This window comes from Triturus cristatus, chromosome 4_2, assembly GCF_964204655.1.
Source record: "Triturus cristatus chromosome 4_2, aTriCri1.1, whole genome shotgun sequence".
Taxonomy (NCBI): domain Eukaryota; kingdom Metazoa; phylum Chordata; class Amphibia; order Caudata; family Salamandridae; genus Triturus; species Triturus cristatus.
The window spans coordinates 108,533,696-108,677,874 of record NC_140586.1 but is presented as its reverse complement, the minus strand read 5'-3'; positions in this window follow the sequence as shown (position 1 = coordinate 108,677,874).

Sequence of the window (144,179 nt, the reverse complement as noted above, 5' to 3'; positions counted from 1 at the left end):
TTGCAGCAATTTTGTATTTTGTTAGCCTGTCTGGAAAAGAGAGTAATTCTTCAAAGATATAAGTACTGTGACAAGGAAGACTTTGAAGATTACCAGTTAGTAATCCGAGCATTATTCCAGTTCCAGTTGAGGTGTCCGCATATTCCAGGTGAGCTAAAGGTAAGCTGCACGCAGAAGCATTACATGAGCTCCTGGCAAACTGGACAGGCAATATTATACGTGTGGATATTTTATAGGAAGAACAATAATTCCATCTACAGCAGAATGGAAGGAATAGACATTTGACATTTCTATTGCTGTATCCCCTTAATTACATTTACATTTTATTTTGGCCCAGCAGGGAGATTTATTTCTCCCCTGACAAGCAGCATTATCAGCCAATCCATCCCATAAAAATGATATTTATGGCACCCAAGGTGTCAACATTCATAAAGCCCCCCATACATCATCGGAGACAGCCCGCTACCGCAGCCGGCAGCTACATATGGATCAGGAGCGTTAAATGGGCATCCCAGCCACTTTGTGGGAAGACAGCACTCACAGATAATTATGGCATATTGCAATGCTATATATTTACTAAATGTTTTATCTGTCACAATTTTGAGAGGTTTACATTCAAAGCTGGTTCATTATTAAGATGTGAACAGCTACAAAAAAACTATCATTAAAAAAATGTTACTGACATGTCAACAGATTAACAGATAGAACACTAATACATTGCTTAATTTATACATGGCAAGGGATTTAAATTCTGACCTCTTTCTGGGTAGTAGGCAGAATAATTTTCATGTTTGTACATAGTGTAACTGCATAGGATATAAGCACAGGTCTTCTCCTCCAGCAGTGTTAAATGAGGTTATTCAATCTGAGTCTTGCAGATGTTGGATTGCTAATAAAGGACAAATGACTGCACTCTGATTTTTAAGACACGAAGGGGAGATTTACAAAAATGTCACGCAACACAGCACAGCCCCCCGCAAGGCTGAGCTGCGTTGCGCGACAGGTAGGGAGCAGGAGAGCGCCATATCTTCAAAGATATGGCCCTCTCCTCGACTTTCCTTGCATCGGCACTGATTACAGCTGCTGTGCGCCATGCACACACCTTAGCGCCGCAGCGCTAGGGTGTGTGCATGAGTGCAGCATAGGTTTTGTTCAGGAAGGATACCCTTCGTGTACAAAATACTATGCTCGACACAAGGGAAAGCTTTTCCCACTTCGTATGCATGCTGCACAGTGCAGCACACATGCAAAGTCGGAAAAGGAAGGAGAAATGAAAGCATTTCTCTTTCCTTGCGCCTAGTTGAAAAGGATGCAGTTTTCTCACGCCAAACCCAATCTACTGTTTTTAGTAAATTGGGTTTATCGTGAGAAACCTTGGGTGGTTGCTTGGGAACGCCCATGCACCACCCTTGGTCCGCCCCCATGGCTGGCGCAAAGTAACGCGAACAGGGCCGGACTGGGAACCAAAACCGGCCCTGGCAAAGGGCTCGGCCGGCCCCCCGGGGCTTGGGGGTGCCACCGAGCTCTTTTGCCAGGGCCGGTTTTCGGCCGATTTTGTTACAGGGCCGATTTTGCAGCTATGCTGCAAAAACGGCTCTGTAACAAAAATGGCCACCAGGGGCCCAAAACCGGCCCCCACCCGTGCGGCGCACCGGGGGATTGCCCGGTGCCCGCTACGGACAGTCCGGGCCTGAACGCGAAGCAGCGCAATGCGCTGCTTTGCATTACTTTTACGTTATTTCCAGCGCTGGAAAGTAAATTACAAAAAAGATTTGGTGTTGTTTTGCTTCACTTTTGTGACGTAAACACGGCGCAAAAGCTTAGTAAATCTCCCCCATAATATGTGACCTGCAGCGTGGGGATCAGAGGCTCCACTAGACCCGAACTTTAAGAGGTCACCAAAATGAGGTGGAGCTTATACTGCAGAGAGTGGGGCAGGTATAAGAAAATAGAGTGATAACATGTGCATTTAATCATGTTGGTGAAAGCTGGTACATTTACAACAAACATGTTTAGTGCATTTGACAGTGCATATGGTCTAGTGACAGAGATCTTTAAAAAGGATAATGAGTGATTTTCACTACAAAGCACTTTAAAACCACTTTTTGGAAAGTTAGTTCAAAATGTTGACTCTTTTTGATAATATTCCGAAAATTCCTTCTTTGAAATGACAATGACCTCATGAAATATTTGTTATTCCATTTTCAGGAAGTCGCTTCTGCTTCCTTTCTGACCAAAGAGTCGGAGTCAGTCTTCTCATTGGACAGTGCAACCCTCTGCTTGTTTGAAGTGTACTTGTCTCAGAGAATTGAGCTAACTGGGATAACACACCTGATTTCAGGATGCGTGACTGGCAAGTCTTGAGTTTGAGTGCTATTGCATCTTTCATTCATCCTGAGACTGAATTAGTGAATGCCAATCATTTGGCAATATTGCTGCTTGTTAAATACAGCACCAGGAATCTGTGCCACTCTGGATCAAAATACAATAGCTGTTAGCACCCCTCATTGAGCAGTTCTCAAATGTGATGGCTGAGCTACATACATGCAGGAATCCACCAGGCCTAAAGAACTGGCAAACAGCACAGTTACCATAAAATAATTTAGCCACAATTGGCGCGCTGGCACACAAAGATTTCAAGTATTGCGTCAAGCTCCAGAACACATAGAATGTGCAACTGATGGGCAATGTCCTGGAAAGCGGTCACTCCAACAGAAATAGTGAATCTTAATAGCATATGTTTCAATGGCCACCATCTTTTAAACTCTGATCTGAAACATTCAGCACAGAAAGTAGGGGTGGGCGGAATTTGCGAAATCCACTTTCGCAAATTATCGCGAAAATGTAAAAAATTATCGCAAACACGCGGAAATATCGCGAAGATGCGGAAGTTTTTTTCCCGCATGTTCGCGAGATTTTCTGCATGGTTGCGGCTCGCCAACTTACCCATGTGGTTGCTCGCGGGCGCGGCCATCTTGTTTTCAGTTGTCTCGCGGTGCATGATCGCGAGAAGAAAGACGTGATCGCGCGACGCATGACTTCACTGCGGGCGCGAACTGTCGCGAGACAGCGCAAATGGCTAAAAACAATACAACATCTCATGGAGAACGCAACCGGATCAAGAAAACTTGTCGGCGAACGCAGGGATTCAGGTAAGGCGATCGCGCGCGAGAATGTATTATTTTACAGCGCGAGCAAGAAACAAATTATCGCCAAGCTGCGGAATGCGGAAATTTTGACATTTTCGCGCTTTCCGCGGAACGTGAAAATGTCAAATTATCGCAATTTCCGCGAACGGAGCGAAATTTTAGCCCAGTCCTAACAGAAAGTGTGAAATCCATGAAAACAGCAATGTTGTTTTTATAACATGCAAGGGCAATGTGCAACATAAAATGCAACATTAGTTATGCACTTCTCCAACATTTCTTTGAGAAGGATGATCATATTCTCTATAATAGTCATTCCTAAATGTCAGTTTTAATTGTAGCAATTAGCCTGGCAAGGGTGAAGAAAGTAAAAACCTTGAATGAGACACAACAGCGACCAGGCAGATATAGTGGTTACCAGTTTGTAGCTGTTACCAAGAAACAAGTAGGGCTTTCATAGTGTAATGCTTTTACATTTGTTTCTTATAAAGTGTAATAAAAGCCCTAAGCCATTTAGACGATGAAATGACCAATAACACCAGAAGAAATATGAAAATAATACAAAAATACTTCCATTTCAAGACTCTTCCTCTGTTTTGGGCAGGCCACGAGGTAGGTCATTCCAAAAAGGGAAAGCAATAAAAGAGTGAGTATGCCCTTCACCCCACCCCTTTCGAAACCAGGGCACTGATAGCAGGAGTGAGGAGCCAAAATGAAAGGATTACTTAGACTTGGAAGTAAACACTTGGGTTGGATTTGGAATGTTTCCTAATAGTCTCTGTGGGCACCTTTTAGTGGATCCTTCTAGAAAGAAACAAACAGTGCGGCTTTCAGTGAGCCTCGGAGTACCTATCAAATCTCCTTGAATTCATGACAAGTCACAGTACCATATTCTGAAAACATAAAAGCTTTTAAATAGCTGGCTCAGGAAGGTCAACATAGCAAGCATTGGCACAGTTCAATCTAGGAATGCTGTTAGCATTAACCCAACAAGCTTTCAATTGGAACAGACTAAAAACAAGGTTTTTCTTCCGGATCCTCATTTGGAGGTAGCAGGATGATACAACTGCAACAGCAGGGGGAAATGCCATTATTTTTATATTTATTGTCTGGTGTCATTCAATAAAGCGACAGCGCAGTCTCAGTGCTCAAACCAGGCCTTAATGCCATCTATCTAGCATCTAGTAAATTATGCGCTTTAAGCTGTTTAGAAAACCAGTAATCCGGAGCTTCTCACCAACTTTGTGACTGCTGACAAAAGAGAGATATGCCTAAAGTTAGCTTCTGCCATTCAGTCCAAGTCTGACTTCTTCAAATAGAGTTTGACAGCTCCTTTTTTCCATCCACTAGGTGACAATGTCAGATAAAAACTGATATTACATATTACGGTAAAAACAAGTTTAACAACTGCAGAAAAAAGATTTCCGATTCTGAGTCCTGGGAATATATACATCATCTGGTCCATTAGAGGCTATGAAGTTACAGCAGGTAAAAGAAGCATTTGCAATGCAATCGGTCTCGCCGTTGGGACTTATATGTATTTAGCTATGCAGCACATTAGTTATTGCACAGTCTGTGGCTGACTTTTTAACCGTGCCAGCAGTTTCTGCTTGCGCGGATAACCCAAGATGGTTTGACACAGGGTGCTCTAGGGCACTAAGGTCTTTAAAAGTAGCCCGAAAAGACAGCCCGCATAACAAAGACATGGTAGTTATTTGCTGAAAAAATGATAAAAGAGCATTAAAAGAGTGGAGGTCATCATTTCAGAAACAGGCATGGGAAGAGCTGGTACAAGCCAGTGAACTAAAGGATAGCACCCTTTTTTGGAAGGTTATCAATAGCCCGTGCTTCTCGGACACAGAGGAACCGAGCATGGTACATCATATAACCCAAGCACAATGGAAGGTACATTTCCATGCAGTCTATAATCATGGGGTGGGAGAACTAGATATTGCTAATCGGGTGCCCCTACCATCTGATGGGCAGATTAACTTACTTTTGGATGAGGTTAAAATGGCCATTGAAGGTCTGTTGTGTAATAAGGCCCCAGGCCCTGATGGGATCCCCCCTGACTTGTGTGGAACAATATAGAGGTTTAGCCCCCGATTCTGACAAGGGTTCTAAATGCAGCAGTACGGACATCAATGCCTCAGTCGTGGTCCTTTGCTATTATTGTTCCCATCTACTAGAAGGGTGATAGGAACAACCCACAGTGTTACCGGCCTATATTCCTGTTGGATTCCACTGTTAAGGTCTTGGGTAGAGTTCTTTTAAATAGGCTATCAAAGTGGGCAGAGAGTAACCAAATTATTTCGGATACACAATATGGTAGGTAAATCAACAGTAGGCCAATGCCTGAACCTCTACCTGTTGATTTCAAAATACACAATTGCTAAAGCAGGTTCTATTTATCTGGGGTTTAAGGACCTAACTGCAGTGTTCGATAGAGTGAACCGCAGTAAGTTATGGGCCATATTAGATGAGATAGGTGTTGAGCGTGCTATAACAGATGTTTTAATGTCTCTTTATGCAAACACATCAGCCGTTGTTCGCTATACACAGGAGGGGGGTCTTACAGATAATTTTGGATGTTTAAGAGGAGTGCGCCAAGGGTGCATTCTGGCACCTTTTCTTTTTACATTAAGAGGCTAGAATCCCATTTGATCTCATTGCAGGTTCATACCCCAAGAATAGGCACTAGACCAGTCCTAGTCCTGCTATATGTGGACAATGTGGTACTTATCGCACGTACACCCAGAGCACTGCAAGCGTTAATTGATGGCTTTGTTTCTTTTATGAACATGTTGTACCTTTCTCCCAATTTTACCAAATCATTCATTATGGAAATGGGGTGTAGGGGTGCTAGCACAAAAAAGTACAAGGCAGGCACTGCAAATTTTGCCAAAGTCCCGAATTTCACATATTTGGGTGTCTTATTTGACGACAAATTAAATTGGAATAAATTAAAGGAGGAAAGGCCAAGGATATGAGTGAAGCCCTGGGAGCCATCGCAAACTATGCGTACAGATTAGGTACTTGTTCGCTGAAGGTGATCTTAAAACTTTATCACTCATTTTGCATCTCCAAAGCCTTGTATGGGAGTGAGTTGTGGGGTTATAAGGCTGTGGATAAATTACAAGTCATACAAAATACATTTTTAAGACGCATTTTAAAAGTGCCGCAGGGAGCACCCGCTTATGCTGTACATGAGGAACTAGGGGTTAAACATAATACAGACCTAGTGGCAGTCAAACCCCTGCTCTTTTGGTTGGATGTATGGACCAACAAAGAGGCATCTTTTAATCAAGCGGTAATTTTAGATTGTCTTTCTTTGGAGCATGCTATGAAAATCCCCTGGCTAAAATACATCAAAGAGACATTCAGTGCCCTTGGAAAACCAGAGATATTTATTAATCATGGCTTAGTAAAAAAGGTTGACAAAAAGTTAAAGACCCATTTTTTAAAACATTGAGGGCCATATGTAGGTAGCTAAATACCGGTCGGTAACGGCCGAAATTCGGTAAATATCCCGTTACCGACCGGTATTTAGTCAAGTGAGATGTAGGAGGCCAAAAACCAATTTTCGGTAAATATGAAGCGGTAAATACCGATTCATATTTACCGATTTCTAAAATACCGATTCATATTTACCGAATACATATTTTCCGATTCGGTAAATATGAAGTGGTAAATATGAAGTGGTAAATATGAAGTGGTAAATATGAAGTGGTAAATATGAAGTGGTAAAACGGAAAAAGACATGTAGGTAAATTCGGTAACTAAGAAATCCATGAAATTCGGTAATTAAGAGTCGGTAATTAACAGGTGGTAAGCATCAACAGTGCATATAAGCAATCCCAAAATGCAACAGCGTGGACAACATGGCCGCTCTGTATGTCATTGCAAGGCACCTACGTCTACAGGCAGCAGGTCTGAGGATTTGGAGACGGGAGGAACGCATCTACAGACAGCGCATCACACTCTTTCAACAGACTGACGCAGAGATACATGAAAGGTACAGGCTACACCCACAAACCATCATGGACCTGATAAGGTACATGCACCCACTCCTGGACCAGCCAACAAGAAGGGCGCATGCCATACCACCACATGTGCAGGTGCTCTGCAGCCTACATCTACTCGCATCTGGCAGTTACCAGGGGGTGATAGCTGCGGTGGGCGGTGTATCCCAGAGTTGCCTGTCCCGTTTCTTCAGGAAGTTCCTGGATGCCATGATGCAGAGAATGCACCACTACATCAGCTTCCCAAACACACAGGCTGAACTGCAGAAAACTAAAACTGACTTTTATCACATGGCACAGTTCCCCCATGTCATTGGCTGTATTGATGGCACACACATCCCAATCTGCCCACCAGCTGCCACTGAGCACATCTACAGGAACAGAAAGTTCACCCACTCCATCAATGTGCAGGTAATCTGCGATGCAGGAAACATCATCACTGATATTGTTGCGAAGTTTCCTGGGAGCACCCATGACTCCTACATCTTCCAGAACAGTGGGATCTACACACGACTGCTTGCCGGAGAATTTGGAGAAGGATACCTGCTAGGTAAGTAACAGTGACGCCCCATGATACTTGCAAATCATAGTGTATTGAGGCATGTGACTGATGGTTCCCTTTTACTCACCTAGGCGACAGTGCATATGCCGTGCGGTCATTCATCCTCACTCCCTACCTACACCCATCAACCCAGAGTGAGAGACGATATAACGTGGCACACAAATCTACACGCAACGTGGTGGAGCGCACGTTTGGACTATTGAAAAGCAGGTTCCGCTGCCTCCACAAGAGCGGAGGCGCACGCCAGTACACACCCATCATCTGTTGCAAGATCATTGCCACTTGTGCAATGCTGCACAACCTTGCCACGAAGAGAGGTACAGAGGTGGAACTAACAGATTTTGAGGACAATGAGGATGAGTCAGGTCAGCCAGAGGCCAACGCAGCTGGAGTGCCAACAGCAACAGATGGGAGAGAGAGACAGGCAGAGATCACATGCAACTATTTCTGAGTAAGTAAGGGGACACAGCCAGTTGTTGGATGTCATGACGTAGTTTAATAATGCGGCACTACGCCACAACACCAAGAAAATGCCATTCTGCCAACATTGCGTAATGACTGCTAGCAAGTCCAGGGTTACGTCACCCAATTGTCTTAGGCTATGCCGTGCAGCATTACTGTTTGCGGCCACGCGCTACAGTGTGGGATGCCACGGATTGTGCCTCCTCACTAGTGGCAGCCCCATGCCGCCTGCTGCTCCTGCGTGTATCTGGGACCGGGGGGGTTATGCTGCTCCTGCTGCTGGTTTCGATGCATTCCGCAGCATCCCCAGCACCAGTTGTGGCCGCCTGGCTTGTCAATAGCACTTCCAGTGCACTGGTGACCTGCACCATCCCCCTAGAAACGTCGCTGCTGCAGTGTGTCAGGCCCTCCTGCATAGCCACAGAGCGCCTGCAGAGTAGTGACGTGGCAGTTGCCAGCCGGTTGAGTGCCCTGGTGTGACTGTCTCTCCTCTGCCGTTCCCGGCGCCGTGCAGCTCTGTCTGCATCATATTTGCTGCACAACAGCTTGATGGACTGGGACATGTCCCGAATGCCCGCTGCCATGTCACTCATCCCCACCGCCATAGCGCTGATGCCCCTGTCCATGTTGTCAAAAGTGGCTTTCAGTCCCCGCATTTGCCGCTGAACTGACATCACTGCCTTTGTTTGTAGGCGCTGTATTTTCAGCATGTTGCCCTCGAGCCCCGAGAACACCCCATGGCTGTCAACGTGTGCTGGTGGACTCTGCACCCGCGACCTGCGGCGCCATCTGGCACCCGTGTGTGCTCCCTCTGAGGTGGAGGGCACAGTGGCATGGCTCCCATCCTGGGGCATGGTGTTTGGATCCGGACCCCTGCTGTCGTCAGATGAGGTCTCCAACACTCGCAACCTGGCAGCTGCACGCCTCCTCGACCTCACAAATGCAGGCGGTGATGTGGCCGGTGACTCAAGCATGAGTGGTGATGCTGGCTGTGGTAGTGGTGATGCTGGCTGTGGTAGTGGTGATGCTGGCTGTGGCAATGATATCTGGGCAGAACTTGTGCTGGCCAGCCCTGTACTGTCTTGCCGGTGTGCCCTCTCTCCTGTTGCAGTCCTGCGCGATGTTACATCTGTGGACAGAAATGCAACATCAGCTCAGTGTACCTGAAGGCCTGCATTGCAAGCATCACAATAAATTTCTGTCACACTCTCACATTGTCCTCTGCCTGCTTTTGGCTAATGTGTGTACCATGCCTTGTTGTTCTGTGCTATTCAGTTCATGGTTGGGGTTTCCCTGACTACATCTCCCATAATGCATTGCCAGTCTGCACTAACACATGGACTGGAGTGGGATACTCATTTCACAATGGGGGATGTGGGATAGGGGTAGGGGGAGCTACATTGCTGTGCATTCGTCTTACCTTGTTGGGTGGCGGCTCTGGCAGAGCTGTCGGCATCCCCAAGCCCCACGACACTCTCGTGCTCTATTGTGGACTGCACCAGCTCCTCCAGTTCGGTAAGGGCAGGTGCCCTGTTACTCCCACCTCCTGTCCGGCTGGCCTCCTTCTGCAGTTCCCCCATCTTCCTCTTTGTGACGATCCTCAGGTCGTACCAGCGCTTTTTAAGTACCTCAATGTCCCTGGGGGTCACTCCAACAGCATTGACCTGCGCCTGGATTCCAAGCCATATGGTCCACTTCTCCGACTCTGCCACTTGCAGGGACTGCCTCCCAAACAGCTTCTGGTGCTGCTTCACCACCTCCTCCACTAGTACCTGGAGTTCCTTGGGGCTAAATTTTTGCTTTCTCCTCCTTTCCCCTCCATCTCTCTGTGTCTCCTGGCTGGACATTGTGATTTTGAGCTGCACAATCAGGCACTGGCTCCCTGCCTCTCCTCTGCACTCCCAGCCTCTCCAGAGTCTGTTGATTGTTTGCACCTGCCTGGGTGTGGCCACTTCCTGGTTGGGTGGGGTTTGGTTGCACAGGATTGGCTGTTTCATCTAGTCATGTGATTTCGTTTTTCCGATTCGGTAAATACCACCTCGGATTTTACCGATTCAGTAAATTCCGATTCTTGTATACGGAATGTTACCGAATCTGTAATTATTACCGAATGATTACCTACATATAACTTTCCGATTCTTAAATACCGATTCGGTACAGTTCGGTATTTAAGAATCGGTAAATTATATTTACCTACATATGGCCCTAAACGCTTAGCGTGAAGGAAAGGAACTTAACAAGCTCACGTGCTAGTTAAAACAACTCCAGGTATGAAGCTATATCTGTACCTGATAAACAACCATATCACTTAAACGACAAAAGAGTGAAACAAACAATTGAAGAGCCAGCAAGAGGGGTCACTCTTGTTTTTTAAAAGAACCCTCACTCATCAACCTGGTTGGTGACATGCTTCATCATTGGGTTCCCACCAGAGAGGCCGGGTGCCTCCCTGGTGTGCTACGACGACTGACTACAGCGGAGCGTTTTTTTTGGGTGTTTTGAGAATGTAAAAAGTGATAGTGAAATTTTTTTAAATGCCTTGATTTCATCCAGAAAAAAGTTTATTAGTGGAAAATCAGGCACGGTTAAAAACAGTCTGGTGGATGTCTTGGGCTGGATATATTGACCAGCTACATCCTATGTGAGAAAGGGGGTGCAGTCAACATGTTTCTGCCTCCACTCGCCCTTAGCGAAGCATTCGTCAGGATCATATACTACAGCGGTATGCACACGCTAAGGCGCACCCTGACCTGTTGTAGTGAAAAACACTGATGAACCTTATGGTTTTAAGTGGGGCCCTCAGAATTCCTGAAAGCCAAAGTGACTATATAGTGTAGGGTAGCCTTACACCATGGGTCCCTGTGGGGGGCAGTGGCTTGTAGTCACACGTACTCCAAAGCCAGGCACCCATTCGACACCTGAATTCTCCCATCAGGTGGACCAAGTGGATGTAAACAACCCTCATGACCATTTTTTAATAACTCATTTTAGATTTTATACGTTTCATCATTTAGATGCCTCTCCTCCTGGTTTTGTAGTACACACTGAGGATAGCGGGCCCTGTGGCTGCGACAATAGGTCTCCACAGGATCTGATACATTTTATCTTTTTATGCAAATATTTTGGGCATCCCAGAATGTCAATTTCTTATACCATATTTAAAAGAAATGGGGTTCAGGCAAGCATATGTTGCTCTTTTGCACTTGCAACTTTACAAAATGATCGTACACTGTGTGTTGTCTCGCATTTTTTTAAGCGCAGTGGTAAGATCAAGGAAGTCCAGAAATGACTAAGATTGGGAGGGATATCAGGCTAGGTGGATAGTAGAAATAGATTAATAGGAAAATTTCATGATTGTATTTGTGTCATATGATATGTAGGCAATTATTAAGTGTTGTTTTTATGTATTCCTCGAAGTTATCCTAAAGATTAAGATGGTTTAGACCCGCAGGAGAATTTGAGTCACTTTTGTATGTTGAAATATGTATATAAATGAACTTGATGCATTTTTTTTTTATTGCACCATCTCTTTTATGGTGGAGTAACTGCAGAATAAAGATTGTTTATTATTATTACTGTTCTTTAACATGGAAAGTAAGCACCAAACTGCGTGACACGCCAGGTATGGGAACACATGGAGAGAAATATTGCCTTTCAGCTGGAAATGGTATAGTCCAAAGCTCTGTTTTGGATATTAAATCAGGGCCTTCGGTGGTCAGATCACTGAAAGTACAAGATTTAAAAAATATATTATTGTCTACGGGTGCTCGTTGAAGACCATTTCTATGGATTGGAATCCAGAGAATGCTAAAGTGATTCCGGTATTTTACTGACCTCTGCTAGTCGTTTTCTATCAAGAAAGTTAAATGGAGGCAGTTGCCAGAAAAATTAGAAAAAGGAAGTCCCTAAGCAGAAAGCAATTCTGGTATTTTACTGACCTCTACTGGTCATTTTCTATCAAGAAAGATAAATAGAGGCAGTTGAACAGAAAAAAGTCTCTGAGCGGAAGCAGACAAGTCCTAGGGCTGATCTCCAGAGCCACCAAAGTACATACACATATAAGTATATACTAAAGTAGATACTAGAGGTCTTGAATGCTTGACCTAAAATGGGCAAACTAAGTGGGCTTGGGGACCCCAGATTGAGACTAATATATTGTAAGCTAAGTACTTGTATGGGCATCGACATGATAGAAGCACAGAGACAGATTGGGTCATGGTTCCCCAGTTATGTGAAATTTTTATGCTAATTAGTACACACAGCAACTCCTTCTTCCCAGGTCTTGGGTATCAAATGTGTAATATAATTAACTTCTCCTGAGTTCCCCACATCAGAATAAAGTCCAATATGTGGAATCAGCGAATACAATACTGATTACTGCAGGTTTTGCATTTATGTCTTAGCATTTTATCCTGATAGATGACCTCGTGCTTTTTCTGGTAAAATCTATTAGAACAATATTTGGAAATGAGGGAATTAATGCACAACTAATAAGTCTGATTTGCTCACAAAGATCCATTTGTGCATGGATCGGAATTTAAAACATAACTTTGAATCAGGTCCTAAGTAAGTCCATAAATTTATAGCTGACAGGGATAGGTTATATCAACAGAGAATTACCTACCTATTGATGTTATTATATTCTCATTCCATTATGTTTTATTGTATTGTAGTTGAACATATATATGGTGCTTCATACTCCTAATAAGGCAATAAAGGGCATTTGTAGACAGGTAGCGCCATCCCCTGTAGAGTGCCATAGATGGGAAAGTTCATGTCTGTCAAGTGGCCTATATGGGTAATTTTTTGTGATGTGTCTTGCCCAGACTTATGCTCTTTGTAAGTTTTGTCGCTATAATTCCATGTGAATTTGAAAAGAAAATGAGTGAGAGATAGGCTTCTTAAGTATTCAATTCTAATTAAACGACAAATTGTTTGAGTGCATTCTGGCCTGTGGTTCAAGTGTTTTTCGATCTATGGATATGCCTGAAACTATGGAAACTGTTTCATAAGCAAGCTTACAGCCGTGCTTACAGATAGGTGTAGGAGAGGGTTGTATGTGATTTCATAGAAAAAAGAAAATGGAATACCATTACTGAGAAACCATTTCATCTAAACATTTTAATGGAAATTTACAGGACGAAAGGCATTTACCATTTGAAGTTATAGAATGGATTATTTTCAAAATTGACTTTTAGATGCTTATTTTTTAAGGTGTAACTGCAATGATTGCAGGTCTTATTTTCAGACACATTTTTGTCAGCGGTCTTTATTGCAGTTCTTTAAATAGAGGGACATTATTTTGGATTAATACATTTTACATTGGTAAACAATTAATTTGAATGCTTTTAATTCAATAACCTCTCACCACCCATCAAAACCAATACCCCTGACCCCCTTACAACCTCTAACACCATCTATTCCTACCTTCTAAAAGCCCCTCACTATGCCTCAACAGCACCCATCTCTGACCCCAAACTCCATCCAACCCTGAACCATAAAAAACCCTCAGTGCACCTAAACTAACCCCCACTGGGCCTTAAGATACACTCATCCCAGAACCTTAAAAGCCCTTTCTATCCCGAAACTCCACCCATCCCGGACCCTAGAAGCCCCATTTCTCCTAAAGTCCACCCATTTCTGATCCTGATAACCCCTTTCTACACCTAAAGCCCACTCATTTCTGAGCTCATAAAACTATCTATGTATCTTCTCACCACCCTAATCTACAGCCATTCCTGAACCCTATAACCATTTCTGTCCATAATCACCACCCATCCCTAACTGCTAAAACCCCTCACCACACCTAAACAGCATCCATCCCTGAACCTTGAAAACCTTTCGTAACCCTTAAACTCTACCATCACTGCTTAAGAAACCTTCACCAGTCCTAAACTCTACCCATCTGTGAACCCTAAAAACCCTTCACTATCCCTACACTCTATCCATTACTGAACCCTTAAACACCCCACCACTGTTGTTCTGTGAATCCCAAAATCATCTCTCCAGACATAAACTCTACTCATATTGGAAACTCAAAAAGAATCATCACCCCTAAACTCCACCCATCTCTGTTCCCTAAAAACTTCTTTATACACCTGAACTCTACCCATCAATGGCCCCTAAACGTCCCTCATCATCACTAAATTTCACCCACTTTCTAACCCTACAGCTATTTCTACCCACAAATTCCACCATCCCTAACCAGTAAAAAACCCTCACCTCCCCTTAAACACCTTCTGTTCCTGAACCCGAAAAAACCTTCACCACTACTAAGCTGCACCCATTACTGATTGCTAAATACCCATCACCACCCCTAAGCTCCACTCTTCTGTGAACCTTAAAAACTCCTCCCCACACCTAAACTTCACTGATTCCTAATCTCTAAAGAAACCCTCTCCACCCCTAAACTTCACCCATCTCTGAATCCTAAAAACCCCTTTCTACGCCTGAACTCCACACATCCATGCCTGCTAAAAACCACTTATCATCCCTGGACACCACTCACAGTGACCAAAAAAACCTCACTGCCCTTAAACCCATCCCAAGTTTATTGTAATTTGGGGTGTTACTTTAAAACTATATTTTCTTTAAAACGTTTTCTTTTATTTTCAATACATTTATTTACTCAAAATTATCTTTCCTTGAAATTAGTTTTCTATAATTGGGTTTCCCCCAATGTGGTTTCTCAGTTTTCATATTTCCAATAATTCACATACATCTGTAGGAGAGTAATGTGATGGTAGACGCAGCGGCACAAGCCAATACCCAGCATCTCTGAGGCGGTCTGTGTATATACAATTTGAGCCAAGAACATGTACAGAGATGGGGGGACTATCATTGGGTGGTGTAAACTCTGGGATTCAGGCAGTAAAAAGGGCCAAATGTGCACCCAATCATCCCTAAACCTGCCACTGTGGAATGAAAAAGCCATTTGAACTTCAAAGTATAACAGGGCCTACAGCACCTACAATACACTTTACTTAAAGCAATAATTACCTGGGATCAGGAAAGCAAACCGGATTTGGAAGGCTGGGGCATTAGTTAGAATCATTGCTAACCCCTGATGAGAGAATTTCTATTTTTTTTCTATCAATTTGTCTTTAGACTTTGCCTTTTGTTATATAGGGGTTCAAAGCATTAAGAAAATTAAATGATTCTAAGCTTCTGGAAGTTATGCGCTTTGGGAATCCCAAGGGTTAATAACATGCTATACATATGACAACAGAATACAATATCACTGCCTCCCTTGATTACATTCTGATGGAATCTTTCATCATCTGTCTTTTGTTTAAGTCATAGTGTGGGTAAATATCTCTGCCAGTTTGAGCCAGAGGCTGCCAGTGGGGGCCACCAGCACTCTTTTTTGAGGACCGGCACTTATTTTTCCTCTTTAGATAATTCTGGAGCACAAGAGAGAGAAAAACACACCAAGCGGAAAGACAAAAGAAGATAGAGATGGAAACAAATGTCACGAAGGGAGTAAGCAGGAACCTGTTAGAGTGAGATAAAGCATCAGGGAGTGTCTGGTAGTGGAGTAAAGATGCTTGTGGTTGATTCAATGCTACGCAGCCATGCCATTCATCGTGCTGACATTTAAGAGTGCAGGTTGCGGGCTTTTGAGCAGAGCTTTGGGCACCAGTGCTTATTCTTTTACAAATTAAGCACTGATCACTGCTCTGTATTGTAGATGTGGTGGGAGGTGATTACTGGGTCTTTAATAGTTGTTGATCTATCCCCAGGTGGTTTAAATAGCCCTCTCTGGCTTTGGTTACATGTTGCACAGTAGTAGTAGGGTGCAAATCCTGCACCAGTATTTACCAGTACTGTGCAGTGACAACTCACCAGTACTGAGCAATTATGAGTGGAACCCCACGGTATAGGGAATTACTGTGCTGATGCAGTTTTACCAGGCAGTATTCTGCACGGTATTCACTTTTCTGTGGGGGTTCATGCAGACATCCATCACCTGCTCTGAGCAGGTGTTAAGGTGTGCAGGGCGCTGCATTAAAAGCGTGAAGGAGACTCTTGTAAGGCATGTAGGGGGAGGGCCTGAGTCAAGGAAGGGGTCCAGGACACAATGCAGCCTTTTCCTATAGTGATTTTACCTGGAGATTTTCCGGATGATAAATTCAAATTGGTTGCTCCCACACGCAGTAAATCTGAGTGGAGGAACCCTGGACCACTTATAATTGCATAGACGGAATCTCAGATTGGAATTCCACTATGCACAGTTCCCTATCTGTGCCCAAGGCTTTTATGGACACCGTGCAAATGGGCTGATCAACAAAATGCATGCAGAAGTAGTTCAGTGTTCCTTCTTAACATGCACCTTTGTGCCAAAAATGTAGAGTAAAATGATGGATTTGCATTTCACGTAATTACATGTAATTTCTCAGAATTTTGCCAATATTTCATGTAATTACACAAAAGCAAATTATGGGAATTTCGCACACCCCTTATATTTGCATGAAGGTGAAAGGCCGACAAACTAGTTCCAAAATATCATGCTTTGTTCTATTTTTATCCACATATCTGGCCTCATCCACATGGCACTCAAGATCACAGTCCTCATACTTCTCTGAGACCTTCCATCCCTGGATGGCCTATAAAATATTTAGTACGAGGCTGTGATTGAGGTTGCATCTCCAGCGCAGCCCAGGACATATCTGCTGAGAATTGTGTGTGTCCTGGAAGCTGGAGTAAACCCGGCTAAGACACACAACGGTGGCAGAAGCACTTTTAGCCCACCCCAATGAGCATTGTGAACCTGATGGTGTGTGTCATTGAATCTGCAGCAGCCCAGGTTAAGGCACCCAATGAGGGGGTGGTGGGTTAGGATGGGCTGAAGTCCTTTCAGCCCAATGGGCACTGTGCGCTTGATGGGGTTGTTGAGTGGCCATGGAGTGATGACATGTTAACATGATGATCCCCTCTGACTAGCTTGGTTGGGGCTGTCTCAGGTGTCTGTAATTTTTTTGGAGACATGTCTATTTGGACAAATCCTGTTGAACAAGCCAATCTAACGTAAATGTTGTGGCATGGGTTTTCCAGAGCCAATGCTCCTTTGCTATATTATATTGCATTTCAACCATTACATGTACAGCTCTCTGCTACCACATAATGAGATCCCTCTAGAACATCTAAATAAATATATTTTATAAACTATTCGAGTGTCATTGATAGAGAATGGTTATGGAATAAGGTCACTGACATGCATGGGCTAGATCACATAGGACTAGAGAATGAAATATGGAATATTACTTCAGTGGGATTGGCTGTCTACCAAATTTGGCTTGAAATAATGTTGACTCGCAAGTGAATAACACACAAGAAGTTGTTTTAGGTACATATACACATGGGCTTGATTGAGAAAATGAAGCAAAGTGTAATAACGGGAAATCCACATGTTAGAGGTAAGATAAATAGATGATTTATTCTTCGGAGAACAAGATGACATGCACTCTTACGAGCCTGGGTCAAACCGTCACTCCCGGAATCCCGAACACGTAAGGTGTTCTAGATTCCAGAAGTGCCAGCAAGTCACCACATATTCCCCTTCTTCGGAAAAATAAAGAAAAGCATTTAAGAGACAACATAAGTAAATGAGTAAAAACGAATGAGCTCAAAACTTAAACATCACACAAAATTATACATCAAAGAAAAATAAATGTACAAAATACCAGAATGAATTGATACAATGAGAAATACATAAGAAAATAATGTCACTTGTTTACTATATAATCCTTATGCCACACAGGACTTTGCCGGGATCTTTGTACATGGCATTTGCTAGGAATTCCGTCATTTGACAGAATAGACTTCCTCCAACTAGTTCTGTTATAAGAGATTTTGGGTGAAGTGAATCCACTAGAAACAGAAACCTCCCTATCAGGCCACAACCACTGAAGAATCTTCACCAACTTGGAAAAACTCCACAAATTTCCATCAGATAATTCGGCAAACTGACGACCAACACGAATTACTTTCAAAGGATGGGAAAAGCGAGACTCAACAGATTTAACAAACCTTCCTTTCTTCACCCGAACCCAGACATTAACTTTAACCGGCAAATTGAGAACTTTATCAAAACACTCATGTGGCATAGCATTGTCATTCTTATTGACAAGTAAATTTCTCATCCACGCTTGACTCAAATTGGCTATGCACTTCCTTCCCCTCATCTTTTCAAAAGGTGATAGATCACCAGTGTTCCTAGGAGTATTCCTATAACTCCAAAGAACTTCACTAATGGCTTGATTACAATTCTTACCATTGGCAATAGCTAATTGCAAGCCTTCTTTAAAAACCTTGATCCACCTTATTACAATCCCATTACCCTGAGGATAATACACGGAAGAGCGTTTGTGGATGATACCATGCTTATCAAGAAAACTCTTCATTTCAGTAGAAATCAACTGTACTCCATTGTCAGTTATGAGAGATTCAGGAAAACTCTCTCTTTCAAATACCTCATTTAAAAATGTAATGACTATTCTCGAAGTAATATGTGGAACAATTTTAACCTCAGGCCATTGAGATAACTGATCTATGAGAGTGATTGCGTAAACAGGATTTTGACCTAAACTTATGGGACCTGCAATATCTAAAGAAACACACTCCCACACCTGAGATGGTCTGGACACAGGAAGAGGTTCATATGATACAACGTTGTGAGATTTATTACTAATACAGCATTCTATGCAGTCCCTGACCTTTCTTTCCACAGCTTTGTCCATAGCTGGCCACCAAAATTCACTTCTGATCCTGCGTTTCATGCTTGTCATACCCGGATGTCCTTCATGAGCCATATTCAAAATGGTTTGTTGCAAATCAGTGGGAACAACAAGCTGTAAGCCTCTCATTAAAACATCATCCTTTACAGACAATTCATGAGAAATTTGATAAAATGGGCGCATACACTCTGGCATATCAACCTTTTTAGGCCATGACGATTTGATGTCCCCCATTACATTCTTGAGTATAGCGTCAATCTCACAAGCAGATTTCCATTCCTTTTCTTGTATACAACCATTCGATACTTCACAAATAGAAATTACCTTTTCCAGATTATCATTATCTTCTTCAACTTCATTGTGATCATCCACCGGTAATCTTGATAAACAATCTGCAAGAATATTTCTTGCACCAGGTATATATTCAATTTTAAAATTAAAGTCCTGTAATTTATATTGCCATCTAGCAACTCTTGAAGTAGCTTGTCCACAACCTTTTGTTGTAAAAAGATCCACTAAAGGCCGATGATCTGATCTAGCTTTGAATACAGTGCCATACACATACTTACGAAAATATTCAATACCCCACCAACAAGCAAGAGTTTCTTTTTCTAACGTAGAGTATTTACACTCTACACCTTTCAATGGTCTAGATGCAAAACCAACGGTGACCAAATGACCATCCTGATTTTGCATCAGAACTGCACCTAATCCAACATTGCTTGCATCAGAAATAATTATTGAATCATATGCGGTGTTGAATGTGGCTAAGGCAGGTGCAGATGCATTTTGTTTTTTTAGATGCCTGAATTCATATCCACAATTATCATCTCAAAAAAACGAAACATTCTTTTTCAATAGGTTTCTAATGTGTATGGTTTTGTCAGCAAATAGTGGTATAAATTTTGCATAATATTCAGCAAGACCTAAAAAAGATCTAAGTTGGTCTTTGTTTTGAGGATTAGGGCTTGCTCAATGGCTCTAATAACATTTTTCTTCGGTGAGACACCATGTTTGTCAATTGAATGACCAAGGTAATCAACAGATGATACTTCAAATTTATACTTGTCTTTGGTCAACGTTAAACCATTATCCTGAAGAATGCACAACACTTTGTGTAAAGTGTCAGTATGTTCAGTGGAATTAGAAGCAAAAATCAAAATATCATCTTGAAAATAAAGTACGTTGTCAATATCTTTAAATAACTTGTGCATTATTCTTTGAAATACAGAAGATGCAGAAATTAATCCAAAAGGCATTCTCTTGTATCTAAAGGCTCCCTCAGACGTAATAGGCATTGGATGAATCGAGAGTAGAAAATATCGAGGCACCTTTTAATTTTGTGAACATTTCACCAATATTTGGTAAAGGATGCCTGTCGACCCATACACTAATATTAAGGTCCCTCAAGTCAACACACAATCTGACTTTACCATTAGGTTTGTGCGCGACAACAACTGGACTTAACCATATTGATGAATCTATTTCTTCAATGATATCAAGATCACATAGTCTATTAAGTTCATCCTCAACTGCTTCTCTTAAATGTAAAGGTACATTCCTAACTCTATGAACCTTTGGTATGGCGTCACGCTTTAAAATGATTTTGTGTGCAAAATTGTTTAGGAGACCTAATTTTGTAGATGAAGATACACTTGGAAACCTTTTTTCCCACTCAGATGCGGGATCAACATCAATGTGAGAAATTAAATCTGAATACCCTAGGACTTGCTCAGGATGATTAGGATCTAAAGTGATCATTAAATCCCTCTGCTGGGGCCATCCCAGAAGGCATGAGCCTTCTTTAGCAACATACATTTTGGAGTGGATGGTTTTACCTTTAAAGCTGAGAGTAGATGTGAAAAATCCTAGTACATCAATTGGTTTCTTACCATACCCTACCAATTTAATATCTGGAGGTGATAGACACACAACAGAAAATTCTTTTAACCATTCGTCACCAATGAGTGTGTGTCTAGCACCAGAGTCAGCCATGACCCTTACATCCTTATTTCCAATCGTAATGGTGCAAAACTGAGCATCCTTCATGGTACCATTTACTTCGTAAACGGCCAAAAGAAATTCATCCTCATTGATATCATCCTTAACTTCTTTTACATTTTCATCAATATGACTTTTATGCTCAGTTCAGTTCAGTTAATCTTTATTTCGATGGTTAAAAATCATCATAAAAATCTATATTATATAAAAAATAAAACACATCATTTTACATTTCTAATCTAGATTAACATAAAAGCAACCACCAAACAAGCTGGCACAATTCATATAATAGAGGTATAGTGTTACATACATACTTGCTTAATCTCTTGTGTTCCTTAATCTTACTACTACTTTTAAAAAGCTTATTACTGAGCATAAAGTGCGCATGTCATTTGCTCTTTGGAGGAACAGTAATGAGGATTTAGCATGACGAAATTTTCCATCTCTTAAAATGTCAACCAAGAACATGCGCCGAGGGGTACGATAAAATGGACACAATAATACAAAATGAAGGGTGTCCTGAGGAGACTTATTGTTGAAGCCGCAGGCACCCTTCTGCTCAATAGTTACAGTAAAACCAGATGGATAAGATAAAATATTAGGTAACAAATTGAGCCTAAAACGACACATTAAAAACCTGTCCTGCTGGTTGTACATCAGAAATAAATAGGGTTCCATGCCCTCCCCATTTTTAACCAGACAATGAGCTGCTACTGAACGTTTCAATGTTAATGCTTTGGTTGCTCTTACCGTTTCCAATTTTTCCAGCAGCAGTTTTTTAATTTGTGGTTTGCTGGTCATGGAAATTGTACACGGCTTGCTAAAGAGGGTATGCTGGCTTATAGCCTCTAGTGTTGTTTTAACATATTTCAGCCTTCAAATTTGCATCCCCTTATCCCTTTGCAAACAGTCCGTGACAATTTCTCTGCTTAGTTCCGCCTCAGGATTGGCCCAAATACTGAGCCAAGCCATAACCGGCCTAATCTTCACCTGCTCTGTGATATATGGGATCCCGAGTTCTGAATGTGCAATTTCCGCTGGTATAGACTGTGGGATCTTTAGGATTCTGCGGAGAAATTTATCTTCCTCTTGCTGTAAATGTTTAGCATCCCTAAAGCCCCACACCTCGGCTCCATACAATGCCTTTGCGGTACTTATTGAACTATATAGGCTCATTATTTGTTCTGGGGACCAACGTCCCAACCTGTGAGCAAAATTTAATATTACACCACTTGAGGAGACCAGTTTAGTACAGTGTTCCTCAATCAATGAATCAAACTGGATCTTGCTGTCAAATAAAAGGCCTAAATAGGGAAAGGTACTTACAGTGCCCATTATGTGGGTCCCTATTTTAAACACAGATTTCTTAATGAGCTTTTTGCCTGCAACCATTGTAAATGATTTGCTCCAATTCACTGACAGGTCTAAATTGTCCATGAATTTTACAAATCCATTGATGAGCGATTGGAGACTTTGTGGGGTCCGTGCAAGCAGGACCGCGTCATCCGCGTACAGAAGTACCAGAATTTGACGCGTCCCTACTTTGGGGCAGTCTACAGTCTGAGCGATAAGGCTTGTCTCTAGATCATTGATATACAATGAAAACAAAAAGGGAGCGAGAATACACCCCTGCCTTACTCCACTTGTACATGGGAATGAGTCAGTTCGCCCCCCTCCATGCTAAAGCGAACCCTAGCTGTGGTATTCCAATGCAACTCTCTCAAAATGTTTATAAGGCCCGGGTCTATTCCCAAATTATTCATCATTGCCCACAATTTGTTCCTATTCACATTATCAAAGGCCGCCACCAGATCCATAAAACCCATGTAAATGGGACCGTTGCTTGCTTTAGTGTACTTAGCAACCAGTAAGTATAGATTTAGACATTGATCACTAGTCGATTTTCCTGCTCTGAACCCATACTGTGTGTCGGCTATTGTGTGATGCTCTTCAGTCCAGGTCATAAGACGATTCAAAACCACCCGCCCAAGTATTTTGGCTGATACATCAATCAGCGATATCGGTCTATAGCATTGAGGATTGTCCCTATTCCCTTTCTTAAAGATAGGGACAATTAATGCAGTGGACCAAGATCTCGGGCGTCCTGATTTAATAGCCGCATTTAACAGCCTCATTAAAATTGGCGCCCACAGGTCGATGTTACTTCGGTATAGATCTGGGGGAGTACCATCGGGCCCTGGAGCTTTGTTCGGTGTCAACCCTTGAATTGCCTTCATGATCTCTGTTAGTGTGAAATCTATTTCCAAACTCCTTATGCCATCCAAGACCCCTTCTTGTTTTGTGTCTTTAGAGTGGTTATAAAGACCCTCAAAATGAGTCACCCATTGCTGAGGGAGGATATTTGTACTGAGGACCGGAGCACTACTATCCTGGAAACAGGGCCTATTAATAATCCTCCAAAATTCTGTAAAATCCCTGTTTTCTCCTGCCTCTCTTAGATCAGCCCAGACTTCTGCTTGTAGGGTAGCCTTTCTTTCTTTTATCTTAATTTTGTAAATTTGTCTATGCTTGGCCACTTCAGTCTTATCCCTAGGGTTAGCTTTGAGGCTTGATTTTAGGTTTCTTAATGCTCGGGAACAGTTCGTATCAAACCATCTTGGCTGTGTACCTAACTTTCTAGGACCTTTTACTTCTAATAGTTTTTCGGCCAGTTTTGTCAATTCCCCGAAGGCCGCAACTAGGTCAACTCCCCCTATCTTAAGATCTAAACAGTCTTCAACAAACTTTTTACCCTTTACAAGCAGTGTAGTATAAAATTCCTGGGCATTGATTTTCGCCCACCTTAAACGCCTCCCCTGGTCTATTGGCCGTAGAGTAATATCCACTTCTTTGTTCATTTCTAAGTGGCCCTTATAGAGTAATTCTATAACCAAGGGATTGTGGTCACTAAAAGTACTCCATTTAGTACTGACCTCTGTAATCCAATGTTTTGCAAGGGGGGATATCAGTATATAATCTATAATAGAGGAGCATCCTCTTCCTTTAAAAGTTGGCACAAGAGTGCCCTCTGGACCTGGGACTACCAAATCAATAGTGTGTACTAATGTATGAGTACCAATTAATTTAGTTAATGTTGTGCCCTCAGTGCTGTGCTCAAAGTGTGGCCCCTTCGTGACCGGGCAGAGATCCCAGTCTGCAGTTACCGGTAACAAATTTGGGCAGAGGTGACAATTTAAATCTCCCATTAGTAACACAATTGGTTCTCCCCCCCCCCTTTCCTTAGATCGGCTTCTTGGTTCAGTCTGGCATCTAATTCCTGCAGAGCAGCATTCCTACCGTTTAAAGAGCCTGAGTTGTAAATATTAAATAGCTGTACCCTCAGCCCTTGTCCTTGGAATGTTACTGCTTGAAGGGTGTGTGATGTCCAAGATGGCAATGTCCATCTTCCCTTAAGGTTAATATCCACATACAGTGTTAGCCCTCCCCTCGCCCTCCCTGCCCTACTCTCCTGGGCTGGGACAAAGAAACACTTATAGCCCTCCAAATGATAGATATCGGACTTAACCGCCCAGGTCTCCTGTAGAGCTAATATATGAAAGCCACGTAGTTGGTTCCTCCAATCTGCATTTTCAAATTTTCCAGCTAGGCCTGCTATATTCCAGGAGGTTATATTCACCCTTCCCCCCGACGCCCTCACCACATTTAGACCCTGGGTATTTGGCCTAACTACATCCCTCCTCACTGTCGTGGGCTCCTGTTTCTCCCCGTCCTGCTTTAACGGAGTAACTTCCAGCCCATTCAGCTTATGACTTCCCCGAGATGCTAATTCGCTAATATCGGTGGGCATCCTTCTTTGCATCCCCTCCTGGTGTGTCTCTAATTTGGGTAGTCAATCATTTTCATCCAAAGACTGAAGGGGACTGAATCTATTCGTCCACTGTAGGCCACCCTGATTTAATAATGGCAGGCCACTGTATTCAGATTTCCTTGCCCTATATCCGTCTACTCCTCTGTCCTTTCTTCCCTGAATGTGAGTTGAGGGGTAGGCGACACAGTTTCTAGGATAGAAGTACCCTAGTGACATAGATCGTATAGTACTGGTTGCATTCCTGTTATGGTTACCCAGTATATACTCCACTAGGTTCGGATTCCTAAAGTTTGCAATAATGCAATCCCCTTCAATATCTTTCCTTCTGCTTCCCAACCAGGATACTCTCCTAACATGTATGATTTCTCCAGTTTCCTGCCCTTGTAATGGTCTATGTATGTTCAACCAGTTGATAATCTTGTTTTTAAGTTCCGTGTATGACTCTTTCTGACCCATCGTTAGTTCAGGTACCCCAGCAAACACCACAACATAGGGACTTGCTTGAGGAGGTAAATTTACCCATGGAAGGGGGGAGTGGGTTCTATCCATACGCTCCTGTCCTGCCTGGTGATTATCATTCTGACTGTGAATGGCAAAATTCCCTGTCTGAGTCTGAGTAGGGTTGGACTGCACATGGCTTTTATGGGTGTCATAATTCCCAACTTTTTGGATACTTCTATCCTCCGAATAAGCTGAAGCTTTAGGTAATGCATGGACTTGTACAATAGTACATGGCTCATTACTTGCACAGTTGTTGTTAACAGGAATTGGCCATGATAAGGTAGTCACTAATGGTGTAGGATTTCCAATGAGATTGGAATTTATAGACTCCTTCATCTTAGCCTGTTTTTGTAATTCATTAGCAATTTTATCTAATTTACTAACTAATGATTTTATTTGAGTAGTAATGAAAGTCTCAAGATGTTTTTGGAGGTCAGCAATTATAGGATGCAGCCACCCTGGAGGAATTAAGGGACCTGGTACTTCTATTTCCACAACCTCATCATCTATTGTGTGTTTCTTGCCACCCCCACTAGTTGGTTTCAGTTTTCTGGTATGTATATTCTTTGCACCCCGTCTATTAGTTCTATTTCTGATTTTGAGTGTTCTTTTTTCAGCCCTATCGGGGAGTAGCCCAGTGTCTGTTACCCGTTGGCCACAGGGGACAGCTTCAAGTGAAGCATCAAGACTGTCATTTTGTAAAGTTTCACAGAGGTTTATATCTGCAATTTGTATAGGTATGGTTTGTGTAGGTGTGTGGGAAGGATTTATGGTGTCATCGATAAGCGTCTCTGTGTGCGCTCAATCTCCCCATTGACAGCCCCAATAACCTTCCTTAGCATTAAATCCATTGCAGTTGGTGGTGCTGTGTATCCTACTGGGGTATTAGAGTCAAGCCCTATTTGTGTGGAAATAAGTGGAGTGCATGGTTTCCTCTTGGTAGAGCGCGTTTTTGGTTTAGTAGCCATAGTACAATTTTTAACACTATTCCCTACCTCCTAGTACGCTCACAGCGGGATGGATAGGTAATATTAGACAACCTAACTTTGTAGAACACAGTTTAGATCATTTACAGTCCCTTACAAGAGAAGTCCATTGTCCACTGTATACGAGTATTGTGCAGTGTACGCAATTCTCAATTAGGAAGTTGTGACTTAGTAATTTGAGCACAGTTATTCTACAGTACCTGGATCGACATCCAAGGGGGGTGGCCCAGCCCAGCCTACTCCGGCCACCGAGGGCCACAGAGGGCCCGCCCTTTGCCCGGGCTTAGCCCGGCACGACCCGCGCGCGATCCCGCGACGCGGGGGTTGGGCTTCTCTTTTATGCTCAATATTTTTGTTTCTTAGCCTGTTCTTATTTCTACACATCCTTGTGTAATGACCTTTCAATTTACAATATCTACACACTTGACCAATAGCGGTACATTTTTTGTTGTTTGCTAAGTGACCAGGAATACCACATTTAAAACAAATGTACTCTTTTTTTTCTTGAATGCTTTGAGTTTTAAGTTTTGCCTTAATCAAAGTGGTTTCCATAGAATTAGACTTGTTAACAATGTTGACTTCAGCTGATTTTTGCTCAGCTAGTTCTTTTAAGCCTAGTTCCATATCTTCAAAGCGATGAGCAATATCGAGAGCTTTGCCCAAGGTTAAGTCTTCTGCAGCAAGTAGTTTTTCCTGAAGTCTTACATTTGCAACTTTGTGTACCATTTGATCATGAAAAGTAGATTGATTACATTTTGATGCTAATATTCTTAAATCATTAACAAATGTATCTATTGATTCATTTCTAGTTGACCTCTACTAAGAAATTTATGACGTGACACTACCTCATTGACTTTTTTTATGTAGCGTTTGTCCAATTTTTTTATCGCTTCTTGAAAAACATTCATTTCATCCTCTGACGAAGATAAATGATCCGCAGTGGGTGGTAGATGACTTATATGTGTCTTCCTTCAGCACCAAGGCAATGTTTTAAAATAACCAGTTTTCTTTTTTCAGTGTAATCTTCACCACTTATGGCTTCAATGTAGGCTTCAAACCCTTCTTTCCTGCATTTCCACTCTAACACTGGTTCACCAGGGGATGGCAAAAATGGAGTGTGGGCATTGAAACCTTCCATTTGAGTAAGGATTTTTTTTTTAAACCATTATGAATTTATAGAATACTACTTGTACCCCTTTTTTTATTTTTTTATTTTTTAACTAGTGCCCCCCAGTGTCATTCAAATACATGTGCATTGAAATTCAAACAGAAAAAATTAATTGGTTGACATGTACAGCTCACATAAGTAACATTGTTATTGCAGAAAGCGCGTTATCCAGGTCACGCTTATTGTAGAAAGACAACTTTTCCACTTCTGATCAGCTTGACGTTTGATGTAATATTCAAATCGTCACTTTTAATTATTTGCTGTGCGCATCAGCGATGTGCAACTGCCATAAATGAACACTCTTAATGACTAAAGCGCGTTATCCAGTTCACGTTACATACTTTGAACTTAACGCATTGATTAGCTCTGCCCACGACTCATCACTTTTAATTATTTGCTGTGTGCATCAGCGATGCGCAACTGCCATAAATGAACACTCTTAATGACTAAAGCGCGTTATCCAGTTCACATAGAACTTAACGCACTGATTAGCTCTGGCTCACGTTGCGTGCCAATTGCCCAAAGTATGGCCTCCAACGTGATGACGTGTTGTGACACTGAGCATCGAGAGTGCGCATGCGCATATGAAAAGACAGCGCCGATGAAGAAAATTGTTGAAAATCTTTAATAGCCTCACCATATGCTTTGAAGAGTTCTGGTTTTCAAGAACGCGTTAGTGGCAGTTCGTCGTGAATGTCGTCCGTCGTGAACGATAGTGGCAGACCGTTCGAGGATGACAGTATCTTGATCTGCTGATTGCAGGACTCCAGGCTCGCTTCCTTGGTTTTCCAATCATCGCCAGTGTATTAACGGGAAATCCACACATTAGAGGTAAGATAAATAGATGATTTATTCTTCGGAGAACAAGATGACATGCACTCCTACGAGCCTGGGTCAAACCGCCACTCCCGGAATCCCGAACACGTAAGGTGTTCTAGATTCCAGAAGTGCCAGCAAGTCACCACACATAGTAAATAAGGGTTTTTGCTAAGAAGCACAAAAGGTTGTTGTCTTTACTGTGTTTCTATATATAGACAAAATGACAAAACTAACACAGGAGGAGTGATGGCGATTTTTTCTTAATTAATCATTTTGATCTTTTATCGAGATTAACATGGAACACCCAGATGTATTCGGTGGTATTTTTGATGTTTAGATTGACCATAGTTTAATGTAGGTCGCATTGTAAAAGGATTAATGTCTGGTTGCCAGCTTCTTCTCCTAAAATGTATTTTTATTTAAGAAGAAGTCAACTCCACAGATATTATCTTGATGTGTCCTTTATGTCCTGTACTCTTATGAAATGAGTTCTTTTACACAAGTCTTGCAGAATGTATTAACAAGCTTTTGCAATGCACATGCAGAACATAGCTTGGCTCAAATGTATCTCTTTACAATAACTGGAAATCAAAAGGAAATTTAAAATAATCTAATTTTGTACTGGCTTGAAAAACTTTATGAATTTACTTTTTCTGTTTGTGCCTTAACCTGATTGTTCTTTTGTATGGGAGTTGTGTCAAGTGTTAGAATTGTGTGATATAAGCTAATGCAATGTACATGGAGATTAAGATGTTTTTTGCTCTTGAGTGACAGAACTTTATTTGCCTGCTAATTTGCAGATTCCCTTTCACTTGTCTTTAGAGCAGATGCTTTTCAACTTTTTAGATGCCTTTATGGCAGAACTCTTCTTTCTTGAAACATTAGCAGAACCTTTCCCAGACTTAGCAGAGTAGGGTGCTATCTTTATGGAAAAACTGATTTTACCCACCTCTCCTTTTTGAGAAAACTTTATAATAGTTTGTCTTTGATTGTATGACTTCTGAGATACTTTGAATATCTTGATTGACAAATTCATTAATTGATTATTGATTATCAACTAAATTGATGATTTGAGTTTGTAACTTCGCTAATCCTTTAATAAACCTTTATGGTTTTGAACTTAACCACTCTCTGTCTTACATGTGGCGTCAAATGTTCTTCACGTTCTTTAAATTAATTGAATTTTGATGTTAGCTTCAGTTGGAACTAAAGATCCATCAGTGAGCACTTTCTGGGCCAGAATTTACATCTGAAATTGCACAGAGCAAAGCGCGCTGTTGGGAATGATATCAAACAATCTTAAATGAAGAAAATATTTCCTCTTTTTCCACATGTGGATGATTGTGCTTCTCACTGTGTCACAACAATCAATCTAGTCCCTGAGTAAAACTGCTGCTTAAATCCTTAGATTAAGAAATGACACACAAAAGAAATGGTTTGATAACAGTGGAAACTCCCGCGCATGGACACAGATTGATAGATGAGGTACAGGGAGTTGCTTGGCAATGCAAGCAGAGGGTGCATGTTGACGCCCAGCTCAAACAGCAATAGTTCCAACATTCATGTATTTTTCACACACTTAATAAGAGGCAGGACTACCCCATTTGGTTATAAAGTGGTTGTAGTTAAATTTATTCAAAAAGCCATAACCTTTAGAAATATCAGTTGCTGTCAATTGTAAACTTGAACTTAAGCAGGACAAACTTGAAGGCATAATATTTTTACAATTTGATGCATAAATGCGTACAATATCTTTAGACAAAATGCAAGAGAGAACAGCACATACAGTTTGACATAACTTCATCTCACAACTTCGTATATCAAAATATGCAAGAAGAGCTGTCAATTTGCTTCAGAATGACAATTTAAGTGCATACAATATGACAGTCAAAAGATAAACTTCTTTGACAGGATGTAAAATGATAATATGTGGTGCAAATAACAATGTAGGGCCCTCCGTTATCAAACCTGAATCACAGCTCTCCCTGCAAATAAAGACATCATGAGGGGAGCAACTTCAGGTTGCAGCTATACGGTAAAGGCTGCCTTCAGGCCACTCTTCACCACAAGCCAACTACGAAATGGCAACCAAGTCAACTTAGGATACATTTAAATGTACCACAGGTGTCCACAGCTTGTTTATCATATTCATTTTACTGCACTTCCAGCTTAAAACCCCTACGTTCTACCAAATTTTAGGGATGGGTGTGTGGGAAATTGCTAATCTGGTGGGTGTGCAGCATAGAGCTGAGACAAAGAGGGCTGACTGGGGGTTGTAGGAGCTTTTACGCCCAACAGCAGACTCCGCTTAATACCTTACTCTTGAGTGTGCCTAATGCACAGCATACCACATCTCCCTCATGGTTCACCCACAAGAGGCGTGGAATTGCCCCTCCTCAGTATCTAATACTGGGCCTTGATGTGCCCACCCTGCAGTGTTCACTAAGGCCTTCCCCTTGCAACTTGAAGGTATAGCCTTCATTGTATATATGTATGCACAATTTATAAAGCATCAATGTAGGCAAAAGGCAGTGGAATGCTGTCAGACCTTGGTGTGGTTCTCCCCTAAAGTTTTTTGTTCAACCCCCCCTGTTTTGCTGACTTTGGTTTTGCTGGCTTTAGGACTCTGTGCACTTTACCACTTTAACCAGTGCTAAAGACTTTGTGATCTCTCCTTAAAACATGGCGAAAGTGGCTTATATCCAATTGGCCTATTTAATGTACTTGCAAGTTTGTGGTAAAGTGGTACTACCTGTGCCCAGAGCCTATACATTAAATGCTACTAATGGGCATGCAGCATTCATTGTGCCACCAACCTAAGTAGCCCTTTAAACATGCCTCAGGCCTGCCATTGCAACTGTGTGGGCATTTTTAAGCTACCATTTCATTCCTGGCAAAAAACCCTTTTGCCAAGCCCAAACTTTGCTTTTTAATACATATAAGGTACTCCTAGGGTAGACCCTGAACAGACCAGAAGGCTGGATGCAGTGTATTGAAAACGTAGGACGTGTGATTTGAAGTTTTACATGTCCTGGTAGAGAATAACACCTATATTCATTGTTCACTACTGCAAGGCCTCCCTCTCCCATAGGATAACAGTGGAGTTACCTTATTGCAATTAATAAGCTGTAACTTCGAATTGGGGGCAGGTAGACGGGTCAAGATACATGTATAAATAATTGTAATTAAAAGCCATCATTAATGGTGCAGTCAGATTTTTTTATCACAATTCTGAAAATGCCACTTTGTTGGCATTTCCATGTCCTAGTCATTTGGTGCCTGCATACTGATCCTGGGTCACATGAGTAGGTGTAGCTGGCAGTTGATCTTTGTGCATTGCTTCTAGACAGTGAGACAGATGGAAGCTAGGTGTTGGCAGGATGGGCTACTCTGAGTTAACGAGGGGGAGGAGATGTCACCTACCACACTTGCACATCACAAGTGGTCCTGACTGAACACTCTCATAAAGGGTTTGTCATTAATCTTTTGTGACACCATACAAGCTAAAGCAAGGATGGGGAGGAAATGGATGCCAGACATCTCTGGGAGTTGGAAACCTCTAGAATCTTCCTACACTAAAAGTGGGCACCAAGCATAAATATTGGACTCATAGATCCAACTCTTCAGAACACTTATGGACCTGTGAAGAAAGACTTTGGTGCTGCTAAAATAACTGCCACTATGCTGGAATGCTACTCTGAAGGACTGCTGCCCTGCTGTGCTGACCTGCTGCCCTCTTGCCTAGGTGGAAATGACTGGACCTTCATCTCCGAACCCAGGACCTCAGAGTGACTCAAAGTGACTCCAAGGGCTAGTTGGCTGGCCTCCTGATCAGAAGCCTTGGGGACATAACAGGCTTCCAACAACCTTGTAGCTGAACTCCTGCCCTCCCAAGTGGTACCATCCCACTCCTGAACCCTTGGAAGTGGGCCTAACGGTTCTCTGCCAGCCTGGGTATGGATTCAGCAGAACCGATGCATCACCTCCGCGGCATCGCGCATCTCCTGCAGAACTGGTGCACCACATTTGATGCTCGATGCATTGCCCTCAGAACAGAAACATCACCTATGATGTGCAGACTACCCCGATGCTAGGACTTTGCATCGCTATTGCAGCCCATCAGTGCCACCACATCTCCATGCAAGGACATTGCCTCACACTTTTCATCTCCCAGGAACTGTTGCTGCACAATGCATCTCCTCTCCCAGACTTTGCATTGCCTCTGCTGAGAGACACAGGTCTCTGCATCTCTTTGCAAACCAGGATTTGAAGTACTCTTGTTCAGTGGGCCTTAGTGGGTCTCTGTAGCGAACCCACACTCTATTGCAATTACATAGCAATGGAGTAACCCAAAAATAACCCAAAGGACCTGGATACATTGTGATACGTAACAACATTGGTCCAATAGGAGAGACCACCAAAAAAGGAAAAAGCCAAACCAATTAGCTTATCCTACGTTTCATTCATCCATAACAACCTCCTCTACTCTGAGGAAGGGAGGAGTAAATATTGCTTCTATCAATACGGTAGAGCATATATAACAACATTAACTCTTGTCACACACAAAGCAGTAAATGCATGAATTTATACATGAAATCCATCAGCATAAATACATTATTTTCACTTGGTTGCTCCAGAGAGAAAATGAGAGAAAAAAGTGCTCAAAAAGAGTGGGCGTGTGTGGAATTTCAACAGAGAAAGGAAGAAGAAAATATATCCCTTACATATATCATAATCATTTAGTGATTATGTGATCTCATTGATACAGGGCAATTGATTAAATCATAATTGCCCCTTTATGGACCAAAAATCCAATCCAGGCTGAATAATATGTCGACATTTCTACCTAGAGAAAGGAAGAAGGGCCAATCTAAGCCTCAACAGCGTGTCTTCATCAGGACGGGGTGACTGAATGGAATAGGAGCAACCTATTGTAGAAAGGACAATATGCCCAACTGCATTCAAATCAAATTAAAAGTATGTGTGATAGTATTATCTCTTCCCTATGGTAAGTACATTCTTTCCTGGAATGTTCAATCATTCGGTGAGTGATCTGATGAATGTAATCATATAGGTGACGCAGGCCAACCAGCTCCTCATCTGCAGGGAATGTAATCAGAGCCCTGAGAATGCAAACATTGAGGTGTCCCAGCGTGAAGTGCACAAGTCTGCCAGAATTTCTAAAGAAGAACGTGGCTCACGTTATATAAAGTGGCCCTGAAGAAAGACTCAAGTGAAAGTTCCTGCTTTAGTTTCTACTGCGAAAAGAGCACAAATTGTGCAATTAAGTTTTTATTTCAATAACCCAAATTCACACATAGTTAATGTCAAAAAACATGAACGTAAATTCAATAAATTCTCTCAGTAAATCTGCGTGCAACTGCAGCATAGATGGTTGCTAAAGGGAAGAGTTGTGTTGCGTTTTCACTTTATTACTGTTTGCAGTGGTGCTCAAATACTTTCCAAATTTCCTTTAAGGTAAGCCTGACTGCTCTCTGTAAAGCTGCAAGAGGGTTGAGCACAGGATAATTTGGGGTTTCCTTATGACTTCGCCCTGACAAGGAATGCGGTTCCTGCTCTTTTTTAACATATTTTTATTGGCATTTTGTATTAAACATTGTCACATACAAGAACTTGACTTTGCTTCAGTTACAGTTATAATCTTTTTACAGGGTTAGGGTAGATTGTACCTACTAGCGTTGACAGGATGCATGCCTAATTCTCTGTTTATATATTTGATTACCCCAAAGTACATCAAGGTCTTGAATCACGTTCTCAAAAAAAGTAAATAGCTGTTCCACTATGTAGTTCGTATTGTGGTTCCTCCTTGAGTAGAATTTCACCCCTCTCAGCCAACAACCCAATTTCTTACAAGTGTTGTACAGGAATCAAGGCAAACACACAGTCAAAGTGTGACTGCAGGGGTGCTGGTTCTTATGAACAAAGATGGACTAATGCAGCATCCTATTGCAATGTTCTTTAAATGGTGTGTCTACAGCTCTTTTCAAAATTGGATCAGGGTTGGGGCAGTCCTGATGTATATGGGATGGCATCCTGGCTGCTGGTGCATTAGAGCCACTGAAAATGCTGAGTTTGTCTGCAAGATAAGCAGAGGTGTGGGTATTGATGGCTTTGAATAGATGATGCAGCTGTTGTTGAAGATGATGGGGCAGGTAGTTGGGTCCCCTTAAGATGGAGGCAATGTAGCCATACTTCTTCAGGCCCTTGATGCAGCATGTAGGCTTCTTGTGGTGGGGAGCTGGTGTGCAGTCCTGCAGCCCACAGACCAGACCGTTGCCACTGGGAGTGTGCAAAATATCTGTAATTTTCACTTGCATAATTACCCTAAATTTCTGAAAAAGTGCACACAATTATGTGCAATTTCATGAAATGCAGACCTGGCACCTATTATTTTAGGATGAAATTATTCTTAGTGTCCGTATTGGATGCAAGGATGCTTTGCACTAAACTATGGCGCAAACACACAAGTGATGCAAACAATAGCTGCCTGCGTTCTGATGGTTGGCATTGTTTGTGTGTGCTTACACCAAGTGTTACCGCAAACAGCACATAATGCCATGGCATAATAGTGTCATTTTGAGAAGCTCAAATAACAAGCATAACACAAAATGACTTGAAATGTCTCTGTTCTATGCCTTTAATGAGCTTGTGGTTTATGTTGAGGCAATTAAAAAAAAACTATGTTTCTTTTTCTCTTAGGACTTATACTAGGTGGCACATGGTCACAGGCAGATCCCTTTGAATTATGCGATTCTACAGCCACAGCATTGTCTGCATGCATATGGATTTGCCGCATTTGCCACATAATGCACCATATGCTACATAGAAAAAGGTTGTTTGTAGCGGAAACGCATCAAAAGTTACTAAATTTGCAACAGCACATCTTGCCACACAGTGGAAGGCCTTTCACAATGATTAATGGTCACTTATCAGATGCTTATTGAAGTATTTAGGTACTAATGTGGTGAGGTCTTTGCCCATCTAATGTTGACTTGAGTAAAATAACAAAATAATGACGTAATATTATCACAATATGTGCTGCATTACACCACATATGTAGACTTTTCCTGATGCATGATATAGTAACCCCCTACCGCGTAATTTGGTCCTCCTCTGTTGCATAATTCCAGTGTCCCAGGTCACAGGAAATCACTACACCACTGGACTTGTTCGAAAGCCAGGTGTAAATTAGATCATCCATGTGGCGAGGAGACGTCCTTAACCCGGACCAGGATTGGTGACCACAGAAGGGTACTCTTCCGTGCAGTATAAAGACCTGATGATGAGGGTTTCTACCACACAAAGGGCTAGATGCACAAACAGCAGTAGTAGTGATTATCAAAGAGCATTTTTTTTACGAATCGCTATTTAGTAATCGCTAGTGCTAATGTACAAAGGGGTTATCTAGCCCCTATTCTCTAAATAGCGACTCGTAATGGGTCACAAATAGACCTACCTCATGAAAATAAATGAGGTAGGTCACAATTTTTGACCCACTATGATTCGCCTCCATCACAGGAATAGTGGCCAGCTGGGTTTCACAGACCACCGTGTCTGTGATTGCTTTTAAATAAAGCAACAACAACAACAACAAATTAAACCCATTTTCCTTAAAGGAATAAAATAAAATTTTAAAAGTTTCATTTTTATTTTTTAAGCTATGGTCCTCTTAAACAATCTATTTAAAAGCATTCTCAAAGGGAAAGAGTCCCTATGGGACAAATTTCCATTTGCAAATAGGTAACCACCAACTTCGAGTTGGTAGTAAAATGCAAATGTTTTGTGACCACATTTCAGTCACAAAACAATACTACTTCCCATTCTAATTCAGTATTTGGAAGGAACGCCCTAAACACACCCCTTCCATATACCAAATCAGTAAATATTCTCATTTCTAAATTGTGATTCAGAAGCATTTCACCGAAACGCAATGTAGGATTAATACATACCAAAAAGCCTTTTTGCGGTCAAACATTTGCGAGTGCAAAAATGTTTTGTGCATCTAGCCCAAAGTTCTTTAATACCAACCGTGATATTATTGGTCTAATGTTAATAGATACATTCTCCCTTTCCTAGCTTTCTCTTTCAGGATGAGCACACTTAGAACAAGATTTCATTAAGGTATGCACCAATAGTTCTCTTGTTTTTATCCTTGGAGGCTGAAATGCAAAGTCAATATTTCATTAACTCAAATTTGTGAGTAGCTGAGTACACGCAGATCTTTGCAAAGTGTTTTCATCCTACTGAAGTATTTTATAAACCTGGCTTGATAATGCCCCAGTAATTGGATAGGAAGGAATAAATACCTGGATGGTGACTTGATCTTCCTCAGTGGAGAGGGTGTGGGGTCCCGTTTAAGCAGCCTTGTATCTTATTACATACACTTTCGTGTGGCATCAGAGAATGTTTTAGCCTCCCTGGCAGCATCACCTGCACTCCAGGGCCGGACTCGGAACCACAACCGGCCCTGGCAAAGTGCTTGGACGGCCCCCACCCCCTCCGGGGGGTTGGGGGTGCCGCCGAGCTCTATGCTATGCTGCGGCCCTGTAACAAAAAACATGCAGCCCACCGGGAGATTGCCCGGTGCCCGCTATGGCCAGCCCGGCCCTGCCGCACTCTCTTAGGCCTTAACCCCTTGGCTGCGGCAGGAATTCCGCCGCAGCGCTGGGGAGGGTTTGGGGGCACTACGGTGGCACCGTGCTCATGACGGAACCACTCCGTCATGAGTCACGGTTGAGCTGTGCTCATGACGGAGTGGTTCCGTCATGACTCCGCCCACGGCGCTAATCGCCCGCACAGGCGGAGAATTAGCGCCGCGTGGGCGGAGCGGCCGCCAACGGCCGCAGCATGACGGAACCACTCCGTCATGAGCACACGGCACCCGTGGCTCATGACGGAGTGGTTCCGTCATGAGCAGGGAAGGGGTTAAAGAGCGAGGAATGTCTTTTTAATGGATGAAATTCCTATAACTTGATTTTAGGTCGACTTTCATACCGATCTTGTGCTATTTCGAAGTGCTGTAATAATTAAGGGTTACTATAAGTGAAATTATGATAAGATTCTGATCTCGGTGGGCTGAAAGGCTACGTCAGCATTGCAGGGGATCAAAACTTTTGATCTGCATATGGCCAAATCTTTCAGCGATGAGATTTAGACTCACTGAGGCATCCTGTCAGCATCTCGGCGTTTTGTCTAAACTAAATAAAGTAATTCTAGAAAGAAAAAATAAGCAAGCACATTTGGTGAAAAGGAAACGTCCATATTTTATGTTACTCACAATAATATTGACCTGGTCTAATAGAGCACTTTTGACACAATGCTTACACAAATAACCTTGGTCATGGCTTCTAAGCATGAAGACCTTTCCAGTCTGCTGAACCAACTACGGGGCATATTTACAAGGCGGCGATAGAAAATTGTCGCCGCTTTTGCTGCTGTTTTCGGCCTCAAAGCGGCGATAATTTTATCGCCTAATTAGCAAGGTCACGCTAACGTGTGAAACCATGCATTAGCGCCCAAATTCTTAACGTCCAGCTTTGCATCTCTGATGAGTTGCAAAGTGGGTGTTCCTGACCTGACATGACAGGAGAAATGTCGCTAAGCGACATTTCTCCTATCATCAAGCCCCACGCTATGAAGCATAGCGGCAGGAAAAGTAGCGATAACCCCTGTTATCGCTACTTTCCTTACGCCTGCTTCAGGACTGACTTAGCCATGATATCCTATGGAAGGTGGATATCATGGCTAAGTTTGTGGGGTCCTATCAACAAGCTAACGCCACATTTCGTGAGATTATCGCTGGCTTTCCAGCGATAATCTCACGTTAGGCAGTTAGTGCTAGGATTTTTATCGCTGTTGAGATAAGCGTTGCTAATAGCACGCTATCTCAGGGATAAAAAAATCCACGCTAGCCGGCGATAATTATACTAGCGCGATAGAAAATTGTCGCCGCTTTTGCGGCCGTTTTCGGCCTAAAAGCGGCGATAATTTTATCGCCTAATTAGCAAGGTCACGCTAACGCGTGAAACCATGCATTAGCGCCCAAATTCTTAACGCCCAGCTTTGCATCTCATCAGAGATGCAAAGTGGGCGTTCCTGACCTGACATGACAGGAGAAATGTCGCTAAGCGTCATTTCTCCTATCATCAAGCCCCACGCTATGAAGCATAGCGGCAGGAAAAGTAGCGATAACCCCTGTTATCGCTACTTTCCTTACGCCTGCTTCAGGACTGACTTAGCCATGATATCCTATGGAAGGTGGATATCATAGCAAAGTTTGTGGGGCCCTATCAACAAGCTAACGCCACATTTCGTGAGATTATCGCTGGGTTTCCAGCGATAATCTCAGGTTAGGCAGTTAGTGCTAGGATTTTTATTGCTGTTGAGATAAGCGTTGCTAATAGCACGCTATCTCAGCGATAAAAATTCACGCTAGCCGGCGATAATTATCCTAGCGCTAAGTGCGCTTAGCGATAATTATCGCCGGTTGTTGCTGATATGCCCCTATACACGTTACTTAACACAGAGTGATAGGAATGCTATACCCATGTGCATAGCATGCATTCTGACACTGGTGCAACACTGCAGAACCTTATAGGACAGTGTCATTCAGACCCTAGAATCCAGGATTCTGTCACAGTCTGATTTCTTGATGTTTATGTTTGATAATCAGTAGTGTATGTGTGGATGATATGCTGAATTAATGTATATTTTTGATTGTTCGTGAATTACAGCGGATAGTAGCGTTTGGTGTTTGTAGCTGTATCACTTTAGGTACATATCACCTGGAAACACTGGAATGTGTATTGCATGCTTTGATTATATGTTTGAGGTAATTGAGCGCATAATGTCTTGCAAGGTTCCACAGTAGCCCTTCAACCACACCAGGGATGTTGTTTAGGTTCTGGTTTAGCTTGTTATGTGTCGTTGTTTCATGTTGTTGTGGGATGGTATGCTGTTCGTTGCAACAACCCCTAACAGAGTGCTCTGTTGTGTGTGCTATTTATTATCTAGAGCAGAAGCGCAACTAGAGCCAAATTTCGGGGAGGGGGGGCTAAGAAAAAATTTCGGGGGGGGGGGGCTGAATCTTGAAGCAATAGGCAGAGTGGAGATGCAGGGGCTCTAAGAAGGGGCGAAACAACAATGCCTCATTAACATGCAAATGGGCTTTTAAAGACCTGTGAAGTGCTCGGGTGCGGCTGTGTGTGTGCCCGGGAAGCTGTCTCATCCCGGGCTGCCACACACGAGGGGGGGGGGGGGGGGGGGGGGCTGAAGACCTTTGAGTCCAATGGGTGTTGCGCGCCTGATCTAGAGTCCTGTTGTGATCTTGCTAATAACCAGCCGTGATTACGAAGCCAGCTGTTTAGACAGATAAACTTAAAGGGCATTGGATCCACCAAGACAAGTTTCAAACCCGTGCTGTAATCTGGCAACAAACAATTAATAAAATAATGTTGCAGGTGGTGCATGAGCCTACAAGGTAATTCTCAAGTTTCATGGCGCTGATGCCCTTACTATGCATGCCTGCACGTGTGCTGTAAAAGCAGATACCCACCTGCCCACATTCTTAATGAGTACGTGAGAGTCACCGCACAAGTGCGCCGGGCCACCAGCGCTGCAGCCCACGGACCAATGGGGACACAGGTGGTGGCAGGAAGTTACGTCTTTACTGAAGCTCAGTTTTCGCAGACCTGGCCAGGAAGTGGGTTGCTGAGATTGCCCCAGAATTATGATCGGTCGAGGCATTTTAGGGCCGAGTTCTAGGCTAACTTCACCATGATGCATCTCTGAACATGTGTGGGTTTGGATGCAAGGCCATGCAGAAAATGTACTGGCAATGTATGCTTTATATACATAGCAGAGGAACACTTTGGACACTTCACAGGGATTAATGTTTGATATGCAGAAGCATTGTAGAACCGATCAAGGCAACGTATCAAATTGCTATCAAAATCAACCCTTTGGGCAAAGCACACAATGTCATGACAGTTTCCACAAAGCGTCCATTATCAGCGTTCACATTGCCCTGAAATCAAAACCTTCTTTGCCACAACTGTTTCCATGTTATGTGGAGCATTCATTGCAAAGACAGGGCCCATGTCGTCCCGGATTCCCGGAAGTAAATTGTTCATTGCCATGACAGTTTCCTCAATGTCATTTCCATCCACGCCGAAGCAGGTGAAGCCCAGCACTGCTGGTTAAATTTAGAAGCCCCTTAGAGTTTCAAACTATGACCCAGCTAAAGAAGACAAGATAGAAAAATAAGGGTCAGGTTGTGCAAATCTTCACAATGACCTCAAAGTTTCACTTATCTTTGTGTCGCACGTATATTGAAGCGTTTTTCCTTTTTTAAGCCTCTCACAGTCTTAGTGTAAAGCCCGCATAGTCAGAGGTGGCCTGTCATTATGGGCGGTGGGGTGAGCAGTGGGTCTCCAACACCCTCCATTTTCCAAATCATGATGAGTTTCTGTCAAGCTGAGCAAAGGTTAGCCTGCCAGACACTCATCATGTCAGGATCAGAAAGCCAGACGCTTTCCTTCTGCTTTTATGCAGCTGTCTGGTCTGGGCTGAACATTTTACAGACCTGAGGGCAGTGATGTCGTCAGCCCTGTGAGGTCCTCCCCTCATGATGAGAAGGAGCGTCACCAGTAGTGTCAGTCCTGGGAACTTCAGGGTTAAACCCTGAAGTGCCCAGGGCTGATGTCTGTCAATGACGCCTCATCACAGAGTGGGGTGGGGTCAGCAAGTCTCACTGACCCCACCCAACTCTGTGAGGATTTACGCAAGGTCCTCCTCTCATTGGCTGACCCATCACCGCTGTGACCTCCCTCGTCAACACGACCTTGTAAATGGCCTTTTAAATGTTTGGGTGCATGCATGTATGTATAAATGTGAGTCTATTTTCACACGTATAGATGGGTGTGTGCAAGCGTGTGCGTATATATGCTTGTGAATAGTGTGCATGAGTATGGGTGAGTGTGCTTGAGGATGGGTGGGTGTTAGTATGTGTGTGCACTTAAAAGTGGATGGGTGGAAGTGAGTGTGTATGCCCGCCCCACTATTCGAAAGAATTACGAGCCACCGCTGCATATAGTAATCCTTGCTTATGCTGATGGAATTTTGCTTCAAGAGCCCTCCCCTTTCTAAACTGTTACCCTGTCACCTGCACTGTGCCCATGACATTATAACTGGAGTCTCCTCTCCTTGGAGCTGTTAATAAAAAGAGGAGCCTATAACTGTGTTATCATAGTGACTTTATCATACCCCTATATTTTTTTAAATATTAAGGGATTGGCTTCAGCTCCGCTAACTCCTCCACAAATTAAGGACTGTCTTTTTCTCTAGTCTACCCCATTGTTGTTCTGACTCTTCCTGATCTGTTAATTCAGTTAAAAAGGCCATCCAGTGAATAGGAACAAACACTCTGCCTCACTATGAATCATCAGCAATAAACATTCTTGAATATTCCTTACTTTGGTGACTTCTGCTTGGGTTTTCAAACAAACGGTGACGTCTTTCACTGGAAGGCTCCATTTGTTCTTAACTTTTTACTGGATTCGCCTTCCCCTTCATGCCTTGAAGTAGCCGTGAGATAACGTTCGCACTATTTAAAATTACTTTAGTAAATGAATAAATAAAGTGCATCAGCAAAATGATAGAGTTAGAGGAAGGAAAGAAACCCTTATACTAAACTTGAAATGGTCACAGTCGAGCAAAACACTTGGCAATTAAAAATTAAAGGTTTCATTCGTTGCTATTTTTGCCATTAATTTAAATGTAAAAAATAAATGAAAGCACTTGTGTTGGACTTGGCCCTGCTGGCCGTTTCACCCCTGAACTTTTTTTGCTTTTATTGATGACATGGTGTAGTGATTTTTGAGTTCTGCGCACTTTACCGCTGTGTCCCAGGGTAAAGTGCGTGCGTGTGTTGAGGTTGGCCTGCCCTCCCATAGGAATGCATGGGGTAATGTATGTGTCCTGGTAGTTCCTGATGCGTGGGGTGTGCAGGCCCGAGTTTGGTATGTGCGGACTCGTATGATTGAATGCTGCGCGATGATGTGTGCGGCGTGCATGTACCTAGTATGGAAGTGCCACTTCTAGAAGTGGGCACTTCGGTGTGCAGTGTAAAATGTGTGCCTTGTCTGGCGATTGGCTGGTTGAGGTCAGGTGACGGGCTAGGGAATCCCCAGAGTCAGGATGAGTCACCCAGTGGTGAATGGGGAGATCAGCAGCTAGATGGGTGGGAGGAGTACAGCTGGATCCTGAATAGGGCTGGGTTTTCCCCACACAATGCTGGCTCCGCCCCCTGTGGTGCGACTGATGACCCTGGCCTGCTCTCTGAATAGGGAGAGAGGCTGAGCAAAACAAAGTGCTCAGGAACCAGTTGTATCTGGTTCGCCCCTTCCCTGCACCTTTGAGACAAAGGGATTTGGTGTATAAAAAGGGGCTGTGTCCCCTTACAAAATGTTCTTGTTCTGGACTTGAATCTACCAGGGGCGTGCTGCTGCTGGGGCTCAGGGGAAGGCTTGCCTCCCTGGGCCCTGCCCTACCCTGGTTGGCTGGAGGACCTTTCTTTGCTGGGAGCTTTTCTGCTCCATTTCTTTATGCCCAGGACTTCTTGGGACCCTTCTGCCTTTGCTGGGGGCTAATCTGTCCCCCTGATACCTCCAGGACTTTTAGGACCTTTTGCTTTTCTTGAGATCACTTCTGACAAGGAAACCTGTACCAAGGACAAGAAGCCTGCTGATCTAAGGACTTGCCTCCCCTTTCTGCCAGAGTGCTGTTTTGCTGTGGAGGAACCTGAAAGCTGCTTCTTTATTTTTGCCAAGGAACAAGGAGAGAGGAACTTGGTGTGTACTCTCTACAACTTGCTAAGAAAATCTCCAAGGGCTGGAAGAGTGCCAGTCTCCTGTTGAAGTCACAGGGCCAAAGGACTTCACCATCTACTGAATTGCTGAATTGCTGGAAAGTGTTGTTTCCAGTACACAAGGGAAAATCTGCAGTCTCGACGCCGCCGACGCCGCCGAATCCAGCTCGATATCGTGAGTAACGGCTCCAGTGTCCCGAGCCTTCGACGCCGGCCGCCGGGCCCGATCGACGCCAGCAGCATCGCCAGTGAGCAGTGGGTATCGGCCCCAGTTCCAAGTGACCCCGTCTTGACGCCGGTATCAACACCAGTGAGCAGTGGGTATCGGCCCCGGCTCCAAGTGACCCCATCTCGATGCCGCTGCAGATCGCATCGACTCGACGCCCTTCTCGACGCCGTGAGCGCTGCTCCGGCCCGACATCTCTCGACGTCACTGCAGGTCGACCCGACTCCGAGGCACGATCGATGCCGACCTCGACGCCGACCTCTCGACGCCGTGGACCATCGTTTCTTCATTTTCCAAAGGTACTGTGTTTATGGGGTCTGTTGTAACTCCAGGCTCGACGTAGCGCTCCTCGCGGTCGACGCCGAACCTTGGGAATATCGTAGACTCGACGTCGTGTGACTCCCTTGGGGGTCACATTGTTGCCAAAGAACTGTGTTTCAGAAGAATATCTAAATTGGTTGCTAAAGGACTATTTCCTAAAGAAGGAACTTTTCCTGATCATTGTTACTTAGGCGCTTTTGCGCCTGTGCATTGCTGTGATGCTTGATGCCTTCCTAATATGATTTATACCATGCTTTGTGTACCCCTCTAGATGTATTTTTATCCCTACGAGGTTGTGTTACCTAGCATAGTGGTACTGGTTCCCTGCGTGAGATTCTCCTAAGGTGGTTAGGGTTGCGTAGGTGGTACTTACCTGTTACCAGTGGTTACTGGTTGTGCAATACGTCTTCTAATTGGTGCTACAGTGATTATATGTGCTATGTTCTCAAAGTATTATTTCTACCAAGTGCTACTTCCTACAAAGTACTAGTTCTACAAAACGTGCTATGTCCGAAAAGTGCTTATTCCTGACAGTGGTCCAGGTGGCCCTGTCTTGTACATATCCCTTGTAAATTCTACCCGTACCAGTGGCACTTTGTAAAGTATATATTTATTATCTAATATGTTTTGCTATAATACAAAGGCTATTTTTATATAATACCTGGTGTGGAGTTTCTTTTGTGGTGGGCCTTGGGTGTTGTTGCTGGGTGCGCGCGCAAACGCTTTACACATTGCCTCAGAGATAAGCCTGGCTGCTCGTGCCAAGCTACCAAGGGGGTGAGCAGGGGTTATCTTTGGCGTGTAACTTCCTTGCCCTGACTAGAGTGGTGGTTTCTGCCTGGCTTTGGCGCAAGCCCTAGCCAACCAGAAATCCCATTTCTAACATTGGTGATCAGCGGTGGGATTTGGACTTGCGTTTGCGCTGTACCGCAGCAGCAACTGGCCGCACTACAAAACTCTGCATTTAGATAAATCACATGGTATAGGGATTATTGTTTAAAGTTTGTTTTTAATTGTCATTTCTTTGGAAATGTGTTTCTTGTGCACTGTGAGTTAGGTGTCCCTAGCTCGGGAGGTTTGATCATCCCCCTTAGTGCAGTGTGTTTCTGGATTCACCAGAGGGTGGGATCCAGTGGTGGCAGCAGATGTGTGTCCAGTGCATGTATACCCATTCCCAGTTCCAGGGGTAGTGGTACCTGTGTCACGTGGTGGTCAGGTTGAGAAATCAGGGGCGGTAGAAACTGTCTTACCAGTCTTGGGAGGGGTTTGGGCATGAATGTGTAATGCGCTGGATGAATGTGAATGTCCCATTCCCAGTTCCCAGAGTAATAATACCTGTGTCACGTGGTGGTCAGGTTGAGAAATCAGGGGCGGTAGAAACTGTCTTACTAGTCTGGGGGGTGTGTGAGTGTGGATGAATGGTGTGAGTTCTCTGAAATAAGGAGCTTGCTAGTTGCTTGGGTGTGAGTTCTCTGGGATAGGGAACTTGCATTGGGGAGTGATTCCAATAGGAGTGGCTGAGGTGTCTTCCAGCCCAGTGTGATGGAAGAGGTTCATAGTAGCCCAGCTAGGTCTCGGTGTAGGGGCTCACGTCCTGTCTCTGCGGAGAAGGAGTGGGTGGGACTGCATGTCTCCAGGTGCCCGAAACCCAGTGTCAGGGCCTGGATGGTTTCTTTAGGGAACATCAGGTCGGGGGCCTAGGCTGTACCAATAGGTCATTTGAGGAGGATCTCCCAGTGTCTAGAGGACGTGGAGCGTCTGTAATCAGAGCTCCAGTAGTCCTGGTGTCTGGCGGTACCGCTCCAGTTGGGAGGGTGCGGAAGTATAGAGTGAGGGGTGAGAGGGGGAGGGATTCCCCAGTGGGAACCAGTAGGTCAGGGACCAGCCAGGAGGGCTGAGTCGCCACTGAGTGACCGTGGTGTCGCCACTTCTGTCCTGGGGCATCTTCACGCACTGTCAGAGGGACAGGAGGTCGTGAGCTCTGCGCCAGGCAGACTGTCACACGACACGCTAGGTATGTGTCACCCTCGGGAGGGTATATGTACTCCCAGGAAGTCCTGGTTCTCCGGGCAATTGTGAGGTGATACCCCCCTGATAGCAGGTGGGGTACAGTTGTGAGGGGTGAGAGGGGGAGAGGTCCCCAGTGGGAACCAGTGGGTCAGGGGGCCGTCCAGATGGGCTGAGCACCCAATGAGTGACCATGGTGACGCCACTTCTGTCCTGGGGCATCTTCACGCACTGTCAGAGGGACAGGAGGTTGTGAGCTCTGCGCCAGGTTGCTGGGGCATCTTCACGCACTGTCAGAGGGACAGGAGGTCGTGAGGTCTGCGCCAGGCAGACTGTCACATGACACGCTAGGTATGTGTCACCCTTAGGAAGTCCTGGTCCGCCAGGCATCTGACCAAAGGGTACGTCCCTCGGTTGGGGAGCCAGTAGCCGGTGTTTCCGGATCTGGACGTAAGGACGACTGTAGTCAGTGTCCTGGCCGGTTTGCCTTCTAGGGGTACCACTCCAGTTGGGAGGGTGCGGAACTCTGGAAGGGGGTGCAGAGGGAGGGCGGCCTCGCCTCTGACCCCGGTGCAGCCGGTGAACTTGGATCCCAGGTGGTAGACCAGTTGGTGGAGAGAGGACCTGAACTGGTGGGAGAGTTGTGTTCTGGTGGGTGCTTCCCTGGGAGGGTGCGGAACCCCAGAAGTAGAGGTAGGGTGGGACATTCTTGCCCGTGACCTCTGGTCAGCCTGAGGGTGCGGACCCTACGTTGAAGGATCAGTGGTAGTTGGGAACTACACTGAGAGGGAGAGTGGAGAATGGCTTGTATGCCAGGGGTTACTACCCCCCACTCTGGGTTTGGCAAGGACCAGTGGTATCTGGGTGGCCTAGGGCCTGGTCCTGGCCGTGGACAAACTAGGTAGTACCAGTGGGGTAGCCTAGTTGGGCCTGAGTTCTTTTCGGTTGTTTTTTTCAGATGGAACCATGTTGAGTGAGAATGGCATAGAACCGGAGAGTGTCCCTGCAGTGCGGGCCTGCGTCCGTGTTCTATCGCCCCAAGCAGGGAAGACCATCACGGTGGTGATTGGTCTGCCCTGCGTTTTGGCTGGAAGGGGGTTGTGTTGGACTTGGCCCTGCTGGCCGTTTCACCCCTGAACTTTTTTTGCTTTTATTGATGACATGGTGTAGTGATTTTTGAGTTCTGCGCACTTTACCGCTGTGTCCCAGGGTAAAGTGCGTGCGTGTGTTGAGGTTGGCCTGCCCTCCCATAGGAATGCATGGGGTAATGTATGTGTCCTGGTAGTTCCTGATGCGTGGGGTGTGCAGGCCCGAGTTTGGTATGTGCGGACTCGTATGATTGAATGCTGCGCGATGATGTGTGCGGCGTGCATGTACCTAGTATGGAAGTGCCACGTCTAGAAGTGGGCACTTCGGTGTGCAGTGTAAAATGTGTGCCTTGTCTGGCGATTGGCTGGTTGAGGTCAGGTGACGGGCTAGGGAATCCCCAGAGTCAGGATGAGTCACCCAGTGGTGAATGGGGAGATCAGCAGCTAGATGGGTGGGAGGAGTACAGCTGGATCCTGAATAGGGCTGGGTTTTCCCCACACAATGCTGGCTCCGCCCCCTGTGGTGCGACTGATGACCCTGGCCTGCTCTCTGAATAGGGAGAGAGGCTGAGCAAAACAAAGTGCTCAGGAACCAGTTGTATCTGGTTCGCCCCTTCCCTGCACCTTTGAGACAAAGGGATTTGGTGTATAAAAAGGGGCTGTGTCCCCTTACAAAATGTTCTTGTTCTGGACTTGAATCTACCAGGGGCGTGCTGCTGCTGGGGCTCAGGGGAAGGCTTGCCTCCCTGGGCCCTGCCCTACCCTGGTTGGCTGGAGGACCTTTCTTTGCTGGGAGCTTTTCTGCTCCATTTCTTTATGCCCAGGACTTCTTGGGACCCTTCTGCCTTTGCTGGGGGCTGTTCTGTCCCCCTGATACCTCCAGGACTTTTAGGACCTTTTGCTTTTCTTGAGATCACTTCTGACAAGGAAACCTGTACCAAGGACAAGAAGCCTGCTGATCTAAGGACTTGCCTCCCCTTTCTGCCAGAGTGCTGTTTTGCTGTGGAGGAACCTGAAAGCTGCTTCTTTATTTTTGCCAAGGAACAAGGAGAGAGGAACTTGGTGTGTACTCTCTACAACTTGCTAAGAAAATCTCCAAGGGCTGGAAGAGTGCCAGTCTCCTGTTGAAGTCACAGGGCAAAGGACTTCACCATCTACTGAATTGCTGAATTGCTGGAAAGTGTTGTTTCCAGTACACAAGGGAAAATCTGCAGTCTCGACGCCGCCGACGCCGCCGTCGCCGCCGAATCCAGCTCGACATCGTGAGTAACGGCTCCAGTGTCCCGAGCCTTCGACGCCGGCCGCCGGGCCCGATCGACGCCAGCAGCATCGCCAGTGAGCAGTGGGTATCGGCCCCAGTTCCAAGTGACCCCGTCTTGACGCCGGTATCAACACCAGTGAGCAGTGGGTATCGGCCCCGGCTCCAAGTGACCCCGTCTCGATGCCGCTGCTGATCGCATCGACTCGACGCCCTTCTCGACGCCGTGAGCGCTGCTCCGGCCCGACATCTCTCGACGTCGCTGCAGGTCGACCCGACTCCGAGGCACGATCGATGCCGACCTCGACGCCGTGGACCATCGTTTCTTCATTTTCCAAAGGTACTGTGTTTATGGGGTCTGTTGTAACTCCAGGCTCGACGTAGCGCTCCTCGCGGTCGACGCCGAACCTTGGGAATATCGTAGACTCGACGTCGTGTGACTCCCGTGGGGGTCACATTGTTGCCAAAGAACTGTGTTTCAGAAGAATATCTAAATTGGTTGCTAAAGGACTATTTCCTAAAGAAGGAACTTTTCCTGATCATTGTTACTTAGGCGCTTTTGCGCCTGTGCATTGCTGTGATGCTTGATGCCTTCCTAATATGATTTATACCATGCTTTGTGTACCCCTCTAGATGTATTTTTATCCCTAGGAGGTTGTGTTACCTAGCATAGTGGTACTGGTTCCCTGCGTGAGATTCTCCTAAGGTGGTTAGGGTTGCGTAGGTGGTACTTACCTGTTACCAGTGGTTACTGGTTGTGCAATACGTCTTCTAATTGGTGCTACAGTGATTATATGTGCTATGTTCTCAAAGTATTATTTCTACCAAGTGCTACTTCCTACAAAGTACTAGTTCTACAAAACGTGCTATGTCCGAAAAGTGCTTATTCCTGACAGTGGTCCAGGTGGCCCTGTCTTGTACATATCCCTTGTAAATTCTACCCGTACCAGTGGCACTTTGTAAAGTATATATTTATTATCTAATATGTTTTGCTATAATACAAAGGCTATTTTTATATAATACCTGGTGTGGAGTTTCTTTTGTGGTGGGCCTTGGGTGTTGTTGCTGGGTGCGCGCGCAAACGCTTTACACATTGCCTCAGAGATAAGCCTGGCTGCTCGTGCCAAGCTACCAAGGGGGTGAGCAGGGGTTATCTTTGGCGTGTAACTTCCTTGCCCTGACTAGAGTGGTGGTTTCTGCCTGGCTTTGGCGCAAGCCCTAGCCAACCAGAAATCCCATTTCTAACAACCAGATACTCATCTTAAACCATGGACCATGCAGGTAATCTCGAGGCTTACCAAAAATACAAATAAAACACATAGGGGCACATGCATCAACCATTTTTGCGAGCACAAACGGTGCGATTCGCAAAAACCGGCCGTTTGCGCCCGCAAAAAGGGCATTTGCGATGCATGAAGGGTCAAGGCACTCGCAATTGAGAATTCGCAATTAATTGCGAGTTCTCAAATTGCGATTGCATTTAAGGAATCGCAAATTGAGATTCCTTAAATGCAATGCATTAAAGTAAAATAATTAGCGATTTCGCTGATAGGGGGCGCAAATTACCATGAAGTTGAACTTCATGGTAATTTGCAAAAACTTTGAAAAATGCACGAAAGTGCATTTCTCAAAGTGGTAGGTTACACACTCACGTCCTTTGGACATGTGTATGCGCAACATTTGTACACAGATCGATTTCAGGGGTGCAACAGGGTGTCGTTTTGACACCCTTGCACCCTTGAAATTGCATTCTCAAATGGCGATTCTCTAATCGAAAATTGAAAATTGGGAACGTCCTCCCATTCATTCCTATGGGCCTCTAGGCCCATAGTAATGAATGGGGAGGTATTCCTTAATTGCGACTCGCAATTTGCGACTCGCAATTAAGAAATATTTAGAAATCGCTATTTTGTAAGCATAGGCTTTTGCGATTCCTTATTAGCGAACCCTTATTTTTCGCTAATAAGGAATCGCAAATGGCATTTTTGATGCGTGTGATAGATAGTCCTTCGATTTTTTTCACAAGCCATCCAATTCCAGTCTTTTTTTCTTTTGGTGAAAAGAGTCTGTTGCCCTTGTCATCTCGCTCAACCCAGATGGAGTGAAGTTTTTAAGGAAAGTGCGTCACCGATGGAGTCTTCTGCTCGCTCTTCTGGGCATGAGGCGAGAGCACCCCGCTGCCTTTTCTATCAGCGACATTTCACGGTGTAGTTCAGCAGAAAGGACAAGCAACGCATTACACTTCTAGCTGTCACTGGGCTGCTCGAATAGAGATGCTGTCATCTACCAGGGTGACATTTGGACGATATTTGTGTGTTTCTGGTTGAGAGGCGCAGCCTAGTGGAACACACTGAGATGCTTAGAGTCATCTCTCGAAAGTGTGCGCCATCTTAGACAACATCAGCACCATGGATTTGGCTTTTTCGAGTTTGCTCCTGAGAAAATTAACATAACATTCCCCATCTGACACGGTTGTTTTTCTGTCCCTATAGGCAGATGTCTAAGAGGGAACTACAGAGAGCTGCAAAAGGTGCCGGTGAATAGCAAATTGTCTCAATAATGACCTTGTTGCTCTAAAATGGGGAGCACACAAATGTCAAAATAGATTTTTTTCCGGAGATCTTACAATAATTGCTTTGACGCTTATGCCAAACAGAGGGAGGACCGTGGATTTGAGGGTAATACTATGAATGCATGGATGTATAGGGTGTGTTTTTGATGAGAGATGTTGAACTTTAAGTCCCAAAATTTTAATCGTCCTCAGATAAAAAGCAAGGGCTGACCGGATCAAATTATGGTGAGTCATCTGCAGTGAATGGGGGTTTATTTAAAGTAGCTACTTTCTTCACAAAGAGTTGAGGTTAGCCTGATAGTCAATATGTATATACAATAGGACAATTTACTGTTCCTTCAACCTATATTCAGATATATCTGTCTTGAAAGGTTGCTGAAAGCAGCATTCAGAGCGTGACAAGGTCCACAAGGGTTGTGCTTACCAGCGGAGGCTCCTACGCTGTGGCGGAGGAGCGTCACACCCCCTGCCAGCAGCCTCAAAACGTGAAAACTAAAATGATAATAAAACAGGTTTATTATCATTTTATTTTTCAAGTTCTAAGGGGCGAGTCTTGGGGGCAGGGCAGTCACGAGGGGGAGTGGTGGGCACCGCTGTCAGTGTGGATGTAGGTTTGGCCAGCTGTCTTAGGATGGCCAAACCGACATGCGCACTGAGATGTCTTCAACCTGAGCTGCATTCCGGGTTTAGGCAGAAGCCACAGGCTCCCGGTCTCTCTCGGGAGCGCAAATCCAGGGCGCTCATGCCAATCCTGATGCTGCTCTCATGCTGAATGAGAACAGCGCCAGGACTGGCCGCAGGGGAGTCTGGTAGCCTGTGCTGCAGTGAAGGAAAGGAGAAGAAGAGCGGCGATGCGGTGGGCGGCAGGTAAGTTCTTTTTTTGTGTGTTTTCTCATTATCTGCCCCTCCCCCGTCCCACCACTCTGCCCTGACACCGCCTCATACTTGTGCTTACGACAGCTGTAAGTTAGTGTTAACCATCATTCACTTAAACAGAGCAATGCAATATGATTATATTTAACCCTGGGCGTAGTTCGCGAAGTAGCACTACGCGAAGCTACGCAAAGTGCACTTCGCACTACTCGAGCTACGCGTTGCACTTCGCGAACTGCGTAGTACCCTGTTCGCACTGTGCAAGATGTCGTTTTCAATGATTGCACAGTGCGGACAAGCAACCGGCACTGTGCAATCATTGAAAACGGCATCTTGCACAGTGCGAGCTGTAGTTTTCTGCTGCTCGAGTAGATTTTTACTCGAGCGGCAGCTTTCTCAACGCGGACTGGTAGTTTCTCATCGCGAGCGGTCGCGAGCATACGCGACCACTCGCAATGAGAAACCTGACCTCCTCGCGTTGAGAATCTCGCCAGGAGGTTTATTTTCCACGCTCGCGATCGCCAACTTGATGTTGCTGATCGCGAACGAGGAAAAAGTCTCGCCGGGATGTCATTTTGCTTGCTCGCGGTCGCCAACTTGATGTTGAGGACCGCGAGCAAGCAAAAAATGACCGCTGCACTACGCAACACTATGCTACGTGTGTTTGCACTGTGCTACGTGCAATTCGCGTAGTGCGAAGTAGCTCAAACTTCGCAAACTACGCGAGCGTAGCGTAGTGCTTTGCCCAGGCTTAATTATATTTCAATATAAAATAATTTACCGACATGAAAACTCAGACAACTACCACCAATAGACACATACCTGCCACATAAAGCTATTAATTATTGGTAGTGTTACATTGTGATTTCAGAGCTTCAGTTCCACGTGTCTTGTGCAACACTTTGTGCTACTCTTGAAATCATGATATGCAGAAATATGCAAACTGGAATAATTGAATCGCAGTATTAACTACTATCTTATGTTGATTGTATAGCGCACTAATCACCCAAGAGTCCAGTTGCTTGGGCAGGTGTGTAAGTGTGAGGCCCCCAAGGTGCTCATACTAAGAGCCAGGTCCTCAGCTTAATGGGAAACTAAAGAGGTCAGGATGGGGCTCTTATGTCTTGAGAGAGGTCATTCCATGTCTTAGGTGCAGTGTAGGAGACTGAGCAACCTCAGGGTTTGCTTTTGCAGCTGTAGGGAGTGATGTGAAAGAAACCTTCATGCTGATTGTTAGAACTGGCGATTTCTGGTTGGCTAGGGCTTGCGCCAAAGCCAGGCAGAAACCACCACTCTAGTCAGGGCTGGGGAGTTACACGCCAAAGATAACCCCTGCTCACCCCCTTGGTAGCTTGGCACGAGCAGTCAGGCTTATCCCTGAGGCAATGTGTAAAGCGTTTGCGCGCGCACCCAGCAACAACACCCAAGGCCCACCACAAAGGAAACTCCACACAAGGTATTCTATAAAAATAGCCTTTGTATTCTACAAAACACATTAGATAAAAACACACACTTTACAATGTGCCAACAGGCACGGGCAGAATTTACAAGGGATTATATGTACAGGGGACAGGGCCACATGGACCACTGTCAGGAATTAGCACTTTTTAGAAATAGCACTTAGAACATAGGAATAAAATTACTGTAGCACAAAATAACATATATAGCACACAACCAGTACTTACTGGTATGAGGTAAGTATCACCTACGCAACCCTAACCACCTTAGGAGAATGTCACGCAGGGAACTAGGACCTCACTAGCACCACCTGTACTAGGAGAAAACAAACAACCACCTAAGTATCACAATACCTGTAGGGGTAATAGCACGTTACACATGATGCCTAAAACATTCAGAGGTGTAGGGAAGGAAAACACATGATGCATAAAAACATTCAGCGGTGTAGAACAAGGCACATGATGCATAAACACACATTCAGAGGTGCAGGAAAACACAATTGCGCAGAACTCACATAAGCCACCACCTGTGGCAGTCCCTGGGCCAACTGGCCTGGTAGAAGCTAGGACGCCCTGTCCCTGTAAGGCTGCGCAAGCCACAAGCGTAAAGGTCCCAACCTAAACGTTGCAGCTGCCCACTAAGTGCTGGGCAGCTGTGGGAATGAGCGTGGGCACCACTGTGCCCTTCACAACGAATCTGCCGCTCTCGTGGAGCCTCTCCTGGGCTCTCGCCTCGCAAAATGCCCCCTAGAGCCTTCGTGGCTCTGAACAAACACGGAGCCGTCGTTGGAGTCCCTCTGGACTCAGGGCGAATAAAATACCCCCGATGTTGGAGCCTTTCAGGCTCAGGAACACTGCCCCCCTAATTACAGTGGCCCGCTCATTGGAGCGCCTCGCGCTCTAGACATACATGCCCCCGGTACGTCGGAGTCCCACACGGGGGACTCTTTCACCCTGATGCCCCACACGTACGGAGTCCCCCAGCCCTTCACACTCACCGGGCTGCTCTCCGGGGACTCCCGCGTCATCTCTGCTTCTCCGGAAGTGGCCGGCACTAGAGAGGACTCCTGAGGCTTCTGTGCAACGCGGAGGGGCAGGCACCGACAATGTGCCTCGCGCCCCCTCCGCACCAGCTCCGGTCGCACTCCTCCTCACAGTCCAGCGCGGGGTGGGCTCCCGCCTGGATCCTCACTCCTTGCGCAGCTGCAGCGAAGCACGGGGTGGACTCCCGTCCGCTTCTCTCTTGGGCAGAGTGCCCCGGGGCGCAGGGTAGGCTCCTGCCTGCTCCGGGGCTCTGAGCAGCCGCAACGCGCTTCGGTAGGAGGCGGGGTAGGCTCCCGCCCTCCTCTTCTAAGTTCCGGTTGTCCCGGAGGCCCGCCCTCGGCCTGACTGACTTCCGGCTGAAGCCCGGCTGCGGCGGTGATTTTCTCGGCAACGAGAGGGGTGGGCTCCCTCGGGAACGAGCACAACGGCGGGGGGGCTCCCGCCGAACTTGGCAGAAACCGGCAGAATCGCGGGGTGGGCACCCGCTGTCAGAATCAAAGCGCTCCTATCGCTATACAGCCAAAAAGCTCTCCCAGGCGCTTAGGGAGTACAACCAGGTCCAGCAACCAAAATAAAAGTCTTCAGAGGCAGGGGGGGCACAGACTGGGCCCAGGGGCCAGCTCACGGGGCCCTCCAGCAGGGAGGCAGTCCCCAGTGGCGGTCTCTCCTGGCGCCCAGCAGCAGCAGGCCCCCTCAGATCAGATCCTGGAAGAGAACAGTTTCTGTGGGGACACAGCCCCATTTTTATACAGTAAAAACCCTTTGTCTGAAGGTGCAGGGAAGGGGCGAACCAGTTACAACAGGTTCCTGAGCACTTTGTTTTGCTCAGCCCCTCTCCCTATTCACTGGACAGGCCAGGGTCATCAGACGCACCACAGGGGCCGAGCCAGCATTGTGTGGGGAAAGCCCTGTCCTATTCAGGACCCAGGTGTACTCCTCCCCAGCCATCAGTATGCTAAACTCCCCATTCACCACTGGGTGACTCCTCCTGACTCTGGGGATTCCCTAGCCTGTCACCTGACCTCAACCAGCCAATCGCCAGACAAGCCACACATTTCACACTGCACACAGAAGTGCCCACTTCTAGAAGTGGCACTTCCACACTAGGTACATGCACGCCTCACACATCATCGCGCAGCATTCAATCACACGAGTCCGCACATACCAAACTCGGGCCTGCACACCCCACGCATCAGGAACTACCAGGACAAATACATTCCCCCATGCATTCCTATGGGAGGGCAGGCCTATCTCACCACATGCACTCAGAGGGCGCACGCAGTTTACCCTGGGACACATGAAAAGTGTGCAGAAACCAAAAACCACTATCACCAAGTCACCAATAAAAAGCAAAAAGTTCAGGGGTGAACCTGCCAGAAGGGCCAAGTCCAACACTGATTTATAGACAAAGGCTTACATTCCAAATATCACACACCCATACAGCCACTCAGACATGTATAAAGACAGTCACACACCCACTCACATAATATATGTCAGAAGTATTATCACTCATTAGTAGTGCACCTAGTATTTTAATCTAACTTTTGTAGTAGATTAGTATATATCATTAACACTCATAAACCCTTGTGAAACAATTTCACTCACTGGATGATGTCATCAGTGATGTCATTTGAGATGTCATCAGTGATGTCACTGACCATATCATAGGTGATGTAAAATGTGAGGTCATACGCAATGCATTGTGGGTGCATAAGTTACAGTAAGCTCAGCTAAGTATAACTGCTTAATTTCACTGGTTTTGTACAAGTGAAAATTGAGCCTAACTATAACATCGCTGTAAGCTTTGTTTTTTTAGTGTATATATATATATATATATATATATATAATATATATATATATATATATATATGCACACCACATCCTCTTCTTGAAGACGCCTCCTATAGTAACCATTCTCCTACCTCCACCATCAGTAGCGCATTGTCCTAGCAAACATCTAGTTGAGACACACATGCTGTTGCAGTTTATAGAATATACAGTGCAGAGGTTCTCCGTTTCTCTACACCATTTGACAAATACACTATTTAATCCAAGGTATTTTACCCATTTCATGATCTTTGAGACATGCATCCAGTCAATTGCCACCACTGCTAGCAGTTGACCGCCATAGCGAGGCAGACAGTAGAGATTTCCCGCAAACACCAGGTTGATTGGCAATCCAAAGAAAAGCTTGTATGAACCCTATGTGACAATGTGAGGGAACATGTGTAATGAAGACCTGTATCGCAAGACCATTACATCAGTGCCATCCTCACCCTGTTTGAAGTTCTGATATTTTACATTTAGCAGTGTTCACTATTTGAGGTGGTTATCATATTAGTATATTTTATGATGCACAAAGATTTGTTATTCTTTTACGTAGTCATGCACATCGCTCGAGGGTTCCTCAAGCTGAAGTCTTTTTATTATGTCTAACACTAAATTGCCTCCTGTGTGATGCTGTATTTATGTTCAACATTTGTCAACCGTGGTCATGTGACCAAGACCTAAACAGTATCAAGGGCAAAATTTCCTATCTTTCTTTCCTGAATAAAACTTTGATATTGAAACTGCCTTACTGCAGTGGCTGAATTTTTCTTAACAGGACATAGTGAGAGAATTCGTGGGCAGATGTATACATGTATCTGAATGAAAAGGCATCAGGAAAAACATTGCACTGTGCATACACGCACTGGAGGCAGACATGTAAATAAAATGTGCCGGAAATGAGTAATGCGAGTTATCAGATGTTGTTTGTGACATGCCCAAGAACAAGAGGTGTCTGAACTTGAAACGCGTTGGCAAAACAAAATGTAATGCGGAGCAGGAGAACAGGTTGGAATGCGAGGCCGGATGGCAGAGCGCTGTTGAGTGCTCTCCCAATTCATAAGGGCACTTTATTAGACAATACTTTACACGGCAGCCTGGCCGTGGGGAAATGCACCATCACCGGCCGGGGAAGGAACGTGACTACAAGCTGGTTGAGGTTGTGGCCCCTAAACTATTTAAGGATCGTGTCAGCACAGTGCTCAATTGTGAAAACAAACCTGCTCTAATTGTTCCACAAACCTACTAAAGGTAATAAATGACTTTCTTAATTTCAAACGAACATTTGAACTTACTTAAGGTTAATTTTCACGCTCGCATTAGAGACTGTGTCCCATCTGGCATCAGGAAAAACATCGCACTGAGAATACACCCGCTGGGGGCAGAATTGTAAATAAAATGTCCCGGAAATCAGTAATGCGGGTTATCAGATGTTGTTTGTGACATGCCCAGGAAGAAGAGGTTTCTGACCTTGAAACGCGTTGGCAAAACAAAATGTAATGCGGAGCAGGAGAGCAGGTTGGAATGTGAGGCCGGATGGCAGAGTGCTGTTGAGTGCTGTCCCAATGCTTCAGGGCACTTTGTTGGACAATACTTTACACGGCAGCCTGGCCGTGGGGAGATGCACCATCGCCGGCTGGAGAAGGAACGTGACTACAAGCTGGTTAAGGTTGTGGTCCCTAAACTATTTAAGGATCGTGTCAGCACAGCGTTCAATTGTGAAAACAAACCTGCTCTAATTGTTCCACAAACCTACTAAAGGTAATAAATGACTGTCTTAATTTCAAACGAACATTTGAACTTACTTAAAGTTAATTTTCACGCTAGCATTAGAGACTCTGTGTCCCATCAGGCATCAGGAAAAACATCGCACTGAGAATACGCCCACTGGGGGCAGAATTGTAAATAAAATGTGCCGGAAATCAGTAATGCGAGTTATCAGATGTTGTTTGTGACATGCCCGAGAACAAGAGGTTTCTGAACTTGAAACGCGTTGGCAAAACAAAATGTAATGCAGAGCCGGAGAACAGGTTGGAATGCGAGGCCGGATGGCAGGGCGCGGTTGAGTGCTCTCCCAATGCTTAAGGGCACTTTATTAGACAATACTCTACACGGCAGCCTGGCCGTGGGGAGATGCACCATCGCCGGCTGGAGAAGGAACGTGACTACAAGCTGGTTAAGGTTGTGGTTCCTAAACTATTTAAGGATCGTGTCAGCACAGCGCTCAATTGTGAAAACAAACCTGCTCTAATTGTTCCACAAACCTACTAAAGGTAATAAATGACTGTCTTAATTTCAAACGAACATTTGAACTTACTTTAAGTTAATTTTTACGCTAGCATTAGAGAATCTGTGTCCCATCAGGCATCAGGAAAAACATCGCACTGAGAATACGCCCGCTGGGGGCAGAATTGTAAATAAAATGTGCCGGAAATCAGTAATGCGAGTTATCAGATGTTGTTTGTGACATGCCCGAGAACAAGAGGTTTCTGAACTTGAAACGCATTGGCAAAACAAAATGTAATGCTGAGCAGGAGAGCAGGTTGGAATGCGAGGCTTGATGGCAGAGTGCTGTTGAGTGCTCTCCCAATGCTTCAGGGCACTTTGTTGGACAATACTTTACACGGCAGCCTGGCCGTGGGGAGATGCACCATTGCCGGCTGGGGAAGGAACGTGACTACCAGCTGGTTAAGGTTGTGGTCCCTAAACTATTTAAGGATCGTGTCAGCACAGCGCTCAATGGTGAAAACAAATCTGCTCTAATTGTTCCACAAACATACTAAAGGTAATAAATGACTGTCTTCATTTCAATGAACATTTGAACTTACTTAAAGTTAATTTTCACGCTCGCATTAGAGACTCTGTGTCCCATCAGGCATCAGGAAAAACATCGCACTGAGAATACACCCACTGGGGGCAGAATTGTAAATAAAATGTGCCGGTAATCAGTAATGCGAGTTATCAGATGTTGTTTGTGACATGCCCGAGAACAAGAGGTTTCTGAACTTGAAACGCGTTGGCAAAACAAAATGTAACGCTGAGCAGGTTGGAATGCGAGGCTGGATGGCAGAGCGCTGTTGAGTGCTCTCCCAATGCTTCAGGGCACTTTTTTGGACAATATATATATGTATATATATATATATATATATATATATATATGAGACAAATTGCCTGCAAAGTTCCTGGACACTTGCTTGGACGGGTCCTTATATGGCGCTGGAGGTAAGCGGGAAAATATGCCACAAGATCACCTTCTCACAAGGATACACAAGGAAACAGCGGGGTACTGGTTGGAAGCCTTTATTCACCAAACTAAACAGCATGGTGCATTTTGGCCTTTATGCCTTCCTCAGATGCTACATCGTCTGCTGGTGTCACCTCCTCCCTCGTTTGTAGATGCCAGGGCACTCCCATTGGTGGGAGCTCAGCTGATCCTGCCGCCTGGGAATGCTGCAGTGTGGTAGACAACTACAGCTCCCAGCATGCACTGGATACCATTCGTCTGGCAGCTGGATCCGATATTGTTCGCGTGAGCGCCGAGATTTGCTACGCAAAGGGGGGGCCGTTTAGCGGCTGATGACCCCGTAATTCAAGTGTTCAAAGCTCCCTTGGTTCCCTCATGCAATTTGGCACTTTTATCAAGGTATTGATAGTTTCCAGGACTGCCTCAGGAATGGGCCAAGCAAGTGGCTGCTGTCATTTGCAGCCTGTAACTGTACAGGGAGGCGGGTTGATTAACTCCCATGTCACGGCCCAGCTTTGTTCCTTTCTCTTGGGGCTTTGGATGTTGGGGACCCAAGGGAGCTTTGAACACTTGAATTACGGGGTCATCAGCCATTACACGGCCCCCCCTTTGCGTAGAAAACCTCAGCACTCACGTGAGCAATATCGGATCCTGCTGCCAGACGAAAGGTATCCAGTGCATGCTGGGAGCTGTAGTTGTCTTCAACACTGCAGCATTCCCAGGCGGCAGGATCATCTGAGCTCCCACCAATGGGAGTGCCCTTTGCATCTACAAAGGAGGGAGGAGGTGACACCCGCGGATGATGCAGCATCTGAGGAAGGCATAATGGCCGAAATGCATCATGCTGTTTGGTACGGTGTATAAAGGCTTCCAACCAGTACCCCGCTGTGTCCTTGGGTTTCCTTGTGAGAAGGTGATCGTGTGGCATATATATATATATATATGTGTGTGTATATATATATATATATATATTCACTGAAAAACCATAGGTTTCACACACGTTATAGTTAGGAATTAGCATTTAAAAAACCTTGCAAATTCACTTAAAAAACCATAGGTTTCACACATGTTATAGTTAGGTGGATATTTCACTCGTAAAAAAACAATGAAATTCCCCCGTTATAGTTAGTTCTGATAACTATAACTCTGCTTATGACGTCACATATTACATCACTCTTGACATCACTGATGACATCATCCTTGTGATAGAGTGGCGGTCGCGCGAGTTATAGTTATCTGAATTAACTATAACGGGGGAATTTCATTGTTTTTTTTTAAATATCCACCTAACTATAACATGTGTGAAACCTATGGTTTTTTAAGTGAATTTGCAAGGTTTTTTAAATGCTAATTCCTAACTATAACGTGTGTGAAACCTATGGTTTTTCAGTGAATATATATATATATATATATACATGGTTTTTTCAGTGAATTTGTACGTTTTTTTAAATGCTAAGTTATGTATGTATTATTATTTTTTTTATATATTTATTTTACAATAAACTATGTATTAAAAATTTTGTTTAACATTTTTTTATGGTTTTTCACCGTGCGCGCACACCCCGCGATTTAAAAAAAAAAAATTAAATGTTTTTTTCTGCCTTCGGGGTCCTTCAAGGACCCCCTGACAAAGGCTAGGGTCAGGAACTCTCTACCCTGCCCCCTTTTCACGTTCGCCACCTTCCTTTTCCACTCTGGCACTAAAAACAAACAAAATGGCGGCCGACACTTCCTGATTTCAACCGATTCGAACGTTGACTGACATGTAACCACCAATCAGAATTACGCTCGCGCACATTAGGGTGTGCGCATGGTGCGCGGCTATAGATATTTATGTGCTTTAACTGCAATTTTCTCAGGAACTACTGAACAGATTGACTCCATATATGCAAAAGGCACATCCCTGACCTGAGGACTACCTCTCTGACAAATTTCAAGTAATTCTGTTCAGCCGTTCGGGCTGTACCTTCGACTAAAGGTCCTATGGGAAAATGCATGGGGAAAACGTGTTCTGGGACCCCCCTTTTTTCTCGGCCCCCGCTTGACGAATCCCCCCGAGACGTTCAGGGTAGGAGCTGAGCGGAGCACCCCATTAGTTTTGAAAATTTCGCAAGGATTCGTCAACCGGCGCCAAAGTTATTCAAAATAGAATTTTGAGATTTCCTATGGAAACACGGTCCTAACTATAACTATCCACTGGCGACCGCCAGTAGATAATATATATATATATATAGTTATAGTTATCTGAACTAACTATAACGGGGGAATTGCATTGGTTTTTTACGAGTGAAATATCCACCTAACTATAACATGTGTGAAACCTATGGTTTTTTAAGTGAATTTGCAAGGTTTTTTAAATGCTAATTCCTAACTATAACGTGTGTGAAACCTATGGTTTTTTCAGTGAATATATATATATATATATATATATACACACACACATATATATATATATATATATATATATATTTCTTTTCCACGTTTGCCCAATAGTGTCAATCACTGAGCATTGTCGCCTCAAATGTTATATAAAATATTCAATACCCTTGATAAGGTGGATAGAACAATGCGCCTTCGTCAAACCTCATGAGAGCGCCCCAGGAGTCCACATGGCTTCACAATCACAAAGCCGTAGAAACGCCTTGTATCACTGGCGGCGGTGCGCTTAAACGGCCGGACCAGCCTTAATATTTCTTTTCCACGTTTGTCCAAGCAAAGCGCACTCCTCACCGGGACAATAATAAGCTCAGTGTGGCAAAGGTTAGCAGGTTCACTCCCAATAATACACTTGCCCAACGCGTTTCAGAAATAGCTTCCTTGTTCACGGGCAGCAGCAAGCTTGAAATATCACGAGACTGCATCAGCACTGCTTTTCAATCTTCTTTAATAAAGCTCAGGTGAGTATCACAGAAAAAGTAGTGCATGCTGGTAAATATAGTCCCAATAGTGTCAATCACTGAGCATTGCCGCCTCAAATGTTATATAAAATATTCAATACCCTTGATAAGGTGGATAGAACAATGCGCCTTCGTCAAACCTCATGAGAGCGCCCCAGGAGTCCACATGGCTTCACAATCACAAAGCCGTAGAAACGCCTTGTATCACTGGCGGCGGTGCGCTTAAACGGCCGGACCAGCCGTAATATTTCTTTTCCACGTTTGTCCAAGCAAAGCGCACTCCTCACCGGGACAATAATAAGCTCAGTTTGGCAAAGGTTAGCAGGTTCACTCCCAATAATACACTTGCCCAACGCGTTTCAGAAATAGCTTCCTTGTTCACGGGCAGCAGCAAGCTTGAAATATCACGAGACTGCATCAGCACTGCTTTTCAATCTTCTTTAATAAAGCTCAGGTGAGTATCACAGACAAAGTAGTGCATGCTGGTAAATATAGTCCCAATAGTGTCAATCACTGAGCATTGCCGCCTCAAATGTTATATAAAATATTCAATACCCTTGATAAGGTGGATAGAACAATGCGCCTTCGTCAAACCTCATGAGAGCGCCCCAGGAGTCCACATGGCTTCACAATCACAAAGCCGTAGAAACGCCTTGTATCACTGGCGGCGGTGCGCTTAAACGGCCGGACCAGCCGTAATATTTCTTTTCCACATTTGTCCAAGCAAAGCGCACTCCTCACCGGGACAATAATAAGCTCAGTTTGGCAAAGGTTAGCAGGTTCACTCCCAAAATACACTTGCCCAACGTGTTTCAGAAATAGCTTCCTTGTTCACGGGCAGCAGCAAGCTTGAAATATCACGAGACTGCATCAGCACTGCTTTTCAATCTTCTTTAATAAAGCTCAGGTGAGTATCACAGAAAAAGTAGTGCATGCTGGTAAATATAGTCCCAATAGTGTCAATCACTGAGCATTGCCGCCTCAAATGTTATATAAAATATTCAATACCCTTGATAAGGTGGATAGAACAATGCGCCTTCGTCAAACCTCGTGAGAGCGCCCCAGGAGTCCACATGGCTTCACAATCACAAAGCCGTAGAAACGCCTTGTATCACTGGCGGCGGTGCGCTTAAACGGCCGGACCAGCCGTAATATTTCTTTTCCACGTTTGTCCAAGCAAAAGCGCACTCCTCACCGGGACAATAATAAGCTCAGTTTGGCAAAGGTTAGCAGGTTCACTGCCAATAATACACTTGCCCAACGCGTTTCAGAAATAGCTTCCTTGTTCACGGGCAGCAGCAAGCTTGAAATATCACGAGACTGCATCAGCACTGCTTTTCAATCTTCTTTAATAAAGCTCAGGTGAGTATCACAGAAAAAGTAGTGCATGCTGGTAAATATAGTCCCAATAGTGTCAATCACTGAGCATTGCCGCCTCAAATGTTATATAAAATATTCAATACCCTTGATAAGGTGGATAGAACAATGCGCCTTCGTCAAACCTCATGAGAGCGCCCCAGGAGTCCACATGGCTTCACAATCACAAAGCCGTAGAAACGCCTTGTATCACTGGCGGCGGTGCGCTTAAACGGCCGGACCAGCCGTAATATTTCTTTTCCACGTTTGTCTAAGCAAAGCGCACTCCTCACCGGGACAATAATAAGCTCAGTTTGGCAAAGGTTAGCAGGTTCACTCCCAAAATACACTTGCCCAACGCGTTTCAGAAATAGCTTCCTTGTTCACGGGCAGCAGCAAGATTGAAATATCACGAGACTGCATCAGCACTGCTTTTCAATCTTCTTTAATAAAGCTCAGGTGAGTATCACAGAAAAAGTAGTGCATGCTGGTAAATATAGTCCCAATAGTGTCAATCACTGAGCATTGTCGCCTCAAATGTTATATAAAATATTCAATACCCTTGATAAGGTGGATAGAACAATGCGCCTTCGTCAAACCTCATGAGAGCGCCCCAGGAGTCCACATGGCTTCACAATCACAAAGCCGTAGAAACGCCTTGTATCACTGGCGGCGGTGCGCTTAAACGGCCGGACCAGCCTTAATATTTCTTTTCCACGTTTGTCCAAGCAAAGCGCACTCCTCACCGGGACAATAATAAGCTCAGTGTGGCAAAGGTTAGCAGGTTCACTCCCAATAATACACTTGCCCAACGCGTTTCAGAAATAGCTTCCTTGTTCACGGGCAGCAGCAAGCTTGAAATATCACGAGACTGCATCAGCACTGCTTTTCAATCTTCTTTAATAAAGCTCAGGTGAGTATCACAGAAAAAGTAGTGCATGCTGGTAAATATAGTCCCAATAGTGTCAATCACTGAGCATTGCCGCCTCAAATGTTATATAAAATATTCAATACCCTTGATAAGGTGGATAGAACAATGCGCCTTCGTCAAACCTCATGAGAGCGCCCCAGGAGTCCACATGGCTTCACAATCACAAAGCCGTAGAAACGCCTTGTATCACTGGCGGCGGTGCGCTTAAACGGCCGGACCAGCCGTAATATTTCTTTTCCACGTTTGTCCAAGCAAAGCGCACTCCTCACCGGGACAATAATAAGCTCAGTTTGGCAAAGGTTAGCAGGTTCACTCCCAATAATACACTTGCCCAACGCGTTTCAGAAATAGCTTCCTTGTTCACGGGCAGCAGCAAGCTTGAAATATCACGAGACTGCATCAGCACTGCTTTTCAATCTTCTTTAATAAAGCTCAGGTGAGTATCACAGACAAAGTAGTGCATGCTGGTAAATATAGTCCCAATAGTGTCAATCACTGAGCATTGCCGCCTCAAATGTTATATAAAATATTCAATACCCTTGATAAGGTGGATAGAACAATGCGCCTTCGTCAAACCTCATGAGAGCGCCCCAGGAGTCCACATGGCTTCACAATCACAAAGCCGTAGAAACGCCTTGTATCACTGGCGGCGGTGCGCTTAAACGGCCGGACCAGCCGTAATATTTCTTTTCCACATTTGTCCAAGCAAAGCGCACTCCTCACCGGGACAATAATAAGCTCAGTTTGGCAAAGGTTAGCAGGTTCACTCCCAAAATACACTTGCCCAACGCGTTTCAGAAATAGCTTCCTTGTTCACGGGCAGCAGCAAGCTTGAAATATCACGAGACTGCATCAGCACTGCTTTTCAATCTTCTTTAATAAAGCTCAGGTGAGTATCACAGAAAAAGTAGTGCATGCTGGTAAATATAGTCCCAATAGTGTCAATCACTGAGCATTGCCGCCTCAAATGTTATATAAAATATTCAATACCCTTGATAAGGTGGATAGAACAATGCGCCTTCGTCAAACCTCGTGAGAGCGCCCCAGGAGTCCACATGGCTTCACAATCACAAAGCCGTAGAAACGCCTTGTATCACTGGCGGCGGTGCGCTTAAACTGCCGGACCAGCCGTAATATTTCTTTTCCACGTTTGTCCAAGCAAAAGCGCACTCCTCACCGGGACAATAATAAGCTCAGTTTGGCAAAGGTTAGCAGGTTCACTCCCAATAATACACTTGCCCAACGCGTTTCAGAAATAGCTTCCTTGTTCACGGGCAGCAGCAAGCTTGAAATATCACGAGACTGCATCAGCACTGCTTTTCAATCTTCTTTAATAAAGCTCAGGTGAGTATCACAGAAAAAGTAGTGCATGCTGGTAAATATAGTCCCAATAGTGTCAATCACTGAGCATTGCCGCCTCAAATGTTATATAAAATATTCAATACCCTTGATAAGGTGGATAGAACAATGCGCCTTCGTCAAACCTCATGAGAGCGCCCCAGGAGTCCACATGGCTTCACAATCACAAAGCCGTAGAAACGCCTTGTATCACTGGCGGCGGTGCGCTTAAACGGCCGGACCAGCCGTAATATTTCTTTTCCACGTTTGTCCAAGCAAAGCGCACTCCTCACCGGGACAATAATAAGCTCAGTTTGGCAAAGGTTAGCAGGTTCACTCCCAATAATACACTTGCCCAACGCGTTTCAGAAATAGCTTCCTTGTTCACGGGCAGCAGCAAGCTTGAAATATCACGAGACTGCATCAGCACTGCTTTTCAATCTTCTTTAATAAAGCTCAGGTGAGTATCACAGAAAAAGTAGTGCATGCTGGTAAATATAGTCCCAATAGTGTCAATCACTGAGCATTGCCGCCTCAAATGTTATATAAAATATTCAATACCCTTGATAAGGTGGATAGAACAATGCGCCTTCGTCAAACCTCATGAGAGCGCCCCAGGAGTCCACATGGCTTCACAATCACAAAGCCGTACAAACGCCTTGTATCACTGGCGGCGGTGCGCTTAAACGGCCGGACCAGCCGTAATATTTCTTTTCCACGTTTGTCCAAGCAAAGCGCACTCCTCACCGGGACAATAATAAGCTCAGTTTGGCAAAGGTTAGCAGGTTCACTCCCAATAATACACTTGCCCAACGCGTTTCAGAAATAGCTTCCTTGTTCACGGGCAGCAGCAAGCTTGAAATATCACGAGACTGCATCAGCACTGCTTTTCAATCTTCTTTAATAAAGCTCAGGTGAGTATCACAGAAAAAGTAGTGCATGCTGGTAAATATAGTCCCAATAGTGTCAATCACTGAGCATTGCCGCCTCAAATGTTATATAAAATATTCAATACCCTTGATAAGGTGGATAGAACAATGCGCCTTCGTCAAACCTCATGAGAGTGCCCCAGGAGTCCACATGGCTTCACAATCACAAAGCCGTAGAAACGCCTTGTATCACTGGCGGCGGTGCGCTTAAACGGCCGGACCAGCCGTAATATTTCTTTTCCACGTTTGTCCAAGCAAAGCGCACTCCTCACCGGGACAATAATAATAATGTGAAGCCATGTGGACTCCTGGGGCGCTCTCATGAGGTTTGACGAAGGCGCATTGTTCTATCCACCTTATCAAGGGTATTGAATATTTTATATAACATTTGAGGCGGCAATGCTCAGTGATTGACACTATTGGGACTATATTTACCAGCATGCACTACTTTTTCTGTGATACTCACCTGAGCTTTATTAAAGAAGATTGAAAAGCAGTGCTGATGCAGTCTCGTGATATTTCAAGCTTGCTGCTGCCCGTGAACAAGGAAGCTATTTCTGAAATGCGTTGGGCAAGTGTATTATTGGGAGTGAACCTGCTAACCTTTGCCAAACTGAGCTTATTATTGTCCCGGTGAGGAGTGCGCTTTGCTTGGACAAATGTGGAAAAGAAATATTACGGCTGGTCCGGCCGTTTAAGCGCACCGCCGCCAGTGATACAAGGCGTTTCTACGGCTTTGTGATTGTGAAGCCATGTGGACTCCTGGGGCGCTCTCATGAGGTTTGACGAAGGCGCATTGTTCTATCCACCTTATCAAGGGTATTGAATATTTTATATAAATTTTGAGGCGGCAATGCTCAGTGATTGACACTATTGGGACTATATTTACCAGCATGCACTACTTTTTCTGTGATACTCACCTGAGCTTTATTAAAGAAGATTGAAAAGCAGTGCTGATGCAGTCTCGTGATATTTCAAGCTTGCTGCTGCCCGTGAACAAGGAAGCTATTTCTGAAACGCGTTGGGCAAGTGTATTATTGGGAGTGAACCTGCTAACCTTTGCCAAACTGAGCTTATTATTGTCCCGGTGAGGAGTGCGCTTTGCTTGGACAAATGTGGAAAAGAAATATATATATATATATATATGTGTGTGTGTGTCTATATATATACATAGATATATATGTGTGTGCGTGCTTATATATATATATATAATTGTATGTACATATAAATATATGTGTGTGTGTTTTTTCTGTTTTTACAGGCGGCTCGATAAGCAGTCACCTGGTTTTCGTGAGCTGTGACCCTGCTCAGCCTAAGATAATATTTTGGAACTCTGAATACAATACAAGCTTGTGGTTGAATTTAAAGTTTTTAAGTAATATTGTTGAGTAGCAAAGATTTGTGCTGGAACAGGATCACAAGGTTGCAAACTTTGCACTACACCTAAAGGAGTAGGCACCCCCTTTATCTTTGCAGCATTTAACTGCTGTGTATGCAATGCATTTTACTACTTTAGCATACTAGAAGTACTGAATTAGTACTTCTTACCAATTTCTAGATTATAAGTTTTGCAGACATCTACTTTTTTCTTGGTGGTATAGACAAGAACCCTGATACAATTGACGCAGGAGAAGGTTATTGTGGCATTATGATTAGGTGGTAAATTGCCACATAAACTAATTTTTAGAAACCTAAAAACACTTGAATTCAACAGTCATAGTTAAGTCAACTGACTACAACATGCGCTCAGTCATGTCCTGCTTAAGAGCTCACATTTTACATCACTTGTGATATTTTAAATGACATAATTAATGACATTGTTGTGGACATCATCCATGATACTGGTATTCACATTACTCCATAAAAGTTAAATGATTGTTTTTTTTTGTCCCTCTATCACCTCGGATAAGTAAGCTCCCTTTTGATTTGTCTGCCCCTCTTGTTTATATGGGGATCCATTTTTAGTCAATTTAAGAGCTGAGGCACCACCCAACACCATAAATCTGAATCTGACCAAGAGGTATAATCATCACACATCATAACATTCATCCGATTCCAACAAATTCCAAAATGACCCAGATTTTGCCTTACTCCTATTTTGAAAGGCTTTATTATCCAGTTCCCCAAAGTATCTCACTGAGTTCCACCACTCCTGCCCAGTTGGGGGTAAAGGTTGGCACCACACTTTACAAATCTCCCTCCTTGCCAGAAGGATCAAGTAAAATATGAACAGGCTTTGGAGCTTCAATAGGCTCCCAGATCCAGATCCTTGCTGCACCAAACCAAACTTGACCAAAGTGGGTCTTACCTCCACATTCCACCCCAGGATGTCAGAAATTGTCTTACCCACAGACCTCCAGAATTCTTTCAGGATGGGACAGCTAGTGAACATTTGGACATCCTCCATCTCACAAGTTCCACACTGCTTACATTTAGATTCATCATCACCTCTTATCTTGGCCAGCTTCACTGGAGTCCAGTAGACTCTATACACAGTGAATACGTGGTTTCTCCCTAGAGCAGCATATTTAATCTCAAAACAGAGCATGCTCATAGATACTTGTCATAAATCTTCCAACTCTGCATTTGGCAAGTATCATTCCAAGACCAGAGGGGGGGGTCACATGCTTTCTTGAGCTGCTGCCACAGTGTTTCACAGTATGTGTTGTGTCCAGTATGATACCTCCTTCTTTCTGGGTTTCAGGTCCTGAAGATCGTTTTCAATAGAGTTTATCTCAGCATCAATCCTCTCCTGATCATTTTTAAGCCAAGCAGATATCTGGTAGAACTTTAACCTAGAAATTGTTCTGTTAGTCAATTCTTTCCAGATATCCCAAGAGAGGGCTTGCCCCTTTCCACCATCTGCCCCAGTAAAATATTTCGGCCTCCCTCAGGCATGTTGCTAGACTAGCAAGCATTCTGGAGTGCCAGGTGAGTTCCATACTGGTGACCATTTACTATAGTACAGTATCCCCAAGAGGGACTGAACCCCGTACCACATTTTCACAGCTGCATTCACACACTTAAACAGCACTTTCTTAAATATTTTGGGAGCCCCAAACTTATACATAAAGCCCAGTTCAGGCAGGTGATTCAGCATTGTGACATACCTAAGACTCACCAATGAGCTATCAGCGAAGAGCATAAGCATCCTGCTATTCTTCAGTTGATACGCCCAGCAGTATAGTTGAAAATCCAGACGCCCTAATCCTCCACTACCTATTCTCCTTCTCAGCTTCTTCCAAGAGGGTCTGACCCCCTTATTGGCCCAAATAAATGTTGTAATTCTCCACTGTATTTTCATAAGAGCTTCCTTATCAAATTCTAAAGTAATATTGTCAAACAAGTATAATAACTTGGGTAGAATAGACATCTTGACCAGATTTACTCAGCAGTACAGGATAAGGGGGAGATTTTGCCACCTATTTAGAATCGTATCTACCTCTTTAAAAACTCTCTTCAAGTTCACAGCAGGGACCTTCTCCAGATCATGACATATTGTTAACCCCAAATACCTCAATTCATTGAGATCTGAATCTCCTGATGGTCCTGGTTACAAACCATTATCTCAGTTCTGCTATAATTTTTTTCATAGCCAGACAATATGACAAAGGATTTCACCCCCGCCATTAGACATGGAATGGCCTCTTCTATGTTTGAGGTATACAGCATCAGGTATAGAACAGGCCATACCATGTCTGATGGCGGAGGTGAAATCCTTTTGAAAGTTGTCAGACTATGAAATAAATGATAGCAAAATAAGGATCATGGTTTGGAACTATAACCATCAGGAGATTCAGATCTCAAATTAATTGAGATATACATGTTAAATGATTTTAAGAAAAAAATTTGCTATTAAACAGCCTACAGTCATATGCAGCATAGGATTACTGTATATACATGAGTGCTTGCATAGAATCGAAATAGCGTTAGGGCCTGGAGTCAAATCTGGCTGCACAAGTTTAAAGGCATATGGTGCGTGATTTAGCTACAAGTAAAGTTTCAGGTGCAATCTGTAGCTTATGTCAATTAAGGCAAACTATGACCGCACCTGGCGTGTGTTGCAGATGTATATTTCTAAGTAGGTTGTGGCTTAATCAGGTCGGTGTGGAGGATGGATCTGGCCCATCCTTCGCACCAGCCCTCATGTGCTGAGAACAGCTCCAGGCTTATTTTAGCCCCAGAAGCTTGGGCAGAGCTTCCCCAACATTCAGAGGCATTTCTTTTAGTATGTTATGACGATCAGGGCACATGGCGAGTTGACATCATTACATTGAAAGTGAAAGTCATTTGAGCTGATGGACTCATTTAATTTTTACTGCTACATTGCTTGGGGGTATATCTCAGCCCCGGTCCACTTATTTGGACGGGGAGGTATCATTGTAAAGGGTGAATCTCCCCTTTCTAATTGTACCACTTCTTAGTGGATCCCTGCATGGGATCCACTAGGTGGCCCTATAGCAGAGATCCACCCACTAGACCCCCAGGAAATATCTTTAAGAGGAGAAGTGGCCACCTGGGGTATGAGCAAAGGATCGCGACCTCCTCAGACCTACATTTTTTCTATGACCCTGGGATTGGAGGTTGTTATCTCTAATCTGCGCACTGGGGGTGGGGAGAAACGCCACTAGACACAAGTTATTTCTTTTAGTCAAAATGAGTGGGGGAGGTCCATCCAGGTATCACACCTGGCCCCCACCCACCCCTACAACCACCAGAAGTCTTTCTGCCCCCATCTGCCCTCAGCCAGGAAAAGAAATCCCACTAGACCACCCGGGACTATATTTTGAGGGGGAGCACCCCCTCAGCAATGGCCTAGTGCTCCCCATCCCCCGGACCCAAAACTCTTTCCAGCCCATCGGTGGCATATTGGAGGTGTATAGGCACCTGGATTATTTTTAAAGCCAAAATGGGTGGGGTGGGGTGGGGTGGGCTGCCCTCTGAGGCTTGTGCTTAGCCTTGTTTTCCCCGATAAAGTCTTAATCAAGACAAAACACATGTTGGCTGTATTGGACATACCTGGACATTTATGTTTTTGAATACATTTTGATATTACTATCCTTTAATAGGGATAGATCCATTTTCATTGTCTATTGGATCATTATTCATGTTCTATTCAACCTTTTGTCCTATTGAATATCATTGTATTACATACTTGCTACAAAAACCTAATTTGGTATGTTTTATATTTTATAAGAGACAGGTTCACCAGAGTCTCGGCACGAACGAGCCTGTTCACAGTCGGTAATAGCTCAAATCTTCAAGATTTCACCTTTTCTTGTAGAGGAGTACCTTCTGATGCCAACCAAGCCAGAATTTGGTGGCGCAACTCTTGGTGATCAGGGACTCGTTCCACCAGATCTGTGACTGGAAAGTTTCAGTGCTCCGTCCATCTTCTCCTTGTGTTTAAATTTCTGAAAGTGACATTTTCATAATTGTGACTTAAAATTCTGACTTTACCATTAAAGGATATTCAAATAGCATTCATTTGAGTCCAAACTTGATATCCATATCTGCTCCCAATCAAAAGTTAGCACTTATTAACTATAATAAGGTAAACCAATGTTATACAATGTAAGAGATAGAGCTTGCAAAAGTGAAAAACAAATTTCGGAGTTTTTCACCAATCAGACATGTTAAACCTAAGAACAGATGTTCTACTTTTGAAATACAATGCACCCTGCCCTGTGGGCCTTTAGAGCCTTCCTTAGGGGTGACTTATTTGTATTAAAGAAGGAAGTTTTAGAATTTGCAAAGGTTTATTTTGCCAGGTCAAAGTGGCAGATTGAAACTGTACTACAGGCTGTGGTGGCAGTATTGAAACATGTTTTAAAAGGCTACTTTAGGGGGCGGCACAAGGTGTGACCCTTAGTGAATGTAGTACCATTTACTAGGGATGTATAAATAGATTAAATGTAAAAATCAATTAGATGCTAATTGTACCATGTTTTAGGGAGAGAGCACAAGCAGATCAGCACTTGCTAGTAGTCCTAAAGCACACTGAGTACTATTGCCAACAAAAACGGTTTCAGCAACAGAAGCCAAAAATCTGAGGGAGACCAGTCAAAAAAGGGGCAGGTGCAACATTGAGTTATTCTGTGCCAGTGCTATGCAGTTCTTTGAATGTGTGGGTGAGGAGTTTGAAATATGCTAAATTGTGTATGGGAGCCAGTAGAGCTCCTTCAGGTGTGATATGATGTGAGTGCTGTGTGCGAGGAAAGTAATGTTACTACAACATGTGCAATCAGAACCCCATTGTGATGTGAATGATGTTAATAGAGAGTTAATTGAGCTGATTAACTGTTTTTCATTTGTTGTTTTAGGCAGCCATGTCTATGCCTCCAAGCCTCAATCAATTGAGGCATTTGAGGGAACATTGCCAGCAAGATCCAGTTTAATGGGGATGGAACAGACTTAAAACAGTAGTAAATTGTAGTCTAATTAAACCTAATCTGGCCAAAAAAACTTAGGTGAACACAGAGTAGCCAAAGCTGGCTTAGCTTTCAATGCCCTAGCCAAGTCTCGCCAAATGCACATACCCAAGCATAGCCTAGGGGATTCAAACCTAAACAAAACCAGCCACAACTAACTTAGCTTAACTGAAACTGTCCCAGTTTATTATAGCCTGTTCTAGCCATCCTAACCTGGCTATTCTAGTACAGCCTATTAGATCAATCCAAATTTATTCTAGCACAGTATAGTAAATCAAATATAGACTACTAAAGCATGGCCAAACCTAACCTAATCAAGGCTAACCCAGTGCATCCTAGCCTATCTTGGCAAAGTGTAGTCAGTCAAACTTAGCAAAAATGTACTTACTTCTGGTAACTGCCAAGCCTACACTTGTTAAATAAGTACGTTCGGCTTTAGACAGTCAATGTTATAACACAGGATGACAACTGCCTATGAATAAATCTGAGAGTAGAGGAGGTACAGTCTGTAATTCTGCACACTTGAAAATACCCCAAAGTCAAACCTCAAACAATCATGCCACAAGACTACAATGATTTGCATTGCCTGAGAATAGGCAACACTGTGATATCAAGCTGCCATCACACCATGTCATGCCTCATGCCAACATTTCAATGGTAGTAGTGACCTGTAAGCAGAGCCTGGCTCACATTAGTGGGTACCAGGCATTTTCCTTGTCGGCCGGAAGCATGGGGGGCTGTTTTGGACTGGTAGGGGCCGTTTTTGATACTGTGGCCAGTTTTGCAGCTGTGCTGCAAAATAGCCCCCATAACAAAAGCAAATCGGCAGTGTTTCCCATGAGCACCCCCTCACCAACCCTCCGCCAGTCAGGCTTTATTGTCAGGGCTGGATTTGCGTTCCCAGTGTGGCCCTTTCCTTCAAGTAAGAAGAGCTTACTGAAGCTTTACCCTCCATCACTGGTCCTCAGGAGCAGGGTCAAGAATCTCTTATCTTCATGCCAGAGCAGTGCTTAATTTGTGCCAGTGCTTTCCAGAGCTTAGCACCGGCACTTATTTCTCAGGGCTGGGTCACAATCCACATTGACTCACTTAAGTTCACAAGGGTCTTCCTGGTGAAATCCAGAAAATATTTCAAATTGGATGCCACATGGACTCATGCCTTAATGTGAGGCACATTCAGCCTGTCTGGGGAGGTACTGCCCGGGAGCACACAGGGGAGCAGCGCCTGCCCATGCTCTTGCCTAAGGCTGATGATGGAACATAGATCGTTCTCTGTGGCTGTGATCACGTCCCTCCTGCTTAAAAAAGCAGCGCAGCCTCCAGGACAGATCAGCCCTCTTGAACAGGCACCTCCCCCCACTCTCTAACTTCCCCCCACCTCTCCGCTTCCTGCCCCTGCCATTGTTCTGATGTCACTTGAATAGCGGCAAACGGCTGGTATTTTCTTTTCTAGAGGGAACATTTCAAAAATAAAAAATACAGTGGCTCTCAGCCTGCTCCTGCCAGAGTGCCACCAGACTACAGGCAAGGCAAGGTGACAGGAAGCAGAGCATGTCTGCACTATGGAGCAGGAGCGATCAGTTCGTCAAACTGATTCTACATAGATTTCCTTAACTTATTCGTAAAACCAAGATGTTTAGATAATTTTTAAGCAGTCTGTACAATACCGAATTGGTGAAGTCTCCTATAAATGGTATGATTTAAGGATGATTTTGTAGTTGATTTAAACCTGGTCAGGGTCAGCATGTTACCAATGGTCTGCGTCTGAGCTCTTAAAGGATGGAACACAGATGAGCAAGAAAGGCAATGCCGGAATGTGACACTAGCTGCTCATACTATGTATTCTGTAAAAGGCACTCTGCATAGCCTGGGGAGAATCGAGGGGTATTCCGGGCATTCCTTTTCATTGGCAGCTCGCATAGGGCATGCTGCGGGGTGGTAGGGCGGGGAAGGAGCAGGGTGGGGTGGGGTGGTAGCAAACACGGACATACTACACAATGGAGGAAAGTAATTATTACGTTCCTCCTTTCCATCATATGTCCGTGTTTGCTACTCCCCCACCCTGCCCCTCCCCCTCACCACCCCACCACCCTGCAGCACGTCCTGTGCAAGCCGCCACTGTTCCTTCTTTTGAAACACTTCTCCTAAAGAAAGCAACATTACACCCCTTGACTCAGCCGACCCATAAGGGGTTTGTCCCTTACTATGGCAACTTTGCTTGATACCTTCCAGCTCCACATCGCTTGTTGTTTGAGGTGATATTACCTAAATATTGTGTCCAGTGGGCACTGACAATGGCCCCGCATTTTTCATCTTTAGTTGTTTAAACTATGGTGCACAGCCACACATGCTGCACAGATGCTGAACAAGTTCATAGAGTAGACAGCCAGGGAGTAGCGGAGATTAAAAACAACAGATCAGGTTGGTATGAGTCAAAAACAGAACATCTTGGGTAGCTAGGGAAAATGTCAGAATGTATGCAAGACTTTGTGGTGTTGTAATGGTCTGGTGACTCCTGTGCGATACTTATTGCAGAGCATGTCTGGCTTCCTAGTTGAATTGTCTTCTCTGCGTCGTCACCACCCTACAAGGCTGCTTGCACATATGTTTTATTTACTTAATTGTTTAACACAGATTAAAAATTAGACCTTAACAGGTAACGGAGCCCTTTGCTCCACTGCCGGCTTTTGACACTGCTAGCTGACTTTAAAACAGGTATTCTTAAAATATTGCATGTGCCGTCTAAATTTAAGAGTCTGCCTTGAGAAATCACCTCACCGTTTCAGACAATATTTCTGGAGATTAATCATGTCAGCAGAAATGTTTAAAAGCTTAACATTTGCAGAAGCTCATGCAGCAAAAATATCTTTAATGACCCTAAAAAGTTGGCTCTGCTTTTTTGCATCGATCGGCCTTAGGATTGCTATGCGTAACTGGCCTAAAATTTGCACTCAAAAATAGTAATTAATGTTATGATAGGAAAAACACAAAAAATTACAAAATGAAACTAGGCAAGCTGTAAGGAATTATTTGTTTGTGACATGGTGTTTGCACAAGTGCATCTCTAATTAACTGGATGCTAGAAATGGCCAGTGTCCCGTCTATCTCTAATAGTGGCTGAGAGGCATTTTTCATCCGCTTCTGTTTTTGTTGTGCAGTTCTGATATATTGTATGGTATTTGTGGTTTTAGGTGTGTGCCGTTGTTATGGCCTAACAACACTATCCAGTGTGGTAATTGCAGAATAGTCCTGCCCGGGGATTTCAGTAGCTTCTTATGTGATGGAGAGAGGCGAGTGCACCTGAGAAGGACTCGGGACGTCCAGTCAGAAGCTGGGAAGAGCGTGAGACCAAAACGGAGAATGCATTGTAATATACACTGTGGTAGTGCTGGGGACAGAGAGCAGCATTGCTGATTGCATGTCAAGGGAAGAGGATGTGGCATAATGGTCACAGCTGCCCACTTTGGAACTTTGGCTTTGAGTCTTGGGGTCGGCTCAACATCCTTTGATTCTGGGCACATCACGTCATCCGCCCATGCCTATCAAGCAAATGAATGTGTCCAAGTGTAACGTAACTGGTGCTCATGTAAACCGCTATAATAATCGGAAAAAAGAAATGGTGAAGACGAGATGGCGTGTAAAGGTGCAGTGAGTAGCCTGGGCCTCTCAGGCTATAATCCAGAGAAGAAAATTACCTCCCAAGTAGTCAGCAGTGCCAGTTGAGGAGGTGGGTGGAGCAACTAGAGTAAGTGGGTGGAGCCACTGGTGGAAGTGGGTGGAGCCTAGGGAGTGGTGTTGGTCTCCTAAAAATAATGTGAGCACCTGCACTTCATATTTTACAAATTAAGCACTGTGCCAGAGAGTAGCTAAAACAGTAGAATCAAATGCTACCCAGGCAAGCTCATAATAGTTAAGCCTTTGTTTCAAGATTTCAAGCAATCACTTTACAGTTTAAAGGAGAGTGAAGTATTCGCACATTGTCAAAACATGAACACTTCCATTTGAACGTGAAAACAATCTATGTATTCATTCTAAAGCTTGTTTTCAGAAGAGCAGAAAGCTGACCTCCACATAGTTTTCCAAGAGCATTCCACAGAGAGGCGCCCACAGTTCAACTAACTAGCTTGTCCAACCGCTTAGAACAATCATGCAGGCATCATTCAAAGACTGAAGTGAGAGGCTAGAGAAGTAAATGTGACACAAGAGCAAAAAGGGCAGTTCTGCTGTCATAGTGTACATGTTGTTCTCTGCATGCTGTCTAAAACACGCAAAGTGTATCAAAACAAATGCTGGCAACTTCATTATGTTAAACGGGAAAACACATTCTCTGGTGCAGATACAAATAAAATAAGCATTTGCAAAGGTAGTATGTCTTTAGCTGCCAGACGTTTAGCTTTGTCAATGTTTGTTATGTTTTGTTTAGTCATGGTTTTATACAGCTATATTGTGGGAGGGGAGGGTTGCTGGCCAAGCATCAATATAAAAAAATGGCTCAAAGAAAAATAAATTATAGTCTCAAAAAGTCCACAATGCATTAGTAATCTCTAACTGAATGGAACTACTTTTCGGGAGATGTGCTTCTTGTGAAAGAACAAAATGTCATCACTCTCAGTGTAGTTTGCCAATGGCTAAATGAGCTGACCCAGAGTTCCTTGCTGTATGCTCCAGGGTTGTATGACACTACACTGAGAGAAGCAATATTGACATACACAAATATTGCCCAAAAAAGTAGAAACAACAATGTAATAACCATACGCTTAAGCAGCAATCGCAAAATAATCAGTGATATTCAAGAAAATCTAAAATACAAAACAATCATAAACAAAAACAAAGATATAAAAAATATCACGTATGCATTAAAACTAAGGAATCATAATAGCAATCAAAAACAAAATTCATATCAAACATAATATTGACATAATTCTACATAAAACCCATGAGATTACATTACATTTATACACACACACACACACACACACACATAAAAACTTCAAAATAGAAATAATATACATGAAATAAGTAATAAAACACTAATTAACTGAAGGAAATTGGGTTATTGGTTGGGGGTGAAACACTACACAAGCAGAAACAGCAATCACTGTCAAGGCAAAGTCACAAGCAACCCCAAACTAACCTGTGTTTCTGTTTCAGTATAATTTACTATGATACAGAACTCCAATGGAGGTCCAAATAATACTATGCAATAATAAACAATGGTACATAATACAAAATAAAATCAACAATAGAAAATTATAAAAACTCCAGACTGTTACATGCATCATTTAGAGGCATCATTTGCTGTCCTTTATAAAGTGACAACATGCATAGCACTACAAGGAATATATTAAATGACTGAAGCTCTATAAGTACAACCTTTGAACATGTCATCATGCACAACACAGTGAAAATTCTATAAATATCACATAGCAATATACAAAACCCCCAAATCACTTCATACTATGCCAGCCAGCTTTAAACAAATCACTTGTTCCCAACCTCCAGAAGAAGGTATTGACCACCGTAAGAAATAAGGAAAGCAAATATAACTTATAAAACGTGATCAATCCATTCATTTTCAGGCCTTTATAAAGTGCAACGTGCATAGTGCAAAATGCAAATTGAAAATAATTCATAATACATTCTTGTGGGTGCAACCTTAAAGGATAACAGCATACAAACACGAAATAAAATATACCAATGACGCGTATTTAAAAAACATGACCAGAAAATTTAGTTTTCGGCATGAACCGTCAGAACATTCTGAATGAACATCAACATTAATTTTTCCACCAATGAGTTTATGCGGCCCTGACAGATGTACAGAGAGGATTTAAAATTCTTAATGGATCATCTTACAAATCATATTATTCAGGGGAAACATTGCATACATTTTAAACACCCAACAGTAATATACCAAAGCCCTAATAGATGTTCTAAAAGAATCTGGAACATTTTCAAAATGCCCGCTATTCATACGCCAAGGCCCTAATATATGTTAAAAAGGATTTAAAAGATTGATAAACCTTATTACATATCATTACATTAGTGGGAAAAAGTACGAATTTACGAGCCTCCAGGGTGGAATGGTTGTTGTAATTAATGCACAAAGGCCTTAAAGAAAGACGACAAATATTCTGTAATGCAGGACACACAAATAATACGTGGTTCAGATCTTGAATATGTTGCTGGCACAACTTGCATCTTGTATCCTTTTATGGGATCTGAAGGGAGCAGGTCCAGTCTCACCATGGGATCAACCTTTTGTTCCCATGGGGCAGACTCAATATTAAATAAAGCTGAGGTTTGTTCCAAAATTGCTCTCCTGAACCAACTGATTGCACAGGTTTGACTGGCTTCGAGCAACATCTCTGGCCAAATTTATTAAAAGCACAGAGCCCTTTGTTAAGCTCTTCAGAGTGTACTTTGGCATAAAAAAATCTATATTCAGGTCAAGACCAAAAATGTCATTAGCCCCCTCAAAAGACCTAAAACAACGAACCCTTTTCTTTCTGAAGTGAGAAAATGACAGACTTCATGGCTGCCCACAGTGTAATCTTCTCTCCACATAGTAGTGAGATTTCCCATCTCAACAAAGCAACCAGGGAAAAAGAAGAAGAAATAAACCAAATTCTAGTCATTAAGCATGAGGGGCTGCATGTATATTCAAGTTACACATCTGGCGAAAGATTCAACTTTCAATCCCCTAAAATGAGTGACAGTTACTCATAGCTAGCACTTCGTATGCATAGCATTTTAGCCCTGTAAACTGACAGGATGTGCCCAAAATTACGTCTCATACAAGTTTTGCAACATCTGTACAGGGCGTTCGCCTGAGAGAGGGCCCTGTAGAACTGAGCTTCATGTGATCAATATCCCATCCCATTCTTAGAGAAGAACTTCTCAACATAAAGATACAAGTCCACTATTTCTAATTTATCAGTACCCAGATAAGAATTAAAATTCATCTTTAGTCTTGACCCATTCCTATGAAAGATCAAGACTTTGCTTTAGAAATATTAGTCTTTAATAATGTTCTTCTAAATACATTCACAACGCTACAAGATGATGCTGCAAGCCAATAGGAGTTAGGACCATAATTGCTACATCAATGGGCATGGCACTGATTCTAGGAGGATCACCCCTCACTTGATTTAAGGTGTCTGGAAGATCATAAATATATATCTTTTTTTAAACAAAAAGGGAGCAAACAGACAGGCTTGCTTAAGACCATTAGGGCTTAAACCTTGCAGAATAAAACCTGCGTCCCTCCCATCAGAATTCATCACCAGGTATCCGTGTGTAGCTCCATAATAAGACCCAAAAGAAGAAGCTTTCTCCACTGCATTTGGCAATCAATTCTGTCAAACGCTGTTTAGAATTCAATAAACACTGTGTATACTTGCATATCTCAAGAAATGGCATATTTTTCTCTACTGTACTGCAATATTGCTCAATGTACTATGATTCCTCCTAAAACTGGTTTGTACATTCTGATCTTGAATCCAAATCTGTAAATGACAAAGTACATTCTTGGCTAAAGCTTTGCCAGAGGAATCCAGCAATGCTATCTGTTTAAAACTTGCCGGTGAGGATTTAGGGCCCTTCTTATACAGCGGTATGATGACTCTACCCCTCCGTGATTGGGGGATTTTCTCAGAACAATATCAAGAATTAAATAATGGGGCAAGGAAGAATCCCCAAACTGCAACCTCCTTTTTAATGACCGCAATAGGACCCTCGTCAGGCCTCAAAGCGTGAGAGATTCTGGCGTTCTTTATAAACCCCATACAGAGGGAGCACCACATGCCAAATATTGCACCCCATCCACCCAAAGAGTCATGGTGATATCTAACTCTGCGATACTCGCGCATTACTGGTAAATATATTTCACCCAAGTATTTTCGGAATGGGGATTGGCTGCACCTTCAGCCTATAGTCACAATATTCGACGATCATACACCAGTACTGTCTAGAGTCTTTAGCACTTGCAGCATCTCTTAGATTCATCCATTTTATGTCATCTTCCCTCCTACTTTCATGGAGTTTATGTCAGGTTCTTAACCAATTTCATGCTGTCGAACCAAGAAAAACAACAAATGCTGTTTACTTATTAGTAAATGTATTTCCTAATTTATTGCTTTAAATGGGGTTTGCACTTTTTCGGCAACCGAGGACCATCATGCCTAGTGCTTCGTTTATGGAACATTTCCATATGGGATTCAGAAGAAAAAAATAGGGTCTCCACAAGTAGGTCCCACAAGGTTGGCACAAACTCCCTTGATCTTAGCACTTATAGCAGCTGTATTCTTAACGGTCTTAAAAGAACAGTCATTTGACTTGTTGAAGCCAATAATACCCTTTTGAGGGTTACCATAATCTAATTTCTGGAGACTGAAAGCCACAAATGTATTAAGCAGTCAATGATCACTCATATCAATTAGAAAAAAAGTTTCTCACAAACCCCAAACAAGTGAAAGGTGACTACTACATAATCAAGTAGACTCTGATTAGAGGAAGCGTGAAAGGTATACAAGGCAGCTTCACCCACAGGAGATTTCCCGTTTAATATATTCAGGTCCAATTTTCTAAGAGTCTCAAGAAGTAGAAACCCACGCTTGTCTGTTCTAATTCTACCATGGAACATAATCTCGGGGATACACCATATATCTTCTTTGTCAACATAGGCAAAGGTTGCGGAGGCAGAATTAGACACCTTTGCATTTAGGTATCCCATCATTATAACCTGGGGCAGTCTTTAGAAATACAAATATCATGCACAAAAGCAAAAAGTGAGATCACCAGGGAATCAAATGGTTTTCCAGGTGGAACATACATATTCACTATTGAAAAGAAGGATGGCCAGCCATTAGTGACCTGGAAGGCCAACTTCAAGAATAGACACAAATTTGAGGGATGTATGTCAACTACATGATTCCAGCTAACCATACTCTTGATCAAGATTCCCACCCCCCTACTAGCATGACCCTTTCAGAACACCTTGCATTACAGGAAAATACTAAATAACCACTGCAATCAAACTCTGTACATGACCAGGTTTCTTGTAAACACATGATTAAGAGCTAGAAAGGATTTCAAACTATTTAATTTTTCCTCATCTTGACCCAGTCGGGATATAATCAATGGCAGAAATAACCCACCCAGGCTACCTCAAAGGCTCATTGGTCCTGGGCAAAGAGCGGCATTATTCAAAGCACCCGCCACCCAGCTCCACTGAAAGGAATTGTCCTTCAAGTCAGTAGCTCTGGATGGATTGTTGGACCCTCCACCACATTATTACTTGACCCTCATGCCCTAGTGAAATACCTATGTCTTTGGGATTCCCATATCAAATCAGAACCAGGCCCTACTGCATCCATCACCATTGACTTAAATACCTTTGGAGGATTAAATTGTTGAACAGGAGTTTCTAAATGCTCAACAACAGGGACAACAACAAACCCTTGCTTTAGAAGATATTCACAATTCTGAACAACCAAATTTGCAATATCCAGGGAACCAAAGGTGACTCTAGAATAAGGGGAAAGAACAATCGGATACATAGTCTCTTTTATAATGTCACCACTTTTCACCATCTTTAAGGCATCAATCTACATGAAGAAGCATAGGATAGATCTTGTGTTACTAGGGGAGAATCATTAACAAATAACAAGATAAACTCCAGAAAAGATGACATAGTGCCCTGATTTACACTAGTCCTTTGTGAGGTATCTATCAAGTGCCTCCATTAGAGATTATCCAACCAGATCAATTGCTAGGCTACGACCACTGTTTTTTTGGGCTCACCTGCGACGCACTGAAGAGCTTACCAACTACGCCTCAGCTCTAACGGAGGTAATGAATCTGGATGTGAACCGTAAGGTCAAGTGGCTATCATATGTGAAGAAAACTATGATGCAACTTGGCCTTCAAGAATCATGGGATACCCAGACTCCCCCTAGTAAAGTGGAACTCAAGTGATAATATTGGGATTGGATTGACAGGCAAGAACTCTGTAAGCCAATGTTGGGTAGATTGACAGAGGAGTTCTTCTCGTTTAAGCAAACTAGAAGTTTGGAGCCCTACCTAGATGTGATCCAGGTCCCAAGAGATAGGACTCTGTATATTCAGTTTAGGCTCGGTACGCTCCCTATTAATAACCGAATGGCAAAGTGGCATACAGCCGAGAACATGACAGAGAGTTGCCCGTGCTGTGGAGCTCCAGTGGAATGTGTTGCTCATATCCTGTTTGCTTGCCCTGTTTATAATAAAGCTAGAAGCAAATGGCTAAAACCAATATGCAGTGATATGGGCACCCGCGATTACTGGTATGCTCTGCGCATTTTAAAATCTGATCCCAGTGTTCTGTTTTCATGTGGAGTGGCCAGGTTTTTAGGCCAAGCTTGGTTAATTAGAATCAGAGCCCAACGAGGTGTGACACCAATGTAGATATTCACGACTCATTATATGTGATTACACCATACATTATATTGGCCTGCTCTATAAGTTCTGAACACTGCTTATGATGGAGATAGCACTAGCACTTTATACATTGATTACCGTGATGGATTATCCCCTTTTTTTTTGATAAACAAGTTTTTATTTTGTCATATGCAACAGAAAACAGTGAGCTTTTCGAGCCATCAGCATGCACTAGCCCCGCCTGGGAATCACACCCCCTCTCCGCCCCCCCCAAACTCTCCCCCCCGCACCGCAAATTCACAATACGTTTCCTAACCATTTCCCCCAAACCCTACGGTACTTTTTGTGGCAGCCCCGTGCCTGGTAAAGAGTCCGCTCCTGCGCCACACACCAGTCCACTCCGGCACTCCATTTGGTTAGACTGGGTGGTTGCGGCTGTTTCCATGCCGCCGCAATATCCCTCTTCGCCACCATTAACGCTGTCATAAGAAACACTTTCTCAGCACGCGTGCCATCTAGGCCGTCAGTGATACCCAGTAAGATGTGTTTAGGGTCATGCGGCACTTCCCACCCCAAGACCTCCGTCAGATCAGTTTCTATGCCATGCCAACAATACCCCTCCAGTTCCGGGCATGACCACACCATGTGAATGAAGTCGGCCGGGTCAATGCAACAGCGGGGGCAAGCTGCGACAGTGGAGAGGCCCACACGGCGCAGGCACGGTGGTGTGAGGTAGGCCGTGTGAAGGTAATAGATTTGAATAAGCCTCAGCTTGGCAGAGGCCGTCACCAGCCTGGGAGCCATAAGGGTGTCCCGCCAATCGATCTCGTCCAGGGGACCCACCCATTCCTCCCACCGCTCTTTCAGATCCTCCCGGGGCGCGCGGGCATTGTTAATAAGAGAGCGATATATCCTGGATATACCCCCCCTCCCCAGGTTACCCATCAGAACCTGAGCCTCCGGGGGGCTATGGTCCGGCAGCCTGATTTCCAGTGGGGTGTATGCACGTATAGCGTGTTGCAGTTGGAGGTACCTATAAAATTGAGATGGGTGGAGAGAAAAGCGCGCCTGCAGTTCCGAGTACGAGCACATGCGTCCCCCCCGCCAGACGTCCCCCAGCTGGGAGATGCCGAGCAAGTCCCATGGCGTAAAACCCTCCAGCCCCGCAACCTCCCGCAACCATGTCCCATGCCAGAGGGGGGTGGCGCGAGTCAGCTTCCCGGTCCACCTGGTGTGGCGGAGCGCCGCCCGCCAAGCCAGGAAAACCGCCTTGGTGATGTCTGGGCAGGAGGCGGGAATAGGGGCACCGTACATGCGGTCTTGAATACAGGAAAAACCCAGGGCCTCCAATTCCACCCTGTAAGCCGGGTCAGACCATCCCCCCCCAAACCAGTCGTGAATGACCAGGAGCCGGGTGGCCAGGTAGTAAATATAAAGGTTGGTCATGCCAAGTCCCCCATCAAAGGTGGGGAGGCGACATATCGACAGGGCCAACCGTGGCCTCCCACCACCCCAGAGGAATCTGGTGGCCATCCCGTCCAACTCGCGAAACCACGGCCTTGGAAAGGACACAGGAGTATTCTGCAATACATACAGGAACCGGGGGAGAATCATCATTTTGTAGAGCGCCACCCTCCCCAACGGATTGAGCGGGAGCGATTGTCACCGTGCGAGGTCCGCTTTGGCTTTCTTGACTAGGGGGGTCACATTGAGTGCCCAGCTCAATTCCGGGAGGAGGGAGACCCAGATGCCCAGGTATTTGAAGGACAGCCGGCGGAGGGGAATCGTGTTCTGCCAATCAAAACATTCCCGGGAGGGGTGCAGAGGCAAGAGGACCGACTTGTGCGAGTTTAGGTGGAGGCCAGAAGCGCGGGCAAAGCGGCCCAAAATGTGGAGAGCCCGAGGGCCCGAGCATGCCAGGTCACCAAGGTACAACAGAACGTCGTCCACATAAAGGGCGATCCTGTCTGCCTCAAGGCCCGGCCAATCCCATCCCCGAATGAGAGGGTCCGCTCTGATCAGGGCAGCAAGGGGTTCCATTGCAAGCGCAAAGAGGAGGGGCGAGAGCGGGCACCCCTGCCGCGTACCCTGGCCGATCCGAAATGCTCTCGACAGCGCCCCATTAACCAACACTCTGGCGCGAGGGTGCTTATACAGGACCTGCACCATTTCAACAAACTTGGGACCGAAACCCATGTGGGTCAGGACATCGAACAGGTAGGGCCACCCCACCGAGTCGAAGGCTTTCTCGAAATCGGCAAGCAAGAGAGCGAGGTAGGGAGGTATGCGATGGCGTTGTGCCAATGCCACATGAAGGCGGCGGAGGCAGTGACGAGTGCCCCGGTCCGGCATGAAGCCGCACTGGTCCGGGTGCACCAGGCACGACAGAAAGGGCCGGAGCCGCTGGGCCAGGACTGCAGCGTACAGCTTGATGTCGGTGTTGATCAGAGAGATCGGCCGGTAGGCCGACCTGTCACTGGGCAGCGGAGTGGACTTGGGCAGAACCACAATCGTGGCTATGTCGGCCTCCGGGGGGAAGGAGCCTCTTTCAACCGCTTCCGCATACAGGGCACCCAACCGTGGGACCAGATGGTCCTTGTAGGTGGCATAAAATTCCTGGGGAAAACCGTCCGGGCCCGGGGTCTTCCCGGCGGACGTGCGCCCTATCGCGTCCCCGATCTCCTCAGGAGAGATAGGCACCTCCAGACTCTCCCAATCACTCGGCCGCAGCCGGGGAAGTCTTAGATCACCAGCGGCGAGCAGTGAAGCCAGGGACAGGTCCGATGCCCGAGCCCGGTAGAGTTGTGAGTAGTACTGAGCAAATGCTTCCGCTATAGCCACGGAGGAAGACTGGAGCGTGCCGTCCGAATCGGTCACCGCCGGGATGATGCGCGATGCCCTGTGGTAAGTGGCCAACCGATGCAGGAGCGCCCCATTCTTGTCACCCCATCCGTATACCCTCGTCAGCGAGGATTGCCAGAGGAGCTTGGTCGCGTCAAGCGACCGCTGACGAATCTCCTCACGTAGGAGTCGCAGCTGCCGGGTCTCGGCCGGATCACCAGATTCAGAAATGGATTGCTCCAGGCGCAGCGCCCGAGCCTCACAAGCAGTGAGCTGCTGCAGCTGCGCCTGGCGATGTTTCACCACCTGTGCCTTGGCATCCCCCCTAACCGTGGCCTTACAAGCCTCCCAAAGGGTGCCCGCCGAAGAGACCGACCCGTCGTTGTCGCCAAAGTAGAGTACCAGCGCGGACCCCACCTCCTTACGGAGCGTCTTGTCCTGAAGGAACCATGCATTAAAGCGCCACATTTGGCGAGCCCCGCGGGGCGGGGGGCCCAGACCTAGTAGAAGCGGAGAGTGGTCGGATATCCCCCTCGGGAGGATGCGGATGTCTTGGATGCCCAGACAATCAGCAGGGGGGACAAAGATCGCGTCAATGCGTGCATGAGTGTGGTGGGCGGCCGAGGTGTGTGTGTATTGCCACGTGTGTGGGTGCCAGATTCGCCATACGTCGCACAGGCCCTGTGCCTCCGTCCAACCAGCCAGCTGCCTCGCCCGCGCCGCGCGGTAGTCCGAGACCGGACCCGAGGAGTCAAGGTGTGGGGCAGACACGGCGTTAAAATCCCCCACAAGAACAATAGTGCCCAGCGGAAAAGTCGCCAGCCAGGATGCGGTCTGAGATAGGGCCGGAGACAGCCCTGTGGGCGGCGCAGAAAGCGACAAGAGGCTGAGCGGCCGGCCCTCAAGCATGCCGCTAACAACAACTCCCCTCCCCTGGGGGTCGTGGATCACCCGGGTCAACACAAAAGGGAAGGAACGGCGCAGCAGGACAGCAACCCCCCGCGACCCGCGCGAGAACCCGGAGTGCCACACCCGATCATACCCGAAGCTCGCCAGAAAGGGACATTTCTCGCCAAGCAGGTGAGTTTCTTGAAGCAGGAGCACGTCCGCTCCCGCGCGCTGGGCATATTTAAGGACGGCGGTGCGCTTAAGCCTATCCAGCAAGCCGTTCACGTTCCAGGATAAGATGCGCGCCTGGGCTTTCAGGGCTAAATCAGCCATGGCAGCAATGGGTACGGAGCACGCCGGGGAGGAGACAGCCTGGGAGCGCCGGGAGGACACCCCTGGACCCGGGTGCAGGCGGAGGGGGGCAAGGAGCACGCAGGCCCCGGAGGGACCACGGATCTCACCCCAGGGGAAAGCAGTGGATGGCGGCGGAGGGTGAGCGGCGCTGGAGCGCACATGTTCATCTGCATAAAGTGACACGACGCCACTCGCTGTGTGGTGCTGTGTGAGAGGCTCAGTAAGTAACAACCCCAACCCAAAGAAAACAGTCTCGCAAGGAGAAACAGCCAACAAGTACCAAACCCCAACCCCCCACCCCCCACCCTACACTTCGAAAACGGAAGCATCTGTCACCCGAACCAAACCAACATTCACAAGACCCCAAGCTCAGGCGCTCGGGTATAAAGAGCGTGGTGGATCCCTCCTGGAGTACGGATTCCAATGTCCTAACCTGGGCTGCTACTGGGGAGTGCGAGACTGTGGAGCCCCCCACCCCCGCCCTCGGGCAAGGCCGTCGCCCCCCCCGCGAATGGATTATCCCCTCTTACCCTTTTTTTTGTTTTGCATTACTATTAAAATTATTGTGTACCTGGGATGGAAGTGACCTGTAGATAGCAACATTTATATAGTGTCCTAGACTTAAGTCTTTTATGAAATTTGTTTTATGTTTTTTATTCAAATACCCAGCTACTAATTTTACGCCAAGATACTTTTAAACAACCTTCTGCATTGTAAGACCTTTTTTATCACTGAACAGATACTCTTTTATTGTATTTTTGTACAAGTGGTTCCCCCCTCGACCCTGCACCCCTCCGCTTCCTGAAAAAGGTATCAAGTACCATCATCCCCCCCCTCACGGCCCTAATCAACTCCTCCCTCTCGGAGGGCATAGTCCCTCTTAGCTGGAAAGCAGCAGCAGTTAAAGGCCTTTTAAAAAAACCCTCCCTAGACTCACAGGACCTCTCTAACTACAGACCCATCTCCCTTCTCCCAGGAAACAGCAAAATCGCGGAGAAGCTGGTCAACAAGCAATTATCACTCTACCTAGAGAGCAATAACCTATTAGGGACCTCCCAGACAGGGTTTCGCCCAGGTCAGGGCACGGACATCGCCCTCCTGGCAGCAGTGGAGAAGGCCAGAAGCATTCTGGACACGGGAGGATCAGTGGCAGTGATCCTCCTGGACCTCAGTGCGGCCTTCGACACTGTAGACCACCCCACCCTAATCACCGACTGGGAGAAGTTGGACTGAAAGGTATGGCTTTGAAGTGGATAAAATCCTTTCTATCAGGACGTTCCTTCCAGGTACGGGAAAATGATAGCCACTCACCCTTCATCCCCCTCCGATGTGGAGTACCGCAGGGCTCTTCTTTGAGCCCTACGTTATTCAACGTTTACATGGCCCCACTGGAGAAGAGGGTCAGTTCATTCGGCGTATCAGTTATCAACTACGCCGACGACACTCAGGTGGTCGTAACCCTTTCACACCCCCACCAAGCCCCCTCAGACCTTCACGGCTGCCTCTCCGAAGTCCACCGATGGATGAATCTTTCATCATTGAAATTGAACGGGTCCAAGACAGAGATACTGTTGATGGGCCACAAGGGGCCCTCCCTGCCACCTCACCTTTGGCCTAGCTGCCTAGGTAATCCTCCCGCACCCAAGGACGAGGTCAAAAGCCTAGGTGTATGGATCGAGAAGGACATGAGCTTTAAAACTCAGGCAAAAAGGACGGCAGGGACATGCTTTGGCCTACTCAGCGCCTGCAGGAAGATCTTTCCCTTTGTCCCCGAAACCGCAAGGAGGCTCCTCATCCAGGGTCTAATTCTGGCAAGATTGGACTACTGTAACGCCATCTACTTGGGAGCCCCCGAAACCACCCTTAACACCCTGCAGAAAGTCCAAAACGCCGCCGCCCGCCTACTTACGGACACACCGGCAAGATCCTCTGCTAGGCCAGCGCTCAAGTCTCTCCACTGGCTCCCAGTCAGAGAAAGGGTGGTCTTCAAGGCCCTCTGCCTGGCCCATAAAACCCTCAACAATAATGACCCTCCCCTTCTGAAAGAACTCCTAATTCCCTACAAAGCGGAGAGAGATCTCCGTTCTAGTGGAGAAAATCTGATCTCGGTTCCCAGAGTCAAAAAGGCCAGGACCGGTGGCCGTCGTTTTTCGGTCCACACGGCCAAACACTGGAACCGCCTACCACGGAGACTCAGGACAGAACTGAACTACCTCCAGTTCAGAAAAACTCTAAAGACTCTTCTTTTCCCACAAATATAATCCCGTCAGACGGCAGAAACCTTTGGAGATTCAGGTTTAGCGCTGGGATGCTCTCTGAGTTACTACGCGCTTTATAAAACTATTAAATAAATAAATAAATAAATAAATAAATGATGCTTTTATGATAGATGTTGTCGAATAAAGCTATTTGAACTGGAACTGGATTATCCAACCATTGGCCAAAAAGTTTTTGCCCCAAAGTTCGGCAAAGAACGGGGGTGCGAAACAGAGGCTACTACAGTGCTGTGATATACATTTCTCATACCTGGTGTATAAGACACCTGATACCCCTTATTTGTCCCTCCTAGGTGGGAAATTTCTCCTTGAGACCACCCAACTAGATTACTAGCATCTAGCAGACTTTGTGGGCCTTGGTGGTGGTACCCAGTGTCCCAGTTTGCATTGTTGCAGAAGGAGGAGGGGGAGCCCAGCTTGCAATGGCGTGCCACGCTCTGAAAAGACTGCGGCGTGGAAAGACTTTGCGGACCTTTTTGGTGGCGGGACCCTGTGTGGGTAAGCCGCCGCCCTCTGGGTCCACGGTTCAGACCTTATCATTACCAGCACTAGCAATTCTATACCAATTAGGTTTCTTATTTTTGCCACTAATTCCCTATAGATACTGATGGAGCGGGTAGTACAAAATGTTGTATACCTCCCCCATTCTGCATGAAAATACTAATTAAATAATCTATTAACTATAATATTATTAAATGACTTTGCATGTTTCTTAATCAACATTATTAATATTCAAATTATAGGTGGGATTTGCATTTTGCATGGCTAAATAACATTTATGACTAAAATCCGTACGCATACTAACAGTAGTATATGTTGTAAATAGAATACTGCATGATATATGTTGCTTTTGTAATGTTTTGTAATGTTGGCCAGGAGGAAGACCAAAAGGGTGAATATAATTGCTTTAAATGTTGCTATACGCTAGATAAATACAAGCACATAGAGGGATTAGTAAGGGGTTAACATTAGATTTATTATTTCTATGTATTAATTACTCTTTTGTGTTTGTTTTGCTTAAGTTGGCGTTTGGGCCTAAATCAAAGATGGCCACTGATGCTACACGACGAAGTGGCCACTGTCCCACGAGGCGCGGAGTGAGCTGCACAAAAAACTTACATCGGACGATCTCAACCAGCCAATCACGACTGTGTTAAAATATAAAATGTATCATCTTTACTTCAATTTTATTATAAAAATGCAGGGTAGAATAGAGAGGGTACTCCACTGTTTTTTCCTGAATCTTAGAGGGTCCGGATGCCGTTCGACCATTTGATAACTGCAAACCCTTCTTAAGTCCATGGACAATGATAGATGCTTGCATTGCACTTTTTTGGTCCTTTGCCGATCTTTGGGACTGTAGCGTGCTGAACAAAGACCTTTGAGATTTGGCCTGTTTTTGGACGATTGACTGCAAATTTGATTATGCAGAGCCAATGAATTAGAGGACTCCAAAAAGCCAGATTAGGTAAATAAGACGTTATGCGATTTACTAGAAATTTGATAAACTTTCTAAAACTTTGACGAGACAAATGCGATTTCAAATTATTATGAAATTTAGATAAACAATTATTGATTAACAAGAATTCATGAGTTATGTGTTTTATTTAAGAAATAGATTCTGAAGTCTTAAAATGTGTTTTAGCTGGTTCTAAATCACCATCAACCAATCCAACTAATTTGGTCCAATCGACCGACGTGGGAGGAGTGCCTTGATGTTTAGGATTAAGGATCTGTAGGCGAAAGGGCGTTATTGTATATTTTGTAAATGACTTTTCCTTCCCTATAGGTTATAAGGTGTTCCCCTCACATGTCCGGCACTTGAACCACTCATTCCTCCTGTGCGTGCAGACCGATGTGTAAGTAATGTGTGAGTGTTGGTGTTATGGGCCCCACCAATGACTGCATGTGTGAATGAGCTAGTGTGATGTCGGGTCTGTGACGCAGGGAGGATACCGGTACGGGTTGTTTTCCCGTTGCTAGGGTTTCGGCGCTCCAACAATACCTTTCCGCAAACACGGATCCTTGTGTTTTCCTAAAGTTACGGATGTCATAAATCAGCGTCACCCTGATCGCACTGCCAGCTTTTTGTCAGCAAAATTATCCTGGTATGGCATTGTGGCTGACTACGGCGGCCCCATGAACAGCTGACACCAGATCCGTTACTAACACTGGTATCAACGGGTAAGCCCCCCCTTTGGGTCTTTATTTTCACACATTATAAATTGTCAGCATTGGCAACACCATACCGTTTGGTTTTTCTTATTCTCGCCCCCATTTCCATTCAGATACCGGTCCACAACACGGGTCCTAGTGTCCTCCAAAGTTATGGATGTTAGAACTGTCAGCTCTCTTCCTCTTCCCCTCACTGGGGTAACTCTCAGTTCATTGCTTTAAAATCCCTTGATCCCTCCCACACCACATTAGGGCTCATTTGTGCTTTTTATTTTTCTTCCCAACTTGTGCCCGGCTCGGCCCCATGTGAGTACCTTGCTCATAATACACTTTCTTGTGATTTGCACTTTACTCTCTGAGAGTTGACCCACTCTAGTTCAGGTACGACAATCCAACCATGTACGAGTATTCTTATGTACTTTTCCTTCCTTGGCCCATTTATTGATCCCCTGGTCATTATTTTGTTCCGGTGTCCCTGCATGTTAAGTCCTGAAGAGACCCCCTATTGATGGTGGGGTTGAAATGCCGTCAACAGAATTCTAAAAACTAACCATTCCTCAACCCCTACCAATTTAGTAGAAGGCTGTGACCACTGTGACCACTGAATATTTATGTTATGGTCGTTTTTGTATTTTTAAAACCTATTTTTATGTCACAAACTGTCACAAATTTGATATGTAGGTTCTATGTTCACTTGGGACACCACGCACCTTTTTTGATTAATTTGATTATGTATTTACATAAAAAGCTAACATTCATAAGTATCGTGCTGTATATGGTTTCCTTTCTCTCTCTGACATCTTCTGACACATGAATATTGTCATTGAGCTCATCACTACCATTTATTACACACATTGTCCACAGGAACCACTGTTCCTCGCTAAATAATAGTTATCCTGGTTCCATGTGAGTAGGGCTGCCCTTCTTTCTCTTATGCACGATCATAAAGGTCAAGGCGTCCTATATAAAGCTAGAAACTCCCGGTTAACTCATATCAGCTTCATGTGGCACACTAAAATGCATTTACAGTCTCCAAATATGTGCCTATTTTATAGGAAGGCTTTTTCACCAAGTCTGTAGCAGGAATTGGTCAGCAAGTTAGACTTTTTGTTTTCGTCTGCATAGTTCATCAAAATTGCAAAATATTGGCCTTTGCATAGTAGACCGAACCTTTTTGGTTTTATGCAACAGCACATGGTCCTTTATCCTCTTGACCATTTGCTCCTCATATGTACTGGTGGGACATCCCAAATTAGGCAATACAGGATAAGAAGATTACACACTCGTACAAATTCTCCAGAGGTCAATGTTAGGTGTGAGAGACATAACCAGCATGTCGGCAGGAATTTTGGAGCAGGGAACGTGCGGCCTAGGGCAGAAACATGGTGGATTGCTACCAAGAGGCTCCAACAAAAACTGTTTTTCAATGATTCTGATCTCCATTTTTATCTATGGGTAGCTATGATATCTATGCATCTTCCCAAAGTTTAATGAAAACAAAACTTTGGACATTCCTGCTAAGAGCAAGCTTTAGACTGTAGGGTGGAATCAGGTATTACTTTATGTACATAGCTTTCAATGTGTATGAGATTGCTGTTTTGATCCAATTGATCATATGAGGCTCTGTTTTTGTACATGTATATTGCAAGAATCTGAAAGGTAGTCTTAGTATATGTGGACCGATTGCATGCGTTGGGCTGATCATATTTGATTCTGCGACTGAATAGATGGATTTAGCAGGCAGAGAATGGATATGAGCACTCTGTGTATCAGTACCTGGGGATTTTACCCAAACCCTGTTAGAGGATGAGCTGACGGCTATGGAGTGGGGTGGTTAAGGGACAGCCTGAAATTGGTTGAGTATTGTGGGTGGGAATTTGACCATTTAATTTACTCCTGTGCATCTCCATTTAGCTCCATTTCTATTTCTGCTAAAAGGGAACAATGCTACATTAAGGTCACTGTAGGCAGCTCCATATGTTGTTATCATAACTGGAGACAAACAAAAAGGCAGCAGTGTGAACAATCTGGCCATAAAATTACACTTTTCCTATGGAAAAAAGGCACTTAAACAGTAGACTATAATTTTGCTTGGGGCTCAAAAAATTATTGTTGTGCGGATTTTTCTACAGTTGAGGGGGCTTAGAAACAAGCTACGTACAGTCATTATTGACATATAACTTCTGGACAGTTAATAAAACTTATAGTGTGCAAATGTATCTGACTGTTTTTTTTCAGACCATGATAACATTTAAACTAAGACATTGGGCACATACCAAACAATTAGTTTTCAAATTTCCATCTTTAAATATTGCATTTAATTTTCTTCGTCATACCCAAAGTATTTACAAGGCCCATATACACACATTAAAATACTCAAGAGGCGCCTTTCACCTTTCCCCTTAATTTGTGCTGGGATTGTTGTTGGTGTTCACCTGCAGTCATTTTTACGGACCAGGTCTTATTTTTCATCAGCGGTCTATGACCCAGAGCAAAAGAGAGAAAGGCAAAACAGAGAGAAAGAAGGAGAAAGAGAGGGAAATAGTGACAATGTGAGAAATCAGAGATGAATAGGAACCTGCAATAGAACGGTAGAGAGACAGGAAATATATGGTGGTGGAAGAAAGACACATGGGGTGGAATCAAGGCTATCTTACCCCTTGACTACCCTAGCATTCAGTAACAACAATGGAGGTCTCATAAGAAAAAATTGGGACCTGCATTTAATTTTTTACAAATAAGCTCTATCTGAGGATCATGCTGGCAGGACATTTTAAAGCAACAATGGGATGATCTTGAGTCTAACTCAAGCAAGATTGGTCTTCCTCTAAAATTCAACTCTTTTGGATATGAAGAGTTCGTCTGTAGTTTAGTTATCACTTGGTAGAGGGAAGTCAAGAGGCAGTTTCCACCATGTTCTCAGCAGCTACACTTTGCTTCCTCTGAGTAGGAAGGCATCTTAGAAAGGCTCATCTTCAACATGCACCTAAAGGTGTATTATCAATCTGAAAGCAATATAAAATGATTTTGGAAATATACTTGTATCCACATAGTGTGATGATTTCTTGTACATTTCTGAAGTAGTGTTCGTGTTAAGTTATGGGAGATAAGGTTAGAAACCATTCTAGGCATTACCTTAACAATACATTGTTCAGAAACTATAGTTTATTATCAGGAAGGGGAGCTGCAGACATAGCCCCAGGAGAGGGAAATCATTTGAGATAGAAAACATCATGCATACTCAGAGGTTTGAGACATGCAAGTGATAGAGCGTCACGTTACTCTGAAATTTGTAGGGGTGCATGATATTCACTGTTAGTCGGTACCCACATATTAATCGATGTAGTTTAAGTGTGCTGTAGAAATGTATCATTAGAACTGTTTAATATAGGTGTGATTAGAAATGTAACCATGCTTTTCATGATAAGTAATGCTGCAGACCATTGTGAATGTATTTTAGTAAACACATAATGTTTGATTTTCACGTAATGCAATGTGTTAGTTTAAACGTGCGCCATGTTAAAGTTGCACATGTAGTTGCTTATTCACGTATATAAGAGTGATGAAACTAATGCTTAGAGTGTGATTTAGGAGTGTTTAAGAGTGTAAAGGCGTAATCGCATATACGTAAAGAGAAATGCATGTTCATTTTCTTATGTTAGCTAAACGTTGTAGGCCGAAAATAATTTCCCTTGGTAAAGGCTTTGGGTTTCAAGAGAATGGAAAATCTTAGAGAAAAGTTTTTCGTTCCCATGTTTCTGCTGCAGGTGCAAGGACATTTAGCTCGTTAGTGAGACTAGGTCTTTGTTTTAGGAGTTAGGATGGTACGAGAAGCCAACAGGGGAGTACTTTGAAATGTGCGGATCGTACTTTCAGCGGAGAAGGTGCCTTGGACCCAAGGTCAAGCTAACCGTCGTTGGATGGAGTACAAGTTTTACTGGAAAGGTACTGGAAGAAGACCTGGCTGAAGAGGTGTGCCGAAGGGCGTGTTCTACGTTTTTGGGATTTTGTATTAGGGACAGTGCCCCGTGGGTTGAGCAGTTGAGGTTTAGATGGGAAGCTAGAAGGAGCATCTTAGAACGAGCTCTGACTAAGTGAATGTACTTCTTAGGAAGTCTTCACTTCTGACACCTTTTTACTCTCTTGCCTGGGAAGGGAAATGTTAAGTAGGGATGTCATCTTAGAGACAGAGTAGGGAAAGACTAACTGTTTTTCTTTTAGGCTAATGGTTTCAGATATAGAGATTGGATTAACCATTGTTTTATTGATGCTTTTAGAATTGATTATCCTTTTTATTCTGAGTCGTATGAGACTATTGCGTAGAATTTTTGTATTAGTGCCCATTTATTTCCTTCACCTTGTATTGAGGTGTTTGTATGTGCATTTATTCCTGGTTGTAATAAAATCTTAAAATTTAGATTCGGAGTCAGTGGTCCTTTGGAACGGAAATTTAATTTGGTTCATAATGTATTGAGATTGGAATTTTCTTCCCTCTACACTATTTAGCAGATAAAAAGATCCTGGCGACCTGAGAGGATTCTTGGAGATAATCAGGTAGGCAAGAATCCGGTCCTATCACAAGAATGGTTGGAATGAAAAGTTAGGCAATGACATCAAATCAAACTGTAGATAAAGAACAAAATTATTACATAGCAAGAAGGGATGTCACAGAATACTGCCTAAGAATGAATTATTGTAAAGAGGTAGTTTTTCATTTGTTTCCTGAATTGCATGAGTGAGGGAAAAATCAGATTGGCAAGGTGAGGATATTCAACTGTCATGGTCCCTATGACAGAACAAAGCCTGTTGCCATTTGCCTTGATATGTCATTCAGGTTTCTAGCCTTGCAAGAGACACGCTCCTAGTTGTGCGTACTCCACCAAATGCTTTGAGTTTGGACAACAGGTAGTCAGGATTTCTTAGAAGAAGTGCTTTGAATATTATGCAGAAAACTTTAAAGTTTATTTTGGCAGGGAGAGGGAGACAATGTACGTTTTTCACGGTAAAAAAAAACATCTGTATTTGTAAAGCGCAAACTACTCGCCCTTATGGGTCTCAAGGCACTGAGGGCCGTCGTGGAAATTAAGTAAGGTATTGCCCAGAGTCACATGGTGCTGAGATGAGCTGCAGCCGGAGCTGGGGATCGAACCAGCTGCCCTGGCCGCTGCACCACAACTCTCCACGGTAGAGGAAATGTGCTCAAACTTTCTTTGGTTGATAAATATTCAAGGACTGCTTACATTGGGGTGAGACTCAAGCAGACAAGCAGGTAGAGCATTATCTCTTCAAAGTGTAGAAGGCCGAGAGTCTTGCTTGTGATCAGACATTTGTAGCTGAGAGTAATGGCTTATTCTTTCACAGTAATCTATACTCAGACCAACCTGTTCTTACCGTTGCCAACTCATCCTAGAGAAGGTTTTAAAGTGAGCAGCGTTAACTAGATGTAACACTTACTTTTCAAGTGGCAAAGGAAGACGTTTTGTGGGGTTGATCTTCACAATAAATTAAAGTTAGAAATCTAGGCTCTGTAATTGTTGGCAGAGGTGAGGTAGAACGCATCCAGTGTGTAACGTAGGTCCCTGCAGCCTTGGGTGTCCCGAGCCATTTAGGGGGCTTCCAGTCAACCTAAGGCCCGTTAATATCTATGATACATGCGAGAATCCATCATTTTGCCTTAAACTGCTGGAATGCATGTAAAACACAGAGGGGCATATTTACGAATATTTCGCGCAACGCAGCAAGGTAACTTGCTGCGTTGCATTACGTGAAATGGAGATTTTGGAATTTACCATAACTATGAAGATATGGAACACTTCCACTCTCTTCTGGGACTGGCGCATTGTCTACTTACAAGCGCCAATATAGGTACACTTTTTCTTTTTTATAAACAGAATTTATTGGAATTTGAAGTCAGCATCAAGCAGGTATCATAAGTTACAGAGCAACAATGAGGGAGGATCTCCTCATCTTGTATCAGGACAGGTACATAGTTATAGCCCTAATAAAAGACCAGGCCAGATGCCGCGTTGTACGTGCCAGTCACCATTCCAACAGGATCAGGAGTCAAGCACCAAATTTAATTCTGCAACGAAGCCATCTCTAGTTAACGAACCATAACAAACCAGTCGCCCACACTTCCCAATCTGACCTCACTCTACTCATCAACGACACTGCTGATGAGTATGGAATGGAAGGAAGAGGCATCCCCTACAACCCGTTAATGCACTGTTCCATGCACCTTACGTCATAACAAACACTCCCCAAGTGATGACCATCATCGCCGGACCCGAAGGCCCTTCCACATGGCATCCTGTGGTTCTTGTGCCAGTCAGTTATTCCCCCTCAATGTTCCAATCACCCTCATCTCCCTCCTTCAGCCCGTCAATCAATGAATGCCTCCCAGGCTGTAGAAAAGACCAACAGTGACCTGCCCTGGTAGGCCTCCCTAATCAATGAGCCTCCTCCCACTCTACCCAATTGAGCATGTTGACTCTCCATCTCTCCTTTCTATTGCATCATTATACGCCACATGGCTAGTATCAAGGCCAGTTCTAAAAATCTGGATGTCACCTTCAGGCACATGCATCAAGGCTTTTTGCAATCGCAAACAGTGCGATTCGCAAAAATCGTCCATTTGCGATCGCAAAAATAGCTTTTGCGGATGCATGAAACAACTTTCCACTCGCAATGTAAGAAATCACACATTTCTGTGATTTCTTAAATTGCGATTGCATTTAAGGAATTGCAAATTGCGATTCCTTAAATGCAATGCAAGATGCCTTTAAAAATAGTGATTTCGCTATTTGGGTCCGCTATTTACCATGGAATCATACCACATGGTAAATAGCGAAAACTTTGCAAAAAGCACTATAGTGCATTTTGCAAAGTTGTAGGTTACACACACACATGTCCTTGGGACAGGTGTGTTCGCAACATATGTGCACGGATCAATTTCAGGGGTGCAACAGGGTGTCCTTTTGACACCCTTGCACCCTTGAAATTGCATGCGCAATTTGCGAGAACCTATTGGTACACGCAAATTGCGCTTGCAATTTCCCATTCATTCCTATGGGCCTGTTGGCCCATAGGAATGAATGGGAAGCTATTCCTTATTTGCGACTCGCAATTTGTGAGTCGCAAATAAGGAATGCGTAGGAATCGCTATTGTTATAGCGATTCCCACATGCATAGGATTTTGCGAGTCCTTAAATGCAAATCCTTAATATTCGCAATTAAGGACTCGCAAAACCCTTGCTTGATGCATGTGCCTGCTTATGTTTAGCCGGACGGTGGTAGATCCCCAATAGACACAGTTTGGGGATGAGGTCTAACGAACATTATGTGCTGTCGGACAGTAACCACAGCACATCCATCCAGTAGGAGGTTAGATGTGCACAGTCTCAGAGCCAATGCAGACAAACATGTGCCATGCTGCAAGTGTGCCTGTATTACAGGCAGCATTGTTATTGTGCAGGTAGCAATGCTTTTTTTCTCAAAAACAATCCTAAGAGGCTGTTTCCTCATTCTACGCAAGATGCAGAATGCATCGAGCCTAGAAAGAGGAGGTAATAAGGAAATATTTTTATATTAATCCTCGTTATGTCTCTCTGTGCTAGCAAGCACAAGTTAACTGCCTTTACCAACATCTGTGATTGCGTGAAGTTCCATGGATGGATGCACGGGACCACCCATGCTCCACCCATAGAACGGCTACCACATTGAAATGTAATGCAAGGCTACACAAGCCACTGTGTTGCATTATATTTCTTTACAAAGTCACACAAGCTGACACAACTAGCCCCTTACATGGCTTTGTAAATCCCATTTAAGGACTTCCGTTGCCTTGCGACGACTTGCACGGCAAGTCCCTAGTAAACCTGTCCCTCAATTGGAACTACAAATGTACACAGGAAAAACTGAATAGACCTCAAGTATGCTGGCCATGCCCTAGTAACATTCTCCCGAAATGAGAGAAATAAGCGCTGGCAAAGACAGACTTGAAATGAGGAAATTGGAAACTAAAAGGCAGGGTGAAGTGTCGGGGTTTTTCTTTCAACCTCTCACTTGGAAAAACACAACCTCAGCTGCATCCTGACATGTGCTAAAGCACAGAGGGTCCATGGACGCACCACTGGTACCCAGTGGTGACTTTGTGAGCTAACCCATTGAAAGGACAGCGAAAGAAAATACTCAGGGGGTACACCCCTGGACCTCTGAGAGAAAATGGGGAAGTCCCCAGACACCCTGATGCCCCTATTCTGGAAACAAAAAAGTAAAGTCTGGTGGTTACTCAAGTACTATCAACCAAATACATGGGAGAAGAAATGTGCATGCATTTGATGGCTTTTTAAAATAAGTAAATGTGTTTCCGGTTTGCTTTCTGCAGGGTTTCATATGTCGATACCAGAAATAATGCGCCTATCACAGCAATTGAATTGTTAAGGTCGATACGGAAGATGTTTGTCTAGCTCTGCAGTGTGCATTGTGCAAGGTAGCTGGTGGACCCTTGCATCTGCTGCATACATCTGTGTGCAACCCGCAGATGACGAGTTTGACTTACCCTTTAGCTTTAATGCTTGTGAGGTCGATAAGATGAGTAATATAGGTAGTGAAATAAACAACAGCTATTCTTAAAACCAACCCACACCCCATCAAGGCCTAAATAACAAACACGTTATTGTTAATCTGCCCAGATAAGGCACCTGACAGGAGACGGAATGAGCGAATGTTCAGGGAAACTGTCAATGTCATAATATTTCTTTTTTATTTATTTTTTGCATATTTATATAGCGCGAACTCGACCCGAAGGTATTGGAGCGCTTTACATAGCACCGTATTTACATTACACATTCAGGCACGGGGAGATTAAGTGATTTGCCCAGAATCACAGGCTGTGGACGCGACCCCGAGGCTCGAACCCTGGTTTCCTGCACCAAAGTCGGCAATTTAAGCCGACGAACCACATCGAGGCAGGTGAAACTCTGCTCTGTCACCTGCCCTCTGGACTGGCTCTAAAGCCCGCACCCGAAGACATCCATATTGAAATCAAAGAGCTTGAAAAAACTGCCTAAGAAATTCGCACGCGCACACACTCCTTCTTGCCGAAGCTATAACAGTTTATGCTTTTGACCGGTTTTATTGCTTTTCAATTGTTCACTTTGGCCTGAATGTTCAGAAACTGTGAAAAACAAAATAAATTATTCAGTGCCTTCAAATCCTAAAAAAGATGTAAAGCAATCATATAGCATTAGGAGGTGGGAGGAACAGCTCGGTATTCGAAATATTGACTTCATGTATCTGGCAGGTAAAATGTCACAGGGTCTAATTATATTTGGCAGTACTTATCCAGGCAGTGACAGTCGCCCACAATGACTGAAAGTATAAAAACAACGTTTACTTCCACAAATCAAATAGTGTCAAAACAGCCTTTCCAAGAGATCATAGAGCTAGAGTAGCCTGGAAACGAAAGACATCAATCACCGGCTGACTGTCACTCTCCTATGCCCCTCCTAAATTCCAAATCAATGATGCTTCTTGCATTTCAGTGGGACTGGTGTGAAGTCCTGAGTCACTCAACCGACAGCCAATCATAGGCCTCGGTGAAATGTAAATTATGCTGGAGTAGTTCGTGTAATTTCAGGAACTCTGCATTATGTTTGTTTTGTGAAATTCCCCAAATGTCATAGTTATGCCACTTTGCGTAATTATGCGCCATTCCTGGTGGAAATGTAATGCAAATGTGCAATTCGCAGAGAAACCTAACAGCATACGCATGGAAAGAATAGTGCAGGTGTTTTTTTTTTTTTTGCGCTATTTTTGACATAAGGGCACAATTCACATTAGAATATAACTCCAAATGACGGATTTGCATCTTGCTAAATCGTGCGGAATTTCACCAAATTTTCACATACTTACGCAAAAGCAAATTATGTAAATTTTGCACACCCTTTGTGAAGCATCCACTCTCTCTATCAGGCAGAATTGTGAGCTTGGCTGTATCCTCCTTCCTCACCATAATTTAGTTGGTGCAAGGGGAGGGTAAGTCGATGCATTTTGATTGTGTGGGAGCACTCAGTGAACTCTTGATTGTTCTGTGTGATTTGGAAAAGACCCCTGGAGTGGTTAGTTACTTGTGTGAGTTGATGTTAGGAAGGGCAGGGCTCTACAACATGACAAGGAAACCCTATGGTATATACAAGAAGTCAGAAACGATAGAGTGATAAAGGTAGTAAATCATGGAAAGGGGTGGAAAATAGAGTAGAGAAGTTAATATGATGGAAGGTAGCTGTAAAGAGAATGGTAAAGGATAGAGGCATGAAGGTACATGTTGAGGAATGGCAACAGGGGCGATTGAGTTGGATCTGGAGTTTGGGATGGTCTGTGATATATGCTATAGAAAAGGCAGCCAAAATCATGAATTATTCTTGGACTATTCCACAGTATGTGCCATACTCTACCTAAAGATCTTTTTTTAGTCCAAAATATTTTTTTTATGAAATCAGGTTATGTTTAGGCTTTGGGTAAAATTTAAATGATGCCAGCATAATTTCTGGAAGTCCATGTTACACTTGTTTTGTAAAAACCGCCAAATTATGCCATTTCGCCACATCGTGGAATCATGTGCTGTTCATTTAATTACAACAAAAGACACACAGATGATGGACCGAATGCAGAGCAAATGTAACATTCAACCCCCAGTCAATAGATCTGGGTTAAATCCATCGTTATTTTGCTCACCATGCCACCCCAGTTTATACCCAGCCATATGCAAATCAGTCTTGGCCCTATGCCTCATGGGAACTGTCCAGCCCGAACTGCTAAGCCATGTCTTCCCTGGACCAGAAACAAGCATCCTGGGACTGGTTTCGGTGCATCACCCATCATCGGCCAGGCAGGTTTGAATCCAGTGGCACAGTAAGTCAGTTCGAACCTGGGGTGGCATGGTGAGCAAAAGAATGATGGATTTAACCCAGATCTCTGGACTGGGGTGATTGTTTTGATGTGTTCTGCATTCCGTCCATCAATTGTGTGTCTTTTGCGTTCATGGCATTACAGCGAACGAGCAATTTGCTGTGAATTGCATGTGAACAACAGAACGCGAGTGGCTGTTTGCATTGCTTTTTCTTTGTACTGTATTGTTTTAGTGCAAAATGCATCTTTGCATCAAAAATTAAAGTGAGAATGCATTCTGCGCTAAAATATTTCACCAAATGAGGCTTTCACATTTTGTGTAATTTTGCATCAGTTTGCCTCATTTTGCTGAATTTTCAGATAATTACGCAGAAGCAAAGTTTTGCACACTCCTAAATATATTTTGCTGGCATAAAAAACAATTGTTGTGTCACCTTTAATAGATACTCGCTGCTGGATTTAAGCAGGTGAGGCTTGCACACATGGGGAAAATTATCAGTCATGCTACTGTCAAACCATGTTCAATGCTCTTGCCATACATTAATACATGCTACATGTCGATGGTTCTTGGGCCTGAAACTTGGAGAATTCTATAGTTTAATTACTGGCTTGACCAGCTTTGCATGTTGCAAATTGGAAGTGTAAACATTACTTGGGTTAACCACTGGTTTGCTTTCCTGCTGTAAATGAGTTAAATGAGTTCCTATAATCCAAAGATGGTGAAAGATGCAGTTCTTTGCAAGGACTCCTTGTTTTGGGCTTTATAATGTTCTAATCTCAGCTAAGCTCTTGCTAGTTCAATGGTAACTTGACAATGGAAACTCTTCATTCGTCTTAGTTGTGAAGCAGCAAGCAATGGGAAGTACATTTCCCCACCCAGTTCACAATGAAGCTAGGTGTCCTGGTAAGATTCCCCTAAGCCGCCTCTTCCCTGACCAGCCCAGGCCATATGTGTACCTACAGGAATCAATCCTTACAGGGCTTCAACTGGACTTGATTTCATGCATCTTCAGAAACATATTTCACTGGTCTGACTGTGTGAAGAATATGAACACAAAAGCATAACAAATATCAACACACACACTTTATACAAAGTTAGTTACCCACTATTAATAAGAAAGCTCATAAAAAGTTCAGTATCACAAGCGTCTGGATGACCTTAAATATAATGGTAGTGCCTGCCTCTGCCAGTAGCAGCAGGTGGTGGGAGTGCTGTGGGGCGGTGGGGCAGGGCGGGGGTGGGGCAGGGTGGGGGGTAGTAAACGATGGAATACGGCCCAACGGACGTAAGTAAATAAATAAATAAATAAAACGAATTTCGTTGCGCGTGCTGCATCGCATTTGGCAATGCAGCGCGCGCAATGACATTTGTTTTATTTATTTATTTGTTCACTTACCTGCGTTGGGCCGTATTCCATAGTTTACTACCCCCCACCCTGCACCACCCCCACCTCGCCCACCGCCCTGCAGCACTCCCACCACTGGCCGCTACTGGCCTCTGCTACATCAGTAATCTATCAAATGTGAGTTTGAAGGTGCGTTAAGATATAGTCAAAATGATGAAAGCCAGCATTGTCATAGTGCAGGGTACTTTCATACTGCAAAAAAGCTTCACATAGTGGCCCTAGTGGGCAATTACCGTCCATTATGGAACAAGGTGTATGGTCGCACCAGCTGCAGCCATCTCCTAGAACCTGAATTATCCATATAACCTCACATCTTCAATTCAGCCCTTTGTGTGATATGAATAATTTTAGTTTGCAGCTAGATTTTATCAACCAGCTTCTAATGCTTGTTATAGGGCAAGTGTGTCTCTGCTTTCAAAACCCAATTGATAAAGACTTTTGAGAGACCTTGCACAGGTTTTCTATTGAGCAAACAAGTACTGCATCCATGTTGGAAATGACCCTTTCTGCAGGCTCACCCCAAACGTTTTGCCTTCCTCGTCTCTTTTTTGCTGGATTCATTTTTGTTGGCTTTAGGACTTTACCACTGCTAACCAGTGCTAAAGTGCATGTGCTCTCTCCCTAACACATAGTAACATTGGCTTTTCCTCAATTGGCATATTTAGTGGATTTATAAGTCCCTAGTAAAGTGCACTACATATGTTCAGGGCCTGTAAATTAAATGCTAATACTGGGCCTGCAGCAATGACTGCGCTATCCACCTAAATAGCTCTTTAAACATGTCACTGGCCTGCCACTGCCGAGCGTGTATGCAGTTTGCACTGCCATGTTGATTTGGCATTTAAAACCCCTTGCCGATCTGACACAATAATGAGAGCATAAATATTGTGATAGCAAAATATGGTGTCAAAAATATGATCACAAAACTATTGTTTTTCTATACATATAATAGTAATGAAAAAATATCGAAAAACGATTGATTTCCACTAATATCGAAGATTATATACAAAAACATAGTTTTTTGCTATATATGTAGCTTAAATAAGTAAAACTTAAACATTTTAACATATAACATTAGAATAATATGAATTAAATATATATACATATTTACTAATTTAAGCAAACACACACATATATATATGAAAGTGTATGTTTATTTACACATATATAATGTAAGACAAGTTTAAAAATATTAATTTTAACTTATATTATAATTTTTTAATTATTTTTAAATGTACTAATATAACAACTTTATATATGAGTATGTATACATTGTCCATAGAGCTGTACGATGGGGCTCCGACCAACGCGGATTCTCCGAGAGCCGGTTAGAACCGATTCGGAATGACCGAATGGTTCCCCTTCTGACCGCAAACATCGTAATCGATCGGGCGGATTGGAATCTGACCGATCTGGGCAGATGGGTTCCAACACGGTCTAGGGGAATCCGACTGTTGGTCGGAGGCTTTTTGCCTGATATCGTAATCGGCCCCAAAGTACAACAAATAAACTACAATGAAAAAAAAAATCTACAATGTAATTGTACATAAAAAGTAAACAATATATAAAAAGACATATTACTAAAATATCTCTAAAATTACATACATTTATATATATAAGAAATATGTAATTAAATAAACAAACACATAGTAATAATATATATTTAATCAATATTTAAAAAAATTAACTCTAGAAATAATAAATATACTATACCTACTTCAATTCATACAACAGGAGAGAAAGCGTTAAAGTCAAGAGGGTAAAATGTACTATTTTCACTCTAGTCAGTGCAAAAACTGAGAAAGCGTTGGACTCAGAAAGGGTAACAATTTTAATTCCCACTCCAGTTTCTACAACAGCAGAGAAAGCGTTGGACTCAGGAGGAGTAAAATTCACTATTCCCACTGCAGTCTGTGCAACAGTAGGGAAAGCAAGAGGAACAGGGTTTTAGCTGTAGGAAGTATGGCGCTCTGCTTATTAACGTTGGTGTCTATGAATGAAAATGTAAAGTATGGTGCTAGCTGGGAAGGGGAAACCCTTATTAACCCCTTAATCTGTGAGGAAGAAAACTACAACATATTCATAACATATTCATCTCCCGTGCACACATACATTATTAAAACATGATGGATAAGTGTCAGTGAGAAACACAATTAAACAGTATTCTTTGTTGATGTCTTGGGTTCTTTAATACAAGTTGTATAGCGCAGCCAGCCGACACGTGTTTCGTCATGGAAACAGGTAGTCACCCGACTCTTGAGGGCTGAATGGAAATACCAAAACTCTGGGTAGTTCCTAAACGGGTGATAATTCCAACCCGGAAGGGCACAAGTGGTCGATGTTTAAAACTTGGTAGAAGTGCAGGTAAGAGGCTGTCAGGTGAGCCAGCAATTGTTGGGATCGTAATGCCGGTGATAATTCCAACCCGGCACCACTGTACTAGGTCCTATAATGTATCCAGAGTGTTTAGGTCAATCTTAATGAGTCTGTAGAGAAAATATATAACGCCAGTAAACTTGCAGGTCGATAGCTAATATCGTGTATAGAATCACAAGTGGTAGTTGCCGAGCACGTCTAGGTCAGACACGTGTGTGTGTCTACCTAAGCCATTTGGGAAGGTGCAAGTTACCGACGTCCTGGCAGTTCTGCAATTTCGTAGTAAGTGAGAAAGCGTTGGATTCAGAAAGGGTAACATTTACTATTCCCACTCCAGTTTCTACAACAGCAGAGAAAGCGTTGGACTCAGGAAAATTCACTATTTCCACTGCAGTCTGTGCAACAGTAGGGAAAGCGTTGGGCTCAGGAGGGGTAAAATGTACTATTCTCCCTCTGGTCTGTGCAACAGTAGGGAAAGCATTGGGAGTCACGAGGGGTAAAAATTACTATTCTCACTTCAGCCTGTGCAACATAAATAACATATTTTAACAACACTTTTAAATAACAAAAAATATAAATATTTAAATTTAAAAATGATATACCTACCTTTTTATTAAAAGTAGACAAATTACATAAATATTGCAATGTTTAATAATTATTTTTAATTAAAATACCACACTATATATTTCCCACAATTAAAACAGCCAACAAATTAAATCTAATTGACATTTAAAAGCATAACACAATCAACCTATAACATAATAAATTCCACAATTTTTACTGAATTAATTTTGTTTACAAATGTATTATTACTTAAATTACTTCTCACACTATACCTCTACAAACAACACCCACCTAAAATATAACATAACAAATATGATAATTTCACAATGTACATAATTATCAATTGAATGATTACTAATCAATTATCATTTCCCACCTGGTACCCCTAAAAACCTCAACAACCCACCCCTAAAATACATCTCAAAACTATAATTACACAATATACATAATTAGCAATTAAATAATTAAGAATAATTAACTAATATTTAATTAATTATATTTAATTAACTTCCTACATTTTACTCCTACAAAACCAACAACCCACACCTGAAGTATAACTTAAAGATCATCTTAATTACACAATAAAATATATTTAATTATGAATTACATATTTAGTATTAACATTGATTACTACTAATTTATAATTAATTACATTCTCACGATTTACCCCTACAAACCCCGCAATCCACACCAAAAATATAAATAAAAAATTACATAAATTAAAGAATTTACATAATTAATTATCAATTGAATATTAAGAAATTATAAGTATTTTACTTTCCAACCTGTACCACTACAAACACCGCAACCAACACCTAAAACTTAACTTGAAAAATAAATTGCAGCCTGTCACCAATACGTCTCAGGTGTGTGACTGCGAGGCTTTGTGCAATTCCTCTACACAGCCACACACAAAGGGAGCTTAGATGTGACCTGATGAGCCACCCACATCCTGATGCGCCCTCCTGGGCAGGATGGGAGGGAGGAGCTGGGCACAACCTCACACTTACACCTGAATGCATTGCATCCTGTCTTCTCACAAAGGGTTGTTTAACCCCCTATAGTGAGTATGGAGCCAGGGAAGGAAGGGAGGATCTCTATGCACTTAAAAGCTCTTCTTTGAAGTTTTTCTCATTTCCAAGGCACCAGTGGGTACAAGAACTGGATTTCTGACCCTAACACTTTAGAACACTTCTGGTCCTGAGGCTACTCTGTCAGGAAGAAAGAATGCTGTTATACTGAAGTGCTACAAATTAGCTGGGCTGCTGCTCTGGAAGAACTGCTTCATTGCTGTGCTGACCTGCTGCCAGTTTCTCTCCTTGCATGAGTGAGAAGGACTGAACCCACATCACTTGAACCCAGGACCAGAGTCACTCCAAGGGCTTTCTAGCTAGCATCCTGATTGAAGTCTCAGGTACATAAAAGACTCCCAACTCACCTGCTGCAGCATCTGGACTCTGCCATTTGGAAGCTTGCCCTGCCTAGTGGTGCCAATCCAGTCCTGGACCCTTGGAAGTGGGTTTTAAGTGCTGTTCTGGCAGAATCCACTCATCCCCGTCGACGCAAGGACTCATCTCCTCCACTGCAGTCACATCGTCGCCGTTGCAAGGATCAACTGCAACGCATCACAGACTGCGCGGTGCATCAACACCATTCTCAACAAATCATTGATGTCCCATGGCTTGGTACTGACATGTTGCCTTTCTTTGTGGACTGACGATGATGCATCGCCTCACCTGCACCCCACATGTCTTCTTCAATGGCGACACAGCCAAGGTACTTTTTCAACGGGCCAAACCTGGTCCTGGTATCACCCTTGCTCCATCGAGGTTGGCCTGAAGTGTTGGATTTTACCTGGTCTAGCGCAACAAAATAGCACCGGTTGGCACTTTATGCTTTTACGCAATATATTTCAGTTTATTCTTTACAAATGTGTAACTCATGTTCTACTTATTGGATGTTTGTTGTTTTGGTCTTGTTTTGTTAATTAAATTAAGCTCTATCATTGCAACCAGGAGTGGTATCTTTTTGTGTAGTGTTTTTACAGTTTTACTGTTTGAAATCTTGTACAAATAGTTTACACATTGCCTCCTAAGGTAAGCCTGACTGCTCTGTGCAAAGCTACCAGGGGGTGAGCACAGGTTAATTTAGAGTGTGTTTGTGACTTACCCTGACTAGGATTTTGATTCCTGCTTGGACAAGGTGCATTCCTCTCCCAACCCGACACCCACTTTCTTACAATCCACCTTTTGTTTTAATTATAAAGACCTATCCTTTAACATCCCAGCATAGATTAGCAAACTGTAGCCTAATCTAGCTTCACCCAATCCAATCTAACCTAAACAAGTCAAGTTTAGACTAATCAAATGTAGCCAAACATGCTCACCCCAAAGTAGCCTAGCCTAAAGTATTTCTACAAGTAAATAAGGCCCTGAGGCAGTCACTGTATCGGCAAAGTCAGGATCCTCCACCACAGCAAAGTCATCAGTGGGACTGACATCCTGTCATGCTATCCACACACAACATTCTAAATTTAGTGTGACCTGTTCACAGTCCCTATAAAATATCCAATCGAGAAATCCAACAGTTAAGAAATGTTGGCTGAAGTAATGTCATCCCTAATCTGTTTGGGTAGCCTCTGTCAGTCTGTTTAAGGTGGAGAGGTATGTCCAAACAGAGATCAGCTTCTTGTGCCTTAGCTAGTCAAGAGCTGAGGCTCTTGACTAGCCGAGGAGAGGCCGAGGAGAGGAACAGTGTAGACTGAGGAGCAGGGCAGAACGGCAGTGAGCGGCTGTGAGCTGTAAGCACGAGAAACGCTGCGAGAACGCGGCGAGAAACGCGGCGAGAAATGCTGCTAAACGCCGCTAAACGCCGAACAGTTGACAGAGCCCGCCAAAGCAGCAGACGGTGAATTGAGCCCACAACCTGGCCCCCAGAGGTGAGATGACTGGACTTTTTTGTCACGGGGGGGGGGGCATCCGGAGCCCCCATAGACTGCGGTGGTCTGTGCCGAGGTAGTACTGCCTGATGTGGGGGAATCCGCGAAAGTTGGTTCATCACGGCAGGAGCCGCATATTGGAAAAGTTGTTTACCGAAGTAGGAGCCGCGGGTCAACTCAAAACGAGACAAGATCTACGAGGCACCCTGATAGGAGCTGCAAAACCCTCTAGAGAATAGGGGAAAGATCGAGTAGGGTTGAATTGGGTTGATCAGGACGTATTACTAGCAACCCAGTGTTATACCAACACAACCCTCTTCAGCAACAGTGTGTGTTGCCTACGCCGTTACTGAAGCCTCGAATCTTTCCCCACGCTACAGGAGTAGCTTATTCAACTGATCCCGTGCAGGAAGACCATCGCGTGACACAAGAGGAGGGTGAGGCGCTGGCCCCGGGACTGCGAGGACCAGCATTCAACAGCTCCAGCTGGTCCTCTTCCCGTGAGAGCCGCGCCCCCTGACAGAACCACGCCTACACAATTCATTATACTTTAAAGGCGGTTATCGGTCCGCGCACTGCGGGACGCGCGCGGGTCGAAGACCGGGCAAAGAGCGGGCCGTTTGAGGCCGTTCGAGAACGTGAGAGTCCGGTCCGGCCCACCTCCCCAAGCCCTACTCCAAGGACATCCAATACACAGGTATTTACCACTGCTTTCGACCTGTCTTAATAACTAACAGTCGCCGTACAAAATTCCCCTTGGAATCATTCCCAGGAAAATGAATACGAGATCAAATAAACATAAAAAACTCAAAAAAAATGGGATAGGCGAAAAATTGCTAGGCCCAATGGATGACTTTCTTGCAAAAGCTAATACTTTTATTGACCAAAGTCTAAGCCTAATTGAGGGGAGGGTTTCAACTGAACTTGCAATAGCACGCCGATCCTCAATGGGAATATTAGCAACCGCAAGATCTCCACCCGTACAGCCATTGCCATCTCAAAGGGATACAGTTATAAACAGACCCAGCCTCCCAAATAACGTAGACCTCTCAGCTTCCCAACTTAGTACAACCTCCACTGAAAGCGACCTAGAAAAAACTCCAAATATTTTTCTAGATACAACCCCTGAAGAATTGAGGCAAAAGAGAGGGAGACGGGAGGGGGCTGTAAAGAAAAGGAATGTTAGGAAAACACGAAATCAATCTGAGAATATCATATCAACCGAGCACCCAGTTCTGGTTGGTGATACAGACTTATCTGTATTGCCTCCCCACTCTGTCCCTCCAAAAAACAACGTGATTGAACTACATCAGCCATCATCTGCTCTTCAAGATATTTCTACCTCAGATACCTTAAGCCTTCAACAACTAGGCAAAGATAGAGAACTATCACGATTAATTAAAGAAATTGCTTCCCTCCTAAATTCCCAAATTCGCCCTTTAGAAATTAGACTCACCAACATCGAGAGACAGCTAACAAAAATCTCAGCGTCCATTAAACCTTTACCCTCTCAAGCTCTCTCAAAACCTACCCCAAACCCTGCGCTCACTCTCCCTACTTCGAAGCAACTTGCAACAGTATCGCTTTCACGCACAAAAAAACAACCCTCCTTAAAATCCTCGACAGTACCAAACACTCTCACCGCACAAAACCAAACTCCTAATCCCCAGATCATTCCCTCACAACCCAACTCCCTACTTACACCACTAGAAATTACCCCAATCACTGGCACTTCAGTCCCTAAAAACCTAGCTGCAATAAATACGCATCCACCAAAAACAAAAGGACCCCTGAAAGGGACCACTGAGCAAAGACCTCCCCTAAACATGCCACCTGAGGCATGCCCTTATGTGGCTTGACGGGGGTCCCGGAACTTACATCAGCGGGGACGGAACCAAACTGGTCATTGAAGAATAAAGTTCGGTATTGGCTGAACACAAACCGACCGGTTCCGCCACCCTGTATAACTAGAATAGTTTCAGTCAGTAGGACCCCGTGGGTGGGCCATACGGAAAAAACTATTCGGGGAGATTGCGTCGTAATCACTTTTGAGGACCCCACAATCGCTGAGTATATCTGCTCCTGGGAACAAAACAACATTACAGGGGGGATCGCCACTAGACCACTGTCATATTTTTACCCAAAAAGATTCAGTAACAATAACATCCCATACGATACTGATAACTTTTGGCGGAAACCTATCCCACAGCCATGGGAGTTAGATGTGGCTGGCTCAAAACCACCGCTACGACACAGTGACTTCTATAACCCTTGGCACCCTGCAAATCAGAACTACCAGCAAAGAGAACTTCCATGGCAGATCATGGGCCCACAAAATAGACCTAGAAAACGGGAGCAATGGGAGCGACCATCTTACCAACCATACGAAGTCAATCATAGAGAAACCATCAAAGGGCCAAATTGGTTAGGCATACCGACTATGAATCGGTTTAGTGGCCTGGAAATGGTCGATTGACTAACAAGTAAATCCCCGGAGCCCGTACAGACCATCTTGGCCCCATCCATCCTCATTCCACCCGCTGCACAAATAAAAACCATAGCTGTAGACCATACTTCCTTACATCTGTCCGTGATCTTTTGGAACGTGGCAGGTCTTCGAAACAAAATAGTAGATGGTTCTGTAGCCGACTTCTTGAAGGAGGCTCAAATCATCTGTCTACAAGAAACTTGGACAACGACGCCCCTACACCTTGAGGGATATAGAACATTTACATCTCCTGCCCTTCCTAGTACCTCAGGTAGACCTAAAGGGGGATTGGCTATCTACCTAGCAAACACAATCTCCGACATGAAGATCATTAAGGTAGATCTCCTGCCCTACTTCCAAATTCTTACACTTAAATTAGGGAAAAAACTTGTCATCACACTAATTAACATCTATAATAACTTAGCGGATGAGACTTTTCTGAACGTTCTTTCCCTAATACAAGTAAAGATAAATGAACATAGGCGCCCTAACCAAATAATCGAAAACGCCAATGTAATTTGGGGTGGAGACTTCAATCTTCATCCCTGCCCCAAAAATGACATCTGTGGAATGGTGGACGAATACGAGAATCCTTTAGTCCACTTTATCCATTCTAGTGTGGGCCTAGCCATGAACAAATTACTTGCTGATCTGGATCTGCTAATTGTAAACCCCATCCAAAAACCTAACGACAGACTAGAATTCACCTACAGAGGAAGGGGCCATAAGACCACTGTTGACTATATAATGATTACAGAAGGTCTTAAAGATACAATTTCCAACTTTAAAATCCTGGAAAATAACTTGAGCGATCATTCTGCCCTACAAGTAAGCCTCCAAACAGACCATCCAAGAACACACACGGCAACCATAGCAAAAACCTTAGCACAGAACAGGATAGAATTGGGGAAAAACAATGGATACACCATAAAATGGGAAAAACTGGACCCCAACATTCTTACTAAGCAGCTAGTAGACTCTACCTATGATAACATCTTGATCTGTCTCGACCCCCATGCAGAGGCGAATCAAATCGTGGAAAATTACAAGAAAATAATAGAACAAGTCAGAAGCCTTCTAACTAAAACACCAAAACAAAATAATCTAAGCTCCATAGGCTGGTTTAATCAAGATTGCACTAAGGCACATTCCAAGCTGAAAAAAGGTCTCGGAAATCCAAACAGAGATAAAACAAATATTCAATCTCTTCGACGAGAGTATAACATCGCCAGAGCCACAAGGAAAAAAGAACTGAAAGAATCTCTGTGGAAGGCCTTGCACGAAAGTGCACTCCAGAAAAATAGTCAGGCATTTTGGAAAATAGTCAAAACACCTCTGTTAACGGACAATACTGGTCCAAAAATAGATGTGGCCATCGATGAGGATACGTGGGTGAATCATTTTTCAAAAATCTTTAAACTAACAGCTACGACTGAAGAACATCACCCCAATATCAATCCAGTAACCTACCCAATCCTACTGGAGATTGACCTGCAGGATGTCAATACGGCGCTAACATTAAGTAAGAGTGGGAAAGCTCCAGGTCCCGACGGGGTCCCAGTCGACCTATTTAAACATCTCCCAGACCTATGGGTTCCAATACTCACTAGAGTCTGCCTAGCAACAATGAAGCTTGGGCTGTTAGAATCTTGGTCATCCTCAATCATGGTCCCAATCTTTAAGGAGGGGGACCGACAAGACACCAAGTGCTACAGACCAATTTCGCTCCTCGACTCCCTGGGTAAACTTGTTGGTAGAGTCCTCCTCGAAAAGTTACAGCAATGGGTAGAAGACAAAAACATCCTATCAGAGTTACAGTTTGGATTCAGGGAGGGATTCGGAACTGTTGAACAGGCACTAAACTTAAGTCTGTTAATTTCAAAATACATCCATGCAAAATCTGGCGCTACTTACATGGTTTATGTAGATCTGTCCTCTGCATTCGACTGCGTTTCGCATGCAAGACTCTGGTCACTGTTGAGTGCAATGGGGGTAGATCCCCCTCTTTTGGACTTCCTGAGGGAGCTATACAGCGAAGCCACGGCGAGAGTAAGGTACGGGACAAAAGGAGAACTGACGTCGCCATTCAGGGTAGAGCGGGGAGTGAGGCAAGGTTGCGTCCTAGCCCCCTTCCTCTTCTCTTTGTACACCAACGGCCTAGAAAAGGCTATGTTGAGAGGAGGGAGAGACCCTCCAAGAGCAAACGGTCGCTTGATCCCCGCTCTCCTTTATGCGGACGACGCAGTTATCCTAGCCCGCACCCCCATTGAACTGCAGAAATCTCTATCTAAATACGCAGATTTCATGGGCGCTCTGGACCTCCATATAAACATCAAAAAAACCTATGTTATGGTAGCCGGTGGATCAAGAAAGACTTCCAAGTCCATCTTTCTGAAACAACAAAAAATTGAAACGACCTCACAGTATCCCTACCTAGGCATTATGATTGACGATGCCCTGAACTGGAAAGCGGCAGTCGAGAATAGGAGACATCTCTTCAGACGAGCCATCATGGCACTAATGAAATTCTCCAAGAAACTTGGCAAAAAGCCAACAGCAGAGCTACTACAGATTTATGCCGCGAAATGCCAAGCCATCGCCTTGTATGGTGCAGGGATATGGGGCCACACACCTATCGACTCTATTCAAAAAGAGGAGAATTTCTTCATGAGGTTCCTTTTATCAACCCCAAGAGGCACTTCCATCTACGCCTCACATATAGAACTAGGAATCACATATATTGAAGATCTAATAAAAATCCAACCTCTTTTGCTTTGGAGGCGAGTATGGATCTCAGAAAAAAATACCTTGACTAAAACCATCCTTCGCGACACCATGGATCTGGACCATGCCTACAAAATAGCCTGGCTCTCCTATGTAAGACATTTCTTCTCTGACCTGGGCCTAGAAAAATATTACCATATGCCAGAAGAATTGAAGGAAATATCTAAAAAGGAACTGAAATTAGTTGCCCTAAGCCACCTGGAATCCCTTAGACTGACATCACTGAGTGCGAAAAAATCGGTCATCCACGCAATTATGACACAGCAGTCGCTGAATATCCAGCAATATTTGACACTGGAGCTTACAACTTACGAAAAAATGCTCCTAACAAGGTTCAGAATGAACCTCTTTTTTAGACTAGTGTCATTTCCCGAAAAAAAAACCTGGAAAACGCAGATGGAACTGTGCCCATGTGATGATCGCTCACAACAGTCCAACATACACACAGTATTGTTCCGTAAGTTTTTCCATACCCATCGTAAAGTCTGGCTAATCCCTTTATTAAAAAGATGGGGCCACAGACAATGTCGACCAGCCATGCTGGCACTTCAAACTTTGGATTCTGAACGAACAGTTTATCACGTACTGAATTTTCTAAAGTGTATTATGAGGCACAGAAACAATTTGTAATATAGTGAATTAATTTCTGTATTACTTAAATTTTATTATGAATATGTGTATGTTATGATATCTTTTATGGTTTTACTCTGTTATAAACCGAATAAAGATTACTATTATTATTATTAGTCAAGAGCTATTTCGCCGAAGAGATGGAAGAATCTCACAATGCATCAGAGGCTACTTATATCTTTACTGAAAGCCTACGAATTCGCTTTTCACTTGACTTGTTTCTTTGAAATGTCCTAAGATTGTATTTCATGCAGAACTGCTGCACGTATTTTCGGAGTTCAGACAGAATGACAGGTTGCCATTCCTTTTCCCTGTCAACGAGATCATTTAAAGGCTATTTCTGGCAACCTGGCACCATCCTTCAGTCTCAAGCAGTGGTATTACAGAGGGTGAGCAGTCTATATATCGACTTTTTAATATCGAGGGACATAAATATCGAGTCAAAAATATCGAATGTCCAAAATATCGAAATAGCTAATATCGATGTGAAAAATATCGTTTTATTTTTTTACTTATATGTCAATGTAAGTAATATCGTTAGTAATAATATCGACATGTGAAAATATCGTCATTGTGTGTTTAGTAAATACTTTGAAGTTGTTTGTATAAATAGTTAAAATGTATATAATATGAGAAATATTTATATTGTTTTAGGGGCGGGATGTTGGGTTATAGGGGATAAGGGTGGGGAGTGTTTTAAAAAAGTTAATTAATTTTTTTAATATATTGTAAAATTTAATTAGTAAATTTTATTTAAAATGTGAAATGTATATTTAATTTTAGGAGCGGGATGTTGGTTTATAGGGGATAAGGGTGGGAAGTGTATTAAAAATGTTTATATATTGTTTAATTTAAAAAAAATAATAATTTAGAAATTGTAAATTAAATGTAGAATTTTAAAAAGAATTTTAGGAGCGGGGATGTTGGTTTATAGGGGATAAGGGTGGAAAGTGTTTTAAAAATGTTTATATATTGTTTGAATTTTTTTTTAATTTATTTAGAAATAGTAAATTAAATTTAGAATTTTAAAAATAATTTTAGGAGCGGGATGTTGGTTTATAGGGGATAAGGGTGGGAAGTGTTTTAAAAATGTTTATATATTTGTAAATTTTTAAAAATAAATTTTTAGAAATTGTAAATTAAATTTAGAATTTAAAAAAAAAATTTAGGAGCGGGATGTTGGTTTATAGGGGATAAGGGTGGGAAGTGTATTAAAAATGTTTATATATTGTTTGAATTTTTTTATAATTTATTTAGAAATTGTAAATTAAATTTAGAATTTTAGAAATAATTTTAGGAGCGGGATGTTGGTTTATAGGGGATAAGGGTGGGAAGTGTTTTAAAAATGTTTATATATTGTTTAATTTAAAAAAAATTAAATTTAGAAATTGTAAATTAAATGTATAATTTTAAATACAATTTTAGGAGCGGGATGTTGGTTTATAGGGGATAAGGGTGGGAAGTGTTTTAAAAATGTTTATATATTGTTTAAAAATTTAAAAAAATTATTTAGAAATTGTAAATTAAATTTAGAATTTTAGAAAATTTATTAGGAGCGGGATGTTGGTTTATAGGGGATAAGGGTGGGAAGTTTTTTAAAAATGTTTATATATTTGTTAATTTTTTATTAAAAATATTTATAAATTGTAAATAAAATTTCGAATTTTACAAATATATTTCGGAGCGGGATGTTGGTTGTTAGGGGATAAGGGTGGGAAGTGTTTTAAAAATGTTTATATATTTGTTAATGTAAAAAAAAAAAGTTTAGAAATTGTAAAATAAATTACGAATTTTACTAATAATTTTAGGAGTGGGATGTTGGTTAATAGGGGATAAGGGTGGGAAGTGTTTTAAAAATGTTTATATATTTGTAAATTTAAAAAAAAAAAAATTTATAAATTGTAACTTTAATTTAGAATGTTACAAATAATTTTAGGAGCGGAATGTTGGGTTATAGGGGATAAGGGTGGGAAGTTAATTTAAAATGTTTATATATTTTTGAATAAAAAATTTTTTTTTTTAGAATTTAACAAATCCCATAATTAAATATAGATTTCAGTCAGAATATTAAATTAATTAAGTTCAATGTCCAGCACTTATCTTAATGAAATACAGACTGGAGTAGGAATAGTAAATTATTAAGTTCATTGTCCAGCACTTACTGTAATTTAATATAGTTTGGAGTGAGAATAGTAAATTAATTTAGTTCAGTGTCCAGCACTTATCTTAATTAAATATAGATTGGAGTGGGAATTGTAAATAAATTAAGTTCAACGTCCAGCATCTACTCTAATGTAATATAGGTTGGAGTGAGAATAGTAAATTAATTAAGTTCAGTGTCCAGCATTTATCTTAATTAAATATATACTGGAGTGGGAATAGTAAATTAATTCAGTTCAGTGTCCAGCACATACTCTAATTAAATATAGGTTGGAGTGAGAATAGTAAATTTATTAAGTTTACTGTCCAGCACTTATCTTAATTTAATATAGACTGGAGTGGGAATAGTAAATTATTTTAGTTCAGTGTCCAGCACCTACCCTAATTTAATATAGGTTGGAGTGAGAATAGTAAATTAATTAAGTTCAGTGTCCAGCACTTATCTTAGTTAAATATAGACTGGAGTGGGAATAGTAAATTAATTTAGTTCAGTGTCCAGCATCTACCCTAATTTAATATAGGTTGGAGTGAGAATAGTAAATTAATTAAGTTCAGTGTCCAGCACTTATCTTAATTAAATATAGAGTGGAGTGGGAATAGTAAATTAATTAAGTTCATTGTCCAGCACCTACTGTAATTTAATATAGTTTGGAGTGAGAATAGTAAATTAATTAAGTTCAGTGTCCAGCACTTATCTTAATTATATATAGATTGGAGTGGGAATAGTAAATTATTTTAGTTCAGTGTCCAGCACCTACCCTAATTTAATATAGGTTGGAGTGAGAATAGTCAATTAATTAAGTTCAGTGTCCAGCACTTATCTTAATTAAATATAGACTGGAGTGGGAATAGTAAATTAATTAAGTTCATTGTCCAGCACCTACTGTAATGTAATATAGTTTGGAGCGAGAATAGTAAATTAATTAAGTTCAGTGTCCAGCACTTATCTTAATTAAATATAGATTGGAGTGGGAATAGTAAATTAATTCAGTTCAGTGTCCAGCACATACTCTAATTAAATATAGGTTGGAGTGAGAATAGTAAATTAATTAAGTTCAGTGTCCAGCACTTATTTTAATTTAATATAGACTGGAGTGGGAATAGTAAATTAATTTAGTTCAGTGTCCAGCACCTACCCTAATTTAATATAGGTTGGAGTGAGAATAGTAAATTAATTAAGTTCAGTGTCCAGCACTTATCTTAATTAAATATAGAGTGGAGTGGGAATAGTAAATTAATTAAGTTCATTGTCCAGCACATACTGTAATTTAATATAGTTTGGAGTGAGAATAGTAAATTAATTAAGTTCAGTGCCCAGCACTTATCTTAATTAAATATAGATTGGAGTGGGAATAGTAAATTAATTCCGTTCAGTGTCCAGCACATACTCTAATTAAATATAGGTTGGAGTGAGAATAGTAAATTAATTAAGTTCAGTGTCCAGCACTTATTTTAATTTAATATAGAATGGAGTGGGAATAGTAAATTAATTTAGTTCAGTGTCCAGCACCTACCCTAATTTAATATAGGTTGGAGTGAGAATAGTAAATTAATTAAGTTCAGTGTCCAGCACTTATCTTAATTAAATATAGAGTGGAGTGGGAATAGTAAATTAATTAACTTCATTGTCCAGCACCTACTGTAATTTAATATAGTTTGGAGTGAGAATAGTAAATTAATTAAGTTCAGTGTCCAGCACTTATCTTAATTAAATATAGATTGGAGTGGGAATAGTAAATTAATTCAGTTCAGTGTCCAGCACATACTCTAATTAAATATAGGTTGGAGTGAGATTAGTAAATTAATTAAGTTCAGTGTCCAGCACATACTCTAATTAAATATAGGTTGGAGTGAGAATAGTAAATTAATTAAGTTCAGTGTCCAGCACTTATTTTAATTTAATATAGACTGGAGTGGGAATAGTAAATTAATTTAGTTCAGTGTCCAGCACCTACCCTAATTTAATATAGGTTGGAGTGAGAATAGTAAATTAATTAAGTTCAGTGTCCAGCAGTTTTCTTAATTAAATATAGAGTGGAGTGGGAATAGTAAATTAATTAAGTTCAGTATCCAGCACCTACTCTAATTTAATATAGGTTGGAGTGAGAATAGTAAATTAATTATGGTCAGTGTCCAGCACTTATCTTAATTAAATAAAGACTAGAGTGGGAATAGTAAATTATTTAAGTTCAGTGTCCAGCATCTACCCTAATTAAATATAGATTGGACTGAGAATAGTAAATTAATTAAGTTCAGTATGTAGTGGGAGTAGTATGTTAATTAAGTTTGGTAAATAGCAAATGTTAGAATTAATTATAGAGTTGAATAGGAATAGTTAAATTAATTGGATTTAATTTACAAAAAATCTGTAGATTTTAGTTTTGGTTGGATAAAAGATAGAAGTTATATCAGAATGCAAATTCCAATTTTTTTTTTTTTAATAGTAGAAAGGAAAATAATATTTATTTTATAGTTGTTGGAATGTATATTCATTAGAGAGAAAATTTTGTTTATTATTACGCATATTCTAATAATTAAATCATTGAAATAAACATGTAATAAAATAATTAATATTTAACATTTGTATTATAGTTATAATTTTTTTTATAATGGATATATATTTGTTTAATGTATATTTTGGACATGAATATATGAACACACAAAATAAATAAAAATTAAAATATCAGATTTATATAGCTTTATAATATTTATAAATTTATATTATGTACTTTGAAAATTTTTAGAATTTATTTGAATTTATAAGAAATTGTATGTTTTGAAATATATGACTAATATATTTTAATTATTAATATTTATATTATATATTTAATATTGAAATTGTTTATATTTTAGAATATGTATTTTTTAAAATATTTTTTTGGTATGTTGTAGATACAATATATTAATTATATCATGTTCATCTATTTATTTTGTTAATATATACTGTTTTATTGATATATTAATAAAAATATTTTATTTATTATATTTATTTTTATACGTTAAATAATTTTCACATAGAGACAAAAATTAGGTATTATTTTCGAGTATTTTATTCTAATGTTTTACTAATTTTTAAAGTAATGTGTAATGTTAAATAAATAGTTAGGCCATTTATTGGTATTTTTTTAGTTGTTATGTTTGTTTGGGTCTTTTATTTTGTAACCGCTCGCTGTTGTTTTGGGTTATTTTGGTCGAATCCAGGTCGCGGTCCGGAGCTGTTTCGCGTTTAAGAAGGTAAGAGTTATTTTCTTTATTATTAAATAGTTTTAAGTGTTTTGTGGAAGTAGTAATGTTGTAATAAGTGTGTATTGATTGATGTTTTAGAAGTTAGGGTGTTAGTAATAGTTTGTATACGGTTTTATAATTTACGTTGTGTTCCGTGTTTGTGGCTTTGTTAGTGTTTTGTTATTTCGGTGTGTTAAAGTTTTATAGTGTTTGAATAACGTTTGTAGTGATGTTTTTAGGTGCGTTTTGTGTGTTTGTGGGTGGGTGGGAATGTTTGTTTCTCTTTTGTAGGTTTTACGGAGAAGATATTTTGGTCGGTTTCAAACACCTTATTTTTTTTAAAGGAAGTGTGTATTAGTTGTGTTTACTAATGTTTATTTTACACTTCCTTTATTGTTCGGGTTTCCAGGAGCGGTTATTTACCTTTTTAATATTTTTCGGGATTTTTATGGGTAATGGATAGTCGTTTTTTTGCGTAGACGTTGTTTTCGATAAACAGTTGTATTTTTACATTTTATTGGGATTTATTTTTGGATACCTATGGATTTGGAACTCCCTGGATTTATTTGGAAGGAATGTTATTATCCCATTGGAGCAACTACACAGGTAAGTTCATTTAAATATTTTTATTGTTGGTGGCCAAACCTTATATATTTAATATTGTTGTTGTGTACTTGGTTTGTTTAATTATGTTGTCTAAATATATGTCCATATAATTGATTTATATATTTTAGACCACATAATTAAATATGTGATATAATAAAGTGGTTTATTTATGTTGTGATAGTTTTTTTAGTAGAATTGTGGGTTAATATTTAGGAAAGGGTTTAGAAGAGAGTTTGAGCTATTATATTTAAGTACTCAAGTCCTCTTGTGGATGGGTATAGCTGTACCTGTTGTTGTAGGTAATTATACATTTGAGTAGTTTGTCTAGACTGTTTTGGTTTTAATTGTAGGACAGATTGTTGCATTCTTAATTCTTGTAAACTTTGTTCCTTTTGTATGGCAATTAGTAGTTTTTGTAGTGTTGGAGTTGTTCTCCCAGCAGAAGTTAGGAATGCATTATGCCAGTCCTCCACGGCGTTGTTAGTTTTGGCTTGTTGGTTGAGTGTACTTACATATACATTCCACCAAGGTATTTGGAACTTGGGCTGACGTCTATGGCCTGATCTGTGTAGTCTCCCAACCCAGGTATCCTCAAAATAATCTAAGAGGGGGATAACTTCATTTTGTTTGTAGAATGGACTTTCCAATAAAAGATTGTAATGTTCTGCAACATCTGTGGTTGGTACATAAGCTAGGGCTGTTAGAAGTTTTATTTGATGTGCAAAACTTATGTTAGTGGCATATTCTACACTTAGTGAAGATTTTTGTAAATGTCTCCATATACATTGGTTTAGATGGAAGTAACATCCTTGGATAGCTGTATGGGGGTACAGTTTTAGAATGCAATTTATCATGGCTTGCTCAAAGTCTATGATAATTCTTTGAGGGTAAAAATCATTTGATTCTTGTTTTAGTTTTCCTAGCATTTCATTATATGTTGTGTTTTGTTTGTTAGGTAATAGTGCATAAATTAAAGGTATGGAAGTGTTGTGATATTGACCGTGTATTGTGTAAAGCTGGTAGAATGGTTTTGGGCATATTGTAAAGGTGCCATCCATCATCCATGTTTGGCATTGTTGCAGTTTAGTTATATTGTTTGCAGTAGCAAACATTATGATTCTTTTTTCTGGGCTTTTGTTATCAAAAAAAATAAAAGGTTCATTATTGTGGGTGATACTTAATTCTGGTGGAATGATGATCTCTTGAAAAGTTTTAGGAGATGGTATAGTTGTCGTGGTTGCTTTTTTGGTCCTAGCAATAGTTCTTTTTATAGAAGCAATTGATGGTAATTGGCCTCTTGCTTCTTTGGGCACTCTAAGTAATAGTTCTTTTAGGATTGCACTTGTAGCAGTTTGTGAACCTGTGCTTAATTCTTTGATATTTTCAAGAGTTGATCTGACTTCTATTTCAAAGAGATTGGGTGGATGGTTATGCTCTCTTGTATATAGTACAGTTGTTTCTCTTGTTGTTGCTCGTCCGTAGCATTTGTTAGAATAATATTTAGTACACTTCCAGTTCACTTTTCGGTCCGTCTGCTTTTCTTGGGTGTATGTGTAACCCATGTAACACAATAGGAATTTTCCTTTCTGCGAAGTTATAAATTGGGCTTCTTCTGTCATCGTGATGTGTTACAAATCAGGAAAAAATGCATATTAAAATATATGCAATAGTACTTTATATATTTAAATGAAAATAGCAAGAAAGCATTTTTTTAATATTTATGCTTACCAAGTGTTTTTGGTTGTATTTGAATGAAGATGTTGTTTGTAGACAAAATGTTGTTTAGTTGATGTAGTCTCTGAAAGTTAAAGAACATCATGGTGCCGATTACGATCCGGTAAAAAATTTCCCCGTGCGACTCATATCCGGTCTTTTTACCGTACGAATCGTACAAGTGCCGTACGAACTGGCAATCACGATTCGCATGGTAAAAAGTCCATACGAACCGCATTGGGAATCATTCCCCACACGTCCTCGGGTCGGAAAATGTGTCCGACACGTCCTCGTACGATTTACCGTACAAATGTGAAAGGTGAAGTCCGACCGAGGAATCACGATCCATCCCGTGCGTCCGAGGTTACAACCGTATGGAAAAAACACCGTCCGCACCGAACTCCCATAGCAACCATGGAGACGTGCCCGCATACGCGCCGACCCCCCCCAGCCCCCGTACGTACGCGCCGACCCCCCCCCAGCCCCCGTACGTACGCGCCGACCCCCCCCAGCCCCCGTACGTACACGCCGAACCCCCCGTGTATGTACACCCGTGTACGTTCGAGTCGTACCCCCCGTGTACGTTCGAGTCGAACCCCCCCGTGTACGTTCGAGTCGTACCCCCCGTGTACGTTCGAGTCGTACCCCCCCGTGTACGTTCGAGTCGTACCCACCCGTGTACGTTCGAGTTGTACCCCCCCGTGTACGTTCGAGTCGTACCCCCCGTGTACGTTCGAGTCGTACCCCCCATGTACGTTCGAGTCGTACCCCCCGTGTACGTTCGAGTCATACCCCCCCGTGTACGTTCGAGTCGAACCCCCCCGTGTACGTTCGAGTTGTACCCCCCGTGTACGTTCGAGTCGTACCCCCCCGTGTACGTTCGAGTCGTACCCCCCCGTGTACGTTCGAGTCATACCCCCCGTGTACGTTCGAGTCGAACCCCCCCCCCGTGTATGTACACCCGTGTACGTTCGAGTCGTACCCCCCACCCGTGTATGTACGGTGCGTACCCCCAGCGCGTACCCCGGGGGGTTCGACTCGAACGTACACGGGGGGGTACGACTCGAACGTACACGGGGGGGGTTCGACTCGAACGTACATGGGGGGGTACGACTCGAACGTACGGAAATGGTGTTTCCGTGCGAATCGTAATTCCATGTTCGTAAAGTTTTACGACCGGGTACGAGTCGGACGGGGAAAATGCTTCGACCGACGGTTCGTACCCGGTTTTTACCGGATCGTAATCGGCACCTTATTGTTGTGGTTGGTTTAGTTTTTTAAGTGGGGTGGTATTGCTGTTTGGTATAGACTATATTTTTATTGTAGAAACGTATTTTATTGTTTTACAAATTAACAACTCAAAAAACATTCCCCCGCCTTCACCTGTCCCGGAAGTACCACACATTTATCATCAAGGACAATTATTCAGGAGAATGAACAACCTTCCCACCCAGTTCTCTACCCCCCCCTCCCCCACCACATGTCAATGTACCCCCGTCCCCTACCCCTCTTACTATGTGCCCCTCCTGCCTAATAAATAAGATGCAGTAGCCTAACCTCTCCCTAAGCAAACAGAGCCTACCCTCATGCCCAGTGGTATAGACTATAGGTGTTAATTTATACAGGTTTTTAAAAATTTAAAAAAGAGAACATGGATTTGTTTAGGGGTTTAGGATGTTTTGGGGTTTGAGTAGGATTTAATTAATATTTTATAAAGTATTTTGATAGTATACTTACTTTTTAGTGAGTCTTTTCTGGCAATCTTCAATATTTTTTTTAGCTGTTTGGAGTAATAATATCTGTAGTGGAAACATAAAGAGATGGAATATATAAGTTAGTTATTTATTTGAGTAAAGATAAATTAGTGTTTTAGTTTAATTTGGCAGTTTAGTTAGAAAAGAATATTTACTTACGTTTTTAGAATAGTAGTAGGATGTAGGTTTCTTCTGTTTAGTAGAGTTTCTTCTTCGTTCAATGCTTTGGTTTAAGGCACAGTAGAAGACTTGTTTTAATTGGTTTATATAGTGGTTTCAAATTGTTTCTTGAATGTTATTGGTTGTTTTCTGTATGTGGCCTTTCTATTGGATGGTTTGAATTTTTTTTAGTTAATTGGTTTCCTTTTATGGAAAATGCTAAGTAAGAGTATATTTAGTTTTAAAGGAGGAGAGTTTTAAATCATTATATATAAAAAGATTGTTAATAATGTGTAGTAATTTTATTTAAATGTGTTCGAAATGCCAATGTGATAATTATTTCAGTGTTTTTTTATTATGTTGTTAAATATTGAGATCGCTAGAAATGTTATGTTTATGTTTAAGTAGAATCTCATTTGAAAATGTATGTTTTGGGAAAATATTGTCTTTATGTTGTTGAAAGTATTGGTTTTATTAGTATTAGAATTGTCGATATATTTTAAAAAAACGATATTATTGATGTCTATATTTTGGTTATCGATATTTGTGACATGTGTCATATTTATTAACTCATGTCGATATTTAGTATTGCGATATTAATGTGTGCGATATTTGTGTGATCGATATAATTGTATTACGATATTGTAGTGTCGATATTAGTGTAGTTTTTTAAATAAGTATACAAAGTCGATATTTTTGATGTCGATATATTTGATGCGATATTTGTGTAGTTCGATAATGTGTCTGTCGATAATATGTCAGAGATCCATTACAGAGCACCCTGGTAAAATTGACGTCTAAAATCTCATTGTTTCCCTGTTGAAGTTTCTCTTTTGTAGTGACGCAGGCATACTAAAACCAGATGGAATGGAATGCTACTCGGAGGAGATGGTAATTATTAAATTGACGCGTCAGCTATTAGATCCATCACGCTTTGGATGTCACTAGAGAAGAAAACACATATATTGTACACGTGAACACTTGGAGGCAGATTTACAAGCCCCTTGCGAGACATTTACACCGCCGTTGCGTCACTTCTGTGACGCAGCGGCGGCGTAAACCATGCGCCATGGTGCGCCTTATTTACAACGTGACGCATCTAGGGAGATGTGTCAAGTTGTAAAGCCCTGCACCACATTAAACCTGCGTCAGGTTTAATGTATGCACGGTGGGCGTTCCACCGGAAAAAGCCTCGGAAAAGCGATGCAGTGAAATCTTCAAGATTTCACTGAGTCACTTTTCCGACGCTGCTGCATCAAAACCCTGCGCCTGCTTGAAGCAGGCGTAAGGCATGACGCAGCATGTTCGGTATGGGCAGCCCCTGAGCATACCATCAGATGCGTCACGCATCTGTTTATCCTTGCGCCATGATGCGCTGCATTGTAAATGCGGCGCATCTGTGGTGGCGCAAGGGTAAACTTGCGTGACGCATCTTTCCTGGCGCATCCCTGCTGATTTGCAGGGATGTGCCAGGAAACATAAATCTGCCCCTTGATTTCTAAGGCATATTCAGTTGGGAAGTAGCTTCATGTTCATTCCAAAGATTGTTTTGAGAAGGGCACAGAGCTCGTCTCTCCTTTTTAGAGTTTTTTGAAGGATATTCCACAGGGATGAGGCCGCAGACCAGGCACTTGACACACGGCTTATAGTAATCAAGCTGGCATCACCGAAAGTCTAAGGCATAAATAGCTGTATGCGTGGCACGAGGGCAGAAAGGGCAGTTCTGCTGTCAAACAAGATCGGGCCGCATTTGCAGTGTCAGGGAATTAACTTCCTGGTTGCAAATATACAGCACATTAGGAGCCAATTGCAAACAATGCCTTCAGACTGCTGTGTGCATTCCAGGCTGTTGAACCAGTTCAATCAAACTCTAATCCTGGCTTCGCCTCTTGAAGAGATTGGTTAATCTGGTCAAACCAATGTATCACTACCTGGGTCTTTTTTCCTTATCTGTAAAGATTGGGAGGTTTACAAAAAAAAAAAAGACCCAAACTGGATATAAAGCACTATATCAAAATAAACCAGATTATTGATTGCGTTTTTATTTGAATTGACTAATATCACTTTGTTTGGAATGAAATAAATTCGACAAAATAAACGTCTATTATTTTTGCTTTCTTCCCTCCTTTCTGATGAAAATAACATTCTGTGGGGCAGATTTACAATAACTGGCGCATCTCTGCATATCAGCAGGGATGCGCCAGTTATTTTGCGACACGGCAGACATCTCATGCGCCACCATGGATGTAAGCGGCGCACCATGGGGCAAGAATAGACAGATGCGTGACGCAACTGCTGTCGTAAAGGTGACACATTGCTGGAGTTGCTTCGCAAGCGTGACGCAGCTCCAGCAAGGCTCGGGGTGCCCCTATGCCTAACATGCTGCATCAATCCTTACGTCTGCTTCCAGCAGGCGCAGGGTTTTGACACAGCATGGCCGTAAAAGTGACTGAGTGAACTCTTGTACATTTCACTCAGTCACTTTTAGGAGGCGTTCCTGCATCGGAACGCCCCCCCCTGCGCCGGAACGCCCACATGTGGCGCAGGGCTTTACAACGTGACGCATCTTCCTAGGTGCATCACGTTGTAAATACCACGCAGCATGGCGCTGGCTTTGCGCCACCACTGCGTCACAAAAGTGACGCAATGGCAGTGCAAATGTGGCGTACGGGGCTTGTAAATCTGCCCCTGCAGTTCTAACTGGACGTGGGTTTTACCACTGGTGAAATATATCAGGGGGCTGAGGCAGCGTAGAGCGAGATCGTTAAAATCTCATAAAAGTCGACTATGTGTATTAAATATAAAAAAGAAGGTAAAAATTATTTTTTAATTTTCCCAGGGCGGTAGTTAAAGCCCTTCAGCTCCACTGGCCAAAGGCTCTGTCCTTCAGAAAGCTGCGAAGTGAACATGGAACCAAAAAAAACCCAACATATTGCTACTGTGTAAAAGCCTCTGCAAAACAATTAAAGTTGAAAATATTAAGGCGATCACAAAGCTAAATACAAAGGTGCAGATTTACAAGCTCCTTGCGACTTTTCTACAGCGGCGGCGTTAACAATGCGCCACTATGCAACATATTTACAACGTGTCGCATCTAGGGAGTTGTTTCTCGTTGTAAAACCCTGCGCTACATTATACCAGCGTGAGGTATAATGTATGCAGTCACTTTTACGTCCCCACTGCGTCAAAACCTTACGCCTGCTTGTAGCAGGCGTAAGGAGTGACGCAGCAAAGCAAGTATAGGGTGCCCCTGAGCAGTGCTGGAGTTGTGTTGTGCTTGCGACACAACTCCAGCACTGTGTCACCTCTACGCTTTCAGATGCGTCACGCATCTTTCTCTCCTTGCGCCACAGTGCGCCACATTGTAAATGCGGTGCATCCATGGTGGTGCAAGGGGTTTCTACGGTCATGCAGAATAACTGGCACATCCCTGCTGATATGCAGGGATGCGCCAGTTATTGTAAATCTGCCCCAAAATATCTACCAAAAGATCTACCTTGTACCTGTTTTCACAAAACAACTAACGCTGAAAACAGCCAGCCCTGCTAGAGAACAAAATACGAAATTGTGCCTTAGGTAACATGCACAGAATAGCTAAAGCAGCAATCTGCCAATGAACAGAGGGATCCACATAAAAATTACTATGGATAACCAGTACAAAACCTCTACATGTCCAAGAGCTAAACAAAATACAGTCTCAACAACAGCTTTCTCATATGTAGCTGATGCTGGCACTAGCTAACTCTCAACAGAGCTAATGGTAGAAGTAAGAGGCTACTCATAACAGATAGTGATGACAAAGCTCAAACCTTGACAGCAACATATAGATATTTAACAACTTGCACAACACAGGCGATACTGAAAATAGCCATAACCAACCAGAGTTAATCCCAATAGGGTGTATTAACAAATTCTATTTTGCAGTTGTTTAGTAGTACGACAATACTACTAGTAACGCACTACAAAATGCTCTTCGCTATCCTACGTTGAAATGTTTCTGCGTTGCCTCACCTATCTTTTAATAGGTGAGATCTCCATCCTAACTGCGGAGATCCCCTCAGCTGCTGGTATAATTTAGTAGTAATTGTGAGAGGGATATGAGAAAGAGGCTGGAGTATAGGAAATATTTACAACTAAATTGTAGGGGTTTAGGGAGATGTAAAGAGGGGTTGAGGGAAGGTTAAGGTGTGGTTTAAAGAAGAAGATGCACCTATCCACCTAAGCTCATTCCTATTCACAAACTGCACTTCTATAGTCACTATATCCAAAAATGTTGCGAAACAGTTGTAAATGTATTCCAGGACCACACATTGCCAGCCACTGGTAGTTCCAAACCCTAACATAATAGTTAAGAATGGAGGTATGTACTTAAAAAAAAACCCTCGTTGAAATTACTGCTAGAATAAATTAATTTATTTTGCCTTTTTGAAATTATATATACACTTAGTTAAGGAGTCTCCAAGAAGTAGCTCTTGAGCTACAGGTAGCTCCCTAGCTAGCCATAAGTAGGCCTCATCTCTGCAGCCCAGCCCACTAAATGTGAAGCTTTTCCTTGGCTGTATTAAAATATTTATGCCAACATTTAGAAGCATATACTCAAAATGTAAATGCGTATTTTTAGAACTCATAAGTTGTTGTTTGGAGAAAAAATATTGGATTTCCAAAATATAGTTACAGGTAATTGATGAGTATTACATCATGAGGCTTCCGGGGAGAGTTACTACTATTATTATTACCTTGATACAATTGACATTACAGCTGTGGATGTTGTTTTTTCTTTCATAAACTTTTGCAAACTTGTCTATACTTTACAATAAGGAGACCTCTTCCCCAATGGCGGAGGTCTCCTCATAGTGTGCCGAATGTCAAATATGATAGTAAAGTCATTATTAGTAAAAGCTTTATGATCATATGTGATGTGACACTTTTGAGTTTCTTTACACTCATAAATGGTGAATAGTCAAATTTAGTGAAGGTACTCAAAAGTATGAGTAAACTTACATATGTAGATTTACTCATATGTTAGTTTACCTTTGCGAATAGCCCTCTATGTATCTGCTTTGCACCGGCTAGCACAACGCATCTAATATTGAAAATAGTTAACTTATAGTGGTGCCAAACGTATTATCAAGCTGTTATGTAAAAGCTAGTAGGTAGTAGCTTGTTCAAAATAGAAAAGTGTGAAAATATCTAATATTGAAAATAGCCAACTTCTTGCAAACCTAAACCTAATTAGTCTTTACAAAGTTCAAAGGATAGTTTTCACAAAGTTCAAAAGGCAGAGTCTGAACCAGTAAAGTTACTAGGGAAGTTGAACAAAGTTTACTAGCTCTTGAGGAAAGTACAAGTTGAAGACGATGGATGTTTTTTGATTTGCAGGAGTGCTGCAGCCTTGTGGAGTTTACACATTTGTTGCATCAGCCCTCCCTTTCATAAGTAGTTTGCCGTTGGTTTCAGCATCATCTTTGCCTCCAAAACACCATCCTCCATGCCTTTCTAATTCAGCTTCTGATTGGCTGATTTATGGTCTGTAAATTCATTGAAGGGAGAGAGCCAGTTGGCCCGAAATAAGGGTCACCTCTAGAGATACTTTAGATACATGTTCATTGATCCACATACCCAATGCAAAATACTTTAAAATTGATCCTGTCTTATTCATGCTGATTATAGAGAGTTTTAGAAAAGGCATAAATAGAGTCATGTTTCTTGCAGGTCAGTTGAGTTACCAGATTTCGTCACTGACAATGGATGGTTCCTTTGACCAGGGAGTTGACTTGGTAGAAGGAGATTCCAGAGCTAAAGACAAATGTGTCTCGCAAAGGAAGCACTCCCTCTTTCAGCTATAAATGTTGTTGGGGCATTTTTCGTTAACTTATTCAGGTCAAAAGCTTTGTTTTGCAACTTGAGGTGGATTTGTCAGTTGTCTATCATGTGCTGGCATGTCAGAAGCTTTGGTGGGGTTATAGGCTAAAAGGTTTTGAGGGCCCTAACTGGTTCCTAGGTGTCGGTGGATCTCACAGTTTATCGCTCTGTGGAATTCTGCTGAGTTACATGAAAACTGTGCAGGATTCCATGGAGTTCCATGAACGGGTGAACATCTACACAATGCACTGCTTTAAAAACCGCGAACTGCACCATGCTGCGCAACCGATTGCACTCTCGTCGGGTGCCCTCCTAGTGCCCAAAAATCACGCTAGGGGACGCCAATTCTCACTAGCCAATTTACAGTTGGGGAGCCGCACGCGAGAACAAACTCTGCTACGCGGTGGTTGATGGAATTTGATGTAACATGCAGTGGCCAAAACTCCGCCAACTCCGCCGGATGAGCAGAATTTTTGGCCCACCACTACTGGTTTCCCAACCAAGGTTCAATGTGGTATTTTAGGCAACAAGTATGCTTGGGAAAGCAAAACCACAATAATTTGTACAGTCTAATGGTGTTGCAGCATTAATGGACCACAATAGAAGGCAGACCTGCTTTCAATTATGAAATCCGAACTGTGGCATGAACATAGGGCCCGCAGTAAGTGCGCAGCCAGGGTTATGGAGCCTCCGCTACCCTCCCCTTGTGACAGTCCTGGTTATGCATCCAAAATTCCATCTGATCGTGGTTGATAGATTCTGCCAGTGGGTACATACTGATTAGGGTAGCGGAAAGTTGACAAGCCACCAACTTGTAACTTCTCAAATTATGTGCAAATTGTGTAACCTTGGTTAAGTGAAACTCTCAAGATGGGCAGCTTCAGGTACCATTATAAGGCAGCAGGAGACAACAAGGTATCCTAAACGGCAAAAAGTGAATTGTTGCACTTGACCAGTATATCCACTGCCCAATACCCACACCTCACGTTTCCTAGCTCATTTTTATGTGCCTCATCCCTCCTCACCAAGGTATCTCTGGGTGGTTGTATGACCTTATAATGCATGTCATTATCATGCAGTCTTTACCATTCATATACCAGTACCAAGCACGTCTTTACAACACGTCTTTACTATGTGCATACATAGACATACATTATATAAACCATTACCACGCATACAATTACCATGCAGCCTTTTACCATTCAAACCTTTACAACACAACTTATTTTTAAAATGTTAAATAATGGCAACTAATATGGATTTAAACATTAAAATTAATTTCTTACATTGACAATATGTACATAAATATAATGTGAGATATATTTTTTAAAGCGTTTTTATGAAATAAAAATTCATGTGAATCGCATCTCCACTCAACAGGTCACAAAACAACACAACACATTACACGTTAATGCAATACATCTTAACCCTATGCACATTTTCCCAAATTCATATTACTGCTCAATACAGCTCTAAACAATGCACCAGTACTCAAATTCCATAAACATCATTATATATCAACTCAACAATACACAAAAAATCTCAACCCTTCAAAAATATTTGCAACAAATAATATGAAAGAAAGCAACACATCACAACATGGTGCAAATGTTTTCTACAGTAGTTAAACAGTATTTACACTTAAAATCTGAATTTCTTTCATTTCTACATAAGCAAGCACCCCGTCCCCAACCAAGATGGCTGACAAATACTGTGAAGGAGGTCAAAAGCATGATGCATTTCACCACAAATATAATTTTAGTCACAATTCACTTCAGGAAAAAAGTAGTTTCCAACATTTATTTCATTGTCAATTATAGTATAGCCTTATAAAACATATAAAAATACAGGTGTGCACCATTTTGTAGTCAGTGGTACACTGCCTTCTGACTTGGCCACATGCACCAGAATGAACAGGAGAGTTGATCAAATGCAGTCCGAAACACTTCCATCTACCTCCTAAGTAAGTATAACCTTGACATGTAATAAAATTAGCAATAACTAGAGATATCATAAACCTATTAAATTTAAAAACGTGTACTTATTTTTTCAGACATTGGTAAGTCAAAGAGTTTCTGAAGCTTTTCAAATTGAACATTAAAGTAAGTTAAAATACATTTCTTTTATGTATAATTAAATAATAATATTTCCTCAAGACTAACAGAGATAACTTTAAGAAAAAACCCTGCAATCTACTCAAGGAAGGTGCTAGTACTTACCTTAGGGAAGGTGCTGGTCAGTGGCTGGGGGGCTAAATTTGTCGCTCCAACAAGTATTTACCTTTTTTCCCTGATAACATAAAAACAAACTACAAAGCCTTTAAAGTGTGGAAAATTACTACAAACGAAAAAAAGACTGCAAAAGCATTAAGCATCACTGAAAGAAAATCAACAAGACAAAAGTAAGTAATTAGAAAGTCAATACTAAACAGAAAGAGTTCAGAAAGGCATGACAAGTAGAAAATATTTTAACATTTTCTTTTTAACCTTAGATAGACAGAAAAGAAACAAGAACAATATCATGCCTAAAAATCTCTAGCAATTCAGCAAATGCCATCTAGAATTTTCAGACGACAAAGGAACAAGAAATACATCAACAGGTGATATTTTTTGTAATTAAACTAAAATATACAGTAATAATAACTTTCTTTTTACAGAACATAAAACTTACAAACATTTAATTTTCTCTCTTTCAAGAGGGTAATTAAACATGTTTTTCTCAATAGGCTGCATCAGTTAACCCTGTGATTTTTTTTTTAAGCAGGACTAGTTTCAGCGAAGAAAATAAACCACAGCATTTTAACATTAAACTCATTTTTCTTTTTTTTTCCCTACAGATCATTAAAAAATTGGAAATTCAAGGCAAGCCAGCTGCATCAAATCAAAGCATTGCAGGAGACCGTTAAAGTAGGGTGGCTATGATTATTGTAAAGAGAGTTTAAATTCACACAGAAGTCATTGGAGGTGTGTTGAGTATTTTCATCCCATTCTAAAGGCAAAGCGGTTACTCTTGGTAATACAGTGGAGAGAACCAGAGACCATAACCGAATGTATGCCGTTACTACGCAAGCAAATACCACGAGGTAGGTTACAATGAGGTTGTTACAACAAACGCATTGTTACCACACGTGGCTTTATATTGCAAGTCGTTTCTACGACTAGCACTAGATGGCATGCTGGACTTAGGAATAGTATACATTAATATTCCTACCCCAGTTAGCGCAACAGCAGGGAATGTGTTGGACTTAAAAAAATCCAACACATTCCCTGGTGTTGCATGCCACCTTGCGCAAGTTGTAGAAACGACTTGTGATGTAAAGCCACACGTGGTAACAACCCGGTCGTGGTAACAACGCGGTCATTGTAACGACCGTGTTGTTACCTACCTGTGTGGTAACAGCAGTGTTGTAAACACTCTTTTCCCATAACCACTTGTCTCTACAATGGAAATTGAAGTGAGAGAAAATATTCAATAAATAAAGACACTTGCACTCACCTCCAATGAAGCCTGCAGCTCAGTTTTGAGGGAGGCAGGCCAGACCATCCCCATACATGTTGCCAGTGGCATTCCCACAATCCCAAATGTAAGAAGAATCATTCAAGGGTGAGGAATCATCAAAAAGTAACTCCTCAAACAAATTCTGACATTAACATTCTCCCCGAACTTCCTGTTTCTTTTACTAATTAACCTTTTTCTACGCTATTATAACGAGAACCCTCTAAAATTAATATTAATTTTTAGTACAGTACATGACACAGTAATCCTGGAGAATAGTGAAATTTGGATGATGGATGAAACTTTTAAATCTACTCTCCATCCATTCACCCAAATTTATACTATTTATGCAAACATTAAAAACACAATCATCCCATTAGTTTACGGTTTACATACTGACAAACACTACTCAAGTTACACTGAATTGTTATCAGTTGTAAAATCTAAAACAATTAATAAAAGTCCTAGGAAAATAATAAGAACGTACTTTGGGGTCAACTACCCCTCCTGTTACTTCCAGTAAGCCCCACACAGCAGGATTGCTAAGAGGTTGCTGGAGGCCACACTCCCTTTTTCCAACTCTCTGTAAAGGCATCTCCTGGCACACTACTAGTAGGAGGAGGAAGTCCCCTTGGCTTTTTAGTGTCCTTGAGAGCCAACTACCCCTCCTGTTAATTCCAGTAAGACCCACACAGCTAGATTGCTGAGAGGTTGTCAGAGGCCCTTCTCCACCACTCTGCAAATGCACCTCCTGGCATAATACTGGTTGGGGGAAGAAGTCCAATTTAGTCCTGATGCCCTCAGAAGTAAAGAGGAATTCATTCCTCAACCGGCAGTGTGCCAGGAGGTGTATTTGCAGAGTGGTGGAGAAAGGGGGCATGGCCTTCAAGTCCTCTCAGCAATCCCACTGTTTGGGACTTGCTGGAGGTAACACAAGGGGTTCTTGGACCCCAATGTCCCTCAGCATCCAAGGGCACTTCACTCCCAATCACCACTGTGCCAGGTGCTGAGTGGTGGTGAACGAGGCGTGGCTTCCGGCGACATGCCGAAGGTTTTTTCCTTCTATTTGTTTTTTATTTTGAAGGGAAGTGGGCTGCGTGGCCCCCCTTCCCAGTGCCATTTTTTGCCCCACAGACTCAGTCCTCCAGGGCCAGGCCTTTGTTCAATAGGTCAGGGGGCCGCATGGCCCACCTCTACAGGCCGATTTCGGCCCCAGGTGACCCATCCCCAGGACTCAGCCTTTTCTTATTTTAATTTTAATTTAAAGGGAGGAGAGCAGAGTGGCCCCCCTCTCAGACTGATTTCAGTCCCAGGGACCCCATCCCAGGGTCCCAGCCTTTTCTTCTTTTACATATATAAGCCTCCTCTCTGGCCGTTTTTGGACCCGGAGACCCCATCCTCCGGGACCTGCCCCTTTAAAAAAAAAAAATATATATATATTTTTTTTTTAAAGGGAGGGGGCGTGTAGCCCCCCTCTAAGGCCAATTTTGTCCCCTGGGACCCCATCCCCCGGGGCCCACCTGTAGTAGGGGTGTCCTGGTCCCACCCACGGCACCCACTTACATTTGCTGGGGTCTGCAGGGGGAGCCGGTAGGCCCCACGGTCCCTGCCGGCTCCCCGCCTCCTGAGGAGCCGGCATTGCTTTGATTCACAGGGAGCTGCTGAACATGCAGCTCCCTGGATCTCAAAGCAATTTGCCTGTTTCCCTTCTCGCTTGACAGCAGGCAGGGAAACAGACACATGCTCTGTTTTCAGCAAACAAGAGCATTGTCTGCACTCACTTATTGAAAGCTGAGTTTTTGCTATGGCTTAATGGGAGTGATGCTCCTGCCAAGCCTTAGCAAACTGCACCCTGGGACATTGCTGGAGCCGGCCCTGGGGCGTGGTAGTCGCCAGGGCCATCTAGGGCGGTGATCCCCTGGGCCATGGGTCTGAACAGACCCCCTTGAGTATTGCTTTTTTTATTTAAACATATTTTATTGTGTCAAGTACCACATATAAAGCAGAGCTCTGCAACCCAGAAGACTTCTGCCATAGTATACATTGCAGGATCACAGCATTGACATTTAGATAACATATACTCAACAAAAAGAATAAGAGAAAAGAACCATTGTAACCCACTGTTGCACTATTCCCTTTCCGCATTTTGAATGCCACTCCAACACCCACTCCAGTATGTGAAGTCCATCATCATATTTGTGATCCCTCATTTGACAGAATCGAATGTTTAACCCAGAATCTTGCCCTCCGCTGGAGGCACTGGCTCCAGATAGAGTCCCCGGTAATCCACCCATCTCTTCCAAATCTTTTGATGTTTTTGTGGGCATCCCCTGGCTTTGAATAGTGGAATCTCTAGCCCCATACAGAAGTCTAGGCCATTCTTCCACGCGGACAATGAGGGTGGAGCCTCTGCCTTCCATAGTCTTTGTAGATATTACCCCCTATACCCTCCATTACATGCAAAAGTACTAATTTTGACGAGGAGGGAAGGTCCTACCCCAAGACCTCTGTAAGGCAGGCCATGACCCCTTTCCAAAATCTCGTTAGTGCTATGCTGTTGTGTTTCGATTTAGATGACCTTACATAGGTTCCCCTGACTCATGTCCTTCTATAGGTACAATTCGCATTGCCCTTATTTAGGCATAGAATCCCAGTCCTTATTTAGGTGTTAGCCATGCTATCTAAATACAGGCATGGTCACCTACATCCACCCATCCCACGTCAAAGTGAGTTCTTAGAAACCAGAACCTTAAGCCATCGGGACTTTCCCTAGCTAGGATTATTGATTTCTCCAAAAACTAATCTATTATGCATGAACTACTATTCCTTAGGGGTTGATCCATGACGTCTTCCTCTGCCCGACTTTACGTCAATGCTAGCATTCCTAAGCATCTTCCAGGTATAAATATACCCTTCCCTTACCATGGCAAACCACGGCACAGCTCGGCACAACTTGACTGCACGGTTCGCCGGATGTATGACGTTACAACGCACACTTTTACAACGCATGCACTTACAACGCATTTTTTACAACGCATAATCCATTACAACGCATGACATTACACCGCATGACACTACAACGCATTTTTAAAAACTACCTTTACAACGCATTTCCATTACAACGCATAATACCTTTACAACGCATACCATTACAACGCATAATATTAAATTGCATTTAAGGTAAGTATTAGATAGTATAGGGGTAAAAGTTACTTTTCTAACTCCAGGGGGTGCAACAGTAGGGTAAGTGTTGGATAGTATAGGGGTAAAAATTACTATTCTAACTCCAGGGGGTGCAACAGTAGGGTAAGTGTTGGATAGTATAGGGGTAAAAATTACTATTCTAACTCCAGGGGGTGCAACAGTGGGATAAGTGTTGGATAGTATAGGGGTAAAAATTACTATTCTAACTCCAGGGGGTGCATCAGTAGGGTAAGTGTTGGATAGTATAGGGGTAAAAATTACTATTCTAACTCCAGGGGGTGCAACAGTAGGGTAAGTGTTGGATAGTATAGGGGTAAAAATTACTATTCTAACTCCAGGGGGTGCAACAGTAGGGTAAGTGTTGGATAGTATAGGGGTAAAAATTACTATTCTAACTCCAGGGGGTGCAACAGTAGGGTAAGTGTTGGATAGTATAGGGGTAAAAATTACTATTCTAACTCCAGGGGGTGCAACAGTAGGGTAAGTGTTGGATAGAATAGGGGTAAAAATTACTATTCTAACTCCAGGGGGTGCAACAGTAGGGTAAGTGTTGGATAGTATAGGGGTAAAAATTACTATTCTAACTCCAGGGGGTGCAACAGTAGGGTAAGTGTTGGATAGTGTAGTGTAATATTATGCGTTGTAATGGTATGCGTTGTAATGGTAGTATGCGTTGTAATGGAATGCGTTGTAAAGGTAGTTTTTAAAAATGCGTTGTAGTGTCATGCGTTGTAATGTCATGCGTTGTAATGGATTATGCGTTGTAAAAAATGCGTTGTAAAGGTAGTGCGTTGTAAAAGTTGCGTTGTAAAGGTTGTTCCCCCGGTTCGCCATGGCAAGTTCGGAAGAGACCATATCCCGGCCTGACGCACTGACCAAACGCTGTCATCCCTGCTCGCAGAGAATCCAGCTTCCAGTGTTCTTACTCCCTTCACGGGGGTGTTAGAGTTTGAGACCCGGAAAGAGATTCCCACCTCTCTCATTCTAAAGGTATGGAGCGGACTAGAACCTAGAGGGACTCTTGGCATACAAACTTAGTATATACCATATTATAGAAAACAGCACCTACTCTTACCTCGTTCTACACTTAGGTTAGGTACACCGGGGTAGACCTATTTAGGAGCACCAGACGAGTATTCACTTTTTAGCCTGTGTTATTTATGTATGTATATATGTTTATATGTCATAGCTAAAAAAGAATGCTATTGCAGTATTACTGCTTACGCTGTGCGTATTATATCTTGCTTACTGTCTAATGATTGTAACAGCTCATATCTCTTACACGAGAAACAAGACTGTTCAATAAAACCCTTTTATTGAAATGCCCATCTATCTATTTCTGTGTAACTCTGAAGAAACTAAGCATGCACGATTGACTGAGTGAAACTGTTATCTATTGTTTTCACGATTCTGAGACGTGTTCCGATTCTAAGGGAAACAAAGTTGTCATGTTTATGCAGTTGTCAGAAACGAATCCCTTCTTGTTTATTCGGGAAGTTTCTAGTGACCACTGAGTTAGCTGGCACACACAAGTAATTAAGTTTAATATACTCGATAGGAGCATACTGACCTTAGTCCTTTGCAAAAACTATAGTGTATATTATTCCAATACGCAGATCCTATAACGGAAATAGGAACTACAATACATGGCGCCCAACGTTTGGTAAGGCACTAATTTAATGCTTAATACTGAAGTTACTCAGTCGTGCTTTTCCCAGAGACCCCACTCATAATACTCCATAAGACATCTGGAGTGCGTAGGGATAAAATACGCCATAGCTGAGTAGGACGACCATCCTATGTATTAGCTGCTTGGTTTGTTCAACGTTGAAGGATACAGTGTTCCAAAATATTGTGCACCTTATCTTTGTTTCCTTGAAACTTGTTCTGCATATTTCAAAAAACAATGTCCACCTACGGGGATGTTGTAGGTGCGGCTGATTAAGTCGCAACAGGTTTTAATCTTACAGGGTTAAATGAAACCGATGTGGGTATTATACACATCCTACCAAACTTAAGGAGAGCCATCACTCTAAAACTTATAAAACATGGCCTAACACCAAGAGGTGGTAGAGCAGTTTTTGTGATAGAGGCACATGAATCTTTTCAGACAGAGGTATTCTATTCGTGGATTACATTCCCAGAATCAAATCCAGTAACACGTGTCTTTCACTTCTTCAAAGAAGATGAACCACCTGAGGAATAAATTCTCTGCGAGAATATTGAAATTCCACTCACATACTAGGAGCATCAGCTCTGGTTTAAAGGCGCCCTAAAACATTACAATCACATAACCAGGCTTGGTCCACTAGGTAGACCAGGAGCAACATGCCCGATTTTAGCCGGCTACACACCTCATCCTGATATCGAAGATATGTCAGACGATGAATTACTCACTCAACTAAAGGAGTTAATACAAATTTACAGACAATTAGTACAATATGTCATGCGGACTTTAACAGTCCAACCACCAATAACCATTCCAAATCAAACCCCTCATCAGGGGAATACACTAAAAATTACTCCACAGACTTTCCGGATAGCTCAAAAAATGACTCAAATCGAAGCAGTATTTCCTAATACTATCCCTTATGAGAAACGCAGAATCTTAACAATCTGTCTACCAATGGGGATCACACCACATCTGGAAGACTGCACTACTTGGGGCACAGTCTTTGCTGCCATCTATACTAAAAAACATGGTGTTCCGTCTATTGCGGTAATACCTGATGTCCTGAAACAAATTGAAAATGAATACAGGGCAGAGCCTGCTCTGAATCTAGGTATGAAATTACTAAAGAACTTCGACCAGGTCTCAACAATAATATTATCTAATATTAAAGCGGAGGCAGCAGCAGTGGCGATCCGCCAAAGATTAAGGGATTTTGGTGTAACAGAACATCAACATGAACTACCCAAAATAATAGAAAAATCCTATGAAGAATTAGGCAGAGACAGTTTGGGTGGAACACCAGTTAGACCACAACTGTCTGAAGGTCCTGAAAAGAGCTTAATTAAACACACATCTTCTAAAAAGAAGTGGGAAAATAACAACATTCAAAAGAGAAACGTTCTCAATCCCGAGGTAGGTCTCCTCAAAAGGAGCCCTCTGACAGGAGGTATAACCTCAGGAATAGGAATAACTTGAAAAAACCTGACAGGTATCAAGATACTGATACACGTTCCTCTTGTACCTTTCAGATATCGCCACAGACATCCAAATGAAGAGGACGATCAGATCACAAAGAAGAATGCGTGAAGTCCAGAGATGATCAATACGTTCAGAAAAACAAATCAAAACCTCAATTCACTAAGAAAAAGGTAGCAGGTCTGAAGATCAGACATGCAGAGAATTCTGAGAACACAACTCAAGAACGGAGAATGGACTCAGACAATGCTGGACAGTGCAGCAGAAGTAAAAATAGCTCGCCAGAACCTGAAGGAACTGCTGGAGATATTGGACTTGAATGAGTACATCACAGTTGAGACTGTAGACACCAGGGCTAGTATTCCACAAAGCTTATATGAAATAACACTCCGGATGGAGGGAGACATACCAAGAAAAGTGAAAGCACTCTTTTGGGAAAAACTTTCAAGGGGTTATGACATACTTCTAGCAGAACGGGACTGGCCACCAACATTTGTCAAGGAATGCCCACATGGAGAAGAAATCATTATGCCAGCTTTCTCCAACCATGTTCCTATACATTTAATATATATTTATGCTAGGAAATGGGCAGTTGCCCAGGCCCCAGCATTATACAAAAATCATGTAGGATGTGATGAGGACTCACTTCACCATAAAATCCAATTAAAATGTCAACCTACTTCACAAAGACAGCACCCAATTTAGCAAGAAGCTAAGAAACAGGTCAGGGAGATCTTAGATCAACTTGAATACCAAGGGGTGATTGGAACATGCACCTCAACAATGAACAATGCTTTGTTTCCTGTCTCAAAACCAGACTACACATATCATCTAGTTTTGGATTACAGACACCTGAACACTTGTTCTAAAACTTTTGCAGTACAAAATGCACACAGTACAGCATTAATGGATAACATTGTGCGTTAAAAAATATATTTCAAATGGTTTCTTTTGTCAAAACATAGCCCCTGAAAGTAGGTACTTGCCAGCTTTCTCAATAATGGGGACCCAGTGTCACTTCTGTCGACTCCCTCAAGGGTTCAAGAACAGCCCGGGGTTATTCTCAGCAAGAGTAACAGATTTACTACAAATTTATGATGACGAGGCATTGTCATATGTCGATGATATCTATCGGACAGACGATGACCTGGATAGGCACTAGAACAGGTTAAATACCATTATACTGGGCTTTGCCTCTGAGGGCTACAAATTCAATTTAAAAAAAACAAGAATTGCCCATGTCAATGTCCTTTTCTTAGGATATGAGATTTCAAGTGAAGGCAAAAGCCTGGCAGCTAACTTTTTAGAAAAGTGTGTGCTGCTCCAACCTCCAAAAACGCTGAAAAATTTACAGTCGATTATAGGTTTCCTTAATTTTGGAAGAACTTACATTCTAAATTATGCAGAAAGGGTTAAACCTCTCTACGAATTAATCAAACCTGATTTCAAAAGCAAAGATTGGACACAGGAACACACAGAAATCCTGCGTTCCCTACAAGCTGACATGTTAGCAACAAATCACTTACAAACACGCGTAAATACACGCAATTTAGTGATCCGAATAATTTTGGGTCAATGCGGATTCACCGACTTAACTTTTAATGAAGGTGAAAAAGTACCAATTGCATACAAATCACATTTGTATACACAAGCGGAAATGCGCTTCTCTTCGACAGAAAAAACTCTGACAGGTGTTCAAACCGCTGTTGCAAAAGAAAGAGCTCTAGCTCAGGGGAAACGCATTATTGTCATGACTCCTTTACCAGCCTTAGAGGCAATTACGAAAGCGAGCATTCCAAATGCAAAAGCTTTACATCCAAGATGGAAACAATGGGTTAATTCTCTGGCTGCAACAGATGTTCAATACGTTTTTGATCCTAATTTTAAAACACAAGCATTCCTGCAATATGAACACGAAAGTCCTCTGCCAATTTAGATTCTCCCTCTTGACCAATATGAATTTATAATTTATACTGACGGATCAGCACAACCCCCACACTTTTGGGTGCCGATCACGATCCGGTAAAAAATGTCCCCGTACGACTCGTATCGGGTCTTTTTACCGTACGAATCGTACAAGTGCCGTACGAACTGGCAATCACGATTCGCATGGTAAAAAGTCCATACGAACCGCACTGGGAATATTTCCCCACACGTCCTCGGGTCGGAAAATGTGTCCGACACGTCCTCGGACGATTCACCGTACAAACGTGAAAGGTGAACTCCGACTGGGGAATCACGATCCATCCCGGGCGTCCGAATGTACAACCGTATGGTGAAAAGACCGTCCGCACCGAACTCCCATAACAACCATGGAGACGTCCAAACAGGTGCCCGGTACGTGCCATACCCCCCCCAGCCCCCGTAGGTACGCGCCGACCCCCCCCCAGCCCCCGTAGGTACGCGCCGACCCCCCCCAGCCCCCGTAGGTACGCGCCGACCCCCCCCCCAGCCCCCGTAGGTACGCGCCGACCCCCCCCCAGCCCCCGTAGGTACGTGCCGACCCCCCCTGTGTGTACACCCGTGTACGGTGCGTACCCCCCGTGTACGCTCGAGTCGAACCCCCCCCGTGTATGTACGGTGCGTACCCCCCCGTGTACGCTCGAGTCGAACCCCCCCGTGTACGTTCGAGTCGTACCCCCACCCGTGTATGTACGGTGCATACCCCCAGCTGGGGGTACGCACCGTACATACACGGGTGGGGGTACGACTCGAACGTACACGGGGGGGTTTGACTCGAGCGTACACGGGGGGGTCCGACTCGAGCGTACACGGGGGGGTCCGACTCGAGCGTACACGGGGGGGTTCGACTCGAGCGTACACGGGGGGGTCCGACTCGAGCGTACACGGGGGGGTCCGACTCGAGCGTACACGGGGGGGTCCGA